The sequence below is a fragment of the Helianthus annuus genome, chromosome 13 (genome assembly GCF_002127325.2).
Source record: "Helianthus annuus cultivar XRQ/B chromosome 13, HanXRQr2.0-SUNRISE, whole genome shotgun sequence".
Classification (NCBI taxonomy): domain Eukaryota; kingdom Viridiplantae; phylum Streptophyta; class Magnoliopsida; order Asterales; family Asteraceae; genus Helianthus; species Helianthus annuus.
The window spans coordinates 28,753,584-28,897,762 of NC_035445.2; the positions used below are offsets into that span (position 1 = coordinate 28,753,584).

General features: G+C 38.1%; 2 protein-coding genes, 2 non-coding genes and 1 pseudogene across 8 annotated transcripts; 3 read left to right on the top strand and 2 right to left on the bottom strand.

Annotated features, from left to right (window-relative positions):
- Positions 1–49,599: 49,599 nt before the first annotated feature.
- Positions 49,600–50,312, top strand: LOC110900628 (extensin-like). The gene is made up of 2 exons (XM_022147512.1): positions 49,600–49,627; positions 49,741–50,312. Exons 1-2 carry the CDS (start codon positions 49,600–49,602, stop codon positions 50,310–50,312), a joined length of 600 nt encoding a protein of 199 aa, XP_022003204.1.
- Positions 50,313–62,189: 11,877 nt separating this feature from the next.
- LOC110897581 (serine/threonine-protein kinase Nek6) lies at positions 62,190–70,567 on the top strand. Of its 5 annotated transcripts, none has more exons than XM_035981871.1 (15): positions 62,190–62,831; positions 62,914–62,997; positions 63,083–63,236; positions 63,907–63,969; positions 64,729–64,794; positions 66,092–66,135; positions 66,404–66,449; positions 66,550–66,630; positions 66,874–66,916; positions 67,000–67,049; positions 68,013–68,094; positions 68,329–68,378; positions 69,087–69,160; positions 69,240–69,291; positions 69,374–70,567. In XM_035981871.1, exons 3-15 carry the CDS (start codon positions 63,105–63,107, stop codon positions 70,298–70,300), a joined length of 1,710 nt encoding a protein of 569 aa, XP_035837764.1. In that variant the 5' UTR covers positions 62,190–62,831; positions 62,914–62,997; positions 63,083–63,104; the 3' UTR covers positions 70,301–70,567. The 5 variants fall into 5 exon arrangements, with proteins under 5 accessions (XP_035837764.1, XP_022000039.1, XP_022000040.1 ...); XM_022144347.2 differs by having other exon boundaries at positions 63,083–63,232; positions 63,903–63,969; XM_022144348.2 differs by having other exon boundaries at positions 63,091–63,232; positions 63,903–63,969.
- A 1,071-nt stretch (positions 70,568–71,638) lies between these two features.
- Positions 71,639–71,710, top strand: TRNAD-GUC. Its single transcript has one exon. It is a non-coding gene; the product is annotated as a tRNA-Asp (tRNA).
- Positions 71,711–73,073: 1,363 nt separating this feature from the next.
- LOC110897580 lies at positions 73,074–93,494 on the bottom strand (annotated as a pseudogene).
- Positions 93,495–108,635: 15,141 nt separating this feature from the next.
- On the bottom strand, positions 108,636–108,741 carry LOC118486201. Its single transcript, XR_004878056.1, has one exon. It is a non-coding gene; the product is annotated as a small nucleolar RNA R71 (small nucleolar RNA).
- Positions 108,742–144,179: the final 35,438 nt, after the last annotated feature.

Sequence of the window (144,179 nt, forward strand, 5' to 3'; positions counted from 1 at the left end):
AGAGAAATCTAGGGCTCTTGCGGTGATCTACGATGATGAGGGGTATGATTGGAGCAAAAAGGTTCTAACGGAAGAAGATGCGGTTGGTTACGCGTTCATGGCGAAAAACGAACCTATTCCGTGGAAAGACAATCGTACTGAAGAGAAGAAGTATAGATACAGAAAAATGATTGCTGAGAATAGAATCATTAGAATTTCTGGTATATATCTGGAAGCGAGAAGAGCGAGAAGATGGGATCCGGACAGGGAGTGTTATCTTGATGAGTATGGAAATATTGCGATCGATGACAAAACTCTTGATCTGGAAGCCATCATCAAGGAGTTAAAAGAAGAGGATGAGTATTGGCAGAACAAATGGTGGGGAACTAGAGACGAGGAAGAAAAAGAAAAGAAGGAGACAGAAGAGAAAGAGAAAAAGGAGAAAAAAGAGATCGAGAAAACAAAAAAGATTGATACTGGAGTTATTGATACAACGCAAGAGTTGACTGCAGAGAACCTGGGAAAAATGGCTGACAAAGTGCTGGCTGCTAAGGCACTTGAGGTAGACTCTAACTCCGTGTCTGAGTCAAAAAGCCAGGTCAGCTCAAACTTGTCAACGAATGCGTCAGGTAAAAAGATCGAAGGAAATGTTGATTACAAAAATTGCAACAAAGAGTGCAAATTTTGTAACACAGTCACATATCTCAACAGTAAGAAAGTTGAAGATCTGACAGCAAAGGTCAGAAACGTTGAGGATCAAATTCTAAATCGTGACAAAACTGTTAAAGCTTCAACTGAACGGATAAGAGAATTAACTAGTCAAATTGAAAAATATAAAATTGATCATGAAAAAGTTAAAAATGAAAATGAAAGGTTAATTCTTGAAAACCGTCTGATTTCTGAAAATTTTGAAAAACTCAAGAGCACAATGAAAGATAATGATGATCGAAATGGTAAAACATATAAAGAAAATGTTCAATTAAAAGCTGTGCTTAGAGTAAAAGAAGAATCAATCAACAAACAACTGGATAAAATCGCTAATTTGAAACTTAAAGTACAAGAGGCTGAAATTGAGAATGAGCGAATCCAGTTGAAGCCTAACAGCTATAGCTCCGCAAGCTTTGTTTTGCAACACATAGTTCCAAAACCCATCGGCAAAAACAAAGCTGGTGAAGACGTGTATTCTGATGGAACCGGGGTGGGTTTTCACAAAGTTCCACCGCCGATTTTGCATAATTACACGAAAAAGGAATCTGGGTTGGTTGAAATTGGGGAAGAAAATGAAGTTGAACTTCCAGAGAACATTGATGTCACGTTCACATCTTCCAATGACGATAATGTCCAAAATGATATTGTAAAAGGTGTTGTTGAAAATGTGCTAAAAACAGATAGTGACATTACTGAGGAAGATGGGTGTTTCGTGGACAAATACATTCCGAAACAAAAGTCCAAGAACAACTTAAATGAAGAATCAAATCTTGTTATGTACAAGATGGTGGGTTCGGATAAGTTGTTTTCGGATTCAGAGTTTCCGATAGAGAATGTTAACATGAACAAATTGACAAATGTTTTCAAATTGGTTGAAGTTGAATTGTCAGAAGTGAACAATCTGAGTCAAAAGAAAAGTAAAATGAGGTTTGAGAAAGAAAAAGTTTACAACAAGAAATCTGTTAAACCACCACGTTTTTATAATAACAACAGAAACAACTGGTCGGGTGGTTATCAGGGGGTAAACCGTATCAGAAAAGAAATGTTCCAAACAAGAGGTTTGTCGAGAAGAAAAAGTTTGTGAATAGTTCGAGTTCACTTGCTGATGAAGAGAAAGAAATTTTTTCAAAATCAAACAAAGAGTTCTTTGAGAAAAGAGCTTCTCAGTCTCAGTCTGAAGGCATAAGTCGAGTTGTTGACACTCGAACATGCTTTAGATGTAATCAAGTTGGTCACATTGCACGAAAGTGTACCAATGTGAAGCCTAAGATTGAAACCGTGAAGATTCAACAGAAGAAAGTTGATGTGAAGGGTAAAGCACCAATTGTTGTTGAGAAAAAGAGTGTGAAAAATGAACCCGTAAACAAGTCAGAAACTAAAAACGACAAATTTTACAAAAGGGTTGCATTATCTCAACAAGTTTGGAAACCGAAAACTGAGAAAAAGGTTTCACCTTCTGAGGAATCAATTCAAGTTGATTATGATGCGAATTTTCCACCTCTGAAGGCTGAAAACTTTAAAATTCAAGTTGCGATAGTTAAAACAGTCAAGGCTACACCTAAGGCTGATGAGGCCTGGGTGGACACCATGTTTGACTAAGCAGTTTGAATTGCCGGAGCTTCCTGGAACGCGAAGCATGAATCGGCATCTTTCTTGAAGTTGTTTAAGTCATAGTTTGTTATGTGCAGGATCTTCCAAAACTTGTATCCAGATGGATCATGGATAGTGGAGCATCTCGACATATGACAGGGAAGACTGTGTTGCTGTATGATGTCAGAAACATAAATGGAGCATACGTAGGTTTTGCGGGTAATCAAGGAGGAAGGATTATTGGTGAAGGAACGTTATCCAACGGAATTGTGACGTTTGAAAGAGTTAACTACATTGCTGAGCTGGAGAACAATCTGTTGAGTATCTCCCAGATCTGTAACAGGATGTATACTACTCACTTCACTGACAAAGAATGTTTGATTTTGAAACCGGGATTTGTGATACCTGAGGAATGGATTATCATGAGGGCACCAAGAGTCAATGATCTGTACGTGTTGGACATGAGCGTAGCTACTACAACCACGGGTCAGGCTCATTGTTTTGTGTCCAGAGCAACGGAAAAAGAATCAAGATTGTGGCACCGGAAAATGGGGCATATTCATCTTAGAAAAATGAATCATTAGGTGCACAATGATTTGGTTACAGGAGTTCATGTCAAAGGTTTTCATCTGGAAGGGGAGTGCATTAGTTGTGTTAAAGGCAAGCAGAAGAAAAAGTCATACCCTACAAAGCAAGTCAATTCAGTTTCAAGACCTCTGGAAAGACTTCACATGGATTTGTTTGGCCCGGTGAATGTCAAAAGTATTACAGGAGATTACCACTGTTTGGTCGTAACTGATGATTATTCCAGATTTTCGTAGGTTTCTTTCTTGAAAACGAAGGACGAAACGTTTGACAGTTTAATGGCGTTGTTTAAAAAAAATTGAGAATCTGTACCAAAGGCCTATCAGAAGAATTAGAAGTGATAATGGTACTGAATTAAAAAACAGTAAGATCGAAGAATTTTGTGATGAAAGAGGTATACTGCATGAGTTTAGTGCTCCGTACACTCCGCAACAGAATGGAGTCGCAAAACGTAAAAATCGGACGCTAATCGAAACGGCTAGAACCATGCTAGCAGATTCAAAGTTACCGATTAATTTTTGGGCTGAAGCTGTTTCCGCCGCATGCTATACGCTCAACAGGGTTCTCACTGTCAAGAAATTCAACAAAACATGCTTTGAGCTAATCAATAATCGCAAACCGAATTTGAAGTATCTAGAACCGTTCGGGTCACCTGTACAGTTATAGAGCCTCATGGAAAGTTTGGTCCGAAGTGCATTGAGGGAATATTTGTTGGTTATGCAAATCCAATGCGACGTGTCTTCGTTCCAAGTGAGAAGCGGATTATTGAAGCTGGAAATGTTGAATGTCAAGGTTATACTATGCCGCCGCAGAATCCTGGTGATTCATGGAAATATCCATATGACAAACTTTGGGATCCGTTTGACATGAGAGAAGAATCAGAGGACGATGAAGATTTCTTTGATGAGCTGGATATTTTGCGAGAGTGTGAATCGCAGCTAAGGTTCCCAGCGGAGTATTCTAGAAGACCTCGGGAAACTTCAAATGATGATGAAGCAGGTCCTAGCAATGCTGGTGAACATGCTGATGAAGTTGCTCCTGGTAATCAGTCGGATGTGAATGATAATCAAGAAGCTGACAACATGCCGGTATTTGATCATGGTGATTCAGATTCTGAGGGGGAGCAGATCCAGATATCAAGTCAAACAAACCAAGTTGGTGAACAAGATGCAGATCAGAATGTTACTTATCTGGAGGGAAATGTAGATGTTTCAAGCGAAGTGCTGCCGCGAACTCTTTCTTATCATCCAGAGGAGTTGATCATAGGAGAATTGCATTCAGGCGTTCGCACAAGACGTCAAATAGACCAGGGCTTCACATGTTTTTATTCTACAGTAGCACCTTTACAAACTGAATTTTCATTAAGTTGTTTTATTTCGCAGATCGAACCGCAAACTTACAAAGAGGCGCTTACTGAAGACTCTTGGGTCATTGCGATACAAGAAGAGTTAAGTCAATTTGAAAAGCTAGGAGTGTGGAAGCTAGTGGATTTGCCGGATGGTCATCGGAAGATAAATACGAAATGGGTATTTAAGTGTAAGAGAGATGATAGAGGAGTTGTTGTACGGAATAAGGCTCGACTTGTTGTTCAGGGCTTTAGTCAACAGGAGGGGATTGATTTTACTGAAGTTTATGCTCCTGTGGCACGACTAGAGGCAATCCGAATTTTCCTTGCATTTGCGTCTTGGAAGAACTTCAAAGTATATCAGTTGGATGTAAAATCGGCGTTCTTTATGGGAAGGTCAAAGAGGAGGTTTATGTCGGTCAGCCGCCGGGCTTTACTGACCCAATCCACAAAAACAAGGGCTACTTATTGGACAAAGCGCTGTATGGTTTACACCAGGCCCCGAGAGCTTGGTATGAGACTTTGTCTCAACACCTACTAGCCAACAAGTTCATACATGGAAAAGTGGATGCCACTCTCTTCACTAAAGAGGTCGACAGACATCTTCTGATAGTTCAGATTTATGTAAACGATATAATTTTTGGGTCAACGAATGAGAAATTGTGCAAAGATTTCGAACAGGTGATGAAGCAAAAATTCGAAATGTCATCAATGGGGGAGATGAAATTCTTTCTGGGACTACAAGTTGAACAACTACCTGAGGGAATTTTCATTCACCAGACGAAGTACGTGCATGATATTCTAGAGAAATTTGGAATGTCAAGTTCTACTCCAGCTGCTACCCCACTTGTAACAAATCATGGGATTCATCCAGATCTCACCGGAGATAGGGCTGATGAAACGTTCTACCGTTCCATGATAGGTTCTTTGATGTATTTAACTGCTTCACGTCCTGATATCATGTACCCAACGTGCCTCGCAGCAAGATATCAATTTAACCCGAGAGCTTCGCACATGATTATTGTGAAGAGGATATTGCGCTACCTGAAAGGAACTACTTCATTGGGGTTGTGGTATCCTAGGAAAGGCGATTTTACGCTCGAAGGGTATTCCAATTCGGATTTCGGATGCTGCAAAGTCAATGCAAAATCAACGACTACAGGATGCCAGTTCTTTGGACCTAGATTGGTTACCTGGCAGTGTAAGAAACAAACGTCTGTGGCGTTATCTACATGTGAAGCGGAGTATGTATCTGCTAGCAGTTGCTGCTCTCAGATCCTGTGGATACAGCAACAGATGCGCGACTACGGTTTGCAGTTTCTTAACACACCTCTGTTTGTTGATAATAAGGCCGCAATAAATATAACAAAGAATCCAGTACATCACGCTAAAACTAAACATATAGAAATTCGACATCACTTTATTCGCGATTGTTTCGAGAAAAAGTTGATACGAATTGAGAGAATCCACACTGACGAACAGAAAGCTGATTTACATACCAAAGCTTTTGATAAAAATCGATTTAAATATTTGTTAAAATTGAACGGTATGAAGCTTCTGTCGGTGTCGGACGGCATAATTGGCGTTGATGAGAGTACTGTTGCGGATGACGACGAGAAACAATCTGCAATGGTTTGTCGATTTTTTACTTGTTTTGGTATTTAGGGGGAGTAGATAGTTGTAAATAGTTATATTTTCAGAAAAATAAAAAAACAGTAAAAAATGCAAAATACAAAAATACAAAAAAATATAAAATCTGAAAAAGAGCTTGTGTATATAGGGAAAATGATAGTACATCGGCTAGACAATTACAGTATGCTAAAGAATTGTACAGTCTAAATGAGTTAAACAGTCTTACTTTTGATGTGTCGATAGGTTTTCACACATTTAGTAAATTTATTCGGGATATAAATCTAAAATTTCAAACTTGTGAAATTCGTGGGGAACACTACTTGGATATATAGGTAACCCTTGAAATCTCGTTTGAAAGGTCTCATATTCTGATATACTAGGTTTTTATACTCAATGATGTCTGGGGTATTATTCCGGGACTTCTGCTGAACGGAAGTTCTGACCTAGTCCTTGGATAATACTTTCACCAAATGCTTGAAACATAGCATAAACCCTCAGCATACAGATGAAACAATAAAATTGATAGTCGCTGCTGTTGTAGCTAAAAGATCCTCTAAAGGGGACATACTGAAAAGTCGAAGCTGATATCTCTCTGCGCATACGGAAGTATCGACCTGAGATCCCTCGGCCCTCGCATACCTAATTTATGTACAGATATCATTGTTGTATACTCACATGTAAGACTGAATATCTGGGATTCTGGATACGGGAGTATATTCAAGAGGTGGGACACATGAATTGAGCTAAGTTCATAAGTCATCTAAATCGTATCCTGAATAGATTGAAATATGTGTGAGAATTTAAGATGGATCAGTATATCGACAATCGAGGTGAATTGTTTAAGTCTGAGCATGAAATGAAGCTTAATGGTACTAGTAATTTGTCTAAAAAGTTGATATGATTCCCTGACACGCTCGCCAAAAATAAGTTTGTATTTCTTTATTTTCTGCAATTTAAGTTTTCTGCATTTTATTTCTTAGTTTAGAACACATTTTAAAATTCAAAAAGATTTTATTTCTGCCTTATTTTTGACAAACTAAAGTGGGGAGTTGATCGTTGGATTCTTGAAGATTAAAGCAGATGCAGGAAAGTGCTGAGCTGAAGAATGAGGAGAGCTTACTTTGTCAGAGATTGAGATGTGTTCAAAGTTAAAACAAGTTCATTAGTTTGATGCTTGTTACATTGTTTTTAGAAAATGTGAAAATGTTTTTACATAATCAGTTTGATTCGTCAAATGATCAACCAAGGTCATTAAATTAAACTTGGTAGATTAATTGAGTAATCAGGGTCATTAACTTGGACCTGAGTACTTGAGTGGATTTCTAAAGCTGATTGAGTTTATGATTTATTATTGAAAAGATAGATTGTAATGTTATTGGTTGAGTAACAGGTTTGGACTTCATTATTTTCAACGGAAGCTAATTGTCAAAGCTTGAACCAGATCAAGACCTCAGATCCCAGCACACTGAGAGGGGGAGTCTGTGAAAGGGGGAGTCTGGATCAACAGTTAAAGGGGAGTTTGAAGATAGAGCTAGGTTGTGATCCTAAACCTGTGAAGAATAGAGTGTTTATGATGAGAAGACAGAGAGTTGGAGAAAAGACTAAGACTGAAGACTCGGAGCTGAAGACTTCGTCAACATCCAAGGGGGAGTCTGTTGATGCATGGAATGTCTGTTGACTACGTCTGCATTATGTCTTAGGTCAAGATAGGTCAACAAAGGAGCTTAAAAGTCAAAATTAGAAGTTTATGTAATAGTTTCGCTTTTGTGAACATGTGTAGAAATAGTTCCGCTTTTGTGTCAAGAGGTTTCGCTTATACGGTATTACGGTAGTTTCGCTCATTTGTCAGTCCATAAGAGTGAAACCTCAGGTGCTATATATAGTCATCATAAGCGAAACCAAGTTAGTCATTCGTGTATGTTGGAGCGAAACTGTTGAGAGCTTTTGGTGTTGAAACTCTGTCAAATTGTAATCAGAAAGCTTTAATAAAGAAGAAATTGAAAGGAATAGCTGTTGTAACTTCATTTACGTTGATTCCGCCTTCGTACGTGAAGATGAACGTTCTCAACTGACTGTTTAGGGTCGGAACACGGTCCAACAGCACCGTAGCAGGATCCGGTTCCTCAAGAAATTGACCGATTATTCAAATAGCGGCCGATGATCCGAAATTGAGAAAAATCAAATATCAAGCGACTTATAACTTTATTCCGGATCAGAAAATGCATGTAGCAGAAAATCACCCGATTCTGAAGTTTGAGCTGAATTCACCAGAATGGAACAAATTTGACAAACTGAAAGATATTGAGTTACTTCAACACCGGGTTATTGATTGGAGGTAGTTGGATGAGATAGGCTCGGCACAGGAAGTGAGAGATCTTTTGGGTCAAAGGTTGATTGATGCGCTGGAATGTATAGAGCCTCAGTACGAGGAACTAGTGCTAGAGTTTCATAGCACTTGGGCACATAAGGAGGGAAAGTTTGAGCAGGACACAGCGGTGTCGTTTAGTCTGGGTAGGCAGGTGTATGAGATGAACATGGTGCGTTTTGCTATAGTTTCGGGGTTATATACCGAAGAGGAGGTGAAGAGGCCGGAGTTTGTTACTTGCTTGAGGGGTGCGTATACTAAGCCTAGGGATTATGGTGTTGGGGCGACTGAGTTGAGAGAGTTTTGGAGTACGATTTCCGATCATCCGTTTGCGACTACGAACCTGATCACGTCGGTTCGTAATCCAGTTTATAGATATGTGCTGAAGATTTTATCTACTACACTTTTTGGTCGGAAGTCGGGGGAGAACAAAGCGAACTGGATAGAGCTGTTTATCTTGATGTTTAGAGTGCTGAGTAGGGAGATGAATCTGGCTACGGTCTTAGCAGATTCTTTTAGTAGAGGTCGGAGAGGAGGTATTCGAGCTGGTTTGGATATGGGTCCCTACATTACTAGGATTGCAACAAATTTGGGGATGCTTGACAAATATCTCCCTGAATTTTTACACGAGGGGCCTAAGACGATGTCTTTTGGGTTGAAGGAGCTGCAGAAGGCAGGCATAGTGTCGTGGCAGGAACCCTACGGCTGGGAGCCGATCAGACAGGGTCCACATGTTCAGCCGCCACAGGGACATCCAACTGAGGATGTCATGATTCAGATTGAGCCCACACATAGGCAGCGACCACCTCAGCGACACGAGCTGCCAGCACGTTAGTACCCGAGGAGGCAGCCTCCACCAGTGCCTCTTACTTTGGAGTCGTTCTCTGTGTATGTGGAGCAGAGGTTCGACAGGCTGGAGCACTTGATCGAGTCACTTCGGGTGGGCCAACCGAGGCAGCAGGAGGGCCCGGCTGGTGCGGGTGCGAGAGTTGATCCGGAGCCTCCAGTTCAGGTATTTGGAGAGAGCAGTGGTGCAGCTGGGCAGCAGGAGTAGTGTGGGGATGGCACGAGGATGCAGGAGCAGCAGCTGATACTATATCTTTTGTTGATTATTTTTCTTTTATGTTGTTTTTTATCCTCATACTTTTGGTCTGTACTGATATTTATACATGTTAAACAGGTTGGTTAGGGTGGTTGGGTTGGTTGATGTGATGGAATTGATGAACTACTGATGATTTTGATATATATATATATGATGATATGTTTTGGTAGTTTGTTTGATGATTGATAGGTTGATTGTGTTAGCCGCTTTCGTTCGCGTGTCCGAGGTTAGAGTTGTTTGCTGAGCGCGTTTCGAATTGGAGGACTTATGTGGAAATGACTGGCACTTTAACAGTCTCACATATCAGCTAAGTCGTTTCCCTTTCTGTTGTTGTAATTTATTTATTTATTTCGTCGTTAGTTCGTTATTTATTTAGTTAGTGCGTTAGTAGTCTATTAGTTGTTTTTAGGTAGTTGAGTCGTATTTCCATTCTTGCATTAGGGACAATGCAATCTTTAAGTGTGGGGATGGGATACATGTAAATAATCGAGTTATATTGACAAATACAAAAAATTAAAAATTTGAAAAATCCAAAAAAAATCGAAAAATCAGAAAATGTACTTCGATATGAGAAGTTTGCATATTTAAAATGGAAAATGATAGAAAAGGTGAATTTTTACTTGGGTTAAATAATAATAATATGAGATTTATAATAAATCGAGCTTGCGTCTAGTTAGGGATATGTGGATAGGCCCGGGTTTGGTTTTAAGTCCCTTTGAGCTAATATACCTTAATTGTCGGTCTGCTAGTGGGTTTTCGCCTGGGAGATATGGGAAATTAAAACTGCCGATAATAGTATAAGGGGCACCATTATAAGTTAAAACTATTAGAGTTTGTGATCATGCGAAAAATAGGAAAAAGAATAGAATAAAAAGTGAGCTAGAAACTAAATGAAAGTAGTGCATTCCTATGTAGTCTGGGCTGGGGATAGCGACTCTACAGCCGGATTACCGCTAGGGTGTGTGAAATCGACCGTGCAAAGAAAAGAGAAGAAAAAAAAGTACTGAATCTTAAGTAATCCGAGTTGGGGATAGCGACTCTACAGCCGGATTGCCTCTTGGTTAGGGAAAGCATTGTCTACGCTCATGAAAGCAAAAAAGAAAAAAAAAAAAAAAGAGAAAAGCGGAAAAAAATGGAAAAAGAGAAAATCTGATTGTAAACTCTCTTGGTTTTGATATAAGACGGTTGGGAATTGGTCTAATGATCATTCCTTTAGTCCTATAAGCTTGAGGTGGGAGTAGGTAGACTGTAGATTCTAGTGTGAGACCCTAGGTAGATTGACCGCACTTAAATTAAATCACATGATAAGGGCTTAGGATTGGATTCGGGTTTAAAGGGACAAGTATATTCGCAATCGCGGCTAATGCAAGCCTTGGTTTTAATAAGATATAAATAATTTTTGACCCAAGTGATTGTTCGTCTCTGATTCTGTTGCATAATTCTTTTTCGAGGACGAAAAAAATGCAAGTGTGGGGATATTTGATGTATTGCAAAATACATCCTTTATTCGTGTATAGTTTGTACAATTTATCGTTATTTATAGTTTAGTTTCATTTAGAATTACATGCTATTGATCATATTTGCGTTTTCCAGGTCTCAATACATGAAGTTGCTGAAAAAGGAACAAAAACGAGCTACATTGCTGAAAAATTAAGTCCTGGAACCAGCTTTAAAGAGTTAGAATTATTTGTTGAAGTTTTCATGAAGTTAAAGTTGGATTTTTAAGAAAGAGTCCGTGGAAAAATGCCCGTGGCTTCGCGCCATGGGTTTCTGGTAGTCTGTCGCGTAGCGCCAACACAAAACAAAGAAAATCTGGAATCGCACATGGTGGCGTCGCGCCACCAACTTGGTCTCCACCCGTCGCGCGACGCGACAGGGTTAACTGACATGTGTAATTTGTTAAAACTAGGGTTTGAGTATAAAAACGAAGGGAGAATCATCATTGAAAAGGACTTACGAATCAAGAAAACCCTAGGCGAATTTCGGAGCAGATTTCACGTATTTCGGAGTGCTTTAGCTTGAGGGAATCATTCGGTTGAAGCCTGGAGCGTAGGAACAAAGATTGTTCGGGTTTTATCTCCCGGTTTTCTTTATTTTCGTGTTTCAATACTTTTCCGATGAATTCTTGCTTTGAACTTGCTTTGTTTATTTTAGACATCATGTATCTTGGCTAAAACCTTCGTAACTACCTAGGCAAGTTTGGATTTTTAACGGTTTTTTATTGTTTGTTATGGATTGATCTTTGAAAGTAATTGTTCTAGAATTTCTGATTTGGTGCATGTGCGTATTTACTTTTGATTATTGATTACTTGTTGTTTCACATAGATTTTGGTGAATGTCTTTCACATAATAAATTTGTGTTGATTATTTGCATCCTTGCGGGTTCGGGTGATCTTTGGGTAAATCGGCCGATAGCCATAGAAACAGTAATTAAAATACAATTAGAATTAAATATTCTGCTTAACTTGTCGCTGAGAGGCTCGAGTTAGTTATTAGGTCTCAGTGCAATATATAGCTAAGACAGGTTTTGAGAGAAGTCGGTTTTAGTTCCCTAATTGCATTTGTGTCTAATAAACCAAGTTAGAATCTAGGATTTCCTTAGATTATCGCGCCGAGAGGTAGATAGTCGAATTAGGTCACTTTTAGAGTTGTTAGAGGACTGAGAGGAAGTCTAACAGTCGGTGTTCATAATAGCCTTGTAGGGTTTCCTAGGTTTCTTCCTGAGAAGGGTCGGGAGGTCTTAGCTTGAAATACCGTAAGGTTTAGTATTTTACGATCCCGACTCCATACAACAATAATACCGTTGGAAATCCATTCATAGTTAAACTGGATTCAAGCCTAGGTAATCGTTAATCTCATCTGAATCAAACCTTAGTTTTTGTTCGTGTCTTAGTTTAATTTCATTTTAATTTCAATTTTAGGATTTTAGTAAAACCCCCCTTAAAACACAACAATTGTTAGGTCGTGTCAGTGTCTAGTCTAAATAAAGTCTTTAACATGATTAATTAGAGTCCTTGTGGGTTCGAAATTCGGACTTACTTTTCTTTGCTAGAGTCGACCGGTTCACTTGCCGATGAGTAGTTTAGTCAAGTTAGAGAGTCAAGATTTTTATTACTTCAGTCTTAATTTAGGGTTATTTTAGTTTATTTAGTTGAACTACTTTTTCCACATCACGGCTCCGAGGTTACCGACCGTGGGCCGCAGGTAATCCATTAGGGTACGCTGATCCGCCATTGGGAGTTGGTTCCCCGAAGCCTTCCCTTGATTCTTGGCTTTTAGTCTTTTTCTTACAAAGGGTTCGGGTTCATCTAAAGGTTCTTTTATGTCTTTATTGGAACTGTAGCTCATACACTGTGTAGAGAATTTAGGCCCTACGATTGAGTTCAAAGTCCTGCGATAAAAACAAAAAAGAACTTTGGTCAGACTCTTCACCACGGCCCCGTGGTCAGTGACCACGGCCCGTGGTCGTGTTACAGTAGCTTTTTCTAGAACCCTAGTTACTGGGGAGATCAACACGGCCCCGTGGTCACTCCTCTGTAGCTTAGAAAACAAAAACTGCAAGTGAATATGATGGGCACGGCCCCGTGTCTGACAGGGCACCGCCCGTGCTGAGCTTCTGCAGAATTTGAAAAATTAAGAAAAATCCTAAAAAATTAGAAAAATGAATAAAAAGAATTAGGCCGTCGATTTTAAACTTCCTTAAAATCCTTGTCTCCCCGGCAACGGCGCCAAAAACTTGGTGTGCGTTAAGCGTCATATGATTTTATTTATATTTTGAGCCCATTTTACGCGTTAGTCAAGCTTTAAATTTATAAAACACGATATTATACTAACACTAAACACACACTTGGGCAAGTGCACCCATCGCGAGCATAGTATAGTGTTGGTAAGATACCGAGGTCGTCCAAGGACACAAGAGCTTTTAATACCGGTTTATCCTCAACGTCTAATCCATCTAATTTTTTGAGAAAAGTTTTTAAACATGAAAATAAAACTAAAAATGAAAAGATAAATAAAATGAAAAACAAATAGACAAGATAGAATCACTGGGATCCAACTCATCTTTAATGTATCCTTTGATGATTTTCGCACTTTCGGACTTTTTAAGAGATTATTTTAGTTATAGTAGTAGGCCCCTCTTTTGAATGTGATGTTACCCTCAACCTAGTGGTTTGAGTCAGCAGGGATACAATCCCAAAGGGTCGGACTATTGATAGACAATTAAGTTAGTTATTAATGCGAAAAGTGGTAGGCCCCTCTTTTGAAGGTGACGTTACTCTCGGCTAAGTGGTTTGAGTAAGCAAGGATACAATCCCAAGAAGCCGGTTTAAAGTATTAATAGTAGTTTACATATGAGGGGTTCAAGTTATTCGCACCCCCGCCATCCAATACCGTTGGGCATTGAAGGAGGTCCTAGTAAGCTTGAACCAAGTCCTCGCAGGATGTATACACTGAACGAGACAAGAACTTTACCAAACCACCCTCCTAATCCCCTTCCAGGTAGTTAACGCGCTTTATATAGACCCTAAAGACACGAATGAGCAAATCAACGACATCATGAAGAAATGGTAAAGAAAATTCACTTTCAACATAAGAAACTAGTTATTGAAGTCATTAATACAAAACCAATTAAAAAGTGCCGAAAGATTAAAAATCAAAAGTAATACATTAAAGACTTGTCTTCACCAAGTGATGTAAGAGTTTAGCCAAACATGGCCTTTGATTAACAAGAACTCTTACGATCAATCTTGGACCCCGAGACTACTACACACTCTAAAGATGGATAATGGATGATGGTGGTGGGTGTTGGTGTTGTAGTGGTGGTGGAGTGGTGGCAAAGTGGGAGAGAAGTGGTTTGCCAAGGGATGCATTTGAAGTGAACCAAGCACCCCTATTTATGTGACAACTGTCACTTTTCCATACATTCCGTACACTAATTGAACAGTAATATGTGCTTTAATAACTGTGCATGATCTAGTTTACAAGACAAATGAATTCCTGATTACTCTTATATACATACAATGGCATTTCATGATTATCGTTGCTACATGCAACATGATATAGTTCTAATGATGCACAGAACAAAATTGGCACCATTACCAGACAAACTAAAAATGCTGACGAAGTTCAGTACATAGACAAACAGTGCTTTGAGACCCAGTATAAGCCAGGAACCAAGTTCTACACTAGTATGGTGTGTTGGGAAGTAAGGACCACAAAACTGCTTTTCTAGGAGATAGATAAAGTGTCGGGAAGTGCCTAAACCCACATTAAGTGCAGAATTCTGCATAATTCAACATAAATTCAGCTTTTTAACAAGTTTATTACTTGCAAAAATATAACTAAAAGGTCCTGAATGCTCCCCTAAGTGTCGGGGATTAAAAGCGTTACAAAAGGTACATAAAGAACACTAAATGGAATAGTTTGACACTTTAACGAACTGGTATCTAACCGAACAACCGGACATTACCCGAAACACCAAAATTACACTAGAAGCATTGTTTTAATGTTTCTGAGCTAGTTATGATCCCCGAACACCCTAACACACTATATAACATATCTTATGCATAACACCTAAACTAATACACTTGATTTTCAACTAATCACCTACTTATAATTATAACTTACACTTGGACCCCCTCCCCCTTATATATTTTCGGTCACAAGGTGTGGCCCAACTTGAGATCTCTACAAATCTTGCAAGATCCTATATAATTTTCTCTAGATATTACAAGATCTCTTTTGATTTTGCTTGGATTTGGAAAGATTCATTTAGATCTTGCTTAGATCTTCCTTGGATATTATAAGTAACCATTATCATCAACACTTCACAACTCACCTCCATCTCCTTCTCTCCGCCATGTTCTTGGCCCAAACAAGCACCCACACCACCACCATTTTCATCCAACCCCAATCCATTCCAAGGTGTGCACAAGGTGCTAGAAGCTAAGTTAGGAAGCTTGGAGCTTTCGGAAGTTGAAGGACCTCTCCCGATTGCTTTTATCCATCACTTTTATCATCTTCTTCACCAAGTGGTCTTCCCTAGCTTAGAGCTAGTAGTAAGACTCTCACAACCCTTTGTTACTTCTATTTTTGATTAAAAGATGTATTATGTTGTAAATCATAAGAACACTAAAGAACATAATCTTGAATCTTGAACATAAGCTTAACATATGATGAAATATGGATGAAACTATTTTGTTTAGTGTATGTATAATACTTGCTTATTGTTTTCTTGAGAATATGATGTTGGTCATCATATGGAGCTTGCTAGATTGTGATTAAACACATGATCTAGCAAGTGAGAGGATGATTATGTGACAACATAAGATAATCACCTTCTTGTGTAGACATGAACTTGATGAATAAAATGATTTCTTGTAAAACAATAATCAAAGTAATCTAGTAATCTTATGAATCTAAGATTCATGAATGATTTTCCAAGAAAACTAAGTTCAAAATATGATTTTTAGTAGAACTTGATTCTTACTTAAACCTACACTATTTTTAGTGGAAAAACAAGTGTAGAAACACTTATGAAACAAGAAGATCTAATAAATAAACATCTTTGTAAAATATGATTACAAGTTGTAAACACCTAGTTTCTTTAAGAATGAGATTTTTAAAGAAATAAACACACCTTGAAGGATAACTAGACCTACTAAACACTTTACCAAATTACTACAAGTTTTTACGAAAACTCAAGTTCATGATCTTTATGTAAATAGCTTGTTTTTGCACTTGGCAAGTGCAAGCTATTTAGGGATTGTTTGTTGATTGTTTATGATGATTTTGAAAAGAAAATGATATGCTTAAATAGCATGGACACCTCCATTTTTAAAGGAAACTATGGAAAAATTTTCTAAAAATATAAACACTTAGAAAAATATTTTCTAATAAATATTTACAAGTGTATTTTGATCATAAGTTATCAATATAAACTTTGCCATAATTTTTGTAAAAAAATACAAATATTGGAGGTTGGTTTTTATAAATAAAAATGGGTGAATATACATTTAGAATATATATATATATATATATATATATATATATATATATATATGAAAGACACTTGTGTGAATATTTGTATACGTTGTGAAATAGTTATATTATTTTAGGGTAAAATAATATAACTTAACAAAATACCATGAAGTTTACTATCCAAAATAATACCAAAACTCACAAAGGGATAAATATATAAGTTACACACTTAATATTGTGAAATTGAACGCAAGAGCGTAACTTACAAAATTTTTCGGAAAATACCGTTATAAATATGTTTTTGGTAAATATTGTTTTGGATACAAGAAATGAAAATATGGGTTTTGAAAATATTACGAGAGTAATATTGTATTTTCGACAAAGAGAAAATATATTATTTTGGAAACTACAAATACAAGAATACAAAAATACATGTATGAAATACTCCCATCCTTGGGAAGGAAATACGAAAATAAATACTTCAGGAGTATTGTCACGAAACCTTGGAATAAAGTTGAGACATAAAAGAAACGTAACCCGAAACATGAATACTAAGGCAAGGCACGACCTGCTCGTCTAATAGACCCTAGCACATTGTAGGTAGTCGTGTTTGCTGACGAGATTTGAGTTACGAGTACCGAAGACGCAAAACTGTGAGTTCATGCTCCCCCTTTTCTTTAACTGTTTTTGGTTTTATAACTCTCGGGGGTGAAATACATGTTACGAATGATTGAACGGTATGAAATGCCTATGAAATAGTAGATCATGTGAGCATAGACTAGATACTGAAATGCCATTAATACTTAATTAGGGACGAAGGTTAGATCTAACGGGTACGGTCGAGCCCCACTCATGATCCTCATGTGATCACTTGAGTGCTTCGGTGTCCCAGTCGAGGGTAATCGACATAGTCGAGGGAAATCGACATAGTCGAGGGTAATCGACATAGTCAAGGGAAATCGACATAGTCAAGGTAAATTGACATAGTCGAAGGGAAATTCGACATAGTCGAGGGAAATCGACATAGTCGAGGGAAATCGACAAGGGTATAAGCCTACTCATTACGAGTGCTCCCTATGTCCTCACATGCCTTAAAGTCCTTGTAAAATATTTATGTTCATACACGCTTTTCATACCTGTTTACAAAGGAGTCTCTCAAAGATTTACAAGATTACAGTACTCACACAAAAAGCATGAACTCGCTCAACTTTTGTTGATGTTTTCCTAAATTACATGTATTTCAGGTGACAGGATGGATCTTGGGCGCGGGTATCATAACTAGAAGTAGACTTCAAGTTTAGATGTCATCCACTTTTGTTGGTTTGTAACCTAGTCGAAGGTTGTGTTTTAAAACTCAAATAATCGGTGTTTGTAATACTCGAATCTTATGAATGGATGAACATCGTTTTGATCATGTAGTTGTTTTTTACGATTGAATGCAATGATATTAAACTAGTCACACATCATACGCTTCCGCAAAAGTCAGGGTGTGACAGTTAGGTATCAGAGCTTCGATTGTAGTGAACTAGGATTCCTTCTCGAGTCTAGACTACAATCACTAGAACTCTCTCACAAAAACATTTTTACAAAAAGGTTTTTCATTGCATTCACGTAAGCGTCAAGATCCATGAGTCAAACAATTTTCAAAGAAGAGACAAGGCAAGGACATTAGTAGGGAATACCCCAAAATAAGGTGCCAACTAAGGCATAGTCTACATGAGTTAGACTTGCCAAAGACAAAATGACCCCCCAAAGAGTAAACGAGAGTTATACGTGATATGATGCATCAAATTGCTTGCTTATGTTAAGTAACATACTTGTTTATTGATATATACATACGAATAAGTGTACGGAATGATTATTGACGTGGATAAAATACTTTCGACTTCGACTCCTATTATTGTTTTTACTCGCACGATGAAACTGTCGACCTCGCATTCATTGCAAAGCTCATGGCTGAAGTGATTACCAAACAAGATTTTAAGCTTGCTTCCATAGGAGATGACTGCTCTTCCCTCTCGATCGTGAAGGTGCCTGACTACGGTAGTGACGGCGAGGCAGAGGCGGCAACCTTGAATAACTTCTTAATCAGCAGGACGAGATCCCTGCGGCTTTTGTGAAGCAAGATTGACGACACACTTGACCAAGACAAGGAAGATGAAGTATTCATCTTAAAGGTGCCCCTCCGACTACTAGGAATTCTCCTTATTCCTATTTCATTTAATCATCGTGCCTATTCGCGCGTAACGATAACGAGTGTTAGCGCGTGGACCACCACTATGGTCCTTTCCATGACAAAGGTATAAGGACAGTAGTGTCCCCTCTTTGGTTGATCATCTGCTTGGACGAGAGAAAATTTGGGGTAACTGTGCAAGACAATTTATTATTACGGGGGCCAACGTAATAACAACTTGTAGTGCATGGAAATCCTGGTGGACTCTGCGGGTCAGGTTGATGATCACCATCCCTCCAAAGATAATCTATAGGTGTTTACACCTTTATCTGGTAGAACAATACATAGACCATTGCTTTAGCACTTTATAAAGTAGGTAACATGTCTTTACCTACTTCGTGCCTGACACTTCTACCCGTGTACGAGACGTTTGAGAACCAATATTTAAGCAAGTGAAGATGGATAACATTCGGAAAGATTCAGTGACGTTACACTCTCTATCACCCCTACATGAACAACCCCATCTATGGGAAAATATACACATCAGTAAAGCTGAAGACCTAAGAAAACCAATGTAGCAGGAAATAACTAAAACTTGTGACCAAGGTGATGTAACCTCGGGTTCATTTGGTTACAAGCAATAAGTCAAGTTGCCAAGCATATGTGAAAGCTCAGTAATTGTTTCCTCGCTCATACATTGATTATATATGCATGTGATATTGGGTGATTACATGTTGGCTTATTGTGCTATGTACCTCATAAACAATTATAGAGTGTTGTCTAACCTACCTCATACCTTTTAACAGAAGAGAATGCCGCCCAGACGTGACACAAACACCAGTACATTACCATGGACAGAAGCCAAGCTTCAAGAACGCATCTCACAGGCAATTGCACGACATGAAGCCCTCCGCTCCGAACACAGTGGTGGCAGTTCCGGAAATAACCCTCCAACTAGTTGCACCTATAAACAGTTCCTGGACTGCAAGCCATTGAATTTTGATGGCACAGGAGGTGCGTTGCATTTGTTCGTTGGGCAGAAAAGACTAACTCCGTTCTAAGAATGAGTAACTGTTCACCCCAGCAAAGTGTCACCTTTATCTCCGGGTTGTTTTTGGATGGCACACTCTCCTGGTGGAACCTTCAGGTTCAGACCCTTGGTGCAGATGCTGCTTATGCACTGAGCTGGGACGAGCTCAAGGAAATGATGGAGAAGAAATACTGTTCTAGGGCTGAAATCTAGAAGCTTGAGGTGGAGTTCTGGAATTTGAAAATGGACGGGCCGAAGATTCCTGAATATGTCCAGCGATTTCACGACTTGTCTAGGGTCGTCCCCTACTTAGTTAAGCCGGAATTCAAGAGGATTGGGCGATTCATTTGGGGACTTGCACCTCAAATTAGGAGCATGGTTACTACCTCAAAGCCCTCAACCATTGCAGAGGCTATCGATTTGAGTGTCACTTTTACTGAAGAAGCTCTACGCATGGGGAAATTTTCGGAATCTGAGGATAACAAGAAAGAGGCTCATGTGGAGTCATCAGGCAACAAGAAAACAACATCTATAATTTATCTTGTCACTCTTAGAGAAAGAACAGTTATGTGATAAGATGTCGAAAAGCGGATTTCGAATTCGCAAGATAAGAACCTTAGGATACATGGTGGATAAGAACGAGATTCATGCCAACCCTGCAATCAAGAGCTAAGGAGTTAGAATTGCAGTTATGTGATGCTTCTCGACAAAGTCTCGATTGCGCGTCGATGCAACGAGACCACGCATTGCATACTCGTCATGTTGATTAAGGGATCATGAGAAGAAACCATGATCTAGATACAGTGATTGCGCGCCGCAAATTTGACAACATTACTTGTAAGAAAACACTGCACGACCTTTACTGATCACAAGGGTTGCAGCACACCGTTGATCGTAAGAACTTGAATATTAACGTAGATGGACTAAGCTACTAAACGATGCAGACTGTATGGACATGTTACGTGCTTGTGTGATAAACTTTGATGAAAAGTTGGAACACTCACTTGCCCTTAGTGGAGTTTTCCTACAACAGTATTTATCACACCGCTGTTTAAACCGCTTCGTGTGAAGCTTTAGATGGAACATAATAAGTCGATCCCCGTCGTGTTGAATGGAGACCGGAGATAAACAATCTACTGGCCCGAGTTGGTCCAGGAAAAATTAGAGGCCAGATCTTTCAGATATGTGATCATATCAAGACAGCCCGCAGAATACAGAAAAATTGAGCCGGCGAGCGGCAGAAATCGTAGAAATTTGAGATAAGAAGTATAGCTTTAATGGGAGCCTCGCCTAGAGAAGGCGTGGTGTGATTTGGAAAACATAAAGGTTGGATCCCCGGTATATTAGACCTATCGAGATCCTGGTAGGGATCGGATCCATTGCTCGCAAGCTAAAACTTCCAGAAAAGATCAGTAGTAATCGCGACACATTCCATGTGTCAAGTCTTTAGAGGAGTCTGACTCAAGGAACAATCGTTGTTCCCGCAAACAAGATTCACGTTACCGATAAACTCCAATTTACTATAGAACCTGTTAAGGTTACAGACCAAGAGTCCACAAAAAAAAACAGAAAAGACGTAATTAATCTACTTGAGTACATCAGAATTCATATCATGGCCCAGAGTTACATGGGAACATGAAGACAAATTTTAAACCTAAGTGACCACATTTGATTCACAACTCCTCTGCGACCAATGGCATCGCTTGAATTTCGGGACGAAATTCTTTTAACGGGGGGAGTCTGTGACAACTGTCACTTTTCCATACATTCCGTACACTAAATGAACAGTAATTTGTGCTTTAATAACTATGCATGATCTAGTTTACAAGACAAATGAATTCCTGATTACTGTTATACATACAATGGCATTTCATGATTATCGTTGCTACATGCAACATGATATAGTTCTAATGATGCACAGAACAAAATTGGCACCATTACCAGACAAACTAAAAATGCTGACGAAGTTCAGTACATAGACAGACAGTGCTTTGAGACCCAGTATGAGCCAGGAACCAAGTTCTACACTAGTATGGTGTGTAGGGAAGTAAGGACCACAAAACTGCTTTTCTAGGAGATAGATTAAGTGCCGGGAAGTGCCTAAAACCCACATTAAGTGCAGAATTCTGCATACTTCAGCATAAATTCAGCTTTTTAAAAAGTTTATTACATGCAAAAATATGACTAAAAGGTCCTGAATGCTCCCCTAAGTGTCGGGGATTAAAAGCGTTACAAAAGGGTGCATAAAGAACACTAAATGGAATAGTTCGACACTTTAAAGAACCGGTATCTAACCGAACAACCGGACATTACCCGAAACACCAAAATTACACTAGAAGCATTGTTTTAATGTTTCTGAGCTAGTTATCATCCCCGAACACCCTAACACACTATATAACATATCTTATGCATAACACCTAAACTAATACACTTGATTTTCAACTAATCACCTACTTATCATTACAACTTACACTTGGACCCCCTCCCCCCTTATATATTTTCGGTCGCAAGGTGTGGCCCCACTTGAGATCTCTACAAATCTTGCAAGATCCTATATAATCTTCTCTAGATATTACAAGATCTCTTTTGATTTTGCTTGGATTTGGAAAGATTCATTTAGATCTTGCTTAGATCTTCCTTGGATATTATAAGTAACCATTATCATCAACACTTCACAACTCACCTCCATCTCCTTCTCTCCTCCATGTTCTCGGCCCAAACAAGTACCCATACCACCACCATTTTCATCCAACTCCAATCCATTCCAAGGTGTACACAAGGTGCTAGAAGCTAAGTTAGGAAGCTTGGAGCTTTCGGAAGTTAAAGGACCTCTCCCGATTGCTTTTATCCATCACTTTTATCATCTTCTTCACCAAGTGTTCTTCCCTAGCTTAGAGCTAGTAGTAAGACTCTCACAACCCTTTGTTACTTCTATTTTGATTAAAAGATGTACTATGTTGTAAATCATAAGAACACTAAAGAACATAATCTTGAATCTTGAACATAAGCTTAACATATGATGAAATATGGATGAAACTATGTTGTTTAGTATATGTATAATACTTGCTTATTGTTTTCTTGAGAATATGATGTTGGTCATCATATGGAGCTTGCTAGATTGTGATTAAACACATGATCTAGCAAGTGAGAGGATGATTATGTGACAACATAAGATAATCACCTTCTTGTGTAGACATGAACTTGATGAATAAAATGATTTCTTGTAAAACAATAATCAAAGTAATCTAGTAATCTTATGAATCTAAGATTCATGAATGATTTTCCAAGAAAACTAAGTTCAAAATATGATTTTTAGTAGAACTTGATTCTTACTTAAACCTACACTATTTTTAGTGGAAAAACAATTGTAGAAACACTTATGAAACAAGAAGATCTAATAAATAAACATCTTTGTAAATATGATTACAAGTTGTAAACACCTAGTTAAGAATGAGATTTTTAAAGAAATAAACACACCTTGAAGGATAACTAGACCTACTAAACACTTTACCAAATTACTACAAGTTTTTACGCAAACTCAAGTTCATGATCTTTATGTAAATAGCTTGTTTTTGCACTTGGCAAGTGCAAGCTATTTAGGGATTGTTTGTTGATTGTTTATGATGATTTTGAAAAGAAAATGATATGCTTAAATAGCATGGATACCTCCATTTTTAGAGGAAACTATGGCAAAATTTTCTAAAAATATAAACACTTAGAAAAATATTTTCTAATAAATATTTACAAGTGTATTTTGATCATAAGTTTTCAATATAAACTTTGCCATAATTTTTGTAAAAAAATACAAATATTGGAGGTTGGTTTTTATAAATAAAAATGGGTGAATATACATTTAGAATATATATATATATATATATATATATATATATATATATATATATATATGAAAGACACTTGTGTGAATATTTGTATACGTTGTGAAATAGTTATATTATTTTAGGGTAAAATAATATAACTTAACAAAATACCATGAAGTTTACTATCCAAAATAATACCAAAAATCACAAAGGGATAAATATATAAGTTACACACTTAATATTGTGAAATTGAACGCAAGAGCGTAACTTACAAAATATTCCGGAAAATACCGTTATAAATATGTTTTTGGTAAATATTGTTTTGGATACAAGAAATGAAAATATGGGTTTTGAAAATATTACATGAGTAACATTGTATTTTCGACAAAGAGAAAATATATTATTTTGGAAACTACAAATACAAGAATACGAAAATACATGTATGAAATACTCCCATCCTTGGGAAGGAAATACGAAAATAAATACTTCAGGAGTATTGTCACGAAACCTTGGAATAATATTTGAGACATAAAAGAAACGTAACTCGAAACATGAATACTAAGGCAAGGCACGACCTGCTCGTCTAATAGACCCTAGCACATTGTAGGTAGTCGTGTTTGCTGACGAGATTTGAGTTACGAGTACCGAAGACGCAAAACTGTGAGTTCATGCTTCCCCTTTTCTTTAATTGTTTTCGGTTTTATAACTCTCGTGGGTGTAATACATGTTACGAATGCTTGAACGGTATGAAATGCCTATGAAATACTAGATCATGTGAGCATAGACTAGATACTGAAATGCCATTAATACTTAATTAGGGACGAAGGTTAGATCTAACGGGTACGGCCGAGCCCCACTCATGATCCTCATGTGATCACTTGAGTGCTTCGGTGTCCCAGTCGAGGGTAATCGACATAGTCGAGGGTAATCGACATAGTCGAGGGAAATCGACATAGTCGAGATAAATCGACATAGTCAAGGGAAATTGACATAGTCAAGGTAAATTGACATTGTCGAAGGGAAATTCGACATAGTCGAGGGAAATCGACAAGGGTATAAGCCTACTCATAACGAGTGCTCCCTATGTCCTCACATGCCTTAAAGTCCTTGTAAAATATTTATGTTCATACACGCTTTTCATACCTGTTTACAAAGGAGTCTCTCAAAGATTTACAAGATTACAGTACTCACACAAAACGCATGAACTCGCTCAACTTTTGTTGATGTTTTCCAACATTACATGTATTTCAGGTGACAGGATGGATCTTTTGTCGTAACTAGAAGTAGATTTCAAGTTTAGATGTCATCCACTTTTGTTGGTTTGTAACCTAGTCGAAGGTTGTGTTTTAAAACTCAAATAATCGTTGTTTGTAATACTCGAATTTTATGAATGGATGAACATCGTTTTGATCATGTAGTTGTTTATTACCATTGAATGCAATGATATTAAACCAGTCGCACATCATACGCTTCCGCAAATGTCAGGGTGTGACAATTTATAGCCGGAACAGGGCCATGTCTACGGCCCCGTGTCCACCGGGCACGGCCCATGGCCATCCTTTTCTCTACCTTCATTAATTGCAATTATCAGCAGAGGGCCCCACACGACCTCATGTCTTCTGGGCATGGCCCCGTGGTCAACTCTTTACTGAACTATCAAGATTCTACAAATCTAAGAGTTGACCACGCCCCGTGGAGAGCTGGGCACGGCCCCGTGGTGGGCGTAGAAGCTTCTGCAGGTTTGTCTTGTTGTGCAGGGCCTGACTACACCCCATGCTCAGCTAGGCACGGCCACGTGGTCAGGTTCTGTTTCTTATTTTTTCTTTGGGAGTTGCTGCCAAGGGGTCGGGCATGTCACTTTATTCCTTCTTCTTGTATTTATGTTGGTTTTGGCTGCTTATTTGTTCCTTTTTTTCTTTTAAGCTCGTTTAGTCCTGTAATTTCAAAAGGAAGAAAGAAACGCGCTTTTTCCAACATTAGTACTAAAAAGGGTTAGTTTTATGCCTTAATTGATGTAATTTATATGTTGCATTTTGCACACATCAATTGTCGTTAAAGGCAGAAAACTGGATTGGTCCACAAGCTACAGAGCATACTTTCTAGATACCATCAACAGCAACTTCCAACATATTATTTACATATTTCCATTGATAACAGCCGTTATAGAACCTCGAACAAAGCCTTTTCGTACTAATGATGAGTCCATACACCTGCAAATACAAAATAAAAACTTAAGAACTATAAATAAATAATAACATTATATTTCAACGGTTTTAAAAGAATACCACACCTCGGGTCACTTCGACATACCAACCGCTATCTTCAAGTAAAGCCAGTGTCATTTATGAAACCCTTGATCGCCTGTCGACATAACAAGTCATGACTTCATTCATCAAAACTCTATTTTCCCAGTGGGATCTTCAAACGTTTTTAACGATCAAGAAAATGTCTTATTACGATCGAAATAAGTTAAATGGGTGTCTTGAAGTTACCAACCTCCATCGCTTTCAATTCTAGCCCGTTGAAATTCTCAAAGTATGTCTGCTAAGAGAAACTTATCAATGATTCACTTTTTGAATATTTTTATAGGTGGAACGTGGGTGTGTTGGCTAATGGATCAAAAGTCAAAGCGGGTAATTTATATCAATGGTCCAAAAGGGTCGGGACGAGTTGATTTGAACACTTTTGGTACAATTCTTTTATCTCTACTTATAATCAGTACATCGAATATAATTGCGTAAAAAAGGAACCAATAAATGCATTAACCAAAATTTCATATGCAAGCCAAGCATATATAACTTACCCACTAAAACTGTATAATATAAGTTAATCCATATAAACGTACCTCAGGGCTGCTATACCACTTGTTGTGGGGTTACGATGGGGCTGAGAATCTGTACTAGTTAAAGCGTAAGGCAATCTGTGATTCACGTTGACTCGTTTTAAAGAGGCCAAAACCTCATCTACGCGAACAAATGCATCCTAGTCTATTTTCATGACATATTTTGTCGAGATAACTTATGCCTTGCATAAACAAATATCTATTCGGCGCTACACACTATGAAACTGTTTATGTGATAATAAAGGTATACAAAAGAAATTACCCCAAACACACAAACACCAATTGTCTTCCATGAGAGCTCAGCAGTTCTATCAAGCAATGTGTTAGAACCTAGATCATATCATCACCAATAGAATAATGTGCATTTAACTAACAGATACGTACATCTCTTTTTAGCTTACAAATTTCTGTAAAATGTTTAGCTTCCGTTTCAAAAGCATGAGGGGAAACTTCATTAAAGGCTGGTGAGGCTGTAATTCTCTAAGTTGATGTTAAATGCCTACGAGATTCGGCATTACAATCCCCATTCGGTTCATCAAATGTATATCAAATGCTATTGTAGATTCTTGTATTGTTTTTCTTCTAGTTGATGGTGCCTGATAAAAAAAATATTATAATAAGGTTACATACTAATATTAACAACAAAGCACCAATAAAGAAGCTCTTAGAAAGACTATATAAAAATGGATATGGTAATGAACTCCCTACCTGGATTCCAGTAACAAATACTTGAACAAACTGAAATTCTGGAAGCATAAAAACATAAAGCAAGTTCCCATCACGAACTTGTTATACAATAACTTCTAGTGGTTTACCTTTGTTTGCAGCCAAGAGGCCCATTTCATCTAAATTGATGGGATCACAAACAACATATGGCTAGAGGTTTCTGATAGCAACATCAACAGAACCTGGGGACTAAATTGACAACATAAACATTCAGTATATTCTGATTTACAATATGGTTTGGAACCGAAAGTAGTAACCATGCAAACAATACAAAAATTTACCGCTTTCATTATTTTAAAAGGTTACAATCACATGAAAGTGCAGCTAAAGATGGACTTACCGGAGCTTGTCCGGAAGTTCATCGGAACCCTAGATGAACTCTTTGGCTTTTTGTGTGATGTCGTTATGGTTTCGTAATATAAGATAACATCAACCTGTGGAAAACAATACTAAACCTGAAATTCCTAAACGAAGTGCATACCATAATACGAAGTATGAGCTCAAATGTGTATAACAAATTATAGATTCAAAAACATTACCTGCCCATCAATGTTGAACTCATGTTTCGGTGCACAACCCTTCTTTCTCCAAATCGAAAGCATCCTTAAAATGCATAAACCGAAATAGAATTTGATTACAAATTTCAGCACCAAAAAAAGTCCTAAAGCTAGAGAAAATCACAAACACACAATTTTGACTAATTAATTAAACCCACCACCACTCATCACTAATACAATTAGCACAAATCGAAATAAAGTCCGTAATGTAATTTTTCTATCACATTGGTGTTTCAGTTGTTATATCTACACAAAAGGTATCGAAGAAGATATAAAAAACACATACCGCTACATCGGAATCATTCCGTAGATCAACTCATCCCTCTTATGCTATCCAGCCACCAATCCAGCATTTGCCTACATCTTTTTCATTCAGCAAACAAATCAATAAAATCTCATCAATAATGTTGTAATATTATGTTAGGGTTTCCCTAGAAATCATGTGCGCCTCATCTCAGAATCAACAATCGATTATCCCATTATAATTTTAGGGTTATTCTGCTTCGTTTAGATGGTGAAAAAGAAATGCAAAATCGAAACAACAACCAGATCTAAAATAAAACACAAATGAGAAATCAAATTAACCTAAAATTGAAATCAAACCTGAGAGCTTTAATGAAGCTGATACTCGGCTCCATTCACGGCTCGTTGAACGTCATTTCTTGATTTGACTGGAATCAAGGATCCTCTCGTGTAGCCGCTATTGAAGGGATTGTTGGAGAGCACAGCGGCGTGGAATCAAAATAATGGTTTTGAAAAGCCATGTGAAGAATCTGGTTATCAATCTAGGGTTTTCAATTGATAATGGGAACGAATGCATTATTTTGGAGATGATTGGAATTGGTTGAGAAGAGATTAGTTTTCCATATTGAAGAAGAACGTTAATAGGTGGTTTACATATGAACAGCACATTAGCGGTTACAAAATTGATTGAAGGAGAATTGAGAAAACCTTTTGCCGCTTATATGAAATTGAGGAGAATGGAGAGAAAGGAAGATTGCCGCTCAAAACCTAATTATCTAGCTAAATAGCAATGCCACATCATAGTCAAATAGTCAAAGTTATTTTGCTTTAATAATAGAGATAGATTATTAAAGTTTGGTAGCTCTTTGTTTTTTAACTAATGGTTATCTTTGAAAGTAAATTCTCTTGAAAAGGGGTTAAGTGATCTCTAAGTCGGTTACAACTTACAAGTTCATGTGTTAAAGGCCTTTGGTACGACAGACCAGCACTACTAAAGTGTTGGATAAGACTTTGTCTATCTAAGTGATGGGGTGGGGTCTACACAAATAAATATAGTTTAGTAGTAGAAGTGAGTTGATGTGAAATGGTTAAATCGTAAGACGTTGTTTCTCTTGGGAGAATGGGTATAATGTTAATTTCAGATTTGTTGGTAAAAAGAAACAAATGTCATAATTTTTAAAAAGAAGCAAAGCAACCAGCAAAACGTAGTAAATACAATACGTATCATCCATGTTATTTACTCTCACTTTCTCTGTTTTTTTTTTTTTTTTTTTTTTATCTTTTACCTACAACCGGTTGGTTAAGTAAACATTTGCTGTCGGTGGCCATTTTTATCCATTTTCTTTATTTTGAAAAACTTACATATTTTTATTTTATAATTGCTTTAGTAAATCCTACGTATTGCATTCTATAAACCATATTATTATAGAATAAATTAAAGGAGTGCATAATGTTTTATGAAATAAAATCATGATCTTTCCGTTTAAGGTAATCTAGTTATTTAATACACACTTAACTAAGATATTTAATATAAGTTAATGATAAGGATTACTTGAGTGTAAAAATTAATCATCAGAATTAAGTGTTGTTTTTTTAAAAAAAAATCAGAATTAAGTGTGTAATCAAGGAAACCTCATGAAAATAAATTCACGATCTAAATTCTTGCTTTCACGATATCAGTTTCTTGTTTGGAAAATGTGTATTATTATATAAAAGGAAATTGGTGTGTAATAATTGTAACTAGATATCATTGGCCATTGACAGTTTCACCTTTGAATATTCCCCCCACTAGTCTTACATTTCATCTATTTTTCTTACATCGGTCCCCCGTAAAAAAAAATTAACGAAGTTAAGCTTTTTTTTTCCAAATTACAAATAGATTTTTTAGGGCTTTTGATCAGAACGACGATACAAGTCCATTGATTTTTGTTAATTGGAAATTTAAATACCCGAATTGAAGCGCGTTGTTAATTGGAAATTTAAATACCCAAATTGAAGCACCGTTTTCATCGTTTGGAGCACCATTTCGAGGTAAGTTTTACATCAATGGACTCATATCGTCGTTCTGATCAAAAGCCGTAAAAAAACTGTTTGTAGTTTAGAAAAAAAAACATAACTCCGTTAAGTTTTTTTAACGGGCGACCGGTGTAGGAAAAATAGATGAATGGTACAACTGGTGGCGGAAATATTTAAAGATGAGACTGTTAATGGCCAAAGACCTCTAGTTGGGATTATTATAGCCCAATTCCCCTACACTTTAACCAAAAAAGTCCCAATCTCCTGACATCCATGGAAAAAATGGTGTAAATATCGGTTGTATATGGTTTAGTGGTTCACCCTGCGTTTTTTGTGGGGCCGGCCGGTGTTTCTTAATAAAGTTTAATTTTCAGAAAAAAAATATAAAAAGTCTTGTTTACAATTATTGAAATTGAATTTATTCTCTCTTATTAATATATTGTTAATACAGTTACATTGTCATATCATTCATCGTACAATTAATTATCTCTCGACGAGAGACCTTACTATAGTTATCTATATCTATCTATTATTATAATTATTATTATTATTATTATTATTATTATTATTATTTATTATTATTATATTATTATTATTATTATTATTATTATATTATTATATTATTATTATTATTATTATTATTATTATTATTATTATTATTATTATTATTATTATTATTATTATTATTATTATTATTATTATTATTATTATTATTATTATTATTATTATTATTATTATTATTATTATTATTATTATTATTATTATTATTATTATTATTATTATTATTATTATTATTATTATTATTATTATTATTATTATTATTATTATTATTATTATTATTATTATTATTATTATTATTATTATTATTATTATTATTATTATTATTATTATTATTATTATTATTATTATTATTATTATTATTATTATTATTATTATTATTATTATTATTATTATTATTATTATTATTATTATTATTATTATTATTATTATTATTATTATTATTATTATTATTATTATTATTATTATTATTATTATTATTATTATTATTATTATTATTATTATTATTATTATTATTATTATTATTATTATTATTATTATTATTATTATTATTATTATTATTATTATTATTATTATTATTATATTATTATTATTATTATTATTATTATTATTATTATTATTATTATTATTATTATTATTATTATTATTATTATTATTATAAGAATATATGAACTTTTTAGATAAACATTTATTTTTGTCTGTGAATTTTTTTCATCATTTTTTTTCTATTTTTTGGTTTTTGTTTTTGTTTTTTAAGTTTCAATTGAACTTGATGTAGTATATGTAACAAAACGAACGGTCTAATACTGACTGAGTAACGTCAGTTCGGAATTGATATTCGTTTTTATTGTTCCGGTTGATGTAAACACATATCGGGGTGTGATAAATTTAGCTTCAAACCTCAAAGCCCTTGCCGTTTCAAGTAAGTGTCTATGCTTTCGCTCCACGACTCCGTTTTGTTGTGGAGTGTGTGGACAAGAGGTCTCGAGTAATAACTGTGGTCGGTATAAAACTTGGTCATTTGGTGGGATGTGAACTCCCCCCCCCCCCCATTGTTGCATCGTATTCTCTTAACATCCTTATTAAATTGAGTTTTTATCATTTTGCAAAAACCGATTAAACAATCATTCGCCTCAAATTTAAATTTAAGCAAGAACACCCAAACCGATCGACTATACTCATTGACTATGGTCAAGAAATAATTTGCTTGGGTCAGTGAGGGTTTTCGGCACCTTCCCCAAATATCACGGTGCAAAAGATCAAAGCATTCTTTTGTTTTAATAAAACTATCTGGAAAAGGTAATCGAGTAAACTTTGCTTTCAAACAAGAATCACAAGGAGTATAATTATGTTTAACTTTGGCAAGATCAAGACATGAGACTTTATTATGTGAAGGATGACCTAACCGATGATGCCAAGTTTCGCCACTGACAGTCATTGCCATCTTCTTATTTCTTCCCATCTCCATGCGATAAAGACCCTCTTTGCATTTACCCGTCCCAATCAATGTCCTCGAGTTCAGATTGTACATGACAAAAAATTTAGGGAAAAAGATTATGGAACATTTGAGGTCCCTAGTTAACCTACTCACAGAAAGAAGGTTAAAGGAAAAATCAGGAACGTATAGCACATCCTGCAGGTTAATTCCATTAGGCAATATCCAGACCCCTCTTCCTTTGACAAGAATAGAGTCTCAGTTGGGTATGATAACGGGCAAGTCACAAGAGGATTTTAAACCTCCTTTGAACTAGCCAAAAACTTGCGTGATGCAATCGGTGCAACCCGAGTCCACGACCCACTCGTTACCTTCTTCAAATCTACCTTCAACATTGGCAATCGGATGATTATCCTTTAGGTTGGAAGCGTTCTTGAAACATTCCATAAGTTGGAGGTATTGCTTGTGGTCCAACCCCTCGATCGAACTCTGACCATCTTCAACCGACCTGGCTTCAGCGAATACAGCCTTGGGTTTTTGCTTATCACCTTTTTCCCTTCCCCGACTACCATTTGGGGTAACCTATAATCTTGAAGCAACCACTGTGATTGTGCCCATCTCTGTCGCAAACATCACAATGTTCAACCTTCTCATTTGGGTTCTTTTTGAAGGTTTTGAATCCCCCTTTGTTCGAGTTATTCGTCCCTGCCCCACACTTCACATGAGCCTGGAAAGCAGCCCCTTCGATGTTGGGTTTCTTGCAGCTCGATATCGCTCTCTGTTGTTCATCTCTAGAGACAAGGTGGTATGCCTCTCCCAAAGATGGAATCGGTTTCATGGCGAGAATCCGCGTTCTAATTGTGGAGAAATCTGTCTCGAGTCCAAGAAGAAACTCGTATAGCTTTTCTTTATCTCTTAACTCTCCGATCTTTTTACCAATACCGCATGTACATCCATTGTAAGAACGTCTTGGTACGGAGAAGACAGATGCAATCTCGTCCCAAATAACCCTTAATCTCGTGTAGTAGGCAGAAACGGATGTTCCATCTTGTCTTGTGGTGCTCAAGAGCTGCTTCAATTCGTAAGCTCTTGGGGCACTCTCTTATCTAAATCGTTCACGTAGGTCCCTCCAGATTTCTTTGGCAGTAGCAACATATTTGACGTTGATCCTGATCTCCTTTTCCAAGGCTGTGGTGAGCCATCCTTGGATCATAGCGTCACATCGTAGCCAATCCATGTAGTTGTCGTCGGTTTTCTGTCGCGTCTTGATTGTGCCATCAACAAATCCGATTTTGTTTTTGGCACGTAAAAAGTTTTCCATCTCTTGGAACTAATCGAAATAGTTGTTGTCGTTTAGAGGATCATTAACTTGCATTTGCCTTGGGTAGTCTGACAAATACAGATAGAAGGGAGAACTGGTATCGATGGGTTGGTTTTGGGTTTTGTTTTTTCCATCATCTTCTTTGCCAGCCATGGCAGTATGATGGAGGATGAATTAGGATTTCTTGATTGGATGATCGATGGTCTGCTCTGATACCATATAAGAAACAAATTTTTCTTATTCAGTAATGATTCAAAAGGGATTACATATGGGAATAAATAGAGGAGGTAAGCAACAATCAAGCCAATAACAAAGGAGAATAAAAAAAGGAAAGAAAATCATAAAATAATAGCCTCTAATAGCAACCTCCCAGGTTTGAAAACCCAAAATTTCCCAACCATGTATGCAAACTTAATCGTGCTCTTTATGGTCTTAAACAAGCCCCTCACGCTTGGTTTCAACGATTCAGTATCTTTCTTGTAACTCTTGTGTTTCAATATAGTCATGTCAATCCATCTCTCTTCATTTACAAACGTGATAACATTTTAATTTATCTCCTTGTTTATGCTGACGGTGTTATTATTACAGGGAACATTGATCAAGTTATCACATTTTTTACATCACAACTTCAAAAGGAGTTCAAGCTAAAAGATCTCGGTGCTCTTAGCTATTTTCTTGGCTTAGAGGTAGCTCACAACAACACCAGCCTCTTTCTAAGTCAAGCAAAATATGCATATGACATTCTCCCACGTGTCAATCTTCTTGACTCAAAACCTGCCACCACTCCTCTTGCCTCAACCGATGTATTAAACTCCACCGGAGAAACCCTACAATGACCCAACTCTTTACCGCTCTCTTGTGTATGCCCTTCAATATCTCACCATCATGTGTCTTGATCCCTCATATGCAGTAAATCAAGCTGGTAAATATCTTCAAAATCCAACGACCGCTCATTTTCAGATTGTTAAAAGAGTTTTTCGATATGTCAAGGGAACTTTATCTTATGAACAAACTTTTGATCGTCCAAAAAAGACGGATTTACTAGGTTACTCGGATGCGGACTGGGCTCGACGCATTGACACTAGAAGATCTACATATGGCTATTGCATTTATTTAGGTGGTAACTTGGTTTCATGGAGTGCAAAGAAGCAACCCAAGATTTTTCGTTCGAGTTGTGATTTGGAGTATAAAACAATGGCAAACACGGCTGTGGAAATAATATGGTTAACATATTTGTTAGGGGAATTACATGCTCAACCTATGGAACGATCGACTCTCTTATGCGACAACAAAGTGCTTTGTTTTTTAGTCAAAATCCCGTCTCATATAAATGAGTAAAACACATTGATATTGTAACAACCCGCATGTTCGTGCGTTGTTACTACTTGTTATACTCGTTACGCCTAGCACCAGAGATTCGGATCATAATGTAACTATATTGCATACATCGCTATATCGCAATATTTTCGCATATTTTATCGCTATCACATCACATTGTACTTGCTGACAACCACGAATATGTCGAGTGAGGACCAATTCTACCCTCCTTGATAGCCGTGATGTGTCGTAGTACAACTCATTACTCAAAACGCACAACGCATCACACACATTAACGTTCACGATGACATTGAGAGAGGACCTATTCTACCCTCCTCGATGACCGTGAAGCGTCGCAAAGTAACGCATATTCGAAACGAAACCCAGTTATTGTATCGTAAGTTTGAAATATGGATATGTATATACGACCCAACGTGGCTAATTATAATAAATATATGAAAATGTGGATGAGAATGTGTAACGCAATGCTTAACAATCGAAACGGAACGCCAAAACTCAGCTCGCCGGGGGCGTTTGATCGAATGGCACTTCGATCGAATGGCCACCCGATCGGACAGCCATCCGATCCGATGCACTGCACCGCCTTTCTCCTCCTTTGCCTATTAATACTCCACTTGTCACATCAACAACAGCTGATGTGACTGCTCTCGCTCGACCAGACGCCTTCTCGCCATTTTCTCTCGATTTCTCTCAATTCTTGTAAGTTTCTACCTCAAATCTTGTACTTCTATGATCTACACACACTCCTTCATCTTTTTCACCATTAAATCTCACTTTTTCACCGTTAAATCCTCGGATTTGAGCCGTTCCAAGGTGATGTCATCATGGAGTTCTTAGGAACAATGAAGTGTGACTTCATCTCATCAAGAACAGTCCAGATCTGATAGATTCCACGGTGTATAAACACAAATCTCACCTAAATCTAAGTCAAATCTAAGTTTCTAAGTTTTCTTCAAACTTTCTTAACTTTTCACTAGAAACCGGTAGCAACAGAGCTCGTGGTCGTAATGTCTCGATCAAATCGCAAAAACTTAACGAAATAGCCAAGATGTAAAACAATAATATTGCGGGACGGGTTACCGTCTGATCGGATTGCCGACCGATCGGGCTGCCACCTGATCGATCAGGAATCCGGTCGGGTTACACTTGGGGTCAAGACTTAAACACATTTTTAAACATTCAAGGATCTGAACAACAAACGGATTGCCGTCCGATCAGATTACCGTCCGATTGAACGACCATCCGATCGGCTGACTTTTGGATCTTCAACACTTAAACGTTTTACAAATCCTCACCACACATCAGTTCCAACGGATTGTCACCCGATCGGATTGCCACCCGATCGAGCGACCAGTCTACTATGAACTTATCAACCAAAGTGTCTCGCTGATCGGGTCACCGTCCGATCGAACAGCCACCTGATCGATCGACCGTTCGATCGACCGACCTGAAAGGTAGAGATACTTCACTGTTCTCAAAATGCTACAACAAAAACTTCAAAAGGCAAACCAGCATACACAAACACCTCTTCACCAAACAAGGCGACAATCTAATCGAATGGTCATCCGATCGGATTGCCATACGATCGGCTTACCATCCGACACTTGGTTCACCGCCACTGTTTATCGCACTATTCAACGCTTACACTATCAATCTGAAATCAGGCTAATCTCAGACGCGCTCCCTTCAATCCAACCAAGTCGTGGTTGCTGCTTGCTGAGCACCGACTGTGAGTATACTTGCACCCTTTTTGCTTTTGCACTTTTGGGTGTAACATACGTTGCTATCAAATCAAATCACATCAAATGCTTAAACTATTTATTACTTGCGAATGACCAATGTGCATAGTTATACGTGATGCTAGTTACATATGTGCTAGGACTTATACTCGCGACGTCCCACCATGACTAGTATAGTACTATTGCGCCCGACGGGGTCTAGTTTAGCAATCGCGATCGAAGCTCGAGGACTTAGCTGGTAGTATCAGTTTTGTGAGTATATATGTCGTGTATTACGTTTATGTATGTGGAAATTCGCAGCTTTTATCTACTATACTATTACATATCAAACCTGTATGCTCGCCAATACTTTTGTATTGACATTATTTTAACGTATGTTGCAGGTATAGTTGCAGTCTACATCAAATCAAGCTATGAAGCCTAGAAACACACCTAAAATCTAGGTTGTCAGATTTGTATTGTTTGAGAGAACATGAAAAATTCGTGACAGCTTATGTGATTGTACTTGTTTGTTAGTATGGGATAATGAACGCATTAAATACTGTCTCACTTTAGTTGTTATGGATTCTCTTGAGCAATCTGATTCGCCTAGTGCTGCGCCCCGATGATTCCGCCATCGGTTGGGGTGAGACAGATTGGTATCAGAGCCATAACTATAGGGAATTAGGTAAAATTTTGTGACTCGACCTAGTCCGAGTCGACGTCATAGAAATTGACCTAGTCTATAGTCTAAGTACCAACAGGCCGACTCGTACGAACCCAGTAGGGTTCGTATTGGGCCTACTTGATACTGTTGATCGAAATGGCAAAAAAAACTACAACTTTGTGTGAACACCGCGTACTATAGCTTCACACGAAGAAGCCTTTCTTAAGGCTGAAATACTACTTAGCCTTTCCTAAGGCTGACACAATGCACGCGTTTTCGAAAAATACTCGCATAACGAAACCGAGTGATCCAGTCAAGACCAGGTGTGAAAACCAAGAACTCTCGATGAGATCGCTCACTCAGCACATTTTTCTAGCACGAGAACCTTTCATCGAGTTAGGAGTGACATCCACATCTCGACGAAAGTCTCCATTTCGAAATCTAGGGGAACTCACGAATTTATTCAAAGAGCATAACCACAATTAGGAACGAAGTTGTTAAGTCAGGGGTGAAACCCGTATCTTAATAAACCGTTCCACTCTCTAAAATGGTTTTCGAAAAGCTCTCACCAAGGACTCGGCTATAACGATAACCCGAGCCACGCGATGACTAGGAAGACGAATGCCATGAGCTGCATCCCAGTGGAAGCACAAGTCTTCGAGGGCAACGCGCGTGCACGAACTTGTTGGGTATAGTTGGGTTACCTTGGGCAGTCGACGCCTAAACACCCAAGGCACTCCGATTATTTTGCTAAGCCTACGACTCGCTGGTTTTATGCTTTAATGAACTAAATTACGCTTTATGTGTTTATTTTACGCCTTATCAATTTCTCGATTTATCAATTTTCGCTCCTTGTTTTACAAAACGCACAACTCGCACAGCCATCGCAATCTAAAACGAAGACCGAATGATCGCAACAAAACAAATGTCTAATTACTCGCTTACGCTTTCACTCTCTCCCTCCCATCGCATACTCGCGTATTCTACACCGATATGAATGTGGGTAAGTATAAACTACAACTATCTATATCTAAATACAAGCAAATCATTGTGTGAGAACTTAGGAATCTCGTGTCTCCTAAGTGAAATCTATTATATTGCATGCTACAAGTTTGATCGCGCTCAATCGCATCGCAAACTCAAAAATCATTATGATCGAATCTCACTCCAAATATCTCTCTGTCTAGATGCCTTCCAATAACTCTACCTCGAGACGAACAGCTAGGAGAAGAGCCAAATGAAGCACCGTGAAGAGGATTGCCTCGCTTGTGGCCAAGAAAGTGGCCAAGGTCATTCCTCAAATTGTCGCTCAAGTGCACTCTCTCAGCAACTCTCGAACCCCAGAAGACTTTAAGACAGAACCGCCGCAATCTGCTTTCCTCTACAAACACTTCAAATCATGTGACCCGATGAAGTTCACAGGTGAAGGAGGTGTGTCCCAGCTACTCCAGTGGTTCGATTCTATCGACGTTACCCTTCGTCGGAGTGGGTGTCCCGATGGTTTTCGTACTACTTGCGCTATCGGAGTATTCCAATCGCGAGCACTTGACTGGTGGACAGCCGAACGCAACAAACGTGGGATCTCCGCAGCTTACGCTCTCTCTTGGGATAAGCTGAAAGAGCTCATGAAGAAAGAGTACTGCCCTCCCCACGAAGTCCAGAAACTAGAAGACGAATTTTGGGGAATCAAGTAATTCGAAGGTGACAATACTGGCTACACCGCAAGGTTCAAACAGCTTAGCATAATCTGCCCAAGTCAAGTCAACACTTCAGAAAAAGCCATCATGAAGTACATTCGCGGCTTGCCTGAATGTGTGGGCGATTTTGTCGAAGCCGCTAGACTTGCTACCATCGAAGAAACCTACCGCTTAGCCGCCGAAATCCACAGCAAACGAGTCTTAGACGGATTTTTCTCCAAGAATCCTGTCAAGCAAGCTCATCAAGCAATCGTCATCAATTCTACTGACGATTCTTCCAACGAATCTACCACGATTCTTCTGAAGATTCCTCCGATGATGTCTCCAGCGAATCATCAGACGGATCCGCCAACGACACCGCATCATCTCAGGAAGCTCAGCCCAGCCGTAAACGAAAGACCATGAGCCCAGACTCCTCCACAACTGTACTATCACAACCAGAACCTCTCCAAGCAGCTCCAGTTCACTTGAAACGTGCCTACAACGAAACTCATACCCTGTGTTTCACGTGTACGTATCATTACCCGCCAAAAGCTAACTGTCGCTATTGCGCAAATTGCAACTGGTATGGTCATCTTACGCAGCACTGTCGCACGGGACCGCAACCTTGAGGAAATTCAGCAACAACTGCAGTCTCCGCAAGAGTACTCCACAGCAACGTTATTTTACTTCTAAAGTTGTTGTAATAATACGACTTTTCGCTGTCAATTTCTTTTATGTGTGAAACTTATTTTATCTATCGTCGCATGTGGATTCTATCCCTCTCTTATACTCGCGCACAATCTATATGCTAGCACTATGTACTATATAATGTATTTTACCCCTACTATGCGTTCTTGAAATAAGGTACGATAAATGTGCAAGAATCAGACTAATCACGGGTGCACACGGGATTATTTTGGTTAGTGCACGGAGATCGTAGTGAGTTTCAATGATGCCTTTACATTCAGGGCATGGTTAAGCGTGGTGGATACGCCACTGGTACTTCCTATATATAAGCGTCTTGACCATGTCTGACGAAGTGTGACACCTATTCACGGAACAGAGGCGCATGGTTGAAACATGACGGTGTTTCACTGTGCCAACCGAAGTTTTGTGAAGAAAGTGCCATGTGAAGTTGGAACGTAGACCTATTATGCTATTTTGGTTATTTTCGATACACTATACTACATCGCAAGGCGTAACAATCTCAATCGCAAACCAAAGCGTGTAATCACAACAAAACTTTTCGTAAGTCGACACGCTCGCAATCGCATTATCACTGGAATCTATCTCGCAAATCGCAATCGTTTATCATGTGTCTCGCGCTATCGCTTATTGTGTATTCACAATCTCAAACATTTATTACATGGATCGCTATCGCTTATGGTGTTTTCGCTTAATCGCATATTTTGGGTGTATCGAACCATCGCTTACCGCTTATTGTGTATCGCTTGCTGTGAATCGCGTATCGTGACTCGCTTGACGAGTATCGCACATCACTCGTCGCTTTTCGCCACAACGCTTCTCGCACCTACCTCATCGCTTTGATATTTTCATCGCTTATCGCAATCGCTATTTGTGTTATTTGTGTTACTTGTGTTATCTGCGTTATGTTAGCACTTATGACCTCGCTTCACGAGACGAAACTAATAAAGCTAAGACATGGTGGTGTTTTAGCTGTGTCAGCAGACTTTCGTGGAAAAAGGCCAGGTGGGTTAATGGTAGTTAAAATTGTAGTGTTACTAAATCTAATGGAATCGCATGTCTCCATCACTTGCAATGCATCGACTGTCGCTTATCGCTTGTCGCTTTTCGCTTGTCGCATATCGCTTTTCGCCCATTGTCGCCGTCTTCATTTTACTACGCTTGGTGTTTGGTGTTTGTGTCATCAATTATCGCGTACCGCTTACCGCTTCTTGCACTCGCTCGTGTCGCCAAACTGAGTTCGAAAACGACTTCATCGCTCAGTTTGCTAATCCTTATCTTACACTTGGTCCGATCATCTTTCGCTTGGACCAAGGGGATCGAAATCTATCAGTACTATGTCGACACGCATGACATCGCCTCACGGGACGGGAGCCATATGGCTAAAACATGGTGGATATGCCGCTGGTACTTCCTACATATAAGTGCTTTAGCCATATTGTCGAACTTTCGTGGGAAAGTGCCATGCGGGGCCGACTTTAAATTGAAATTTTGATATTTTCAAAACCTTTGTAAAAACAAGTTTTTCTTACAAAACTTTTCCTATAAAACTTTTTCCGAAAACCTTTGTACAAAACAAGATTTTCTTGTAACACTGGTGTGACAATCGACGCAAGTTAACGCCGTATGGCGAGAAAATTTCGCAAAACGAGTTTTAATCACTTTAAAATTTTTTAGGGTAACCTAACCGAAACCCTTCTCATAGCGCTGGTCTAGACATCAATGCAGTTAATGCCGCACCGTGAGAAGATTTTCATAAACAAGTTTTTCCTAATTAAGTCGTCTTTTCGAAAATTTAAAACGCTCTGGGATCGCATTCTTGTGTGTGTTATCGCCTTTGATCATACGAATCGCTTTAACTCGTCGCTCTCACTTAGTCTTCGCAATACTCTCACGCGTTAATTCTCTATCTATCGCCCGCTATCTCGTCACTTTTAATCGCTACGCTCATTCGCATCAACTCTTGCGACCCTTCTTATGGATTGATTTCGGGACGAAATTTCCTAAAGCGGGGGAGATTGTAACAACCCGCACGTTCGTGCGTTGTTACTACTCGTTATACTCGTTACGCCTAGCACCAGAGATTCGGATCATAATGTAACTATATCGCATACATCGCTATATCGCAATATTTTCGCATATTTAATCGCTATCACATCACATTGTACTTGCTGTCAACCACGAGGATGTCGAGTGAGGACCAATTCTACCCTCCTTGATAGCCGTGATGTGTCGCAGTGCAACTCATTACTCAAAACGCACAATGCATCACACACATTAACGTTCACGATGACATTGAGAGAGGACCTATTCTACCCTCCTCGATGACTGTGAAGCATCGCAAAGTAACGCATATTCGAAACGAAACCCGGCTATTGTATCGCAACTTTGAAATATGGATATGTATATACGACCCAACGTGGCTAATTATAATAAATATATGAAAATGTGGATGAGAATGTGTAACCAAACTATCGCAACGCTTAACAATCGAAATGGAATACCAAAACTCAGCTCGCCGGGGGCGTTTGATTGAATGGCACTTCGATCGAATGGCCACCCGATCGGACAGCCATCCGATCGGACAGCCTTCCGATCGGACAGCCAACCGATCGGACAGCCATCTGATCTGATGCACTGTAACGCCTTTCTCCTCCTTTGCCTATAAATACCCCACTTGTCACATCAACAACAGTTGATGAGACTGCTCTCGCTCGACCAGACGCCTTCTTGCCATTTTCTCTCGATTTCTCTCATTTCTTGTAAGTTTCTACCTCAAATCTTGTACTTCTATGATCTACATGCACTCCTTCATCTTTTTCACCATCAAATCTCACTTTTTCACCGTTAAATCCTCGGATTTGAGCCGTTCCAAGGTGATGTCATCATGGAGTTCTTAGGAACAATGAAGTGTGACTTCATCTCATCAAGAACAGTCCAGATCTGATAGATTCCACGGTGTATAAACACAAATCTCACCTAAATCTAAGTCAAATCTAAGTTTATAAGTTTTCTTCAAACTTTCTTAACTTTTCACTCGAAACCGGTAGCAACCGAGCTCGTACAGACCTTCTACTCTTCCTATAGTGAAGTGTCAGTTAGAGAACTGGTCCCTATCGACGAGATGACCGGCTTGTCGTGTTAAACACGAATAACCGTCGAGAACAGTTAACTGATCGGTCGGGGTGATTTCCATCCGATCCAATGACTTGGACTTGGTGGAGTTCCATTGTTTAGCTCATGGTCGTAACGTCTCGATCAAATCGCAAAAACTTAACGAAATAGCCAAGATGTAAAACAATAAGATTGCGGGACGGGTTACCGTCCGATCGGATTGCCGACCGATCGGGCTGCCACCCGATCGACCAGCAATTCGGCCGGGTTACACTTGGGTTCAAGACTTAAACAAATTTTTAAACATAAAAGGATCTGAACAACGAATGGATTGCCGTCCGATCGAACGACCATCCGATCGGCTGACTTTTGGATCCACAACACTTAAACGTTTTACAAATCCTCACCACACATCAGTTCCAACGGATTGTCACCCGATCGGATTTCCACCCGATCGAGCGACCAGTCTGCTATGAACTTATCAACCAAAGTGTCTCGCTGATCGGGTCACCGTCCGATCGAACAGCCACCCGATCGACCGACCGACCTGAAAGGTAGAGATACTTCACTGTTCTCAAAATGCTACAACGAAAACTTCAAAAGGCAAACCAGCATACACAAACACCTCTTCACCAAACAAGGCGACAATCCAATCGAATGGTCATCCGATCAGATGACCATCCGAACGGATTGCCACCCGGTCGACTGGTCATCCGATCGGGTTACCATCCGACACTTGGTTCACCGCCACTGATTATCGCACTATTCAACGCTTACACTATCAATCTGAAATCAGGCTAATCTCAGACGCGCTCCCTTCAATTCAACCAAGTCGTGGTTGCTGCTTGCTAAGCACTGACTGTGAGTATACTTGAACCCTTTTTTCTTTTGCACTTTTGGGTGTAGCATACGTTGCTATCAAATCAAATCACATCAAATGCTTAAACTATTTATCACTTGCGAATGACCAATGTGCATAGTTATACGTGATGCTAGTTACATATGTGCTAGGACTTATACTCGCGACGTCCCACCATGACTAGTATAGTACTATTGCGCCCGACGGGGTCTAGTTTAGCAATCGCGATCGAAGCTCGAGGACTTAGCTGGTAGTATCAGTTTTGCGAGTATATATGTCGCGTATTACGTTTATGTATGTGGAAATTCGCAGCTTTTATCTATTATACTATTACGTATCAAACCTGTATGCTCGCCAATACTTTTGTATTGACATTTTTTTAACGTATGTTGCAGGTTTAGTTGCAGTCTACATCAAATCAAGCTAGGAAGTCTAGAAACACACCTAAAATCTAGGTTGTCGGATTTGTATTGTTTGAGAGAACACTAAAAATTCGTGACAGCTTATGTGATTGTACTTGTTTGTTAGTATGGGATAATGAACGCATTAAATACTGTCGCACTTTAGTTGTTATGGATTCTCTTGAGCAATCTGATTCGCCTAGTGCCGCGCCCCGATGATTCCGCCATCGGTTGGGGTGTGATAGATATTGATTATCATTTTGCTCGTGAAATGGTCGCATCAAGTCGTCTAGCCACTGAATTCGTTCCAACTACTCAACAAGTTGCAGGCATTTTTGACCAAAAGTCTTCCTCTTCCATTGTTTAAGCACTTTCACACACTGCTCTGTATCGGACCTCCTCCAGCTCGCATTAGGGGGGGGTAATAGGCGCCAACCGCAATATGGGAACAATTCAAAAGTCTCAATCAGAGATTGACTAAATATTCTGTAATATTTGTTGTGATTTGTTTTGGTGTATATATATTTTTATCGGATCATAATAGAAATCAACTCCTTGGCATATCAAATCTCTCACTTTTGGACCAATTCTAGTAATTAGGGCTACAAATGAACTAAACTTTCAGCGAACTGTTCATGAACCGTTCGACGGGAAGTTCTTTTGTGTTCGTTCGTTTAATAAATTAAAGACACGAACAAAAACTTCGTTTGTTTAGGTAAAAGAACGAACATGAACAGAGGTCACGTTTGTTCATTTATGTTCGTGAACGTTCGGTAATGTGTTCGTTTGTATTCATTCGTGTTTGTTTGTGTTTGGGGTTTTTAAATTTTTATATATATAAATAACTAATAGCATATATATTTCTTTATTATTATCAGATGTTAAGTACTTAAATATGTTTGGATAATTAGGCTGGTATATATTGGGTGGATCTACTTAGTGTCTTTGATGTCGTTCATATTTGAAATTTAATATATGTTCGTTTGTGTTTGTTTGTGTTCATTAACATTCATTTGTGTTCGTTTATATTCATGAACACACTTGTTTGTGTTCATGTGTGTTCATGATCGCCAATTTGTGTCCCTGTGCGTTCATGAACGTCCGTTTGTGTTCAGTATCTAAAATTAACAAATGGACACGAACAAGTTCATTTCCTTAACAAACGAACACGAACATAAAATCTCGCTCGCTAAACATTCTTGAACACATGTATATCCTTAACAAACTTGTTCGAATAAGAACTTGTTTGTGTTCGTTCGATCGTTTGCAGCCCTACGAGTAATCAATGAACTTTCGGGACTTCTCAAAAGTGGCATGAACAAATATACATGTATCCAAGCTTTTTCTAATAGCTCGTTGTCGGCTATTACCAGGGCCAACGTAAAGGGTGGGTGAGCCGCATCCCCGGCTAAGGTCCAATTTTTTTTGGGACCTCATCTTGAAATATATATATATATATATATATATATATATATATATATATATATATATATATATATATAGGATAAGGATCCGTTAGGAACCACCCTTTATTGCGAGAACCAGTGTGAACACAAACAGTAATACCAAAAAAATCTAAAAAACACCTAAAAAAATTTTTTTTTACTATTTTTTTGGAAAAATCGCTATATTTCGTTTATAATAAAAATAAAAAAAATTTCAAAATTTTTTTTTCAAGTCACAGTTATCCATGCACATGTGCATTTGTATCATTTCTTTGACAAATCCTGTAATTCATTACAAATATTAGACAATTGCACTTTCATTTACACTACCACGTGTAATACACTATTTTTTACGTTAACAATATTAGAAATGCACATGTACATCTATATGTATCAACATGAAATAAGATGTGTTGGTACACTACTTTTTCTTTCATCTATCATTCCATCCATAATATATGTCACACCCCAACCAATGGCGGAATCATCGGGGCGCGGCACTAGGCGAATCAGATTGCTCAAGAGAATCCATAACAACTAAAGTGAGACAGTATTTAATGCGTTCATTATCCCATACTAACAAACAAGTACAATCACATAAGCTATCACGAATTTTTCATGTTCTCTCAAACAATACAAATCCGACAACCTAGATTTTAGGTGTGTTTCTAGACTTCCTAGTTTGATTTGATGTAGACTGCAACTAAACCTGCAACATACGTTAAAATAATGTCAATACAAAAGTATTGGCGAGCATACAGGTTTGATACGTAATAGTATAGTAGATAAAAGTTGCGAATTTCCACATACATAAACGTAATACACGACATACATACTCACAAAACTGATACTACCAGCTAAGTCCTCGAGCTTCGATCGCGATTGCTAAACTAGACCCCGTCGGGCGCAATAGTACTATACTAGTCATGGTGGGACGTCGCGAGTATAAGTCCTAGCACATATGTAACTAGCATCACGTATAACTATGCACATTGGTCATTCGCAAGTGAAAATAGTTTAAGCATTTGATGTGATTTGATTTGATAGCAACGTATGTTACACCCAAAAGTGCAAAAGCAAAAAGGGTTCAAGTATACTCACAGTCAGTGCTCAGCAAGCAGCAACCACGACTTGATTGGATTGAAGGGAGCGCGTCTGAGATTAGCCTGATTTCAGATTGATAGTGTAAGCGTTGAATAGTGCGATAAACAGTGGCGGTGAACCAAGTGTCGGATGGTAACCCGATCGGATGGCCAGTCGACCGGGTGGCAATCCGTTCGGATGGTCATCCGATCGGATGACCATTCGATTGGATTGTCGCCTTGTTTAGTGAAGAGGTGTTTGTGTATGCTGGTTTGCCTTTTGAAGTTTTCGTTGTAGCATTTTGAGAACAGTGAATTATCTCTACCTTTCAGGTCGGTCGATCGAACGGTCGGTCGATCGGGTGGCAACCCGATCGGGTGGCTGTTCGATCGGACGGTGACCCGATCAGCGAGACACTTTGATTGATAAGTTCATAGCAGACTGGTCGCTCGATCGGGTGGAAATCCAATCGGGTGACAATCCGTTGGAATTGATGTGTGGTGAGGATTTGTAAAACGTTTAAGTTGAGGATCCAAAAGTCAGCCGATCGGATGGTCGTTCGATCGGACGGCAATCCGATCGGACGGCAATCCGTTCGTTGTTTAGATCCTTGAATGTTTAAAAATTTGTTTAAGTCTTGACCCCAAGTGTAACCCGACTGGATTGTTGGTCGATCGGGTGGCAGCCCGATCGGTCGGCAATCCGATCGGACGGTAACCCGTCCCGCAATCTTATCGTTTTACATCTTGGCTATTTCGTTAAGTTTTTGCGATTTGATTGAGACGTTACGACCACGAGCTAAACAATGGAACTCCACCAAGTCCAAGTCATTGCATCGGATGGGAATCACCCCGTCCGATCAGTTAACTGTTCTCGACGGTTATTCGTGTTTAACACGACAAGCTAGTCATCTCGTCGATAGGGACCAGTTCTCTAACCGACACTTCACTATAGGAAGAGTAGAAGGTCTGTACGAGCTCGGTTGCTACCGGTTTCGAGTGAAAAGTTAAGAAAGTTTGAAGAAAACTTAGAAACTTATATTTGACTTAGATTTAGGTAAGATTTGTGTTTATACACCGTGGAATCTATCAGATCTGGACTATTCTTGATGAGATGAAGTCACACTTCATTGTTCCTAAGAACTCCATGATGACATCACCTTGGAACGGCTCAAATCCGAGGATTTAATGGTGAAAAAGTGAGATTTGATGGTGAAAAAGATGAAGGAGTGCGTGTAGATCATAGAAGTACAAGATTTGAGGTAGAAACTTACAAGAATTGAGAGAAATCGAGAGAAAAATGGCAAGAAGGCGTCTGGTCGAGCGAGAGCAGTCACATCAATTGTTGTTGATGTGACAAGTGGGGTATTTATAGGCAAAGGAGGAGAAAGGCGGTGAAGTGCATCGGATCGGATGGTTGTCCGATCGGGTGGCCATTCGATCGAAGTGCCATTCGATCAAACGCCCCCGGCGAGCTGAGTTTTGGCGTTCCGTTTCGATTGTTAAGCGTTGCGATAGTTTGGTTACACATTCTCATCCACATTTTCATATATTTATTATAATTAGCCACGTTGGGTCGTATATACATATCCATATTTCAAAGTTGCGATACAATAACCGGGTTTCGTTTCGAATATGCGTTACTTTGCGGCGCTTCACGGTCATCGAGGAGGGTAGAATAGGTCCTCTTTCAATGTCATCGTGAACGTTAATGTGTGTGATGCGTTGTGCGTTTTGAGTAATGAGTTGCACTGCGACACATCACGGCTATCAAGGAGGGTAGAATTGGTCCTCACTTGACATCTTCGTGGTTGTCAGCAAGTACAATGTGATGTGATAGCGATAAAATATGCGATAATATGCGAAAATATTGCGATATAGCGATGTATGCGATATAGTTACATTATGATCCGAATCTCTGGTGCTAGGCGTAACGAGTATAACGAGTAGTAACAATGCACGAACGTGCGGGTTGTTACAATATACAAACATGCACATGTGCATTTTTGTTATGTCTTTAACAAATTCCGTAATTCATTACAAATATTAGACAATTGCACTTTCATTTACACTACCATATGTAATGCACTACTTTTTTCATTACCAATATTTGAAATGCACATGTGCATCTATATGTATTCAATATGAAATAAGGTGTTTTGGTACACTACTTTGAATACACTTTCCCTTTCATCTATCATGCCATCCATAATACACTACCATTACCTCCTACCATCCATAATACAATATCATTATCTCCTACCATCCATAATACAACACCATTACCAATATTTTCACTTTGTTACATGTATATCAATACCATTTATACCATCCAATCATCATATTACATCATAAAGTAACAACTATAACCAAACCATCAACCACTAGATATAACTAACCAAAAAAACATGTATATGGGCCTACTTCTCCATTCAAAATCACAAACTTGTTGTACCAAAACATGCTATATCATGGTTATACCTAATTATGTACATGTGCATTTTGAATATTGGTAATGTAAAAAGTAGTGTATTACGGATGGTATTGTAGATTAAAGTGCAATTGTCTATTACTGATAACGTATTACGGAATTTGTCGAAGTAATGATACATATGCACATGTGCATGGATAACTGTTACTAAAAAAACGTTTTTTTGGTAACTAAATATAGGGATTTTTGTTAAAAAAATATTAAAAAAAATAAAAAAAATTTGAGTGCTTTTTTTGATTTTTTTTAGATTTTATTTTGTGTTCACATTGGTTCTCGCGGTTCTCGCAATAAGGGTGGTTCTCAAATGAACCTTACCCTATATATATATATATATATATATATATATATATATATATATATATATATATATATTTAAAAATGTGAAACTGGAAAATTTATTAGACCCTCTCTACAAAAAAATTAATCTTACAACTTATTAGGTCTAAATAAATTTATTTTTATCCATATCTGAAATTTTATAATATATTAGGCTTATTAGTCTTATTTTGATCCATTTTCATTATCCAAACATCCATCCAATTCAATTATTATAAAAAGTAAAAAAAAAAAGAACAAAAGATTAGATATAGATATTGATGGTGATGAACTTTGTATTGAGTTTTTAGTTATTTAACACATTAGAAACCACTGAATTTAGCAACTCTGTATTTTTGCTATGTTTATTGTTATAACATTAATCGTTGTTTAAAAATTAGTTTATATAATTCGTTAGGCCAAATGACCTTTTTTCCGGCCCAGTCGAATCATTTAAATCCTCATAGACGGCTCTGGCTACAACCCATTGGTTTTGTTTCGCACCCAAAGGACGCGACCGCTTTCCCATCTTTTTTCTAGTAGCAGTCTTTGTCGGCTACGAGGGCAAAGATTTATTCAGACTAGCGTTGCAATGTGCCGATGTGGATGTTTCGATGATTGAGAAGACTAGAGCTTAGGGAATTCGATATTTTGAAATTTAGATAACCCGAGATTTTAAAATTGAGTAAACCTGAGATTTGGAATTTGAAAGATCCCAAGGTTTTGAAATTGAGAGAGTAGGGTAGTGTTTGGTATGCAGGAATGGGAGGTGGAATGGAATGAACTATTACGAGGGAACGAAAAAAGGTGTGTTTGGTTAGTCAACGTAATGGAATGACCCATTACATAAGTCATTCCATTCCCTCAAATTCATTCCATCCACTCCCCCTGTTTTTTTTCCATTACATTCCCTCACTCAGCCTACGTCACAAACACCGCCCAACACATCGACCATCTACCACAACCACCTGCTGTCGTCACCACCCGCCACCAACTTCCGCCGACCACCACCACCGTCATCGGCCGCCCGCCGCCACCGCCATCGACTACCACCGCTGCCACCCGCCATCGCAAACCACCGCCACCCCGACCACTACCGCCACCCTCTGCCGACCACCACCACCATCCTGCGCTGCCACCAACCGCTACCGTCGACCACCACCACCCATCGACGCCACTCGCTAGCAACGACCACCGCCACCCCGACCACGACCGCCACCCTCCGCCGGCCACCACCACCACCCTCCGCGGCCACCTCCTGCTACCGTCAACCACCACAACCCACCGTCATCGTCGCCACCACCATCGATCACCATCGCCGCCACCTGCAACCACCGACCACCGCCACCCTCCGCCGACCACTACCATCATCCTCCGCGCCTACCACCAGCTACTGTCGACCACCACCACCCATCGTCGCCGCCACCACCATTGCTGCCACTTGCCACCGCAGACCACCACCAACCCCGACAATCGCCGCCGCCACCGCTAACACCCATCACCCACCGACCACCGCCACCGCTACCACCAACCACCGCCACCCATCACTGCCACCGCCACCGATCACCGCTGTCACGACCCCCGACCCACCCTGGACGGAATCGGGTGCCGTAAGCAGCCCAGTGGTACCGGTGATTATTTTTGAAAAACATTGCAGCGGAAATTTCATCAGGTCCGTGAGTTAGGAAAAATATCAGAGTTTAAAAACACCGGAATTTTATTTATTAAATAGATGGGATAAAACCCATGTTTTATAATGGTAGCTTTAATATAAATAAATTTGATTTTATAAAACAAGAATTCTTAATTTGATTCAATTAATAAAATAAGCCACTTCTTGAAGTCCTTCAGTGCCGGATTTAATTCTTACTCCAATCTACTGTAATTACCTGAAACACGTTTTAAAAAGGTTTTGTCAGCGGGAAATACTGAGTGAGTTCATTCAGGTTTTATAAAAATATATTTGTTATAATTCACAGCATTAAGAGTTTTTTTACATTTGCTTCTTTAAGATTGGCAAAGACTTAATCACTGCAAAGTATAACTAGAAAACAGTGTTATAAGTTACAGTATTAAGAGCGATTACAATGTTTCTGATATCAACCAACTACCCACAGTATTTGTCACTCGACCCATTGGCCTATTCGTCCAATGGTGTCTGTGACTATGGTCATATCACCCCTTGGCTAACTCGTTGTCCAATGGTGAAGATTATCAAGTAATGTATACAAAACCCCACATACCGGCTGTAACTTGGTGATTACAAAGACTTAATCCCTGTAATTATAACTTTGAAAATAATTTGGAGTTTTGTAAAACAGTTGATAAAAAGAGAATGACTCACAGTATAAGCATGCTTTAGCAAGCTTCTTGATTCTACTCCTTCTGATAATTAAGCATATACTTTATTATTTTGGATCTTCTGATGATTAAGCATCCATTTTGATTGTAAGCGTATAGTTGGGAGTATTCTGATGGTTAAACATATAGTTTAACAGAATGGAATACGTATTTGCGTAAAACCCAAATCAAACATAACGATGATCACGAGATTCGAACCTTAACGAATTTCACAAAGTATAGTCTTATTCAGACAGTACTTTGGTATCCATTTAATGAACTCACAAAGTATAACACTTTGGATTCCGTTTACCGAAATTCACAAAGTACAACACTTTGGCATTCGTTCGTTGGTTCCTGAATCGATCGGACAGAACATCGCTTTGGTGATTATTGGTTAGAACACCAACGTATAGAGAGAAGAATAGAAGAAATGAACAAAGAAAAATGAATTCCTAAGCTTCCTATTTATAGGCAAGAGGATAAGCCTTACCCTATATAAATTTTCCCTAGATAAAGCTTTCCCCGAATAATACTTTCCTTAGATAATACCTTCCCTAGGTAATACTTTCCTTAGATAAAATCTTCTTTAGATAATATCTACCCCATATATATCTATTTTTCATGTTTATCTATTTAGTAGCTTAATAAATCTTGCTTAGCTTAATTAATCTTGATTAAATTAACTAATCTTGATTAACTTATTAATTAATCATACTTAACTTAATTAACAGATTAATTAATCTACTCGGCTAACTTAACTGCTAAGTTTATTTAACCATTAAGTTTACTTAGCCATTACGTACTCTAGTAGCTTCCTGTTTACGAGTTCTAATTTCTAGATACAAGGGAACTCGTATTAGTGTATTAACTCAATTCAACTTTAACGATAATCACGAGATAAAACCCTCACAACGAATGACAAAGTGCAATCACTAAAACATCCGTCGGATTCACAACGAATGACAGAGTATTCTCCGAGTTCGGGTGGTACTCAAACATCCTGTCGGAATCACGACTAATGACAAAGGATAGCACTTAAACATCCTGTCGGATAGTTTCAATCGATCGGATAGAGTATCGTACCAGTGATTAGAGTTATTACTCTAATAACGGGCAGAGTTTCGGGATTTAGAATATAATACCCGAGCTATTGCTATAATAGAAGCTGAAGGAAAGAAAAGAATTGAACCGTTTGAAACGTAGCTGTGATCGAGTTATTACCCTGTTATCGCGGCAGCGTTTCGTGTTGTGTGTGTTTTGAACGAGAAAGTGAATAACTCAGTGTAGGAAACGAATTTGAATGTCGTTCAATTGCAGAAATCTCAGTCCCACACCCTTCTATTTATAGCTGGAAAATGGTCTCCCCCGCGTGTCGCGACAGGGAGACCTGTCTCCTTCGCGTGGCGCGACGGAACACCTTTCACCATAGGGTTGCCACGTTCATGGGTAGGCTAGCTGAGTCGACAGAATTGATAAATTCGAATTAGACAACAAGATATGTGGATAATCGTCGAGTAGGGAATATCCCCCCTGAGTTTTAGGGGCCCTGATCCTGATTCTGATTGTTCTGAAAATTTTAGGGATTGTGCAGGATTACTTGGGTTTCTCAATTAGGGTTTCCTTACTGGAGAATTAATATAATAAGTATTAATTTTAGTGAGAGTTGTTACAACCGCCACCACCCATCGCCGATTTAATTCATTCATCTTTTCTTACCGACCAAACAACACAAGGTAATGATTTATTTCTTTCTTGCATGGTAACCAAACAAGACTATGGAATGTAATAATCCATTTCATTCCTTTGTCCATTCCATTACCTCGTTCATTCCATTCCCTCATGTATTCCATTACGCCATACCAAACAGATCCTAGGGGTTTTGGAATGGAATGGTGGATGCCAAAAGTTTTGATACGAGATTTGGTTTGGGTGTCATCGAGAGTGTCATTGTCTAGCAATTGCAAAAAAAAAAAAAAAAAAAAATCCCCGACCGTCCGACCCCTAAGGAAACACCAACCTAAATGATCAAGGATACCCTTGTCGGTTAAATTTAGATTGCAATAGATGATCTGAGAGGCGTGTAGTCATTTTCATATCAAATGTTTACCCGAAAAGTTCAATCGGATACAACTTAGATTGAGAACAAGAACTTAGTATCTGATTTAGTGAAAATTCGTATGAATCAACATGTCTATCACCAAGAACAATTTTGAATTAGGATGCAAAGCCACTTTGCCTCCACGCAGTTATTATTTAAAATAAAAAATTATCGCCAAAATGCCTTAATTTTCCATCTTGAAAATAAAAGGAAATTATAGAAAAATATTTTTCTAATATTTTTCCATCTCGAGCTCAGTCACGTGCTCTGCCCCTTGGCCCCTAGACCCTGCTCCTAGGAGCACTGCCCTGGACACACCTGCTAAGGGGGCGTTGTGTCACACCCCAACCAATGGCGGAAACATCGGGATGAGACGAAGTGTGAAGATTGCTCGAGACATCATAACGCTAATAATTGTGACAAGTATTTAAATAACCATTTCATTCCATTTCTAAAGGATCAATTACAAGGCTTTTGAAACAAATACAACAACATGAATAATAAAATAATACAATGTGAATACAATTCTTTTTAAGTGTGTATCTAAGCATCCTACTAAGTTCCATGCATCGTCGACATCCACCTGTAACATGTTAAAATAAAGTCAATGCAAAAGCAAAGGCGAGTATACAAGTTTGGTACGTACATAGCATAAGATAAAAGTGTGAACAATCCCTCATAGCAAGCATGCGATTCAAGATAACATTAAATATGGCATGTGTCTAACATATCAAACCAAGAAAACGCAACTTGCTCATGACATAACCAAAGTTTCAGTAGAGGCGGGTCGTCAATCCTATATCGCTACATATGTCAAGGTTTGGCTCGTACGAAGTTAATGATAAGTTCAACACATAAGAATCACCCAAATTTAAAGTATCAAGCCATCACATATACAAGCATTGTTATAGGAATGTTCGTGTGTTTAGACAAAAGTTCATGTGTAAGTTTCAATAGGTAAACATGTTACACCCCAAAAGTGGTAAAAGTAAAAGGGGAAAAGTACGAGTATACTCACAAAATTGCTAAGTCTTCCGATTATCCAAATGTTGACGAGTGTAAGAGAGTAGGAGTATGGAACACCGAGGTCACCCTATAAGGGCAAACGATGGTGTATGAGTAGACGGAATTTCGACAGAGGATTTGAAATGGAAACTCAAATATATCTAGCTGATATAAACGTAAATATGTATAAATACCAATACATATATTTTATATAGTTTAAGTAATAATCTAAATTAAGTCTATCGAAAATTATTATCGAAGTAACGTCAAAATAAATATACATTTATATCTATTTTATAAAATTTAATAGATTTCGATTTATTAAAACTATCGCGTTTCGTTTTATGGAATCTTACGAAAAACGGGCAGAGTTTCCTCTGTTTTTGGACGAACCCGACAACTAAAGTGTCGATATATTTCCAAAATCCAATCAACAATAAACGAAACAATATATTTATATGAGTTATATAACGAAAATGTATACATATTCCTACAAGTTACAAAGACCCGTTCAATGTACAAGTTCGAGTAACTAATGATTCACGATTAAAATCCGTAACTAGATATATAAACAATAATAATAATAAAAAAATCTGTGTCGTTTAAGATTTTACCAAGACTCGCGGTGAAACGTTGACCGTGTTTGACTGTTTGACCAGTCTTGACCCGAGCCGAACCGTTGACTCGCTGACTGCCTTAGACTCGTGTTGACCAGTCAATCCGCTGAGTTGACTGGGTTGACCGATCCACAAAACAGACCGGACTTGAACATGAGCCGAACCGAACCGAACCGAGCCAAGACTGAACCGAACCCGAATCTGTTGAATTTTGGCGTGAACCTGAGCTAACCCAAACCTGAACCCGCTGAGTCGATCGATAACCACCTGCACTATCACTATCATTGGTTCCACCGAAACCAAAACCGAACCCGATTCAAAACCCGAACTTGACTGAAGTAAAAACCAAAACTGAATGGAGAAGATGGATCGAACCAAATCACACAGAAACGAGATGGAGAAAAATATCAGGGGCTTACCGGGGAACCATCACAGGCCGCCGCCACTGTGTCGCACCCACTGCCGCCGCCGATGACCGCCGCTCACGGCGCCGTTGCCGTCAACAGTCCCCGTCGGACCACCTCCGTCCGTCACCCCCCGCTGTCTTGTCTTCACGCCATTACCGGACGGTGGTTGTTCGTTCGTCAAAGGGAGGAGGGTTCGTGTGGGAGAACCAAGGTGCAAGGAGGTGATGGTTGTTCGTGTGGGTGAGTGGTGTCGGTAGGAGTCGCCGGAGAACGAACGGACGCCGGAGTCACCGGAAATCGGCTCCGGTCGCCGGAATCGAGGGAGCAAGGGGGGGTGATAAGGGGGGCTAGGGTTTTGAAATGAAGAAGAAGGAGTTAGGAAGGTTATATAGTTAGGGTTTCTCAAGTGGGTTGGGCCTAAAGCCCGTTTGCGGCCCAAATTGCGTTTTAAGACCCGCTTACGCACCTAACTTCATAAAATGCGTTTTATTATCTTATTTAAAGCTGAAATTACGTGAAATTAGCGTTAAAAGCGCGAAATGTATGTCGTTTGTCAGTTCCTATCCGATTTTCGATTTGATTTCGACTGAGATTCTAAAAATTAAAATTGCACACGAATTTTATAAAAACATGAAATTAAGGAAAAAGCGGAGCGTTACAGTCTCCCCTCCTTTAGGAAATTTCGTCCCGAAATTTATTCAAGAGGAATATCTGAAAGGATTTTGGCAAACAGAAGAGGTTTGTTCAAAATTGAGGCTTGTATGAAGAGCAACGGAGAATAACGGGGATATAAGGGTAAACGATTGATCTAATAGACGATTCCAAGTATATGAATGGCATAAGTATTGGATAAACAAAAGCAATGTGTTAAGAATGAAGTCTCGTCATGAATAATCGGATATCGCGTGCCCAGCAATGCGTTTGAGAGTTGTTAAAGTTTCACATTAGGTCTAAACGGTCTGCAAAACACCGAATTTCTCATGGCACGTTTTACGAAAGTTTGGTAACGTGTTAAAAACACTTACATATAGGAAGTACCAGCGGCATATCCACCATGTTTTGTCCACCTTACGTCTGTTTCGTATTCGGTGTCATGTTACGTTCCGTGTCTTACTATACACAGTAGTACACTCTATGATTATCATGCGCTTATTACTATAATCCCGTGTGCACCCGCGATTATACCAATCGTCGCATGATCCGCATAGCTTGTACCAGTTGCGTATGAATCAAGGTATACATAAATTTTGAGAAAAAAATATGATTGTGTGTGTATAGAAATGTAGCATATAAGCATGTTTGCGTTCCAAATAGGATAAGATCAACGTAAGCGAATCCCTCGGGTTTCGCTCGCGTATAGGCGCGAAAGTATAAATGTTGAGTAAAAAGCATGAGCATAGTATAAGTTTAATATGAATACGTATGTGAGCATAAACACAAAACGTATGATAAGAGTGTGAGCACAAGTATAAGCATAACGTGTATGAAAGTGAGTATAAAATGCGAATACAACCATGAGTACAACGAATGACGTGAGTATAGACACAATTCGTATAAATGAGAGTACAAACAAAAGTACGAGTATAACAGAAATCGTATAGATGAGAGTATAAATGCGAGTACGAGTGTGAATACGAGTATAAATATGAGTATAAACACAAGATGCATGAGTATAGATGTAAATGTGAAAATTAAGTGTAAAACATGAATGTTTAAGTATGAATAAAATACATGTGTATGAGTATAAGTGTAACAAAGTTGTAAAAGTACAAATGAAAACATAACTCGTATGTATATGAATACGAATGTAGTATAGACATGAATGTAAGAACAACGTAAATGTATAATTGTGAGTGTGTATATAAACGTAAAACGTATGAATTTTGAATCATAAGTATAACATAAATGTGTAAGCGTGAACATAAGTGAAGGCATAAAATGTATAAATATGGATATAGGAATTAATGATTTTGTTTACAGTAATAATCGAAATACACAAGTTTATGCGCGTAAATGATTAAAAGTTTTGAGTATGAGAGAAAAAAAAAGAACGAGTGACGTGCGTGTGATTGTTGTGAGATATTGACTGAAACGTGTAAAACGATATGCATATATAGTGGTTCGCGCAAAATGCGAAGTTAAAATAGATTGAGTTGTCATGGAATGTAAAAATCTAGTTTATGAATGTAAGCAGAATATAAAAGAAAACATCTTTTGATTATGCGAAATGATACTTTGTAAAAGAATGGAAATGCCTATTATGGGTTTAAAAGAATTTACGTAGTTGCGAATTTGCCGGTTCTTATGAAGTTTCCTTGCCCACGTGTTTTGAATTTAATTGGCGTATCGAGTGAGGTTTGAAAAAAATTTTTCTAGAGATTAATAAGTTTGCATCGTTTTAAGTAACTTTGTGTTAGAAAATTTTGAAACTTACAGCTTCTTGTGAAAAAGTTGATCCTTAGAAAAAGGAATTTGGTACATGAACTTAGTGATTGTTGAAAAAAATGTTTTATTGGTTTTTGAAAAGGAGTTTTAGTAAATGCTTAAATAATACTGGTAATATTTTATAGGCGTGTGCGACAAAGTTGATTTGATTCTCAATTGAAAATAAAAATCTCTAATTTAATGGTGTGAGAGGAGCGTGTTTCGATATTTACGTTGATTGGTGAATTTGTGGGCAACGGATTTATTAGACCGACTAGGCTGATAAGTAGTATTTCGTGAAATTTCGAAAATCGAGGAACAAGCGTTTATGGTAACATTAAAATTTTTGTGTATGCGAGTGATGTGAAAATAGATTATAGAATAAGAGGTACGTTTAAATAAATGAAGCATTTTGAAATACATGATAAATGATTTAGGTATAAACATGATCGTGTTTACATAATATAGCCTATTAAAAGAAAGCGTTGGTAATGATCACCTTGGTAAGGGAATCACCCCTAACTCATTGGTGAGGTCGTTGTGAGGTGAGAAATGAAACGGAGTTAGTCGTCAAGGTAAGGGAATCACTCCTATCTTGATGACATGTCTCCATTTGTTGTTGCAAGAAGTGTAAATAAAATTTCGTAAACTTATGTATGCTAATAATGAATGATCGTATGAAAAGTAAGAGTATGATGTTGCGCAAAGATGAAATCTCGAAAAATTGTTCAAAGGGACAAAAGATCGAAAATAATAAAGCGTAAGTTTGATAAAAGAAACTCGGATGGTTCCAAAACGGAACGTTGACTAACCAAAGTGATCGAAAGATCTTTTGGAATTAAGAAACATGCTTTGGCCTAATAGGTGGAATACTCTCGCCGATATCTCGGTTAACGGTATTCACCCTTCCAGTTATTACATGTTCCCAATCCATCGAAAATTTCGAGACTTGGCGGGATTTACGAAAATCAAGGAGTGGGACTAGTCGACGAGGTGCGGGTTTCACCCCTAGCTTGACGACTTCGTACCCTAAGTGTGGTTGGTACTCGTTGGGTCAAAATTTAATTTCGACACGTTAACGAGGGTCCACTAGAAATTGAATTTGAAATTTCCATTAAGATATGGATTTCACTCCTAACTAAATGGTGAATTTCGTGCAAAAATAGAATCACGTGGGATGAGAGTCGTTTACCAAATTGTGGGTTTCACGCCTATTTTGGTAAACTCGTCTCGTTCGTATAACATGAGTGTTTTCGAGTTTAAGAAAAATCGAGTAAAATGCTTTAGTAAATGGGAGTATGTTAAAGGAACACGCAAACAAATATAAACACATAAGAATGCACATCAAGAACGGTACATAAAGAATAGGACAATAACACAAGTACCAACACATAGTGAAATATGTTAAGAATACACATAAAGAATCGAACAACGGAACAAGTATTAACACGTAATAAAACAAGTATAGCATGTGAAGTGTTAACACATAAGTGACATATAGGTTTGAAAGATGAAAAGAGAATAAATAAAGACAAATAAGATAGCATGCAAGTAGTTTCAAGCAAAACATGAGAATAAAGCTCTAAAACTATAGACTAGGTTAAAGCATTCCTACTTTTCCTAATTCCCTATAGTTATGGCTCTGATACCAATCTGTCACACCCCAACCAATGGCGGAAACATCGGGATGAGACGAAGTGTGAAGATTGCTCGAGACATCATAACGCTAATAATTGTGACAAGTATTTAAATAACCATTTCATTCCATTTCTAAAGGATCAATTACAAGGCTTTTGAAACAAATACAACAACATGAATAATAAAATAATACAATATGAATACAATTCTTTTTAAGTTTGTATCTAAGCATCCTACTAAGTTCCATGCATCGTCGACATCCACCTGTAACATGTTAAAATAAAGTCAATGCAAAAGCAAAGGCGAGTATACAAGTTTGGTACGTACATAGCATAAGATAAAAGTGTGAACAATCCCTCATAGCAAGCATGCGATTCAAGATAACATTAAATATGGCATGTGTCTAACATATCAAACCAAGAAAACGCAACTTGCTCATGACATAACCAAAGTTTCAGTAGAGGCGGGTCGTCAATCCTATAGCGCTACATATGTCAAGGTTTGGCTCGTACGAAGTTAATGATAAGTTCAACACATAAGAATCACCCAAATTTAAAGTATCAAGCCATCACATATACAAGCATTGTTATAGGAATGTTCGTGTGTTTAGACAAAAGTTCATGTGTAAGTTTCAATAGGTAAACATGTTACACCCCAAAAGTGGTAAAAGTAAAAGGGGAAAAGTACGAGTATACTCACAAAATTGCTAAGTCTTCCGATTATCCAAATGTTGACGAGTGTAAGAGAGTAGGAGTATGGAACACCGAGGTCACCCTATAAGGGCAAACGATGGTGTATGAGTAGACGGAATTTCGACAGAGGATTTGAAATGGAAACTCAAATATATCTAGCTGATATAAATGTAAATATGTATAAATACCAATACATATATTTTATATAGTTTAAGTAATAATCTAAATTAAGTCTATCGAAAATTATTATGGAAGTAACGTCAAAATAAATATACATTTATATCTATTTTATAAAATTTAATAGATTTCGATTTATTAAAACTATCGCGTTTCGTTTTATGGAATCTTACGAAAAACGGGCAGAGTTTCCTCTGTTTTTGGACGAACCCGACAACTAAAGTGTCGATATATTTCCAAAATCCAATCAACAATAAACGAAACAATATATTTATATGAGTTATATAACGAAAATGTATACATATTCCTACAAGTTACAAAGACCCGTTCAATGTACAAGTTCGAGTAACTAATGATTCACGATTAAAATCCGTAACTAGATATATAAACAATAATAATAATAAAAAAATCTGTGTCGTTTAAGATTTTACCAAGACTCGCGGTGAAACGTTGACCGTGTTTGACTGTTTGACCAGTCTTGACCCGAGCCGAACCGTTGACTCGCTGACTGCCTTAGACTCGTGTTGACCAGTCAATCCGCTGAGTTGACTGGGTTGACCGATCCACAAAACAGACCGGACTTGAACATGAGCCGAACCGAACCGAACCGAGCCAAGACTGAACCGAACCCGAATCTGTTGAATTTTGGCGTGAACCTGAGCTAACCCAAACCTGAACCCGCTGAGTCGATCGATAACCACCTGCACTATCACTATCATTGGTTCCACCGAAACCAAAACCGAACCCGATTCAAAACCCGAACTTGACTGAAGTAAAAACCAAAACTGAATGGAGAAGATGGATCGAACCAAATCACACAGAAACGAGATGGAGAAAAATATCAGGGGCTTACCGGGGAACCATCACAGGCCGCCGCCACTGTGTCGCACCCACTGCCGCCGCCGATGACCGCCGCTCACGGCGCCGTTGCCGTCAACAGTCCCCGTCGGACCACCTCCGTCCGTCACCCCCCGCTGTCTTGTCTTCACGCCATTACCGGACAGTGGTTGTTCGTTCGTCAAAGGGAGGAGGGTTCGTGTGGGAGAACCAAGGTGCAAGGAGGTGATGGTTGTTCGTGTGGGTGAGTGGTGTCGGTAGGAGTCGCCGGAGAACGAACGGACGCCGGAGTCGTCGGAAATCGGCTCCGGTCGCCGGAATCGAGGGAGCAAGGGGGGGTGATAAGGGGGGCTAGGGTTTTGAAATGAAGAAGAAGGAGTTAGGAGGGTTATATAGTTAGGGTTTCTCAAGTGGGTTGGGCCTAAAGCCCGTTTGCGGCCCAAATTGCGTTTTAAGACCCGCTTACGCACCTAACTTCATAAAATGCGTTTTATTATCTTATTTAAAGCTGAAATTACGTGAAATTAGCGTTAAAAGCGCGAAATGTATGTCGTTTGTCAGTTCCTATCCGATTTTCGATATGATTTCGACCGAGATTCTAAAAATTAAAATTGCACACGAATTTTATAAAAACATGAAATTAAGGAAAAAGCGGAGCGTTACACGTTGCCTCCTGGAATCCCCATTGATTAGAGGACCAATCCGAACACTTAGAACTATAACAAACTCAAACAAACGTGCACTCTTACACCTCCCGACTTGCTTGATACGCTAAAATATTCAACAACTCTTGTTTATAAACCAAACACTATCTAAGAGTTTCGGTCTAAAAACCATAAAATGCTTTGTTCATCATGTTGGCCAAATATTACTTTCATTGTTTCAACAAATTAAACAATATTCTGTTGTGGATTAAATGCTATATAAGGAAAAAGATGTTACAAAATCATACCAACAAAGATAATTATCAATTTATAGAAAATTAAAGAGGAAAGTTTTTCTATACACATAAATCATTATCCTTCAAGTATATACACATGTATGCCTGATTTTGTATCCTTCAAGTGTATATATACATGTATGCCTGATTTTGTAGGGTATTAACATAATATGCATTTTTCAGGTGAAGATGTTGACATCATAACTGTAGGCCAGTCAAAGAAAAAAAATTTCTTTGTATGAATGCTCTCCACTCCCCCTCTCCATCTCCATTTCCCCTTATTCAATCTGTAAATGCAAGCAAAGTCTTTATTTTCCATTTATTTTTTATATTATTTTCCATCTCTCAACATCTCTCTCTCCTGTTTGGTGACCAACAACCCCTTCTTTCATCCAAAAAAAATTAAAAAAAAAAACAAAAAAAAAAAAAAACAAGAAAAACACACCCTTTTGTTTAATTATTAATAATATATACAAGTTCTAATGTTCTATATCCCTTTAATTGAGTTTGTATCATCTCTCTGCATTTTTTATGTGTAAAGAACTAAATATTATTTGGCATTGAACTTGCTTTACACGAGTCTTGTTTTTCCACCAATTTTCCGATTTAAACAACTCAAAAATTCAACTTTAGTTGAGTGTTTTTCCCTCTTTCTACCCCACACCCACCTTCTTGCTATTGCTTACCCACATTCTTGAAGCTTGATATCATCATTGTATGCAACATTTTGATACCCTTTTAAGTCAACTTATTGTTTCATAGGTTTTCTTGAAAGTCTTGAATCATAAAAATTGAATCTTTAAGCAAATTAGACAAGTTTTTGGTGATTTTAGGTAATACCCATTTCATTTTTTAGCTAATTTGTTGACTTATTTGACAATTTGGTTGTGAAAGTTTGAGTGTATTTATTGGCAGAGTTTTCTTGAAAGTCTTGAGCCATAAAGATTGAGTCTTTAAGCAAATTAGACAAGTTTTTTTGGTGGTTTTGGGTGATTTGAGGTAATACCCATTTTTTTTTTTCAGCTAATTTGTTGACTTATTTGACAATTTGGTTGTGAAAGTTTTGAGTCTTTTTTTGGTTAAGTTTTTTAGGGTTTGAAGAAAATATGTCACAAATGGAAGCAGAAAATGGTGATGGAAAGTCAAAGATGGAAGATTATGAAGTTATTGAGCAGATTGGTAGAGGGGCTTTTGGGGCTGCTTTTCTTGTTCTCCATAAAATTGAAAAAAAGAAGTATGTGATTTCCATTTTCCAGTTTACCCATTTTTATTTTTTTTTTTAATTTCCATTGCAAAACATTAAATTTTATCATCTGGGTATGTGTGTGTTTATGTGTTATTTCATAAATCTTTCTGCTTTAAGGGTTTAGGGCTCCAAATGTGTGTTGAATTTGGGCAACAATATTATTCACACATCTGCAATTCTTGAAATTTAGAGTCTGAGGGGTTTTTTATTTTATTTTTTTTATATAATGTGAATTTCATGTTTTTGATTTAAATTAGAAAATATGAAAAGGGAGTTCTGTTGATTAGATGTATGATTATTCACACATCTGCAATTCTTGAAATTTAGAGTCTGAGGGTTTTTTTATTTTATTTTTTATATATAATGTGAATTTCATGTTTTTGATTTAAATTAGAAAATATGAAAATGGAGTTCTGTTGATTAGATGGATGATTATTTACACATCTGCAATTCTTGAAATTTAGAATCTAATTTTTTTTATTTATATTGTGAATTTCATGTTTTCAATTTAAATTAAAATGTGGAAAGGGAGACCTGTTGATCAAATGGATGATTATTACTTAGACTAAAGTGAATTCTATATTTTTTATTCTTTAAACTGCATAAACATTAATTTAGTAATTTACTCTAATTAAGATGCGGTTAATTTTTTTAATAGGTATGTTATGAAGAAGATTAGATTAAACAAGCAAACAGAGAAGTTTAAGAAGACAGCACATCAAGAGGTATCTCCTTTCTTGATTTGGTAGAAATGAGGCGCTAATTGTAATCAACGATGATAAAACGGTTCTCTTTATTGTGGAAGATAAATCATGTCGAAAGTGGATTTTGAATGGTGGTGGTAAATGGTAATATGTAGCCGAACATGTAGCGAGTTAATCCATTTAAAAAAGGAAAAATTACAAGTTTTGTCCTTTATCTTTATACCACTTTTCAGGCGGTGTCATTTTTAACGAATGTTGACAGGCGGTGTCCTTTACTAGGTATTTTGTTGCAAGTTTAGTCCTTTACACCCAACCCAGTTAAAAAACCCTGTTAATTGTTGGGTGTAAAGGACTAAACTTGCAACAAAATACCTAGGTAAAGGACTAAACTTGCAACAAAATACCTAGTAAAGGACACCACCTGTCAACAATTAATTGGGTTTTTTAACTGGGTTGGGTGTAAAGGACTAAACTTGCAACAAAATACCTAGTAAAGGACACCGCCTGTCAACATTCGTTAAAAAGGACACCGCCTGAAAAGTGGTATAAAGATAAAGGACAAAACTTGTAATTTTTCCTTTAAAATAAGTATGTTAGATATCTTAAACGTCTCATAGACAATTGAGGATACAATCAAAGCCATTAGTAAAAGCTAGGTTTGGAAAGAAATGAAACGTTATAATTAATTTGAAATATACCTCAATGGATTTTGTTGCATTTGAAATACCTCTCGCGCTTTGAAGTTTGTACTAAGAAAGCTTTTATATGTTTTTATTATAGATGGATTTGATTTCTCGACTTAATCATCCATATGTTGTCGAGTACAAAAATGCCTGGGTGGATAAGGTAATGTGAAATTCTTTCCTATTTTAATTTTTATGTGAAAATTTCCACTTGTAAGAGATTAAAGAGAATGATTTATTGGAAAAAAATACAAAGAGAAAAATTGTGCATTAAGATTATTGGTTGGAACAATCATTTGTGAAATTTAATCTTTTTTCAGTAAATGGACTATTCTACCCTTTACACAATCGTATCGGGTTCTAACTAATAATGTATGTACAAATGTATATTAGCAAGTGGTCCATTGATTTTGAACTTTATGGCTTTTCCTAGAAAGGTCATAAAACCCGACAACTCCTCCTTAGATGTGACAGTATTGGTGATCTTTGTCTATGATGCGTGTAGGTCACCTGGTCTCGTATCTAACGGCCTCATGCCCTTATGTCTTGTTGTAAAGCAAAAACTCCGATGCTATGTAATGCTTATGAGTTAGGAAAGCAAGTTGAACTTTCTTTCTAGCGGTCAAACCGTCAAAGTCCGTAGTTGTATCTTTGGATTTATCCTTTACATTGCTACCTTTCTTTGCTTATGTCAATATACAAATTAAGCGTGGGATAAAATCTTTTTGGGAAATTTGACAACACATCCCTACATGATCTCTTTGGCACCAATAGGATTCTAATCCATTTCTTTTACCGACAAGTCAAAACGTAGGATTAGTGCTGCTAGGCACAATGAAGTTGGTCTATTTCTCTCTAAAGTTTGATTACATGACTTAATTTGAGATATCTTATATAACTACAACTCAATAGATTTGTTATGCATGTTCCTCAAGAGCTACACTTCAATGATCTTAAGTCCATTTATGCTACATTTGTAGCACCTTAGATTCTTAGATCACGGACTAAGGGGGTGTTTCGTGTTGCGTTTTCAAAATAGATTATGCGTTTTCAAAATAGATTTTGCGTTTTCAAAACCGCGGTTTGAAAAAGCATGTAGGTAGAACCAAAACTGCGTTTTGGAGGCAGATAATCACTTTTTCATCCAAAAACTTTTTTAGATTATTTATGTTTTACAAACGCAATAATCAAATAATCACTTCAAAACGTAATCCCAAACACCCTCTAAAACTATATGTATCTGCTACGTCCCCATTAGTCAAATTGGTTCTAGGATTTTCTATTCTCACTCTCCCTCCCTCCCTCCCTCCCTCTATATATATATGTATATTACATATATCCATGTATACTTTATAGTTTTTCACCTAGAGTAGAATATAAAAAAGGGGCAAATTCATATATACCCTTACAAACTTTGAAAATATCATATACAAGAACCTTATGTTTATATTGTTTTGTAGGCTGGCATATGCATAGTGACAGCTTATTGTGAAGGGGGTGACATGTAAGTAACTTCCTTTGACTTTGATTTTGCAACCTTATGACTTTAGTTCATGAGAATTGTTTGACTATTTGTCAAATATATAAAAATCCTTCAAAATAAAAACAAATTAAATTAATTTAGTGGACTAAAATCTATACCACTAATTTTATTTCTAAGGATAATGATAGAAAAAAAAATAGTAATTTGAGCTTAAATACTTTATAAAAAAATTGTTGAAAGTCCATGCAAACAAAACTGCTAAATGACACTAATTTTTTGGGTTGATCAGGGCCGAGCTTATACGGAAGGCTAGAGGAACGTATTTTCCAGAGGAGGTAATATAATAAAAATATAAATTTTTAAATTTCTCGTTCTCTTCTTTTATTATAAAAGTTGTTTAATATACTAAACATATTTATTGTTTCATCTTTGTAGAAAGTTTGCAAATGGTTAACACAACTATTATTGGCATTGGATTATTTGCATACTAATCGTGTCCTTCATAGGGATTTAAAGGTAAATTCATCTTTTCTCGATTAATATTCTACTTCATCCGATAAATGAAACATTACTCTTTTTGGCAAACTATCAAAGGAAATTACCTGTTTGCCCTTGAGTTATAGAAAAAAAAATCAAAAAACATTGATTTTGGCCCGCAAAATTCCCTATTGTTGAGTCATTTTAGATGTCAGATCGCGAGTCAAACACTTATATTATACCATGTGTCTCACATCCTCTCATTTGTAAAATTTCTTGCAGTGTTCCAACATATTCCTCACAAAGGAGAACGACATTCGTCTCGGTAAGAATGCGGTATCTTCTCATAAAAAAATTAAAATTCAATTGTTTTATTTTTCGCTTTTTTATAAACTTTTGGTTGAGCAGGTGACTTTGGGCTCGCGAAACTCCTTAACTCAGAAGACCTTGCTTCCTCGGTAATATACTTGGTTATAATCAACGATTTAAACGAGTATTTTGACTACATGTCATGTCAAACTTTATATTCTGACTAGAGTAAAGTACACGGGTGGTCCCTGTGGTTTACCAAAATTTTGGATTGGTCTCTAGCTTTTCAAAAGTACACAGATGGTCCTTGTGGTTTGCACTTTGTAACACATTTAGTCCCCAGCTTTTTCCAAAAGTACATGGATGTCCCTGTGGTTTGCACTTTGTAACGCATTTAGTCTCTAACTTGGACCTGCTGACACTTGTTGGCTGGGGAATAAATGCGTTACAAAGTGCAAACCACAGGGACCATCCATGTACTTTTAAAAAACTAGGACCAAATCCAAAAATTTTGGTAAACCACAGGGACCATCCGAGTACTTTACTCTTCTGACTATATAGTAACCACTTTAATTCATGTCAATATATATTCTTTTGTTCTTCCCTACTAACGGTGGCTTCAGTCTATTTACTTATGAATGAGTCAATATGGGTTGTGTTTTGTCTCAAGTGAGACGGGTCAAATGGGTTGAAAGCCGCCAAAAGTCATATTAATGCATACGGCCCCGTAAACCGTTTTAATCATAAGTTGAATTGTTATTCTGATATTAGTTAACATATCACGTTTATATGAGATTTTATAAAACAGGACAAAAAGTTGTTTGTAGGTCAACCCAATCCGAAACTACAGTCAACATATGTGATAGGGTTAAAACCTTGGGGAGAAAGAAAACTAAGAGATAGAGAGATATTTGACTCAAATTATGCTTGATTCCATTCCATACGTAACATCCAAATAAATAGATAAGAAACTTACATAAGACACCCCCAAACTAAACCAAAATAACATCCTAATCCCTTGACTTAACAATAGTAATAAAACTAAAATAAATAAGATACGTAACAATATGTTCTCCAAATCCTAATATTTTTTATGGCTGTTGAATACATAGGTTGTCGGCACTCCCAACTATATGTGTCCCGAACTCCTTGCAGACATTCCTTACGGCTATAAGTCAGATATTTGGTCCCTTGGTAAGAACGATATGATCACATACATCTAAGTCATGCAGATTTTTTTTTTTTTTTTTGTACCGTTTGGGTCGTCATTAAATATCCTACACGGACCCAAACAGGACGAAAAATCATCTTATAGTGACTTCATTTGCACATTAATTTACAACACTATATAGCATTACCTATTTTAACTATACTATATTCGACATTTATTGATTATAGTTTTTTTTTTTGCTCTTTCCATTGTCTTAGGTTGCTGCATGTTTGAGATTTGTGCGCATCAACAACCGTTTCGAGCTCCTGTAAGTTTTATAAAAACTTTTTGTGATACATTAATTCCTATATGGGTGGCTTTTTACCTACTACTTATTGAATTCATCTTTGAGTAACGGGTCAAAAAGGGCCACTCGAGTAACAGGTCAAAATGGGCCAGGTCGAGTCGACCCAAAACACTTCTTGTCCTATTTGTGTTTTTTATATATATATATATAAATCGGTAGCGTGTAAAATATGATTACATAACTATTTCTATCATATTCTTTTTTTTTTTTGGAATAAAATGATTTGGGATGATTTATTCATTAAAAACACACTTTGGGAAATTTTTGACTTGTTTGATCCACTTGACCTATTTTCCTTTAACTAGCATTTTTAATTTAGCAACGTGAATCAGCCCATTTATAAGTAAACGGGTCCAAACTGCCCTTATAAGTTGCGAGTTGCGACATATTTAACAAGATGACTTGCATCAGCACGCTAAACTAGTTTTTCATGCCTGGCGGCGTTTTATCTGGTCCCATTGGTTAGTACGGTATTGGTGGGGCTGGTGAGTTTTCCGGTGACGGGTTCTCATGGTCACCCGAAAAAAATAGTTTTTCCATTTCCTTCATTGTTATAGTAATTATACTTTGAGGTTTTACAAAATTCTTTATTTTATCATATGGTTTCAAGATCCTTTACTTTGACCGTTTGAAGGGTATTTTCGACATTTAACACCTTTGATCCCACAGGATATGTCGGGACTTATCAACAAGATAAACCGATCAACCATCTCTCCTCTCCCCATCGTCTATTCTTCAACATTGTAAGCGTTATCTCGTCCAAAACTAGTACTTTCGCTTGATTATTCATCCGAACATGACAAATTTTCGTTAATGGTTCAGAAAACAGATCATAAAGACAATGCTAAGGAAAAGCCCGGAACATAGACCACCTGTAAGTCAAAAGTCAAACATCCTTGTACGAATTTCAGTCGATTTTTAGTTTTTTACTAAGTTTAGTACTTTTATATTATTAGGCTGCAGAACTTTTAAGGCATCCGCATTTACAACCGTACCTCCTTAAATGTCACAACCCGTCTTCTGTTTTTCTACCCGTTAAGCCCCCAAGTAGCCCGAATGATAAAGTCCGTAAAAAACATTCACCCATGAAACCAAATGATGGAAAACATATACATGAGAGAGATGTACAAGTATTAAAGCCGAAAGTACAAGTAACGAAGCATGAAGAGAACGGTAACAGCGACATGCCTGTTAGAAGCTTACATAACAACCCCGTTTTTGCAATTGTAGAAGAAACGGAGACCAAGAGGGTGGACCCCACGAGTTATTTTAACGATAGTGGGGACACAAGTTGTGAGACTACAATAGTTTCTAATGGTGATGGGCCTGAAAATTCGGATTCATTAGTACAAAAGGTCAGCACAAAGTCAAGCTCTATAGATCTTTCTAATGGAGAACAAGAAGCAACAAGTCTTCAACTTTATGAGAAACCCGACAAGGGTATTATTGGAAATGACAAAAAAGATGATCTTTTGGTGACTTTTAGTGAAAAAGTTGAATCTTTATATGAAGAAAACATGTCGACTCAAATGGTCATTTGTGAGGTGGATACAGAGCAACCAAGAACCGTTGAGCCCAAACCGGTCGAACCCGTTGACCAAGAACCAGACTTGAAGCAACCAGAGAAGGCTGCACCGGTTAACGAGTCATTGGGAACCCACGCCCCGTCAAGTGAGACCAACGGCAAGACCGAATGGCTAAACCCGACTCAACAAAGAGCCGATGCATTAGAGTCTTTACTTGAGTTATGTGCACGGTTACTAAAACAAAATAAACTTGAAGAGCTTGCGGCTGTTTTGAAACCGTTCGGTGAAGAGACGGTTTCGTCTAGAGAAACAGCGATTTGGTTAACGAAAAGCCTCATGGGGGCGCAGAAATCTTGAATTTATAACCTTTTTAAATAGTTTTATAGAGGTTTAAGTGTGGAAGAAAAATAGGGTTTAAGTAACTAGTCCTTTGACTTTGACTTGTATGGGGGTTGACTTTTGTTTATGTAAATACATGACTAGTTGACCACCCCCTACGTCTTGGCACAGAAAGGGCTTTTTGGTGTGTTTGATTGTTTATTTTTGTCTAGTATGGGTGTTGTTTTTTGGAAAGCAAATATTATGTTTAATGTGAAGTTATTATTATGTGATTATTTTACCTAATGAGAGTGGTAGTGTGCATTTCTCGACTTGGCTCTTTGGCGCGTACCATTTACAAACAGTATTAGTACTTCAGTATCATGTGTTGTAAACCGTATTAGTATCATGCGTTATGATCTGTATTGTCATTGTTGTTGTTATGTGTAGCAACGGATGAAAAGAACTTAGGCTGTCTCCAACGCGCTCATAATCGTCCCGCCCGTGCCACGCTGGATTTATCCTTTGCGTTGGAGATCAGCGCCCGAATATGTCCGAAGAAGAGTCGCCCGTGCAGAAGGGCTTGAGTTTGGTCGGTTCAAACTATTGGGTGGGCCCAACTCCAACGGAAATCGAAGGGGATGAGATGTTTTTCACCGGAAGTTTGAGAGAAAAGAAATTTCAACCCCAACTCCAGATATTTCGATTTGTGTTGTTCCAATGAAGTTTGCGAAAAGAAAGTTGAGTTGCAGGTGAGTAAATGAAAGAAAAAGAAACCAAACGTTGCAGAGGGTAAAGAAAAGCCAAAGTCAAAGTAATTATTAAAATGTTTTCTATGTACGTATTAAAATCATATATTTTGTGAGAGTAAAATGGTTTATCTATATATCTTTTATTTAACGTTATAAATTTTAAGCAAAACTAATATTTTGAATGTATTTTAATACTTTAAGTATTTAAATCAAAAATACAAATACATTTTTATATTACGTATTTACCTATATTAATTGTTTATAATAATTTAATGATTTAAATACATTTTACTAACTCAAATAGTTAAATTTAAAGAAAAAATGGGTGATGATGTGGAAAACATAAGGATATGTAAGGATGTTTGTATGGTTGGAGGTAAAGTTGGGTGATTTTAAGGATTTGTAAGGATTTTTAAGGATTTGTAAGGATTTATAAAATATGACGTGACGTCTGATTTGGCAGCTAAGGGCGTCTAAGGGCGCCCTTAGCATTGGAGATAGTCTTATCAGATAGAATATATTAGTAACAGGCCCACTTAAGAGTTAAAAATAAACCTTATGCGTTTGATTTTCAACTTAATCACTTAAGAGTTAAAACTTCCGTATGATGTATATAAATCAACAGGTCGTTGTAGTATAGTGGTAAGTATTCCCGCCTGTCACGCGGGTGACCCGGGTTCGATCCCCGGCAACGGCGTAATATTTTTTTGGCACCATTTTTTTATTGAAATAAAAACAAAAGGATATATTTTTTGAGATTCTTTTTATATGTAACTAGTATTAAGCCCATTTTTTTATTGAAATAAAAACAAAAGGATATATTTTTTGAGATTCTTTTTATATGTAACTAGTATTAAGCTCATTTTTTTTATTGAAATAAAAACAAAAGGATATATTTTTTGAGATTCTTTTTTATGTAACTAGTATTAAGCCCCTGCGTTGCAACGGTTGTTATAAAACTGTGTTAAGTAGTAGCAATACTATACCATTGCCAGCGACCACCAACACCGAAAAAGCTCGTAAAAACAAAATAAATAAAAACGGGAACAAAAATAACGTCGAGCGAAAAGCAGACGTAAAATCTTTGAATCATGTACGCTCGTTGCTGATAAATTAAACCAAAACGTAAAACAAAGAAAAAAATAACTAAGTCCATCCAGGACCCGCGTGTTGGACGAACTTGTCAAACGCAGAAAAATAGATGTGAAGCCACGAACCAGTCAAACGGGAAAAAATATACGAAAAAATGTTGAACCCCACACGCACATTATGGTGCGTTAACTCACAAAATTTAAAACAAAACGAAAAACTTGGGAAAGATGAAAAGTATGGTGGACCAAAATTGAAAATAAAAAGAAGTTGAGATTAAATTGCAAAATATGAAAAACTTTGAGTTAAAAGTAAAAAACAAAAAACAAATGGTCTAAATTGCAAAATTAAAGTTATTTATTAAGGACAAAACTCGTCAAATTTTGAAACGTTAAGGACAAAACTCGTCAAATTTAAAAGCAAAGGACACCGCCTGCAATTTGGTACAAACATAAAGGACAAAACTTGTAATTTACTCTTAATTAAGGATAAAAATAAGTGATATCTATATATTGGTTATTAATTAATATTAATATTAATAATAAAAGAAATTTATTAAACAAATATAAATAAAATTTATGAGATTGAAGGAGAGAATGATATGTGGCATTATGTGGAGTCTTTTATTATAAGTTAGATAAAAATTATCAAACTTCGAATAACTCCCTCGGAGTTCAGCCCAGAAACTCCAAGAAAAAACTTACATGATAAAATATCAAGAGAAATTTGGTTGGATTGATGCAAGATTCGAACACCAGACCTTTGGTATAAACAGCAAAATTCCAAAATGTCTCGGTGATAGACTCAATTCGAAAAAAACATATTAGTGACCTGACCCGATAAACTTAATAGACATACAACTAAGCCAAGAAAATCGGGACCCAATCAAAAAATTCTTCGTAGGTCTGCCATGCCACTAAGTGTATTTAATATTATAATTTTTCGCGTGAAAGTATCCTGAAACTGAACCATGAAAGCAACCGCAATTAGACATAATTTAACTGATTCCAATAGTTAACAAGATCAAATCGACGACATTCACACAAGGTGTACTGTTTTTACTACACAAAACGAAAAGGATGATGTTGATCCATTAGAGTACAATTCAAGAACAAGTTATATTCAATGTAGTGTTTCTTGTACACTACCATTACCATTGCTGGACCTTGCAGGGGCCACTTTTGCAGGTGATGAGCGTTCCGCTTGGGAAAACTGGATCAAGATTTGCATTAAGAAGGTAATAATACCCAACCCGGTTGCGGTGAATGTGAGACCCTTCCATGATGATAGAAGATTAGACCATTGCAAGAATTTGAAGATCCCGAGTACAAGCAGACAAGCCCAAGAAACAACCACCTATTTATTGCATACACAAATATTTTTACGTGTGAAGTAAGCAAAGTGCATTTTTAATGTGTATCCAAACGGTTCATTAAGTGGTTTTCAGGGTTTGGCAGTTTAACGGTTTTGTATGTCCAAGGTTTGATGCAAAACTACCATCAAGCCGGGGGTCTCACTACGGGGTAGAGGTAAGGATGTCTATATCTTACGCTCCTCAGACCCTACCTTAGCTTTGCTATTGGTGAGATTTACTGAGTATGATGATGATGACATTAATTATAACAAAATCAGATACAGCATATTGGGTCAACACGGGCGGTTTTGACGTGAAGAAAAATTAACCGTTTTGACCTGGTTTTGACGTGAAGAAAAATTAACCGTTTTGACCCGCCCTGACCATTTTGCCCACGATTCTTACCACAAGAGATTTCAGTGGTCTGCCGATATCAACGAGTTCTGAATCAGGAAAGGAGTCTGCTATTTTATGTTGGTCTAATAAATCATCCTGTAGATAAAAACAATTAATGAATAAGGAAGCACAATATATACGTGAAAAAGATGCAGTAATCTATGACAAATAACGAATACCTTACAAATAGAGTAAATTGTCATTTTAGTCCCTGAGGTTTGACCCAAAATATCACTTTGGTCTAAATAGTTTTTTTTCCTTCCATTTTTGTCTAAATAATTTTTTTCTGCCATTTTCATTCAACCCCTTAACTCCGTCCAAAAATCTCAGTTAACTAAGAGTCATTTTTGTCAGTTTACCACCACCACTCACCCCACACCTTCTATCACCGTCACCACCCACCCACCCCATCACCATCATCACCCACTATTTCCACCACCGCCATCACTGTAAACCAGCAACAACCGCCATCATAGCATTTTCACTGTAAATTGGCATACCACCATCCCCATGCCATCGCACCTGTAAACGACCGCTACTCCACCTTTTTAAACCACCACATCTCTTCTCAAATCGCACCTGCAAACCACATTTCATCCTCCCCCCTCCCCTCTCTGTTGGATCTGAACTCAGTTTTAGTTTCTGTTGAACGGTGGTGCCCCCTCCCCTCTCTGTTGGATCTGAACTCGGTTTTAGTTTCTGTTGAACGGTGGTGAACGGTGGGGATGGTGGTGTTGAAAGGTGGGGAATGATGGTGGTGTTCAACGGTGGGGTTTGACAAAAATGCCTCTAAGGTGAACAATGTGGTTTGACCAAAACGCCACTAAGTTAACTGACGTTTTTTAATAGAGTTAGTGGGTTGGATGAAAATGATAGAAAAAAACTATTTGGACTAAAATGGCAGAAAAAAAAAAAAATTATTTGCACTAAAGTGATATTTTAAGTCAGACCTCAAGGACTAAAATGGCAACTTACTCAAACTAAAATTAAAAAAGAAAAAATATAAAAATGTATTTAACTTAAAAAATTAAAATAATAAAAACGTAAAAAAAACTATATATATTATTTTAATAGTAAAATTACTATTTCTATTATTAATATATAAAATAAAATAATAATAATAATAGGGTTTGAGAAATAAGAAAAAAAACTATATAAAAAGACAAAAAAAACCTCTGAGCTAATTGATTATTTTAGATAAAGTTAGTGCCTTGAACCAAAATATTAAAAAAAAAAAAAAAGCAAACCTCAGGACCCATAGAAGAAAAATACTATTTGGATAAAGTAATATTTTGGCAAAACCTTATAAAGTAAAATGACAAGTTACTCAAACTAAAATTAAAACATGTACCTTGGCAACAAAAAGATCTTTACACCATTGTGCAACACCTTCGTCGGTTTCTGGCAGATCCTTCATTAAATGACGCTTAACTCTGACATGAATCTGCAAAAAAAGGTTTCTAGCGTATCCTTCATTTTGACTTGCACGATGATATGAGTCAAAAAGGTTGTCCGGTGCGTATTTTTAAAAGTGAATTACTATCGGATAATAAAACAGAATAATGATGATTTAAATAAGGGTAAATTGCATTTTGCATCCTTTAAGTTTAAGCAAAATTGCAGGCGTTGTCCTTTAACTAATGAGGTTACACTGGATGTCCTTTATGTTATAGTTTCTCATCATAGGGTGTCTTTTGCCCTGACGCAGTTAATTTTTTGTGTTAACTCTTAACATGTGCCACTCACATCAGGGTATAAGGGTCATTTTCACTTAAATATATCATTGTCTTTTTTTTAAAGGGAAAAAAAACAACGCCACCATCTAAACAACGCCACTCACATCGTCTTTAAGTTTCACAAGTAATTTTTCTGTTAACTCCAGCAAAACAACTCCACCATCTAAACACCACCACATAACAACCGCCGTCTTCATCTCTCTATCGCCAGCGACATCACAATTTAAAGGTTTCGGCCATCACAAAGCCGCTAACACACACATGTTTTCAGTGTTCTTTGGTGGTAGCATCGTAGGCATTTTCCGTCAGGTGTCCATGGCGACAATGAAGTTCCTTTGCAGTCGAAGATAGGTCTTAGATTTTACTTGTGAATTCGCTCTTATGATTTCGAGTTTTTATTAAAGTTTTACATATTTTTAACAATTGCACTCTGAAGGGTTAGATGGCAGGAGAGGAGGGAATTGTACGGCAGAAAAACATGGAGCTGTGGGAAGAGACAACGTGGACCTGGAGAGGAAATACCTAAAGTACCCCTTGACACTGTAGCCAAGCTTGACGTGATATGTATATATATAACTAGATTAGTGACCTGTATGTTATACATGTTAAATAATTTTTATTTAAAATATTAATTTTTAGTAACATGTCATATAATTCTTAAAATCTATTGTTCATTAGAAGTTAACACGTGATATCGAATATTTAATATCCGAAAGAGACAGTAAAATAAAATTTTAGAAGGCTTAAGAAGATAACACGTGACTTCCGTTATATAAAAGATGTCATATGTGATAATAAAATGAACATTCGTTGAATTTACTCCCTTGAAAATTTAATTATAAACCATATAATTATTTGTACATAAATGTTGTAAATTAAATGCATACTATATAATTTTGAATACGAATAATTTTGTATATTAAGTAAATAAGAAAACAATTATATCTTTAAAGCATGTGTATTGTAATGGTTAAATATAATATAATCGATAAACACATACAGTCGTCAAGATGTGTATTAGAAAATGAACTTTGATATACTATTTACTTATTAGAATATTTTATTTGTTTTTTTTATTTATTATTATGTTAAATTGTTAAATAAAATTTTGAGTGAATTTCAAGGATTGTCCTTTATCTTTATACACATTTTCAGGCGTCGTCCTTTATGTTCAAAATTGACGAGTTTTGCCCTTTATGTTTTCATATCATACACGTTTTGTCCTTTAGGCCTAACCCAGTTAGTTTTTTAGTTAAATTTGGCATATGCTTTGCACATGAGGGCATTTTTGTCAATTCAAAGGTAAGTTCAACGACAGATTTATAGCTCAAAGCTTCTGCAACCTTTGAATTGACAAAAATGTCCTCATGTACAAAGCACATGACCAAATTTAACTGAAAAAACTAACTGAGTTAGGCCTAAAGGACAAAACGTGTATGATATGAAAACATAAAGGACAAAACTCGTCAATTTTGAATATAAAGGACAATGTCTGAAAATGAGTATAAAGATAAAGGACAATCCTTGAAATTCACTCTAAAATTTTCAAACCGAACGACAGTTCTTTTTTCAATCAATACCATTCCATTCTGAAAGTTTTATAATTATTTAAAATTCTGAAATGTACTCGACGCTTTATTATAATATATTACAGTATATAGATTGTTAGAGTATTAACATAAATTATTTTGTTATAGGTTAGTATTCACTTATATTTATTAAAAATACATAAAATCAAGAAAAAAACAATTAAACATCCTCTAAAAACAAATTCAACAGAAAAATACAAAGATATGAAGAAAAAAAGATACAAACTCCACCCACTATTTTACATATTAAATATATATATAGGACAAGGATCGGTTAGGAACTACCCTTTATTACGAGAACCAATGTGAACACAACCAAAAATAGCTAAAAACACACAAATTTTTTTAATATTTTTTATACAAAAATCGCTACTTTTAGTAGCAAAAAATTTTTTTTTTGGATACTAAAATTAACGATTTTAATGTAAAAAATATAAAAAAAAAGTGTGTGTTTTTTTTTTGAATTTTTTAGGTTTTTTGGGGGTTTAGTTTTTAGCATTTTAGCTGGGAGGGGAGGGTGTGTTTAAGTTTTTTTTTTTTTTTTTTTTTTTTTGTGGGCGGGGGGGGGGGGGGGGGAGGTTAGGTTTTTTTAGTTATTTTTTGTTGTGTTCACATTGGTTCTCGTGGTTCTCGCAATAAAGGTGATTCTCGCATGAACCTTACCCTATATATAGAAAGGAAAAGATAAAAGGATAAAACTTATGTGATTAAAATAATACATATGGGTCATTTTGTCTCTAAAAATTTGTGTAACTAACTTATGGATAACTTTAAATTAATTAATAGTCACAATATTTATTTTTTAGACCGAAAAAAACAATTAAGATCAAGCCATAGAGTGACATGTGTTCCTCTTATAATTTTTTTATTATATAGATATAGATAATATAAATTTATGTTTGAAAAAAAAAGTGGAAGGGAAACCATGTCAAAAACACACAATGATGTCACTAATATGTAACTGTAATAACAACTATTCTTAAGCCTCTACTTTGCGGGGCATGGGTCGTAAAATCATGTTAAGTAGCAATCAAACAACGATCAAAGTTGAGAAAAAAAACTTAAAAATACTTGAATTTCTAACATAAATGACTCACGTGACGTAATACGTAGACGAAGTTGAATCTATACTGACACGTATTAAAAATTCGAGAGGGTAAAAAAAACCTAAGGAACTAAATGTGACCACCAAACACCGTGCTAAGTAGCAACCAAACGGCGACTAAATCCAGAAAAAAAAAGTAAAACAAAAACTAATAAAAAAACTAAACAGATATAACTTTTGTGGTAAATTATTAGAAATCAAAGCTTTATTACCTAAAGAGTTAACTTCCATTTTGTTCCTTGTGCTTTGGTCATTTTAACGGTTTTGCCCCAATAGTTTAAAAATAACCATTTTCCTCTCTGATTTTTCTAACTTATCGTCATTTTGCTCCCCGCCTCTTAACTCCATTCAAAAAATCCATTAACTAAAAGGGTATTTTCGTAATTTTATAGATAAAAGCAAGGGCATGTAAGTCTTTCAACCTAAATACATCTATAACTTGTTTATGTACATGTATATAAGTAATTCTTTTCTGATCCCCCATCTTTTCAACCACTCTTTCTACCGGCCACCACCATCCTCAACCATCCACCACCACCGGCAACTACCACCTGTCGACCATAGGGCTGTTCACGAGCCGAGCCGAACCGAGCGGACCTTTGCTCATGCTTGGCTCGTTTACAAACCGAACCGAGCGGACCGGCTCATTTAAAACCGAGCCTTAAATCATGCGAGCATTTTTCGAGCAGTAAATATTCCGAGCGAGCGTCGAGCGAAGTTCGAGCGACTTGGAGAATCGTGTCGCCCGATGAAATTCGCTAAGAGAGCTAGTGACAATGTTTTGATCTCAAGTTTTTGTCTTTAAAAACATGCACGTTTCATGACATAAGAATAACAATGTTGTGGCCGATGAGGCGATGGTTATATTGCACGAACAATTACGTTGAGAGCAGGAGACGATCGACTTAGGGTAAGGACATGAAACATTGAGGCGATGAGCAGCTTGTCGTTTATCGGTTTAGGATTTAACTTTTAGGTTTTGATATTATTTTTTTATTGGCGTGGTTGGGCTAGTACGTATAGATATAGTTGTAAATTTGTATATAGTGGACCAAAATCTAATAGAGTGGCATATATAAAACTATAAATTAAGTTATATTTAAGTATATATGTATGTGTAATGTGTGTGTATATATAGTTGTGTGTGTGTATATATATGTATAATTTATATTTGTGTATATACATGTTTATATATGTATGTGTATATGTGTATGTATGTATGTATATATATACTAATTATTAATTAAAAATAATAATTCGAGCCGAACCGATCCGAGCGAACCTTTGCTCATGCTTGGCTCATTTACAAACCGAACCGAGCAGAGCAGCTCGTTTACAATCGAGCGTCAAATCGAACGAGCATTTTCCGAGCAATTTCCGAACGAGCGTCGAGCGAGCGACGAGCGGCGAGCGATTTGAACGGCCCTAGTCGACCACGACTATCGTGACTTTTAACCATAGTTATCAAATGCGCTAGGCGCACTCAAGGCGCATAGGCCTCGCCTGGGGCCTAGGCGCAAGGCGCAAAAAAAGCAAGGGTCCGAGAAAAAAAAAGCGCACATAAATGAAAAAAATAATAAAATGTATTATGTATTGAAAAAGATATAAATATATCTTATATGTGTATAAAATTAATAAAACCATCCAACTAGTTTAAAAAAAAAAATAAAACCTTTTAAGATAATTTTTGTAAAAGAAATTCTAACAAAGTTGAATACTTGCTATAATAACTTAAAATATTTTGAAAGAAATATGAATTTTGGTAGCTGTTGACACAGTCTCCTTTCTGCACAAGTGCACAGTGCACAGTGCCTATCTTTTTCTGCAAAACACTGTTAAAGTAAGTTTTTAAGCAAAATTCTGCTCTCCTCTTCAAAAGTGAAAACACAGTCTCCTTTCTTGCAAGTCATGCTGTCTCTCATTCTTTCATCTTTCTCTTCCTTTCCTCTTCAAATTTCTGTCTCCGTTGGTCCATCCAAAACCACAAATCTGTCCATAAGGAAAGTGGCACTAACTTGGAGAAGTTCGCCGGTAACTGGGCAGGAATCTAGCCGGAATAGTCGCCGGAAAGTCGATTTTTGGCCGGAAGCTTACCAGAACAGCGCCTTTAACGGCACAAGGCGGTAAGGTTGCGCCTCGCCTGAAAATTGCGCCTAGGCGCACCAGGCGAGCGCTTTTGATAACTATGCTTTTAACTAAACGTTTTAATTGAGTTAGAGCCAGGGAGTAAACTACTGAAATACCCCTACTTTTAATTGAACGTTTTAACTGAGTTTGAGCCAGGGAGCAAGCTGGTGACAAACTCAAAAGATCAAGGAGGAAAATGACTATTTTTAATCTATTGGAGCAAAACCGTTAAAATGACCAAACCACAGGGAGCAAAATGAAAGTTAACTCTTACCTAAATGGAAAACCCCAAAAGTTTACTATGAAAAAGAAAATCACAGTATAGAAAAGAAGTGGTGATTCATTACCATGATATGAATTAATATATATAAATTTGTCTCCAACCAAATGTGTGGTTACTTCTAAATTGCATGTTTTGTAGTTTAAGACTTTTTTAAGTATTTTTATTTGCTTACATAATAGTTTTTTTTATTCAGATTGCCCGGGTTGCAAACTAATTGTAGTGAATAGATTATTGCAATCAGATAAAACATATTACCCAGGTCAACCAGAAGCGCCGTCTATCAGGGGGTGCAGGAGGTGCCTGCGATCAGGGCCCAAATCAATATAGGGTTCGAAAAATGTTTAAATTTTTTATATATATATATTTAAAAAAATTCTGGGTGTTTGTATTAATAAGGGCCTGCTAAAAGACCCTAAGTTTTTTAAATAAGGGCCTGTTTAAAAGTTTTTAAAAAAATTGGCCCAATTAACAAGCCCAAGTGACTAGTCTAAACAAAAATGAGTGCCTGCTAGATCAGGGAAAGGAAACAAAACATCGCACTGTTTAAAAGTTTTAAAAAATGGCCCAATTAATTTGTTTTATTTGTTTCATAACAATTATCGTAGTATTATGGGTTTTTCGTATTTATATATTTGATTGAATGATTAATGAGTTTATATTATATGAAGATTTGCGAATAGGGCTTAAATTTTTTTATCTTGAACAGGGCCAAATTTTTTTTTGTGATTTTCGGAGACGGCCCTGTCAACCAGACCCGAACTAGAATTACACTTTACATGGTAAAAAAAAAAAAAACATAACGATGGAAAAGTCTTACCACAGAAGACTGGCCTTTAAAGAGCCTAAGCATTGTTGGGGTTGAATCTTTGGGGATAGCCACTGTCATATCCATAATTGCAGGAGCAAATGATCTCATCTCCCTCACGGAAGTAACGAACCCCTGAAAAATTCTTAACAAAATATTAAATATATAAAAACATGAATCCGAAAAAGATTTGGGTTTGAGGTCACTGGTCTCAAGTTTGAATCCGGTTCCAATCAGGTTTTACCGTAGTGGGCTTTTGGGAGACGGGTTTCCCTCGGAACTAGAGATGGTGGGCTTGGGCTACCAAAGCTGTCTGTGATCGCGGGCGTATAGGAACACTTTTTCCCATTTGATTACCCCGAGTTACCGAACTTTTAACTTTTATTCGATGATCATTCCAAAAAAAACTATTTGGTTGTGTTTCTATGGAACCTTTTAACAGCACAATATGACTACTTTTACCCTCTATGCTAAATTGAACAAAAGAGAATTTCATGACCTAGGGTAAGGGGTGTTTGTTTAGCTCTTAATGAGACTCTTAATGGTTCAGACCTTTTACTGGTTTAACACTTAATGGTTTAGACTGTTTGTTTCACGAGCAGATGTCTGAATGGTTCAAACATTTGCCTCTTGCCTCTGAATAGTTAAGCATTATACTGAGTCTGAATGGTTAAGACCTCTAGTGTGAATTGGTCAGACATTGGCCTCTGAATGGTCAAATTTTTAACGGTTCAGACCTCTTACTGGTTCAAGATTTAATGGTTCATACTCTTACTAATTCAACATTTAACCATTCAGAAGTTGTCAACCAGCCCCTAACCATGGTTGCAATTTGGTTTGGTTATGAGCAAAAACCATGTTTTGGCTTTTAGTTTTCTTGTATATTCTCAAAAGAGTAAAAGTACTAAAATGGTCCTTGTAGTTTTCTTGTATATTCTTAAAAGAGTAAAAATGTTAAAGTGGTCTCTGAGTTTATGGCATTTTTACCACTTCAGTCTAAAAATAAAACTTTTTTGTATCTGAGTCCTACCTGAGGTTTTATTTTTGTTACCACTTTCATTCAATTGGTAATCTGGGTTGGAATTTTCTGTAAACTTCTTCTTTTTTTGTCATTTTCCTAATTTAAATGAAGGGCATAATCATCATTTTATGCCATAATATATTTTAATTCAATGAGGAAAACGAAAAAATGAGAGAAGTTAACAGAAAATTCTAATCCAGTTTACACAACTGGATGAAAACGACAACAAAAATAAAACCGTAAGGACCCAAATACAAAGGATTTCATTTTTGAACTAAAGTTAAAAAAATAACCTAAACTTAGACGATTTTAACATTTTACTCTTCTTAAAGAAGTTAAAAGTTACACATGCACATATGTTGAATATAGAACCAATTTTACTGAATAAACAAAGAGAATATTAATGCTAAGATGATTCCAAATATTATTGTTTTTTTCTTAATTTAAAACAAATTGATTTCATTCTCTTTAATGTGTATTGAATAAATATGATTTTTATAGTATTTTGAATGAGTAAGGGGCTGTTTGGTTACCTCTTAATGAGACTCTTAATGGTTCAGACCTTTTACTGGTTTAATACTTAATGGTTCAGACTGTTTGTTTCACGAGCAGATGTCTGAATGGTTCAGACATTTGCCTCTGAATGGTTAAGATTTATACAGAGTCTAAATGGTTAAGACCTCTAATCTGAATTGGTCAGACATTTGACTCTGAACGGTTAAGCATTATACATGCTTTTAATGGTTCAGAGACCTCTTACTAATTTAACACTTAACCATTCAGATGTTGCTAAACAACCGCTAAATGTGATATTATGAAACTTAGAAGGATTATATACTAATATTAAAAAACACAAACCAAATGAAATATAACTTCTTTGTCTTTTAGTCTATTTTGTTATGTAGTGAATTTCCATTTGCACCCCTATATTTTACTTGGTTGTCACTTTGGTCTCTCAACTTTAATAATGTTATTTTTCTTTTTTTTCTTCCTTTTTCTTTAACTGATTTACATCACAGCCCCTGAACTTTAATACAGTTATCATTTTGAATTTTTAACAAATTTTCTGTTATGTGATTTTTATGCGTTTCATTTTTTATATCAACGCTCCACACAAATTACTTTTATCTACGTTTTGGCATGGATTTTCTTAATGACGTTTCTAAACCAACCAGTTGTTTTATAATAATAATAAAAGTAACTTTGATCACATTATAATCTTACTTTTGTTCTTGGAATTAACACATTTCTGGGAACAGGTAATCCCGTTGAAGATGCATATTCTTGAGCTGCCAAAAGCTTTGCGTTAGTAAATCGAGTCCCTTCAACATAAAGGGCCATCAAAAAGGGTTGAGGGTAGTCTTTTAGGCGTCGAAGACCTGCCTGTAATACACATAGTGAAAATGTGAAAACACACACTAAATAACCTAAGTTATGTATATAAGTGTGATAATAATAACACCTTTAGGGTACTTTCATCTTTAGCCCACTTTCTTTCAAGAAAAAGAAATTCAGAAAACCACATTGACCAACCTATGACCTGCATGTATTCAATAGATCTATCTTTGTAAGTTGTAATATAATTTTAAATAATTATTTTAGGCCTATAACTACATAATTAAAGATTAACCAGAGGCCAAACATTCAATAATGTTAGTACATAATGCGTCTGTAGCCGTTTTGGCAAGCGTCTTGTTTCTTGAAAGTGGCGTTTGGTGGTTTTGTATTAAGTGAGATAGAGTTTGTGTTTTATGTAACTCAAACGCACGAGTCATGTGTTTGAGGTTGTCAACCGTATGGGTAGTTAACTGCATAGGTCTTACGTTTGAACCAGGGCAACCACATGAGTCATGTGCTTGGATGTTTAAGCACATGAAAGGTGACTCATGCGCCAAAGTGTCATAACTTTTCATGCGTCTGGTTACTAGAATTGTCATACTGTAGCAAAACTTTGTCAATTTGACTACCGATCACTACAAAACATTTATTTAGCTTGTGTGTACACATAATCAATCATATACCTAATGGATTCCGCACATCTAGTGTGATAAATCGTAGAATAAAGTGTTTCATAACATTTAATCAAGGTCCAGCATGGGATTCAAATAATAAGTTGATAACAAAAACTGATAAAGAATTGCATACTATTAAAAAAGAATTACTATTTAATTTATTTAAATACTTACAGGAAGAAATTTTGATGATTTCTTCATGACAGCTAATGTGCTACCAAGACAACCTGATCTCTGTATCAGTATAATTAAAGAAGATTAGAAAAGGGCACAACCATTGCTGACATGACAATGAGAAAATGCACAAATGAATGAGGATTGTTTGCCTTTAAAAAAATAAAAAAATAAGAATAGATTTCATAAAATACAAGCAACTATTTAACTGTTTGTTTCATTGAATAAATGAACTGTATAACAATATTAATACTATCTCGATGCGTAATATTCGCCCAAACCGCCTGTCGCCGAACGTTGAAACACGATAAGTGGAACAAGCTCTTTATGCCGCACAAAAGGCCAGTACCGCCCTCCACACCAACACCTCTCGTGCACCGGCTACATCGAACAATGACCAATGATTTGACTTCTCACATGACCGCAATCGTGGCCGTGGCCGCTCCTACGACAGAGGGCGAGTCGTGGTCAGTATGGTCGTGGTATGGGAAACTGTGGGAATGCTAATAGATATTCACCAAATAATGTGTAGCCCACATAGCCCAATAGTGGTTATAACTAGCCTAATCCCCCACCATCTTGGAGTGACCACAACAGCAACAACTTCAACAATGGGCTTGTCCACCTTGCCCTTGCCCGTATCCAACCACAAATCCAAGGCCCAGCAACAACAATAATAGCGGAAACAAAATCCTCATCCCAAGGCCCAATCAAGCTTACCACTCCGCCTTTACCTTAACCGACATTGAGCAAGCTCTCTTTACAATGTCACTAAATCAACCGGACCCGGCTCTTTACATGGATACTGGAGCAACCGGAAATATGACAAACAATTCAGGCAATTTCCAATTTTTCTTTAATAATAGCATGCCAAAAAATATCATTGTTGGAAATGGCTCCACCATCCCGGTTACTGGACATGGCACTCAAACCCTACTTGAACCCTTTCCACCCCTTCTCTTAAAAGATGTATTTTATGCCCAAAATTGATCAACAATTTAATTTCCATCCGTTGGTTCGCCACCGACAACTCCATTTCTATCGAATTTGACTCAATTTGTTTCTTGTGAAGGATTACAAGACCCAAGCCCCCTATCCTTTGGTACAACAATAGCGGTGATCTATATCCCCTTGTGCAGGGATCTGGACCCACCACAATAGTATCCGCCTATGCAGCTATATCTTCTTAGCTATTGCATCAACGTCTCGGGCATATGGGACAACCTTTATTGCAATCTTTAAAGTTCTATTGATTTTGAGGAATTGAATAAAAATATTTGTCAATCTTGTGTACTTGGAGAAAGTGTTCGGTTACCTTTTACTACTTCCAATACTCACATTTTTCAAATTTTTTACATCATACATAGTGACTTGTGAACTTCACCCATTTTAAGTTCGGAAGGCCACCAATTTTTATGGAAGTATCCTGTCTCCAAAAAGTCACAAGTCTACTTGATAATTTGTCACTTACACAAACGAATTGAAATTCAATTTGAACGACAAATGAAAACATTTCAATGCGACAATGGTAAAGAATATGTGAATTCTTCTTTTCACCAGTTTTTTCACCAACATGGCATGATCTTTCGTCACTCTTTCCCTCACACATCTTCCTAAAATGGCAAAGCTGGACAGAAAATACGAACCATCAATAACATGATCCAAGACTTCTAGCTCACGCACCTTTTTGTAACACCTCGTAAATTTGTGTCGAATTATACAATGACACGTGTCCACTCTCAAATATGCCCAATAATTTGGACGAGAGGGACTAATATTGTAAAGATGTGGAAATATGAATGTGGAGGGACTAAATATGAGAAATCTCAAAAATTTGAGTTTTGGAGGTCTCATACGGATCGCAAGGATTTACCCCTTACGGTCCGTAAGCATGATTAAGGGTTCTGCGCGCTTATGCCAATGGCAGTTTATGCTTGCTGCCCAAGTTCTTCTGCCCTCTTGCCACCTTGCAAGCAATTTGTCACCCATCCTCAGTTCATAACACGTCCATGGACACTTGGAATGATCCTAAATCAGTTCCAAACACCGGGAACAATCCTATGCACCTTATTCCAGTATAAATAGGACTCATGTTTAACCTTTGCAACTTGCTCATTTCTCACATCTCCTCTCTACTCTCTAATCTGAAGCTCTTGATCAAAAAGGACCTCCTTTGAGTTCTATTTTCTTCTAAGGATCACACGTAAGTGTTCCTTTCCTGCTCTTTCTTTTTGTAGGCTAAGAATTTAGCCGAAAGTCAAGCAAATTGACTTTTGCTTTGACTTTCATTTTAGACCATTATGGTCCAACCATTGTTCAAATCGAACATGGCTACGTGATCGTAATAAGGTAGGTGTTAATCCCTTAAAATGGCACCTCCTGGAAATCACGTTAAGTTGGTCAATTGACGGGTCAAAGTTATGTTTAATAAAAAGTCAAAAACACAGTTTTCGGAAAACTTATAAAATGAACTTGTAAATGTTTAAACACATATTTTTGACATCATATCAGTTGGTAACTAATATTATAACATGTCTAAGCATGTTCAGCCCGTCATTTCCAGGTTACATGTCGGTTCGCAACCGAAAGTCAAGCAGTTTGACTTCTGCTTTGACTTTCGAATCTGACCCGATTAACAACTTTAGCTACTGATTCTAAGTTGCATTATGATCATATTATAGTGTAGAATAACCCTCTGTGGTTATATTACCTGATCATAATCAGTTCTTGAGTTTTTTTGCAAGTTCATGAAATATGCCATATTATACCGAAAATGCCCTTTTGGTGCATAACTCTATTTTAAACATTAATGAACATACAAAGTGCGTAACCTACTGATGTGGTAACTTATTTAACATGTTTTGGCATATTTAACTTGCTTATAACTCATCCGATTACTTGATACCGCCTATGCGCGTACGATTAGCTTATGTAACTAGTTTACGTAAGTTTACCAAATTGGGTCAACCCTTTTCAAATTCCAGAATGTAAATAAGTTTACCCATATTATACAAGTCTTAGTACTTGTGAGGGTTTAAACTACATTCTATCCGGTCATCGCTTAATCTAGCGTGTCGTACCGTTTTCATTATTTTAAGTTAACCGGTCCAAGTCTATGACTTGAATAAGACCCGTTAACATTCTAATTGGTTATTATACCATTCATTCCACACTAAGGCATTCCACTAGATTGCAACCGAGCTTAGTTAATTGATATATTGGTTGTGCTTATTATTATATCTTGATTTGAAAGATTACTAAACCAGGTAAATACTCTTAACCTATTTTCCCTATTCGGGCTTGGGATACGGTGTATTATTACCACATGATCGGGTATGGGATCAAAGACCTATGTGTCGGGAATCCAAATAATCTGTTTTGTATTGCTTGAACTTAAACATTGGGGGTTAATACGACCGTGTCCTGGATATCCTCGGCTCATTTAACTGCAAGCGGCCACGGCCTAAGCACAGGGTGTAGGCATACACCTGACAGATGCTAATGCTATATTAAAATAATTTTTATAACCCAATACGGGTTAACCCAATAAGAGTATTAAAGTGGTGTGTCAGTTCATCATGTTCTCGGCATAGTTTCCGGGCCCCATATGTATTGTCAAGCTTGTAAAACTGATAACATGAGAAATAGTTTATCCCAAGTTATTTATGAAAATATATGTACCATTGCGTACATGCAAATGATTTTGAAATATTTTCAAAATGTGTCGGTTATTTGTATTTTGCCAGTGTAAACTAACGTATCTTCAAAAGACTAAGTGACAGGTTGCAAGGTTATGAAACAGGCTGGAAGTGCTCGGTAATGCTTAAGAGGAATTTGCAACTCCTTGCATTTGAAGCCTAATAGTTTGCATATTTCATTTTGTTATTCTCGATCCGCCTGTGGATCTTTATACACTTTCCGTTTGTATATTATTTTGAACATTCGGACATTATAATTTGTAATAGTATTTTAAATCCAAGACTTCCGCTGTGCTATTTGTGCATTTGATATCAGTCATCACGTACCCCAAGTCCGGGCCCATCGGGAAATATCAGGGTGTGACACTTTTCTCGACATTTTTTGGTACCATGCCCTTAACACCGCCACTTACCTCCTACATATCTTATGAACCAAACACCTCAACAACAAAACCCCAACCGAACTTTTATACAACCGAACATCATCTTATGATTTACGCGTGTTCGGATGTCTTTGCTACCCATTATCCCCTCCACTTCAATTCACAAACTCGACCACTATTCCTACCCATGCGTTTTCCTTGGTTGACAATCCACTCACCGCAATTACAAATGCTTTAACCTTCAAACCAAACAAGTCATCATATCCCGACATGTGCCATTTGATGAAACAACTTTTCATTCACCAACACCTTAATCGCTCCCCCACTAACGACTTTCTTTCTGACCCTTTCCGTCTCATATGTGGCCTCTTGTTCAGATCCAAACACCATCACTACAACCCACGACCCAACCCTCCCCCTCTAACACCCCAATGGCCCACACTTCTCCTACTTCCACGACCCACCAAACCTCAGCCTACTCCATCTCCCAGTCGGCCTACTCCGCTATAAACTCACCCCACACCCCAAACGCCAACCTGGCCCACTCCCTTGCCACTTCCCCCATCTCCACATCAACACCCACTTCCGACACAACCCAATATGCTACAACCTAGGCCTAACCCACTGCCACCCTAGCCCAATCTGCCACGTCCGAAACCAATACAAATCCATTCACGCCTACTCAAACTAACTCATCCCCATAACCACAACAAATTCCACATCAGCCACCCATACATATTGTAGCTCTTACTCATACCTCTATGAGCCGAACCATGCACACTCGCTCCACGGACAGTATCATAAAACCCAAACGATAACTTAACCAATATACTTCCACCATCTTTCCAATACCCGAAACCCCAACCAATGCTTTGTCGATACCGAATGGTATAATGCCATGATCAACGGATATCATAATTTATTAAAAACAAGACTTGGGAATTAGTGCCCAATCAACCACACATGAATATTATTCGAAGCATGTGGTTGTTCAAACACAAGTTTAAATCGGACGGTAGCTTAGAACGCTACAAAGCACGGTTAATTTGTGATGGTTAGTTACAACGGTGGGGATTGATTGCGGTGATATGTTAGATTCGGTGGTTGAACAAGCCACGATCTGTACTGTACTATCCGTCGCTCTGTCTCAATCATGGTCAGTTCATCAACTAGGTGTCACAAATTCCTTCTTACATAGCACTCTTAATGAAACCGTTTACATGTACCAATCGATGGTTCTCGACATAAAAGCTTTCCTGATCATGTATGTCGTCTAAAGAAATCCCTTTACAGCCTCAAACAAGCACCTCGAGCCTGGTACCACGGTTCACTGACTTTGTTCTCAAAATGGGATTTTAGCAAAATTCATCCTCAATCACGGTCAGAATATGGCTTTCCTTCTACTATATGTTGATGATATTCTCCTATTTACATCTTCCGAGTACCTTTATCATCAACTCATGGCACACCTTGCAAGTGAGTTCGCAATGAAAGACCTTGGACCGCTCAGCTTCTTTCTTGGTATCTCCATTTCATGACACAAAGATACTATGTTCCTCACCTAAAAAGCTTATGCTCTTGAGATCATCAAGTGAGTCGGCATGCAGACTTGCAATCCCTAACACACTCCGGTTGACACGCATGCAAAGTTAAGTGTCTCATCGGGTGAGGACTTTACCGACCCTACCCTTTATCACAATCTAGCCGGTGCCTTAATATATTTTACATTCACTCACCGAGACATTAGCTATACGATCCAATAGATATGTATTCATATGCATGCTCCTAAAACTAGTCATTGGAATGCACTAAAAAGAATAATACGCTACATCCAAGGCACTGTTTCATATGGACTAACAGACCACTAATCCTTCTTTGCTCTCCTACACGGATGCAGATTGGGCGAGTTGCCTGGATACTCGTCACTCAAAAAGTGGCTATTGTTTTTACTATGATGACAACTTAATTTCGTGCTCAAAGCGACATGCCACAATCTCACGCTCAAGCGTCGAGGCCGAACACCGCGGGGTGGCTAATGCAGTGGCAAAAATTTGTTGGTTACACAATCTATTGTTAGAGCTTCATCACCCGCTCTCTTGCACTACTCTGGTTTACCGTGACAATGTTAGTGCAATCTACTTATCAAGTAACCCGGTGCAACATCAGTGTATGAAACACATCAAGCTTAATATACATTTTGTACGAGAGCAAGTTCAACGTGGTCAGGTTCGGGTTCTACATAGGTGATTGTATTCTGTTAGTTAGTAAGTAAAATAGACTGTTAAAAGTAAATGATGTTTAGAGTTCTAGAAATATATAAATGTGGTATGGAATTTTAGAAGGATATATATGAAATTTCCTGAATAAGTAACTAGGCATCAATAAGGAGTATACTGGATAATCACCTGAGCAAACACCCATCCGAGGAGCCAATCGATATCACTTTTGTGATTAGATATCACTTTTGTGATTAGATATCACAAGCGCATGTTCCTTACCTAAAAACTGGTGTTAGCCAAAACTATTGTGCAAAAATAATATTCTTCAATAAACATACCAAAGTAACATGTTACAAAATCAATATCTAGCTTACCCATCATATTTAGTGTTTCAGGATCTGTGTATAGCTTAATCTGCAACAATAGAGCGCCAAAAACTTTAATAAGACTTATCAAGAGATAACATACATATATGTGTGCATGTGAGCGAGTATGGCTCCAAACGAACTGAATTAACACGAACAAGACCTTGTTCATGTTCGTTTGTTAAGAAATATATGTGTTCACGAACTGTTCATGAATACTAGATTAAGAACTACTTATTTCTTTATTTTAGGGTGAAGTAAGTTGCTTTCAACCAGATTAAAACACCAGATTATTGGCTTAATGCGTATCTTTTAAAGCCAAATAGCATTGCATAAAAGAACATGTTTATTCTTATTTGTTTATTTTAGGGTGAAGTAAGTTGCTTTCAACCATTTTGGGATTTGCTAATTTCAGAATATTAGTCTTGTGGAATAAAAAAGGTGCAACCATAGGTAAACCAGTAAACCACCTAACGTCATCATGTGGGCCGTATGGCAGGATAAAAAATAGTCATATGGGCCGTATGACTCTGTCAGTAGTTTGCGTAGTCACATCATTCATTTTCGTGTCAATTTAACACATTATACGGCATATGATTTTAAACATCGACCATATTTCAAACATCGACCATCTTGCAAACACCTGGTCATACGACCCGTATGACCATTTTTCAAATGTCATACCACGCCATATGAAACGTGTGTGGATAGCGTTTTATAAATTAGCTAATGAGCCGTTTAAGTAAGTAATCCAAAAATCAATTTGATCATCTGGAGATTAAAAAAACCTATCAGTCATATAAATCCACAATCGGTAAACATAACCAAACCCTAATTTACTCCATATCCGTGAACACATGCATAAACTAATCAACAATCGAATTATTAAACTTCAAGAAAATCAACCTCACTCAACTCTAATCACTGGAAGCAATAAGTATAAGTAAGTATAACAGAGCCCTAATTTACTTCATATGCATGAACACATGCATAAACTTATCAACAATCCAATTAAAAAAACTTCAATAAAGTGATTAAAATCATCCTCATTTTGACTCTTAATCTAATCAACAATCATAATAGAGCCCTAATTACACATGCATTAATAAATTAACAATCAAATTTAAAAAAAAACTTCAATAAAATGATTAAAATCAACCTCACCTTAACTCCTAATCACTTAGATTAGCATTTGTAACAGAGCCCTAATTTACTTCACATACATAAACACATGCATAAATTAATGAGTAAATTGTCATTTTAGTCCCTGAGGTTTGGTCCAAATTGTCATTTTAGTCCAAATAGTTTTTTTTCTCCTTTGGGTCCCTGACTTTTTCATTTTCTTGTCATTTTGATCACATTGCCTAACTCAGTCTAAAAATCTGGTTATAACCAGGGGTATTTTTGGCATACTTGTTATGTAGTGATAACCAGGGGTAGTTTACAACATAATTTATAAACCTCATAATAATTTAATGCCAAAACTACCCTTGGTTATAACCTGGTTTTTAGACTAAGTTAGGCAATGTGATCAAAATGACAAGAAAAAGGAAAAGTCAGGGACCCAGATGAGAGAAAAAAAACTATTTGGACTAAAATAACAATTTGAACAAAAACTCAGGGACTAAAATGACAATTTACTCTAAATTAATTAACAATCAAGTTAATAAAAAGACTTTCAGTAATATCAACCTCACCTAAACTTACTTAATACACATAAACACATGCATAAACAAATCAAGAATCAAATAAAAATAATAAAAGTTGAACAAATTAAGACAAAGTGATTAAAATGAAGATGACCTTAACTCCAGACCACCAATCAACGATCCAGATAAGCTCCAGCCATAAGAGCTCCGCTACCTTTCTGTTAATCCTTCTGAACAAACTCTTCGAGAAAGGTCGTATAGTAATGAATATAAGTGCCTATAGAATATATACAGTGTTGTATGGATAAAGTTTAAATGAGTGAATTAGAAATTAAGAATAAATATGGAGTAGTGGAAAAGCAAGATGATAACCTGAAGGAGATTGACGATGAGGCCAGAGACCAAGAAGAGGACGCCGATAGGAACGATAACTACTGATGCTGCGATTGCCATGGCCGACGCACTCAAACTCAAACTCAAACTCTCTCTGTGTGTGTTTGAAATACGGGGGTATATATAGAGAGAGAGAGAGGAGAACGAGAGAGTAAACGTTTGTGTGAAGCTAGTGGGATCCATGTCGTATTGGTCATGTATTCGCTGTAACAGTCGAAAGTGAAAATCCAAAATAATTTTTTGATGGTACGCAAAAAAGCATGATGACACGTGTTTTCATTGGTGCGCAGCTTTGAAGGGCCGAGTAGTTTTCGTATAGAAATTTTTTGATATATACGTTTTCGACCCCCCGGTTCTATAAAATTTTTTGGGTATATACGTTCTCGATCCCCCGTCGAAAACGTCAAGCTTCGCCACTGCGTGTTTTACATCCATTAAAAGTCATAAAAATGAATACAGGTGCCAATTTCAATAATACAGTACCGGTTCCAATAATACAGACCTGTATCAATGTTGTTCGGTAAAAATCGGTTTAGTTTGTCATGATAGTAGCACTTATATACGCTATGATATAAAAATTTAAGAATTTTGTGTTGCGGGACGTTAAACCATCCAAAACACGGGTAAAGGATATACATTGATATTATAATCAACTAAAACACTGAATTTATCGTTGAGAAAACAATTTAGTTAAATAATAAGAGAAAATTATTTTTTTTAGTTATATGAAATTGAAAGAAAGTTTTAAGTTATATAAAGTTATCTAGTTGTGTTTAATTAAATAAAACAAAGAAAAAGCCTACTAAAATTCCACATAAACCGGCGCTATCCAAAAGAAAAACTATATTTTTTATTAGAATTTTAACGTTTACAAATTGTATACTATTAATAGATGAACTGAACAGTAACTATATATTTGTTTTAAAAGCTTTTTTTTTATATGTGTTGTTTAGTGGTTTTTTATATGTGTTACTAGGTTATAACCCCGTGTATTACACGGGTTGAATAAATAAATTTTATATACTAATAATAAAATAATTTAGTGAGTCGAAAATTTATTTCCCCTCTTATTTCACTCTCTTTCAGATTATATACCTATGGGGACACGTAGTTGAATCAATGAAATATTAAATAGTTAGTAATAAGAAGAGAAAATAAAAGAAATACCTAAGAAATGAAATATTAAAGTATATAAAGTATATTTGTTCTCTCTAAATACTGATTTAACCAGGTTTATAACCCAGGTTCAAACTCTAGATATATAATAAAACTAATTAAGTTATATCTTCATCAAACAAAATATATATATATATATATATTTCAAACTTTGTGGTTTTATAATATTTTCAAAAGTTATTTTAATAACTTATTATAAAAAAAACACAAATTGACCTTATTAGTTATTACTAAGGATGTTCACAATTCGATTTAAAAGCGTAAAACCGATCAAAATGGTCATCGGTTTCATTTCACGATCGGGTTTGTTATTAACTTTCGATTTATGTATTAAGTTTACTAATATATTACTTTCGGATTTAAATTTAAAATTTTAATTAAAAAAATTAATAATATCTTATTACAAAAAACGTATGTAGTTACTAAGTATATTTATTTTATTAAACCCGTGTAATATACAGGGTTCTAACCTAGTTAATATTATAAATGAGAAGTATGCATTAAATTTAAAATAAATAATAATTATCTATAGTTAAGTAGATGAGATTAAACAAAATAATATTTAGTAAGAGAGTTATCTATAATTAATTAGAAGAGATTAAACTAAATAATATTTAGTAGGAGAGTTATCTATAATTAGTTAGAAGAGATTAAATTAATAGTAATTATCCATAAGATATTAAAGTAAATAATATTTAATAGGATGATTATCTATAATTAATATTAATTAAAAAAGATTAAACTAAAATAACAATTATCTATAAGAGAAGACCTAATATAATGACAAGTGTCCTAATATGGTTTCTTTTATTATATGTATAGATGTTGTTCTTTTATATATCTTATGTAACTTGCGTTTGTTTTTTTCGATGCGATTCACGTCTCAGTATGTTTTGATCATATCAACATTTTTTTTCTCTATGGGATGCTGTAACTAGGGATGAGCTCGGTACCGTCCGGTACCGAAAATCCCCAAAAGTGGGTACCGGTACCGAATATACCAGGTTCGGTACGGTTCGGTACCGGTTCGGTACCGGTTCGGTACCGGTTCGGTACTGGTACGGTACCGGTATTTGAGAGCAAAAACCGGTAAATACCGGTACCGAACCGGTACCGTACCGGACCGGTACCGAAAATGCTAAAAGTCGGTACCGAAAAAGTACCCGGTTCGATAAATTCGATACCGGTACCGGGAACGATTTACTCATCCCTAGCTGTAACGAGTGTAGGTGGCGTAACAAAATAAACCGATACCGATCAAATTCCTATCGTGTTGGTATATTTTTGATCATATCATAATTTTTTTTTTCTATTGGTTGCTATAGCAAGTGTCAGTACCGTAGTTAAACGAACTGATACCCACCTACCGCGCAACGCGCGGATTTAATAACCCTAGTTATATAGATAAAAAAATGCCATGTGAGGAAAAAAAAAGAATGAAAGCTAGTTCTAACTTCTAAATGTGGAAAGCCTTGATAATGATTGGCTACAACAATGGATCAATAGAGTAAGGGTGGAGGGTATAGTCAATCACCTTAGGGTGTTTGAGTGAAATCCTACCCAATAATATTATGTCATGTCAACTCCTCATTCTACTCCATATTTTACACTCAATCACTAGGTATGGTTAAACACCACTCAATTAAAAAAAAAACTTGATTGGTATCTCCTTTCTCTCTCCTCTCTCCTCTCCTCTCTTCTCCTCTCTCCTCTCCTCTCAATCAGACTCAATCCAATTCGGTGAAAGGTCACCGATTTCGACACCCTCTCTCTTGGTCACCGCGCTCCTTCAAACACATGGTATAGTCACTGATTCGGTGACTCTACTCACCGCACAAGTCCCCGAGGGTTATACCCTCTACCCTAAGTTTATACGGGCTGCGTCATGTATGCGTCATATCATGATGAAATCGTGGTTAACCGCGAGGGTTAATTCACTAGTCTCGTTAAGTAGGGTTAATCCCTTCTTTCCAAGATCAATGGTCGGGTCATCCTCTAACCTGTCTCCTGCACAAGTAAACATACCGTGACTCGTAACAAGGAGGATGGGGTTGGGGTGCTCCTTTTTACCACTCTCCGGCGTAAGAATCGGTATTTGCTTGAGAGCAAAGTGTGTGTTTGAGTAGTATGGGAGAGAGCAGATTAGCGTTACCTCAAACCTGGTTCGGAATAAGTAGTTATAGCCGAAGAGCGAAGGAGGGTAGTCAAGTGGCTAGACTGACAACGCGTAGCCTTTTGTAGGTGTGTCAGAAGCGCAGGTCACGGAAGCGTTGGACGCTTCATGAGGTGATGCCACGTCCAGCTGCGGCTGTCAGTCCGTCTGCCAACTTTTCATGCATGTGGGCTGGGCAGCTGACCCCTGTCAGTGCCCGGACAGGCCACTTGCTGGTTTGGACACTTAAGTTAAAGTGTCAGTTCCACTTGTGTCGACAATAGGATGCGGGTCTGGACTGCATTGCTGTGTGCGGTAACCGCAGTGACTACCGCATCCCTTGTTGTGACGAAAACACTCGTTTTCATACACAAGGTGAGTCTTCTCATCATTTCCCAAATGGGAAAGCAAACTGGGTTTGCGCGTGCCCGCACGAACGCATGAGAATCTTTATTGATAGGGGTATTGAGCTGGGTGATGATCACTCGCGGCCAAGCCTGGTGCGAGATTTGGGACCATACCCCTTCAAGTCCCCCCATTCTAGTGTTGTTTCCATGTGCAAGTTGTAGATGGGTGACGGGTGGTCCGTAGGACAACCCTTAAGGCCTTTAAATAGACTAAAATACCATACTTTATCCGGTTAATAGCTTGAATTTGGTAATCACAAGATGTTTGATGTTACAGGTGTTAAAGAGCTTAAAATGCGGGTTTTATGGAGCTTGGATGGATGCTAGAAGTTGGCGGTGTTGGGATTGAAGAAATGGTGAATTAAATGAAGGAAACAAGGAAAAACTAACACTCATCGCCGTAACCTACGGCACTTGGCCGTAGGTTACGGCCCCAACCTTTGCAAAAAGCCTTCGCTGTAAGATAGAAGCCACCCGCCGTAAGGGAAAGCTGCCCGCCGTAACCTATGGCCCTTTGCCGTAGGTTACGGCACTGACTGATCTAATTTTGTAACTTATGCATTAAATTGTCATTTCATGGGTTTTTATGGTGGCTCATCATATGTTTTCGGTTACCACTGGCTTGTGAACGAATTGGGAGCAATCTTGGAGACTTGGAAGCTTGGAGAACATATCTTATCATTAATCTTAGTTGCTTTGATCTTGATGAACATTGAAACTTTTGTTATGATGATTGTCCAAGCCATGTGCGGCTAAACTTATGGTGGTCATCTTTAGTTGAAGGTTTGTTTGAGACGGTTGTGTTTTGATTCCCTATTTCTAGAACGGTAAACTTTATTTATGTTTTGTTTATTATGGTGTTTGATTATTTGCTTGTAAATTGTTGATTCTTATGTTATTCTAAGTTTAAAACTATACGTTCCTGGTGCCGTTGGCAATCGAGATATCATGGGTAGAATTAGGATTGGGTAAGGGTTAATTGGTCATCGGGTAACAACCTCACGTTCTAGGAATCTGAGTACTTCGTTCCCTTTTATCACAACAAATAATTACACATGAACTATGTCTATGTAGTTCTTTCTAGTAGATGATAGCACAACCGTTGAAGCAAACCGGAAACTAAAGATGGTCATTTGTCTCTAAATTGTTTACAACCAACATTTTCATTTTGCAATTAAATAGTAATCTTAGTTTAAAAAACCAAATCAATCAATCCAACTCTTGAATTTTATTTTCTTGCAATTAGCCTAATTTAGTTAACTTAGAGAAACACTTCAAATAACACATATTCCACAAACTCCCTGTGTTCGATACCCACTTGCCACTATCTAATTAGTAGTAATTGGATTAAATTTGATTGTGACCACGACATCACGTCAAATTTTGGCGCCGTTGCCGGGGAGTAGTGCGCAACGTGTGTTATTTTCTTTCTTTTTAAGTTTGTTATTTTTCTGGTTTATGCTGGGTGTTTTAGTGTGCAGGTATTTACAGGTGCATGCGTACTAGAAGCTCTCACAAGCTTTCACCATTTGCGTTTGATCCGGAGATTGAGCGAACGTTAAGAGGAAACAAAATTTTGCTAAGGGAAAACAAGTTAAGCGGTTCACCAACAACACCAACTACACCTATTACACCACTTCGATACATGGATCCACCACCATCACCACCCACTTCGGGTGAACCTGTTCAACCATTTATACCAACATCCACTCAACCTTCACCAAATACCACCATTCCAACCACTACTACCGAACCTACCGTACTTCAAAATGTCACCCCAACTATAACAACCCTCGGTAAAACCGACATCCTCATAATATTTCTGACACCCTAATATATCTTAAAATATATCAATATGTCTTTATATGCACCCCGTATGTGAAAAACCGAGCCCAAAGTAGATTATATATATATATAGTAAATTAAAAACAATAAAAATTAAGTTGAGGCGGGCCGCATGGGACCTCACCTCAATATAACGCGGGCCGCGCAAGGGTGTAACCAGACTTCTCTTAAATCATAAGTTCATGCGGGCCGCGTACAAGTTTGGTTAAGTTAAAGCGGGCCGCGAGTGTCCAGAATTGTGGCATAGCCCGGTGCGGCCACGTGTCCGATGCGTGTCGAGCCTATATGGTGACCGGACCAAGCTACGCCGTTGACCCAGGTTGACGCGGGCCGCGTAAGGGTTGGCCTGTTCTTTACGCGGGCCGCGTGGAGACGCGATTACAGCCCTATATAAGAAGGCAACGGGCTTTCAGTTTCCGTCGTTCATTTCCTTTCTTTCTTTCTTAATTTCTGTAGTGGCGTTACTATACCCGAGCATTATACCCCCTAAAATAGCGAGGTTCTGCTACGATGTAAGTATTATAACCCCTGGAGACGTATTAGATACGCTGCCCGATTGATCTAGGGTTCCGTAACGGCTGTCGTGGTTCTGCCCGACGTAGTCGTTGGAATGCCGTCTCGGGGAGGGTATTACTAATGTTAAAATGGGTTATTATACTAACACACGTGCATTTGTGTAAATTATAGATATTCACCAGGAAACCCTAAAGAATAACCTAAAACAGCAATGTGAGTTATCCTCTTTTTGTTAAATGCTTTTACAAAACCTTACATACTTTTCCATGCGAATGACAGCTATTGAGTATTTGTAAGAATACAATTATCGTGGGTATGTTGGGGTTTTGTATACAAAATTGGTTACAACCTGGTTAAGGAGTAACATTTCCACAAGTCGGGTGTCGACAATACCAACAGGTGATAATTGATATAACTTGGAAACAAATGTAATTGCGGGATCGCCCTCAATACTGTTCACTGTGAATTTTATTTAAATTTGATTAAACTGGGATTCACTCACCAGTATTTCCCACTGACAAAATGTTTTTAAAACGCGTTTCAGGTAACAAAATGTGAAAGCCAAATAGAAGCCAGCTGGACAGCACTGGAGGCTTGGAAAAGTGGCAATAAAGTTACCTAAAAATAAAACAAAATGTTTTTATTAAATAAATAGGATTTATTCCTATGAAATGTGTGTATTGAAAACTTGGGTTTTACCCATATGTTTAATGTTATAAAACATGGTGGTTTACTCTGATTAAATATATTTCCTATCTACGGTCCTGATGAAAATTTCCGCTGCCAAATTGGATAAATAAATGTGATACCACCGAAACTGGCTCACGGCCGCCCGTTCCCCGGAGATAGGGATCGGGGGTTGTGACAGAAGGTGGTATCAGAGCTATGCCACTGATTCAGCCACAGAAGTGTTCTGCTGACATCGAAATTCAAAAGTGTTAGGAAATAAATTATGGAAATACGTGTATAATTGTATTTCTTGCTATGTGTTATCTGACTATTTGTTAGTTTACAGTATGAGCGACCAAGGACCTTCTGACGCCTATCGTCAACTGTCTGGTTCGCCTAGGAGCGAAGGCACCTCCTCTTCTCAGCCTGCCCTCTCGGGGTATTCTGCTGACACAGAAGAAGGAATCTTTGTGTTTAAGTCTCAGTCTGAAGAGCCATTTCCTCAGAAAAAGAGGGGATGGTTCAGTAGGGGAGCGCACGAGCGTAGGAAAAGAATGAAAAAGTTGCAGGAACAGCGAGTGTTAGCCGCAACAAAAAGAGAAACTGATGCTTATAATCAGGACATGCTCAATAGGGGTATCGCTAATATCCATATTTTAGCAACCACTGCTGCTGACCCAAACCTGGAACAAATGCTAGCACCACAACCACAAAATCCTGACCAACCCATGGAAGTAGAAAACCAGATAGAAATGCCTAATTTCAACCCGGAAGAGATACCTAGGGTACCTGCACCTGATCCCCTAGACCCAAACAACTACGACCCCTGGTGGGACGATGTTAGGGACTACGTGCAACAAAACCTAATACAGGAAAATGTGTCAATGCCCAACTTAGGAGCTTACCCAGGGTTAGATCCTCAAGATCCCTACAACATTAGTGATGCATATGTTAGGGAAATTTTAGAGAATCCATACCCGTACCAAGCCCCTATGCCTCCGTATCAGGAACCCGTACCCCAGTTTCCAAACCCAGTCCTAGAACCTGCACCCCCAATGAGTGCAGAAAATGTCCAAGAACTTAGGACTTTTGGGGAGGAAATTTTAGAAAGCAGTGATAGAATGCGACAGGTGGGAGAACGCCTCGTATGGAAATACGATGAGCGTAATATGGATTTTTGGATGAATCCATATCAGTGAAGGTGATGGCAGAAACGGTAGTAGTAATAATAATAATAATAATAATAATATAATAATAATAATAATAAAATAAATGTGTGTATGTGTTAGAAAAAAAAAACAAAATAATACGGATGCCTACTATTAGTATTGTAGCTTTACATTTCAGTCAGTATTGTAATTTAAATTTCAGTACTAGTGTGTAATGATGCATACTATATAAATAGAGTAAAAGTCGCAATGCTCGACGTTTTTGGTTAAACGTGCGTGTCATGTGGTTGGCTATATTCAAATATTAATTGTGATATTAATATTTGATAAATTGTTTAAAATTCAGATGGCCGACGAGGAAAATCAGGATAATCTGAATAACGATAACCAGAGTAACATTAACGTGGTTAATGAGAATCCGGACAACAATAACAATGGAAACCAAATGGATAATAGTGCCGTTCAACATATAGTGGCACAAGGAATTATAGATGCAATGCCATTTATTATTCAAACGGTTCAAGAAGCGAATAATAAAAGTAAGCATAGCAGTAAGCGACCAAGTGAACTGGAAAACAGCGTGAACAATGGACCCGTACTTCAAGCGCCCATTCCCAAAAGAAGAAGAACTATGCCATATGGTTGTTCTTACAAGGAATTCTGGTCCTGTAAACCAATAGAATTCTCGGGCAATGAAGGACCCATTGCAGCCTTACGCTGGATAGAGAAAACTGAGGCTGTTCTAAAAATAAGCAAATGTGCTGAAGAAGATAAGATAATGTTTGCTTCAAATCTGTTTAAAAACGCAGCCTTAGAATGGTGGAACACTATCCTCCAGTCAAGAGGAAGTGATAAGATTTATAACATGGAATGGGAGGAATTTAAAAATATGGTAGAAAGGAAATTCTGCCCTCCCAATGAAAAGGAACAGATAGCAAATAAGTTTCTAAATCTTAGAATAACCGGGGTAGACAGTAAGGGTTACACTACCACATTCTTTGAATATGCTAGGATAGTACCAACCCTTGCATCACCTGAACCGGTATTAATCTCTCGTTATATCTGGGGATTAATTGGAGAGATTAGACATGTAGTCAAGGCAGCTAGACCCCAAACTATAGAAGAAGCTGTAGAACTAGCCAATACCTTGACAGATGAGTTAATCCGTACTAGAGAAGAAGACCAGAGGAGAAACCTAACCCAAAGGCTTACCCAAGAATTCCGTTCTGGGAATTCCAATCGTAGAAATATAGGTTCTACCTCTGCACCATACTGCAGGAACTGCAAGAAGAAGCATTCTGGAAAATGCTCCACTTACTGCAATTACTGTAAAGCACCAGGACACAAGGAAGAAAATTGCAGAAGAAAAGCCAGTAATGGAATGTGCTACAACTGTGGAGAAAAAGGTCATATTAAAACCAACTGCCCAAAATTGACTCCAGCTGCAAACAACAAGAATACTAAAAATGCTAGAGCATTCGTTTTAACTGCAGATGAAGCCAGGATGATTCCAGACGTAATTGCTGGTACGTTTTTAGTTAATGATATTTTTGCGAAAGTATTATTTGACTCTGGTGCAAACCAAAGTTTTATTAATACTTCATTTTGCAAACTCCTAAATCAATCATTAACTAAACTACCACAAGAATGTCTAGTAGAAACCGCAAATGGAGAAACCGTTAGAATTTCTGAAATCTTGCAGGGAGCAAGAATAGAAATTTTTAATCAAAAGTTTATTGCAAACCTTTACCCAATGAATCTGGTAGGATTTGATGTCGTGTTAGGAATGGATTGGTTAATAGCCAATAAAGCCAATATCCTATGTGATCAAAAGTCAATTCAGGTAAAATCACCAAGAGGTGAAAAGATCACAATTAAAGGAGATAAGCCATCTAGATCCACTAAATTCATCTCTGTGATGAAAACTGCAAGTTGTATAAGGAAAGGATCTATAGTGTATTTGATTTCTATAATCACTAAAATGAAAGGAAAAGAGTTAAAAGACATTCCAGTAGTGTCCCAATTTTCAGATGTCTTTCCAGAAGAATTGCCAGGACTACCACCAGACAGGGAAGTTGAATTCAGAATTCACCTGTTACCAGGGACAGCACCGATTGCCAAAGCACCTTACCGTTTGGCACCCGCTGAAATGCAGGAACTAAAGAAACAATTAGATGAATTGTTGGAGAAAGGATTTATACAGCCAAGCTCATCGCCATGGGGAGCACCGATTTTATTTGTTAAAAAGAAGGACGGATCAATGCGTATGTGCATTGACTACCGTGAATTGAACAAAGTCACGATTAAGAATCGGTACCCATTACCGAGGATCGATGATTTGTTTGATCAACTTCAAGGAGCTCGATTTTTCTCTAAAATCGATTTAAGATCAGGATATCATCAACTAAAGGTACAGGAAGAGGACATTCCTAAAACCGCATTCAGAACAAGGTATGGTCATTATGAATTTACTGTCATGCCATTTGGTTTAACCAATGCCCCAGCCGCATTTATGGACATGATGAACCGAATATGTAAGCCATATTTGGATAAATTCATAATTGTTTTCATAGATGATATTCTAATTTACTCTAAAAGTAAAGAAGAGCATGCAAAGCACTTGCATTTACTTTTAAGTTTATTGAGAAAAGAAAAGCTTTATGCTAAATTTTCAAAGTGTGAGTTTTGGTTAGAACAAGTACAATTTCTCGGATATTTAATTAACCATGAAGGAATTCATGTAGATCCAACGAAAATCGAGGCAATTACCAAATGGAAAACCCCAGAGTCACCAACTGAGGTTAGAAGTTTCTTAGGATTGGCCGGTTATTATAGAAGATTTATCCGAGATTTTTCTAGAATAGTCATTCCTTTAACTAAGTTAACCTGTAAATCTGTTAAGTTTGAATGGGGACCAAAGCAAGAAGAAGCCTTTAGAATTCTTAAGCAAAGATTAACCCATACACCGATACTAGCGTTACCAGAAAGAACTGAAGACTTTGTAGTCTTTTGTGACGCTTCTAAGTTAGGTTATGGATGCGTATTAATGCAACGCCAAAAGGTTATAGCTTATGCATCTAGACAGCTTAAGAGTCATGAAGGAAATTATTCAACCCATGATTTGGAATTAGGAGCCATAATTTTTGCCCTTAAGATTTGGAGACATTATCTTTATGGTAGTAAGTTTACCATATTCACGGATCATAAAAGTTTAAGATATGTCTTCGGGCAAAAAGAGTTGAATATGAGACAGAGACGCTGGATGGAGTTACTTAGTGACTATGATTGTGATATCCAGTATCATGCAGGAAAAGCCAATGTGGTGGCTGATGCTTTAATTCGAAAGTATCACGAAAAGCCAAAAAGGGTACGTTCTCTTAAATTAAATCTACAAGTAGATTTAAACAATCAGATTAGAAAAGCACAAGAATCAGTAATCAAGAAGGATACTGAAAAATTAAAAGGAATGATTAAGGAATTAGAACAAGGAATAGATGGAATTTGGAGGTTCCATAAAAAGAGAATGTGGATACCTAAATTAGGAAATTTACGTCACCGTATATTAGAAGAAGCCCATAAGTCTAATTATACGATGCATCCAGGAAGTGATAAAATGTACCAGGATTTAAGGAAAAATTTCTGGTGGATAGAAATGAAAAAGGATGTAGCAGCTTATGTTTCTAAATGTTTAACTTGCTCACAAGTTAAAGCTGAACATCAGAAACCCTCAGGTTTGTTACAACAATTAGAAATACCAGTTTGGAAATGGGAATTGATAACAATGGATTTTGTTACCAAATTGCCTAAAATAAGGAAAGGTAATGATACAATCTGGGTGATTGTAGATAGGTTAACCAAGTCAGCTCATTTCTTACCAATGAAGGAAACCTTTAGTATGGAACAATTAGCCAAATTGTATGTAAATGAAATCGTTTCTTTACATGGCATTCCTTTATCAATTGTTTCAGATAGAGATAGCCGTTTTACCTCTCATTTTTGGTCAAGTTTCCAAAAAGCAATGGGAACCAGGTTAAATCTAAGCACAGCTTATCATCCTCAAACGGACGGACAAAGCGAAAGGACAATTCAGACAATGGAGGACATGCTTAGAGCTTGTGTAATTGATTTTGGAGGTAACTGGGACGAACACTTACCTTTAATAGAATTTTCTTATAATAACAGTTATCACACAAGTATCAATGATGCACCATTCGAAGCACTTTATGGACGAAAGTGCAGAACCCCAGTATGTTGGGCAGAAATTAGGGAAAAACATTTATCTGGACCCAAGATAGTACAGGAAACAACTGATAAAATCATTCAAGTCAAGGAACGACTGAAAACAGCACGTGATCGACAAAAGAGTTATGCCGATAACAGACGCAAACCATTAGAATTTCAAGTAGGAGATAAAGTATTATTGAAAGTCTCTCCCTGGAAAGGAGTGGTAAGATTCATCAAAAGAGGAAAGCTAAGTCCCAGGTATATTGGACCTTTCAAAATTCTTGAAAGAGTAGGACCGGTAGCCTATCAGCTACAACTGCCAGAGGAAATGGCAGGAATACATGATGTGTTTCATGTATCTAATCTCAAAAAGTGTTTAGCTGATGAATCACTCGTAGTACCTCTCAAGAATATAGAGGTTAATGAACAACTCAAATTTGTAGAGAAGCCTCTACAGATTGAAGATAGAAAAATTAAGAATCTCAAGCATAAGAGATTAGTTCTGGTCAAAGTGAAATGGAACTCTAAAAGAGGACCTGAATACACATGGGAACTTGAATCAGAAATGCAAAAGAAATATCCACACTTGTTCCAGTAGATCTCGAGGACGAGCTCTAAAACAAGGTGGGGAGGATATAACAACCCTCGGTAAAACCGACATCCTCATAATATTTCTGACACCCTAATATATCTTAAAATATATCAATATGTCTTTATATGCACCCCGTATGTGAAAAACCGAGCCCAAAGTAGATTATATATATATATATAGTAAATTAAAAACAATAAAAATTAAGTTGAGGCGGGCCGCATGGGACCTCACCTCAATATAACGCCGGCCGCGCAAGGGTGTAACCAGACTTCTCTTAAATCATAAGTTCATGCGGGCCGCGTACAAGTTTGGTTAAGTTAAAGCGGGCCGCGAGTGTCCAGAATTGTGGCATAGCCCGGTGCGGCCACGTGTCCGATGCGTGTCGAGCCTATATGGTGACCGGACCAAGCTACGCCGTTGACCCAGGTTGACGCGCGCCGCGTAAGGGTTGGCCTGTTCTTTTCGCGGGCCGCGTGGAGACGCGATTACAACCCTATATAAGAAGGCAACGGGCTTTCAGTTTCCGTCGTTCATTTCCTTTCTTTCTTAATTTCTGTAGTGGCGTTACTATACCCGGGCATTATACCCCCTAAAATAGCGAGGTTCTGCTACGATGTAAGTATTATAACCCCTGGAGACGTATTAGATACGCTGCCCGATTGATCTAGGGTTCCGTAACGGCTGTCGTGGTTCTGCCCGACGTAGTCGTTGGAATGCCGTCTCGGGGAGGGTATTACTAATGTTAAAATGGGTTATTATACTAACACACGTGCATTTGTGTAAATTATAGATATTCACCAGGAAACCCTAAAGAATAACCAAAAACAGCAATGTGAGTTATCCTCTTTTTGTTAAATGCTTTTACAAAACCTTACATACTTTTCCATGCGAATGACAGCTATTGAGTATTTGTAAGAATACAATTATCGTGGGTATGTTGGGGTTTTGTATACAAAATTGGTTACAACCTGGTTAAGGAGTAACATTTCTACAAGTCGGGTGTCGACAATACCAACGAGTGATAATTGATATAACTTGGAAACAAATGTAATTGCGGGATCGCCCTCAATACTGTTCACTGTGAATTTTATTTAAATTTGATTAAACTGGGATTCACTCACCAGTATTTCCCACTGATAAAATGTTTTTAAAACGCGTTTCAGGTAACAAAATGTGAAAGCCAAATAGAAGCCAGCTGGACAGCACTGGAGGCTTGGAAAAGTGGCAATAAAGTTACCTAAAAATAAAACAAAATGTTTTTATTAAATAAATAGGATTTATTCCTATGAAATGTGTGTATTGAAAACTTGGGTTTTACCCATATGTTTAATGTTATAAAACATGGTGGTTTACTCTGATTAAATATATTTCCTAACTACGGTCCTGATGAAAATTTCCGCTGCCAAATTGGATAAATAAATGTGATACCACCGAAACTGGCTCACGGCCGCCCGTTCCCGGGAGATAGGGATCGGGGGTTGTGACACCAACCAACACCACACAACCCATTACCACTCAAGAAGAACCATCCATCACTTTTAACCCTTCCTCTACCATTCCATCATTATCTCACTTCTTCCCTGGTGCAGGACAATCATATCCAAACTATACCATAGCACCAAATTCAACCATTGTCCATGCTTCATCATTTCGACCATCGAACCATTCGGGTTTTCAGTACTCGACTCTTCCATTTGGGCAATCTTCGGGAATTCAAGGAGATGGTTATGATGAGGGATATGAGGAATTTGAGGGTTATGATGAAGATGGGTATGCTTATGGGGGTGATGGAGATCAAGGAGACTTTGGTTATGTGCAAGGTCAATTTCAAGGAATGCCAAGTGTTGGTGGAGTGCAACAACAACAGCAACTCATACCACAACACATTCGGCCAAGGCCACAAGGACCACAATTGCAACGTCCTACACCATTGCAACAAGTTCATCCACAGAATGTGCAACCTCAACTTCAAAGGCCAATTCAACAACCACCGATGCCACAACAACAATTTCAATAACCAATTGCACCACAAGGGCATATACCAAGACCAATGGGTCCAGTTCGTCCAAGGGGGCGGTTTGGTGTACCAAGAAGGCATCTTAGAGAACATGAGAGGGGTATTGAAGCGCACTTTAGGCTGGTGATTACTCATAATCCTTCACTGGTGGTTATTCCTCACAACAACCAAGGAAGAACCTTTGAAGTAAGGACTAATTCCATACAAAGTTTGCCGAAATATAAGGGTCTAGCAACGAAGGAGCCTTATTTCCATTTGGAGGCCTATGACTCAACTTGCAATACTCTTGGGAGTCAAGGTTTTTCGGCCGATGATGTCAAGTTGGTCTTATTTCAATTTTCTTTGGAGGATAAGGCAAAGAAGTGGTTCTACACTTTGCCTTCAGCATCTATTTATACTTGGGCGGAAATGCAACAAATTTTATTAGACGAATTTTATACCGCCCAAAAGGCCAATGATGCTAGGAAGGGGTTGAGGAGTTTCCAACAACAACAAGGCAAAATGTTTCATGAAGCCTTTGAGCGCTTTAATATGATGATAAAAAATTGCCCGCATCATGGAATTGAACTTTGGGAGTTGATGAATGCTTTCCATGAGGGGTTGTGTGCCGAAGATGCGCGTGATCTAATGTCCATCACAAATGGGACTTTTGGCACAAACTATGAGCATGACGATTGGGAGTTCTTGGAGCAAATGGCCATTACATCAAAGAGAAAAGCTCAAGCATCAAGGAGAGCACGACCGACCATTACCCGAACTCAAGTGCACGCAGCTGATGATGGTAATGTACAAACTTCTAATCAAATTTATGATGTTTGTGCTATTTGCAATGAAATAGGTCATGCGGCTGAAAATTGCCAAGGAGGTGATGGGCAATACGAAGAGGTTCATGCTGTGCAAGGTCAAGGAGGGGGTGGTAGAAATTACAACAATATGAATTCTAACACTTACCACCCCAGGTTGAGGAACCACCCAAACTTTCGTTATGGGAACCCTTCAAATCAAGTTAACCCGAATTTCCAAGGAAACCAAGGATTTCAAAGGCAATATCAAACGGGTCAAAGCTCTTCAAGTGGAAACGAAGTAATGGAAATGTTGAAGGCGATGCAAGTCGAAATGCAACAAATGAATCAACGTGATGAGGTTCGGATGCAAAAGGACGAGGCCCGTGATAAAGCTATTCAAATTTGACTACTCAAATGGGTCAACTTGCGAGTGAAGTGGCGATTTTGAAGAAAGCAAAAGGCCAGCTACCAAGTGATATGGTGACAAATCCCAAGAACATAAAAGGCGTTAATATCAATGTGGTAAGCACCGTTCCTAGTACCGAATTTAATGAAAAATGTCTAACCTTTTCGTGTCAAATAAATACAGGTATAGAGAAGGATGCCAATGGTGAGAATGATAAAGAACATGGAGCACCAATCGTGCCTATCCGTGTGGGAAAATTAAAAATCCCTCACGCATTGTTGGACTACGGGGCAAGCATGAGTGTGCTACCAGGCGATTTATATGATATGTATGACTTTGGTCCGCTTCAAGATATAGACACCATGGTAAGCTTGGCGGATGAAAGTTGGAGGCGTCCACGGGGAATGGTTCGGAATGTTAAGATTCAGTTGGGAGAGTTTGAATACCTGGTGGATTTTCTAGTTCTAGACTATGCTTCTACCAAAATGGCAGCACAACAAAGGGTAATCTTAGGTAGACCGTTTCTATACACAGCAAATGCTCAAATTAATTGTAGAGACGGGATTATTATCATGACCGAAAAGAAGCGTAAGTTGTCCTTTGATGTTCAAACTAGAGTGATTAGTTATGAGTCCATTGAGGGGAAGGGTGGTGAGTCTAGTGATTGTATGAAAAATGTGTTTCAAAGAATGAGAAAAAAGCACCACCGGACCGTGAAGAAAAACATATGGGTATAAGCAGGAGTGTATTTGATTACCCACCGAGTCGAAACGAGACGGATGCATTTTGCTCAATGGCACAATGTAGTGATGGAAGTGGCAGTAACCGATTCTTTGAGCCACCATAAATGGGGGTGGCACGGTCTGGCTGAAGACTCGAAACTTAGCGCTGCTCGGGAGGCAACCCGGGGTTTTATAGATCTTGCCGTTTTTATCTTTCTATGTTTCAGGGCCATGGCGACATTCAAGTGTGGGGAAGATGTACGTATATTTGGGTAAAAGTGGTGATAGGAAATCGGATTATCTACAACATCTGTTGTGGCAAACTTCACCAGGTCAATGTACTCTTTCCTTAGTCTTGTTGTGTTCTTTAGCTTTGAAATATTGGTAGTTAGTTTGTTTGATTTTGTTTAAAAAAATACAAAAAGAAATTTGGGATTTGAGTTTATAAGCTTTTAGTTGGTGTTTAAGAATTTATGCGATCAAAGTCTCTCAAAACCATACATTGGGGTCAATGTATCCCAAGTGTGGGGATGGGGAGAAATTTTGAAATTTTTGAAAATTTTTTTAAATCAAGCAAAACATGAAAAAGTTGAACACCTTAGTCTAACCCCAGATGATGCACCGGCAACCCTTAATACCCTTTTGTTCTTGGTGAGAGTTGAAGCCACACTTGTACATAAATAAAATTTATCTTTGATGAGAGTGGCAACGGGCGGGGGTGCATTAGAACTTGTGCTTGAATGCGGTTTGAGTCCTTAGTTGGACGTGAATGTGAAAAGGATAAGGGCACTTAGGTAGCCTCGTCTTTAGTGTGTGTGAGTGTGGTATTTGGTGGGTTGGACCTCATAAATTATATATATGAGCATGGTTGTGAGAGGGGCGGGGGTTTGGACATTTAGTTGCCCAATTTTGTGCCTACAAGCCTATCGTTTATTACCCCTAGTTAGTTACCTAAAAATTTACCCGATTTGACCTGGTCTTATAGTATTAGTGGTTGTTTAGTAGTTTGTGATTTAGTTTGTTTTATAAAAAAAAGAAAAAAAAAGAAAAGAAAAAAAAAGAGAAAAAGCAATGAAAATGAAATAAAATGAAAAAAAAGTGATGTTTAGTTGTCTTGTATATAGTAGTTAAGTTTGATAGTTGTTCGTTTGTTTCTTTGGGTAATAAAAGACCGGGTTAAGTTTTCGCTACTTCATATATATTCCATTTCCTACCCATTCGCCTAGCCTCGTTATCACCTTAAAAGCCCCTTTGATTTGCATTCATGTTTGGCACTTGTAGGAGGAGGACCGAATTAGGTACAAGCCTATAGTTGTGCAATCACCCGTTTGCCTATTGTGTGTCTAGCTTATCTTTGCTAGTACTTACTTGTAGCCGAGAGGAGAGATTTAGAGAGGGGTGTATTGTTTTGGGTGTTAAGAACGGGTTAGTAAAAGGATGACATGTTTTTGTTTAGTTTATGTTGATCACGTATGTGTTGAAAATAGTTTTTGAATGAGTTGCTTGGGACAAGCAACGGGTAAGTGTGGGGATGTGACGGGTGGTCCGTAGGATAACCCTTAAGGCCTTTAAATAGACTAAAATACCATACTTTATCCGGTTAATAGCTTGAATTTGGTATTCACAAGATGTTTGATGTTACAGGTGTTAAAGAGCTTCAAATGCGGGTTTTATGGAGCTTGGATGGATGCTAGAAGTTGGCGGTGTTGGGATTGAAGAAATGGTGAATTAAATGAAGGAAACAAGGAAAAAGTAACACTCAGCGCCGTAACCTACGGCACTTGGCCGTAGGTTACGGCCCCAACCTTTGCAAAAAGCCTTCGCCGTAAGACAGAAGCGACCCGCCGTAACCTACGGCCCTCTGCCGTAGGTTACGCCACCGACTGATCCAATTTTGTAACTTATGCATTAAATTGTCATTTCATGGGTTTTTATGGTGGCTCATCACATGTTTTCGGTTACCACTGGCTTGTGAACAAATTGGGAGCAATCTTGGAGACTTGGAAGCTTGGAGAACATATCTTATCATTAATCTTAGTTGCTTTGATCTTGATGAACATTGAAACTTTTGTTATGATGATTGTCCAAGCCATGTGCGGCTAACCTTATGGTGGTCATCTTTAGTTGAAGGTTTGTTTGAGACGGTTGTGTTTTGATTCCCTATTTCTAGAATGGTAAACTTTATTTATGTTTTGTTTATTATGGTGTTTGATTATTTGCTTGTAAATTGTTGATTCTTATGTTATTCTAAGTTTGAAACCATACGTTCTTGGTGCCGTTGGCAATCGAGATATCATGGGTAGAATTAGGATTGGGTAAGGGTTAATTGGTCATCGGGTAACAACCTCACGTTCTAGGAATCTGAGTACTTCGTTCCCTTTTATCACAACAAATAATTACACATGAACTATGTCTATGTAGTTCTTTCTAGTAGATGATAGCACAACTGTTGAAGCAAACCGGAAACTAAAGATGGTCATTTGTCTCTAAATTGTTTACAACCAACATTTTCATTTTGCAATTAAATAGTAATCTTAGTTTAAAAAACCAAATCAATCAATCCAACTCTTGAATTTTATTTTCTTGCAATTAGCTTAATTTAGTTAACTTAGAGAAAGACTTCAAATAACACATATTCCACAAACTCCCTGTGTTCGATACCCACTTGCCACTATCTATTTAGTAGTAATTGGATTAAATTTGATTGTGACCACGACATCACGTCAGTGGGTGGAATGCTGGATTAGTGGTCGAGAGGGTGCTCTGGAAATCAGTTTGGAGAAAATACTCGGCCGAGGCTGTCGCAACCCTCGTCCCCTAATAACCCGGGAACGGGCGGCCACGGCCAGTTTCGGTGGTATTGGTGTTTATTCTTTTGGCAGCGGAAATCACATCAGGATCGTAGTTAGGAAATATTTTATCAGAGTAAAATACCACACTTTCATAATATTAAACATGTGGGAATAATCCCAAGTTTTAAGTACACACATTTTCATAGGGATAAACTCTATTTTATTTAATAAAAGCATCTGTTTATTTTAGGTAACTTTATAGCCACTTTTCCAAGCCTTTAGTGCTGTCCAGCTGGCTTCTATTTGACTTTCACATTTTGTTACCTAAAACGCGTTTAAAAACATTTTGTTAGTGGAAAATACTGGTGAGTGAATCCCAGTTTAATCAAGTATAGTAAAACCATTGTACAGTATTGAGGGCGGTCACGCAATTACATTTGTTTCCATCTACTTTAATTACCACCCACAATAATGTCAACCCGACTTGTGGTCATGTTACTACTCACAATGTAGTAACAAATTTTTTATACAAAATCCCAACATACCGACGATAATTGTAGAATACAAATACTCAATCATTGTTTAAATATAATGTTAATCATATGAGGTTTTGTAAAAACAGTTTGCAAAAAGGATCACAAAAAGGAGATTACTCACATTGCTGTCTTAGGGTTTCCTTTAAGGATTTCCTGGTGATTATCTATAGTTTACACAAATGCATACGCGTTAGTATAATAACCCAATATTTACATTAGGAATACCCTCCCCGAGACGACATTCCAACGACTACGTCGGGCAGAACCACGACAGCCGTTACGGAACCCTGTATCAATCGGGCAGCGTATCTAATACGTAATCGGGATTATGATAGTTACAACGGGGCAGAACTTCGTTAATTAGGGGGGGTATTATACCCGGAAATTATGTTAATTCTTTCAGAATTTCGAGAGAGAAAGAGATTTGGTGCGAGTTGAGATTGAAGCCGATGCCCTCAATTTATAGGGTTGCATTTGGACTTCGCCGCGCCCCACGTAAGACTAGGCGGGGGCTTACGCGGCCCGCAAGGGTGGCTAGGGTAGGCCCTAGCCTTGCTGAGCTAACACGTAGCTTCGACACGAGTCCGACACGTGGCGGCACCGGGTTAAGCCTGGTGGCCAGGTTGTCGCGGCCCGCGACTGAGGTAGCCAAGGGCTACGCGCCCCGCGACGACCCTTTAAATTTTGTTTTTATTTTTATGTTATTAAATTAAAGGTATTCAGGGTCCGTTTTTGTATACGGGGTGTATCTTAGGACATATTGGGACATTCTAATTATTTTTAGGGTGTCGAAAAATTTAGGAGAGTTATTATATGGCCGAGGCCTTGGCTCCTTCTTTGTGCAGATAAATCTGGCGATTGATTGTTAATTCTGGAGCTGGTTGAGTGGAGTTGTGTAATGACTGTATATAACCGGTGAGCAATTTCAGGCTGACGCTAAAACATCACGCGGGTTGGTGGTAGGCTGGTAGTGTGATCTATCTTTTTCTGATATCATCAAACATGATCTCCACCTGTTGGTGCTTCGAACCAACCTTTGAGACGGTAACGGAAGATGAGTATGAACTCATAATTACTGCAATCCAATTGGAACCTTTGCGGTTGCTGATGCCATGTATTTGGCACCGCGCTGGTGCTTTATGCTCATCCATTGGACGTCCGTCCTTAAGGTTCCGCATCTGTTTTGCGGTTACCTCGTTGCCGTTGATGTTTAGTTTGAGTGTTGGGACTCAAACTTCCATTGATGACAAAGGTCCCACATTGTCGGTCATGTTTGGTTGAACAATGTGAGGTAAAACTGTTGTTTCCATTGTAAATTTTGCAAACACAATGGGTGGATAAACAAAGTCATAAGCTGACTTGTTACCACCATTGTTGAGCTTCCTGCTCTCTTCCACAATGATTATCAAAGGTTTGTATGAATAACTTCAGATGCTTTGGTATCGAAGTTGCTTCATGTTTATGAACTGGTCGTTCGTTTGAGTGTTCTTTTAAATAAATGAGATTTATTTAAAAGTAAAAAAGAACACTGAAACCATTTGTTCTTGATCTTCGCAGGCCGCGGCGCGTTGGAAAGCGCAGTAGGGCGAGGTGTGATGTTGTGGTCCACCATCTTCGTGATGCAAATGGGCGTATCCTTATATGAGGACCTTGCGCGAAGTTGGTGGTGGGGTACCTTTCCGTAACCACCATTCCCATTGTTAAAGATCGATCGCCGGAACGAATGTGGTTGTTTCCCATAGCCACCATTCCCATGGTGAGAAAATCATTTGTGGCTCCGGTTGCATAGATGCGGTCGTTTTAACAGAAGACTCACTTTAAAAGAGTTTTTCAACTCAAATGTGCTCTATGAAGTACTGCGGCGTAAGTCGACGAGATGCGGTACCCACAGTCCAAAGAGGTTTGCTGGTTCTGAGCATTTGACACACTCGTGTGAGTTTTGTGTGTGTGTATCATTTGGCCGTGTTAGGACCGGTTTTGACTCCGAAACTGTAACACCTCGAAAAATTTCGTCCAATAATGTCTTGACACGTGTCATAAGGTTCCGTTATGTGAAAACATACTTTAGAGGGACTAAAAGTGACAAACAGTGAAAACTATGGAACGTAAGGGTCCAAAGTGTCAACAATGGATAAATAGGCTCTATGATAACCCCACATAATGTTTATAACCTTTAACGGATGGTTCATGGATCATACGACGCGGAAATTGCACAAAAGTGAAGTATTGTAAACTATAGGGGCCAAAAGTGTCAACATGTTTAATTTATACCTCTGAGTGAACTTTTGGCAGACCCGAGGCTTTGTATAGCTAAAATATACTCACTAGAATATGTGGTAAAAATTTCATGAAGTTTCATCAACGTATGAGAAAGTTATGGCCAAAACCGTACTTAAGGGACTAAAAGCGTCAACGTCGAATTTCAGGGCTTTTCGGTTGAGCGCAAAGTTATCCGAGGACATTACCATGTTGGTAAAAGTCCTAAGGTTCTTAGAAACCAAGTTTGGGGGTTTACGGGTCGAGAAAAATAGCCGAAACATCGCGTACAAGTTCAGGGGTCAAAGCTGCCAATGTGTGAAAGTTGTTTGGCTGAACCAGGGGTCAGGCGACCCGCCTGGGAAAGCCCAAGCGGGCCGCGTGGGTTGCCCAGCGACAGAAAATCGTATTTGGGTCATTTTGAGTCCGAATTCAAGTGCATTACAGTTGTATCTTGCCTCCAATTGAGCCAATAACATGCCATGCATGCCTACTACTACAGGAACCTCGAAATTATGGCTTTAAATCAGGTCTTGATCACATTTCTTGATCATTTTTCATTGTAACCAAGTGCTCTCAATATTCAAGGACTTCAAGCAAGCTTTCTGGAGGAAATCTGAGCAACAAGGCCGATCCTAGTGTTCACTAAACATCTATAGGACTCTTGTAAGCCTTCAATTCGTTCTTTAATCCGTTTTTGTAGTGATTATTGCTAAAAGTCAAACTGGGTGTTCATAACCTTTGACTTTCTGATTAAACGGATTTCTTTCAGTCATTTCTCGAATTGAAACTTGTTATAGATTGGTATTTATGTGGGAAACAAACCCTCTAAGGGGCACTATCTGAATCCCACTATATGCATGCAAATTGTCGAGTCAAACATGGTTCTAAAAAGTCAACAGAAGCAATTTTTGTGAAAAATAACATGATTAATGATATAGATGACATGCAACCTGATTGATCATTAAAAATGACTTGTAATACATATAAGAATGTGTTCTAATCTTCATCAACTCGACGATCTATAGTATAGCCACGAATCGGAACCGAAAGTCTTGTAAAACGATTATTTCGTAGACTATCGATTCGGATTCGTACATGCATGTTCGAGATCTGTATTGGAAAGTATTTTTGACTATTTTTATTTTAGTTAAACTTTCTGGAATTTTCTTTGATTGAGTCTATGTTTAGCCTATTCGAATGCATGTTTCCGGTTTATGCATAAAGTTGACTATTTTGCCCTTTTTGATTTAAAACGGGATTTTTGGAAAAGTGAAAGGATAGAAATCTTTATTTTTATTATATAAACTTGCACCGAAAGTTTCGGATCAGTTGGTGGTCCAGATTGTGAGTTATGGCCATTAGCGTAAAACTATATTATAAATTCACATAAACGGTCCTTTTCGCATAGAACCCGTTTCTGGCCACGTTTTGGTACAAAACTTTTTACCAACTGATGTATTATAATATTCTGGGAATTTTGATGATTTTTAATTAATTTTTGGCTGAACGGATCCTAGATCGCCTAGTCATTTCGGCTTATGTCGGTTTTGACCGTTTTAGCCATAAAATGAGTTTTACACATCCGTTTGACCCGAAACCTTTTTCTACTGATTTTATATGATGAATAAATTATTTTAAGTATTCTGGAAATATAAAAATCTCAGAATTAATTTGAAAACTCGAAAACACCCTTAAATCGCATAATTAGCGTTTTAAGCGCATAGTGAGCGTTATACTTGTTTTAAACATATAAGACCTATACCTACTGATGTAACTTACATATTTTCATATAATAACAGTAAGTATAAGTATATAAACTCAGACTTCCAGTTTTGGCGTTTTTAGCCCTTGTGAAATTACTAGAATACCCCTACGGTGCATAGTTTGGTTTTAAATGATAAATTTGATATATGGGTCATACCCTACTGATATAATATGTTATATTAAGTATATTTACTGTATGAACCAGACCCGAAACTCAGATTTCTAATTTTACCCTTTTATCATCTTTTAAATGACCAAAATGCCCTTCTAAGGCATAAATTGGGTTTAAAACTATTCCGGGCAATATAGAACATAACTTACTGATATGATATCATATTCTAAGCATATTAATTCAGGGAACTTGCATTTGAATCTTTTGGCTACCCGTATCGCCCTTTTCGCGTTCGGTTCGATTTACGTAACTAGTTTGCGTAAATTGACCGAAACGGGTCAAACGATATCATTTTTATTTCAAAATCCAGAATGTATTTAGTATACCCATATTATACAAGTATTCAAACTTGTCGGGTCTAAATCACATTCTATCCGGTCTTTCGCTTAATCGTGCGTAAACCGTATCATTCCTAAAACTAACCGGTCAAAGCTTAGGCTTAAATAAAAGGCCGTTAGGAATCTAATAGGTTAATTATAAACCTTTGTTCCAGATTAGGAGGCCCGGTAAAAGCTACCACCACTTATCATTTGTGACTTATACTTGCTCAGGTAAATACATTTTGACTTATTTTCCCTATACGGGCTTGGGGTACGGTATTTAAAATACCGCTTGATCGGGCGCACAAGTCCTGCGCCCTATGGGTGTACAGTCTTGAATAGCTTGTGTGATTTCGTTTAAACAGTCTTGTCTTACTTAAAGGCTTTGGGGGGTTATTGACCATGTCCCGGATATCCTTGGCATTATCTTACGAGATGGCCACGACCAGAGCACGGGGTGTAGGCGTACACCCGTCGTGTATAACTCTTTAATGTGGTGTGTCATTTAATCTCTAGCCCGGACAGCAGATCCCGGGCCACCAGAGATATGAGTGCATGTAAATCGTTCACAAGTTTATATTTTATAATTATCCCAAGTTAATAAAAATATTTATGCCTTGTGCATTTAAATCAATTTTAAATCATTTTCAAAATGAGTCGGTTGATTTGTATTTACCAGTGTAAACTGACGTATTTTTCCCAAAAGCTTAAGTGCAGGTACTATACGAAATAGGCTGGCTGTTTCCTAAAGAGCGTCCACTATAGTCTCGCAAGCTTGGACGACAAATATCTGTTGAACTATTTTATCTTATTTTATTGATCCGCCTGTGGATCCGTTTCAACTACTTATGATATTATTATGTCATTTTATTTAAAAGTTGAAATGTTTCTATTCTGCTTCCGCTGTGCATTATTATATTGTGTTGATTGTCTATGACGATGCCAACTACGTCACTGTACCCCACACCGGGCCCACCGGTGACGCGTGGAAATGGGGGTGTGACAGGTTGGTATCAGAGCCAATGCTGAGTGAATTAAACACTATCCTAATGTGTTTAATCTCAGTTACACAATTGCACATTCCTCGATTTTCGAGTCTAGACAAAGAACTTAGGAAATGTTCAACATTTCGTTTAATTTCATTTTATTTATTATTGTATTGTCTTATATATATTGTTGTGCAACTTGTTTGATTTTTGACAGGATCACCATGCCGCCAAGAATGAGAGGTCGAGGAGGATTTGCTACTACCCACGACCATGAGGCAGGGCCCTCACATAGGCGAGCACCATCCGCCACACACCACACAGCCGCCAACGACCTTTGGAGGTCTTTCGCCGAGCCTGCTAGACACTCGGTATCCGCCAACACTTCACCGTCTTTACCCCACTCGTTTGGGCCCCACTCGGAGAACGGGCCCCATGGTTCGCATGGATCGTACATACCATTGCACCAGTCACCGCAGCAGTATCCAGCGCCAGCCTACCAGGGTTTATATAACCCTAATGCTTATGTGGAGGAGCCAGTGGGCCACAACCCACTCGGGCCGGAGGACCATTTTCCGGGAGAGCACGAGATGGACGTAGACGAGGATACGGACCCGTCGCTACCACCATCAGGTACGCCTAACCATCCGATTGAGATATCGGATGGGTCGCCATTTAGGGGATCACCCTATAATGGTGGGGACAGCTTTCAGGAGAGGTTTAAGCAGCATGATTGGTACTTCACCCCTAGCCACAACTCTCCGATGCTTCAATCACTTCATGGTACTCCGATGCTCCAATCGCTCCATGGTTCGCCGGTGCACTCGCAGCACCACTCGCAGCAGCTCCAGCAGCAGCCGCCTCTACCGCAGGACCTATCTGAGGCCCTGTGGCGTGACGTGATCACTCCGTCACCGCCGCCGCCAGTTTTACCTCCTCCACCTCAGAGGCCGAGGAGGAATGCGCGCATGTCTACGCGCGGAGGGATTCGCATAGGCACCCCTCCACGTGTTAGTAGCAGCCGCTACACGTCTCTACCCGGGGAGTCCGAGACAGGGGAGTCTCAGCATCCCGTATCGGAGGTTACTTCTGTTCCGATCCCGCCTCTGCCGCCGCAGAATTTTGGAGAGCCGATTCCGGCTTATGCTAGTGCCGCTCAGTTCAACCCGTTCGAGCATGTATTCCCTCAGGGTTATGATTACACGGGAGACCCTTATTGGCAAGCTGTGAACTACAGCTCACTCCCTCCTAGCGGTCCATTGGGAGACACTTGGACTGCTGGGCAGTCTACTTTTGGTTACCCTCCGGGTTACCAGCAGCCACCGCAGCCGCAGCCTTACCAGCCGCCGCAGCCGCAGCACTACCAGCCACCACCACCGGCGCCTATGATGTCGCCGCCGCAGGTTCAGGAGATCCTGCATGGGATTGATAGCATGCGACGGGAGATGCAAAATGATCGCCGTCACAACCGTGGCATGTTCCAGAAGGTATTCGATTTGCTCAAGGGTAAGAGCAAGAAGGATCGTTGAATCCTTCGATTATCATTTCATGTACTCATGTCCCTGCGTGGACATTTATTCCAGTACTCTACCCCTGCGTGGGTATATCTATCTTATTCTACCCCTGCGTGGGTATGCTATTCTGTTGACCCCTGCGTGGGTTTGCTTTATTTTGTTTTGTTATTGTTGTTACTTGTTTAGCCCCTGCGCGGGCCTGTTATTCATGTTATCCATGTTATTTCAAAGTCCCGTTTAGGGCAAATATGTACTGGTATTTTATTGGAAATTTAAATGGTTAATTTGAATTTGTCATTTTATTTATATGCATGAATAATACTAAAATAATGGAAAATATCAATTTTTATTTGATTTGCCATTTTATAAGAATCTTAGTAAGGTATAACCTAGCTTGAATGCCTTATTAACAGGCCTGGCCCTGATGGTAAAACCTGGTTGAAAAGATTCAACTCCCTGTTAACATCTGAGAACATGTTAACATTCCTGGCCAAGCGTGATCTGTAAAATCACACAAGCCACCCTTTTTAATAAATTATCTATAGATTTTATCTGTACACAAGTCTATTAATGACTTGATACCTTCGGGTTATGACTATGTCATATAGTGGCAGTTGTGGTTTATAACTCCCTGCCAAGAAATAAATTATCTACAGATTTTATCTGTACACAAGTCTATTAATGACTTGATACCTTCGGGTTATGACTATGTCATATAGTGGCAGTTGTGGTCTATGACTCCCTGCCTAGTAAAGAAATATCTACAGATTTTATCTGTACACAAGTCTATTTATGACTTGATACCTACGGGTTATAACTATGTTATATAATGACAGTTGTGGTTTATGACTCTCTGTCTAGTAAAGGATTATTTGTTTAATTATACAATTTATAGTCCTATAAAAATCTAAATTATAATTTAGTAAATGTCCATGTGACTAGGCCTATGGTGCCAATATATATATATTTTCATTCCTTGATTGCTAAAAAGAGCCTGGATGAAATTTATTAAATTAACTGCTAAGGTTTTTGATACCATGGTTAATAAATCGTCTAGAACGATAATACTGTTAGGTTCTAAATAAGACCTTGTCCTTTATTGTAGCTTAAAGCTACGATGGCCAAATCGGAAGAAACCAACAGTCATTCTGGGGAACGCTCAGATAATGCAAAGATTCGCGTTACCGGTGCAGAATTGCAAGCACTGATAGATAATGCTGTCGCCAAGGCTATGGATAGGCAGTTCAAAGAATCTAGTGGTACTCAGAGTAGAACCCGCTCAGTGACGCATGTCAAGGCTAAGACTCATTCTGGGGCTCATAGTAAGCCGCCGTCTAAAAAGAGTGAGCCAAAGAAAGCTGAGGATGATAATCACTCCTCCAACCACAGCAGCGTTCCAAAGCAGGAGATTAAGCCGAAACATGACACGTACAGCAGGTCCTGTACGTACAAGTATTTTGTATCTTGCAAGCCCAGAGATTTCACTGGGGAAAAAGGAGCCGTCGACTGCATGACGTGGATTGACGAGATGGACACTGTAGTTGATATCAGCGGGTGTGCTGATAGGGACGTCGTGAAGTACGTGTCCCAGTCATTCAAAGGAGATGCGTTAGCATGGTGGAAGTCACTCCTACAAGCTGCCGGTAAGACCACACTGTACGGTTTGTCATGGGAACAGTTTGTGGCCCTGATTAAAGAGAACTTCTGTCCGCAGCACGAGGTCGAGCGAATCGAATCGGATTTTGTATCCTTATTCATGAAGAACCTCGACTGTCAAGCGTATCTTACTACGTTCAACACGCTGTCTCGTTTAGTGCCTTACTTGGTGACCCCGGAGCCGCGAAGAATTGCTCGATTTATTGGGGGTCTGGCACCGGAGATAAAGGCGAGTGTTAAAGCTTCAAGACCTACTACATTTAGATCCGTAGCAGATCTATCCCTCTCCCTCACTCAAGACGTGGTTAGATTAAGAGCCATGAAGAGCTCTGAGGAGAACAAACGGAAACGTGAGGATGACACCTCACGAAGGTCTGAAAAGCGACATAGAGGGAACAACGACCACAGGAAAGGGTCGGGGTCTAGGACAAGTGATCATCAGTCGGGTGAGAAACTCAAATGCAAGATCTGCAGGAGGCACCACTTTGGGAGATGTCGTTTGGAGACGAAATCCCAGTCTTCAGAGAAACGTTGTGGGATCTGCAAGTCCACAGATCATAAAGCTGTGGATTGCAAGAAGATGAAGGATGCAACGTGTTTCGGTTGCAACGAGAAAGGGCACATTCGGCCTAACTGCCCAAAGTTTGCAAAGAAGGCCGAGGAAGGGAAGAAGACTAATGCGAGAGTCTTCAGAATGGACGCAAAGGAAGCAGTCCTTGACGATAACGTCATTACCGGTACGTTTCTTGTAAATGATGTTTTTGCTAGAGTCTTGTTTGATTCAGGAGCCGATAAGTCGTTTGTAGATGATAAGTTTTGTAAACTGTTGAACCTTCCTGTTAAAACCTTAAGTGTAAAATATGAGGTGGAATTAGCCGATGGAACCATAGAAACCGCCTCAACTGTTCTAGATGGATGTGTTATATCCATTAGGAATCATTCTTTCCCGCTATCCTTGCTTCCCTTTAAGTTAGCTGGATTCGACATAGTAATAGGCATGGATTGGTTGTCGAGTAACCAAGCCCAGATTCTGTGCAATAGAAAGCAGGTGATAGTGAAGACTCCGTCTGGTGAGTCACTTACTATTCAAGGAGATACCCAGCATGGATTGCCGGAGCAAGTGTCCATGCTCAAGGCATCCAGATGCATGCAGAAGGGTTGTGTCATTTATATGGCACAAGTCACCATTGATGAGCCGAAGCCGAAGATTGAGGATATCCCTGTTATATCAGAATATCCTGAAGTATTTCCTGAAGAACTACCCGGATTGCCACCGGATAGACAAGTAGAGTTTCGGATAGATATCATTCCAGGTGCTGCACCTGTAGCAAGAGCACCATACAGATTGGCACCAACGGAGATGAAGGAGTTGAGGACGCAGTTGGATGATCTATTAGCTAAAGGTTTTATTAGACCTAGCTCATCTCCTTGGGGAGCGCCAATCTTGTTCGTTAAAAAGAAGGATGGTTCGATGCGTCTGTGCATCGATTATCGTGAGCTTAATAAGGTCACTATCAAGAATCGGTATCCGTTACCCAGGATCGACGATCTGTTCGATCAGTTGCAAGGAGCAAGTTATTTCTCCAAAATTGACCTCAGGTCAGGTTATCATCAGTTGAAGGTCAAGGAGGAAGACGTGCACAAGACCGCGTTTAGGACTCGTTATGGACATTACGAGTTCCTAGTGATGCCATTTGGGCTCACTAACGCACCAGCCGCGTTCATGGATCTCATGAATCGCGTCTGCAAACCTTATTTAGATAAGTTCGTCATCGTCTTCATTGATGACATTCTTATCTATTCGAAGAGCCAAGCTGACCATGAGAAACACCTTCGTTGTATTCTCAAACTTTTGAATCAAGAGAAGCTTTATGCCAAATTCTCGAAGTGTGAATTTTGGCTTCGAGAAGTCCAATTCCTTGGACATGTTGTAAGCGAGCGCGGTATCCAAGTAGATCCCGCTAAAGTCGAAGCAGTCATGAATTGGCAGGAGCCGAAGACTCCTACCGAGATTCGCAGTTTCCTCGGATTAGCAGGATATTATAGGCGATTTATCGAGAACTTTTCAAGGATTGCTGCGCCCCTAACCTCATTGACCCGTAAGAAGATTAAGTTTGATTGGGGCCCTAAGCAGCAGGAATCCTTTGACATTCTGAAGCAGAAGCTGAGCAATGCGCCAGTGTTGACATTGCCCGATGGTATAGATGAATTTGTGGTGTATTGTGATGCATCACATACGGGCATGGGTTGTGTACTCATGCAGAAAGGCAAAGTCATTGCCTATGCTTCTCGCCAGCTAAAGGTGCACGAGAAGAACTACACCACCCACGATTTGGAATTGGGTGCGGTTGTATTTGCTTTGAAGTTATGGAGACATTACTTGTATGGAACCAAGTGCATAGTTTATTCGGATCACAAGAGTCTTCAACACCTGTTCAATCAGAAGGAATTGAACATGCGTCAAAGGCGATGGATGGAAACTCTAAATGATTATGACTGTGAGATAAAATACCATCCAGGCAAGGCAAATGTGGTTGCCGACGCCTTAAGCAGAAAAGAAAGGGTTAAACCGATCAGAATCAATGCCAAGCGCATTGAAATAAGAAATAGTTTGAATGAAAGGGTGTTAGCTGCACAGAAGGAAGCTGTGCTGGAAGCTAACTATCCTGCAGAAAAGTTGGGAGTAACTGAGGAGCAGTTATCCCACGACAAAGATGGAATGCTACGTCTAAACGGACGAATATGGGTTCCAGTATATGGAGGACTTCGGGATGTTATCCTCCAGGAAGCCCACAGCTCTAAATACTCAGTTCATCCTGGAGCTGATAAGATGTACCAGGATTTGAAATCAAACTACTGGTGGATTGGTTTGAAAAAGTCCGTGGCCGAGTATGTGGCCAAATGTTTGACTTGTGCGCAAGTCAAGGCTGAGCATCAGAAGCCGTCAGGTTTGCTTCAGCAACCTGAAATTCCCAAGTGGAAATGGGAAATGGTGACGATGGATTTCATCACCAAGTTACCAAAGACGAAAAAGGGAAATGATACCATATGGGTCATAGTAGACAGACTGACTAAGTCAGCTCATTTTCTACCCATCAAAGAGACGTATAGCTCAGATATGTTAGCTCAATTATACGTCGATAAGATAGTAGCGCTACATGGTATACCTATATCTATTATCTCTGATAGAGATACTAGGTATACGTCGCATTTTTGGAAGAGTTTCCAACAATCGTTGGGCACTCGTTTGAATTTTAGTACGGCTTATCATCCTCAGACTGATGGTCAGAGTGAGCGTACTATTCAAACTGTGGAAGACATGCTTCGAGCATGTGCGATCGACTTGGGTGGTAGTTGGGATAAGAACTTACCACTAATTGAATTCTCCTACAACAATAGCTACCATTCCAGCATAAAGGCTGCGCCTTTTGAGGCCCTATACGGTAGAAAGTGTAGATCGCCCATTTGTTGGGCAGAAGTTGGAGATGTCCAGTTGTCTGGACCAGATATCGTCTTTGAGACGACAGACAAGATCGTTCAGATCCGTGATCGTTTGAAAGCTGCCAGGGATAGGCAGAAAAGTTATGCGGATCCTAAGCGCAAAGATTTTCACTTCGAAGTGGGTGAAAAAGTGTTGCTTAAAGTATCACCTTGGAAAGGTGTAATGCGATTTGGAAAGAAAGGCAAGCTAAGCCCGAGATATATAGGACCTTTCGAGATAATCGAACGTGTCGGGGCAGTCGCTTATAAGTTAAACTTGCCTGAAGAGCTTAGTGCTATCCATAATGTGTTCCATATCTGTAATTTGAAGAAGTGTTTCGCTGACGATTCACTGGTTATACCGCATACAGATATACACATAGACGAAAGTCTAAAATTTGTGGAAAAACCTTTGTCGATTGAGGATCGACAGGTAAAGAAGCTTCGAAGGAAGCAGGTGCCTATTGTTAAGGTCAAGTGGGATGCCCGTAGAGGTCCCGAATACACGTGGGAAGTGGAATCCACGATGAAAGAAAAATATCCCCATTTGTTTGAATAAATCTCGGGGTCGAGATTTCTTTTAAGGGGGTGAGGATGTAACACCTCGAAAAATTTCGTCCAATAATGTCTTGACACGTGTCATAAGGTTCCGTTATGTGAAAACATACTTTAGAGGGACTAAAAGTGACAAACAGTGAAAACTATGGAACGTAAGGGTCCAAAGTGTCAACAATGGATAAATAGGCTCTATGATAACCCCACATAATGTTTATAACCTTTAACGGATGGTTCATGGATCATACGACGCGGAAATTGCACAAAAGTGAAGTATTGTAAACTATAGGGGCCAAAAGTGTCAACATGTTTAATTTATACCTCTGAGTGAACTTTTGGCAGACCCGAAGCTTTGTATAGCTAAAATATACTCACTAGAATATGTGGTAAAAATTTCATGAAGTTTCGTCAACGTATGAGAAAGTTATGGCCAAAACCGTACTTAAGGGACTAAAAGCGTCAACGTCGAATTTCAGGGCTTTTCGGTTGAGCGCAAAGTTATCCGAGGACATTACCATGTTGGTAAAAGTCCTAAGGTTCTTAGAAACCAATTTTGGGGGTTTACGGGTCGAGAAAAATAGCCGAAACATCGCGTACAAGTTCAGGGGTCAAAGCTGCCAATGTGTGAAAGTTGTTTGGCTGAACCAGGGGTCAGGCGACCCGCCTGGGAAAGCCCAAGCGGGCCGCGTGGGTTGCCCAGCGACAGAAAATCGTATTTGGGTCATTTTGAGTCCGAATTCAAGTGCATTACAGTTGTATCTTGCCTCCAATTGAGCCAATAACATGCCATGCATGCCTACTACTACAGGAACCTCGAAATTATGGCTTTAAATCAGGTCTTGATCACATTTCTTGATCATTTTTCATTGTAACCAAGTGCTCTCAATATTCAAGGACTTCAAGCAAGCTTTCTGGAGGAAATCTGAGCAACAAGGCCGATCCTAGTGTTCACTAAACATCTATAGGACTCTTGTAAGCCTTCAATTCGTTCTTTAATCCGTTTTTGTAGTGATTATTGCTAAAAGTCAAACTGGGTGTTCATAACCTTTGAATTTCTGATTAAACGGATTTCTTTCAGTCATTTCTCGAATTGAAACTTGTTATAGATTGGTATTTATGTGGCAAACAAACCCTCTAAGGGGCACTATCTGAATCCCACTATATGCATGCAAATTGTCGAGTCAAACATGGTTCTAAAAAGTCAACAGAAGCAATTTTTGTGAAAAATAACATGATTAATGATATAGATGACATGCAACCTGATTGATCATTAAAAATGACTTGTAATACATATAAGAATGTGTTCTAATCTTCATCAACTCGACGATCTATAGTATAGCCACGAATCGGAACCGAAAGTCTTGTAAAACGATTATTTCGTAGACTATCGATTCGGATTCGTACATGCATGTTCGAGATCTGTATTGGAAAGTATTTTTGACTATTTTTATTTTAGTTAAACTTTCTGGAATTTTCTTTGATTGAGTCTATGTTTAGCCTATTCGAATGCATGTTTCCGGTTTATGCATAAAGTTGACTATTTTGCCCTTTTTGATTTAAAACGGGATTTTTGGAAAAGTGAAAGGATAGAAATCTTTATTTTTATTATATAAACTTGCACCGAAAGTTTCGGATCAGTTGGTGGTCCAGATTGTGAGTTATGGCCATTAGCGTAAAACTATATTATAAATTCACATAAACGGTCCTTTTCGCATAGAACCCGTTTCTGGCCACGTTTTGGTACAAAACTTTTTACCAATTGATGTATTATAATATTCTGGGAATTTTGATGATTTTTAATTAATTTTTGGCTGAACGGATCCTAGATCGCCTAGTCATTTCGGCTTATGTCGGTTTTGACCGTTTTAGCCATAAAATGAGTTTTACACATCCGTTTGACCCGAAACCTTTTTCTACTGATTTTATATGATGAATAAATTATTTTAAGTATTCTGGAAATATAAAAATCTCAGAATTAATTTGAAAACTCGAAAACACCCTTAAATCGCATAATTAGCGTTTTAAGCGCATAGTGAGCGTTATACTTGTTTTAAACATATAAGACCTATACCTACTGATGTAACTTACATATTTTCATATAATAACAGTAAGTATAAGTATATAAACTCAGACTTCCAGTTTTGGCGTTTTTAGCCCTTGTGAAATTACTAGAATACCCCTACGGTGCATAGTTTGGTTTTAAATGATAAATTTGATATATGGGTCATACCCTACTGATATAATATGTTATATTAAGTATATTTACTGTATGAACCAGACCCGAAACTCAGATTTCTAATTTTACCCTTTTATCATCTTTTAAATGACCAAAATGCCCTTCTAAGGCATAAATTGGGTTTAAAACTATTCCGGGCAATATAGAACATAACTTACTGATATGATATCATATTCTAAGCATATTAATTCAGGGAACTTGCATTTGAATCTTTTGGCTACCCGTATCGCCCTTTTCGCGTTCGGTTCGATTTACGTAACTAGTTTGCGTAAATTGACCGAAACGGGTCAAACGATATCATTTTTATTTCAAAATCCAGAATGTATTTAGTATACCCATATTATACAAGTATTCAAACTTGTCGGGTCTAAATCACATTCTATCCGGTCTTTCGCTTAATCGTGCGTAAACCGTATCATTCCTAAAACTAACCGGTCAAAGCTTAGGCTTAAATAAAAGGCCGTTAGGAATCTAATAGGTTAATTATAAACCTTTGTTCCAGATTAGGAGGCCCGGTAAAAGCTACCACCACTTATCATTTGTGAGTTATACTTGCTCAGGTAAATACATTTTGACTTATTTTCCCTATACGGGCTTGGGGTACGGTATTTAAAATACCGCTTGATCGGGCGCACAAGTCCTGCGCCCTATGGGTGTACAGTCTTGAATAGCTTGTGTGATTTCGTTTAAACAGTCTTGTCTTACTTAAAGGCTTTGGGGGGTTATTGACCATGTCCCGGATATCCTTGGCATTATCTTACGAGATGGCCACGACCAGAGCACGGGGTGTAGGCGTACACCCGTCGTGTATAACTCTTTAATGTGGTGTGTCATTTAATCTCTAGCCCGGACAGCAGATCCCGGGCCACCAGAGATATGAGTGCATGTAAATCGTTCACAAGTTTATATTTTATAATTATCCCAAGTTAATAAAAATATTTATGCCTTGTGCATTTAAATCAATTTTAAATCATTTTCAAAATGAGTCGGTTGATTTGTATTTACCAGTGTAAACTGACGTATTTTTCCCAAAAGCTTAAGTGCAGGTACTATACGAAATAGGCTGGCTGTTTCCTAAAGAGCGTCCACTATAGTCTCGCAAGCTTGGACGACAAATATCTGTTGAACTATTTTATCTTATTTTATTGATCCGCCTGTGGATCCGTTTCAACTACTTATGATATTATTATGTCATTTTATTTAAAAGTTGAAATGTTTCTATTCTGCTTCCGCTGTGCATTATTATATTGTGTTGATTGTCTATGACGATGCCAACTACGTCACTGTACCCCACACCGGGCCCACCGGTGACGCGTGGAAATGGGGGTGTGACAGAAACGATTGCAAACCGAACGTGTGACGTGCGGAATCCGTACATGAATGTGACCAAACACACGAGACGTAATATAATCGGTGATTCTATTGATAGATCTGAAATCGTACAAGAACCTGAATCACGTGGAGCACTTTCTCTCTCTAGCTCTAAAGCTCTCCAAGTCTCCAAATGCCAAAAGTCTCTAAAAGTCTCTAAAACTAACCCTAAGGGTTCTATTTATAGGCCAAGGCTTTAATGAGACTTCTCATTAATTACAGAAATGCCACCTTGCCTTTTCTCTAAATGTAACACTATAAAGTCTAGAATTAAACTGTTTCTGCTACGATCTGAATTGACGGAGGCGATAGAAATAAATGCACTAACAGACTCCCCCTTGGATATTGCCATAGTCAATTCGTAGCATCTTGTCTTTCTCTCTCTCTTTGAGTCTTCTTGAAGCTTTAACACGTCTTCAGCAACGTAGACTCCCTCTTGCTCGAACAGAATCCCCGTGGATCTGTTTTCAGCTTGAGTTCCCCTTTCAGTAGACTCTTCTCTTCAGGCTCCCCCTTTCGTCAAGCTTCCGTGCTTTTGGGATCGACACCTAGCTTTCCGTATGCACGCTTCCTCTTGCGTTGAGCTCGTCTTTAGACTCCCCCTTAGACTCGGCTATTGGGATGGTAGTCTGGAACAACATCTGCAATCCTCAAACATTTATAAGTGAAAATGTTTTAAGCATCCAGGAACAATTACCTAGCTCTCTCAGCATAAGCTAAAACATTTTTACAGTTAAAGCATTTTCGGTTGACCAGGAATTGTAACCTGGCTCTATTAAACTTTCTAAATCAAGATTCTGGCTTTAGATATAATAATGTGAATATATCCAGAATTACTTGATTCTCTCCCTCTATCAACAATCTTCATGGACTTGGCAGTTTTAGAGAACTGGATTGAAAACTGGCTCTATTACATTACGTTTTAACAGTTTAAGAATCCAAATCCTTCACGGTTAATCATCCAAGTCCAATTTAATGACCTTGGAGATATTACAAACTGTTTTTTATTTTTGATTAAAACTTCAAGTTTCAAATTAATGAACTTGTTTATTTTTTAGAAACACGATCAGCATACTTAGATTTTGAAACTCAGCATCCCAGACATCGGTTGTCGAAAATAAAATAGAAATCAAAATCTTTTTGTATTTTCTGAAATATAAAGCAGTAAAGAAATATTTACAAACATATTTTCAGACAATATTTTTGTTTGAGTTCGCGTCAGAGGATCATATCAGTTTATGACAAATCACTAGTACCGTTGAGCTTTTTAACACTTTAAGTTCTAAACGATTCACTTAGATTGTTAGCATACTGATCCACTTAAATTTTCACACAAAGTTCAACTGTTTCGAGATACGAGATTAGTGTTTCAAGAGCTTAAATTATTCGCCTGTCCCACCTCAGAATATACTCCCGTATCCAGACTCCTATATTCAGTCTTACAGGTGAATGTACACTAATGATATCTGTAAACGTGTAATGCGAGACCATGAGAGCTCAGGTTAGAACTTCCGTTCAGACAAAGAGATTATGGCTCGTCATTAGGTGTGTCCCGTTTGGGGATCTTTTCTTCAACAGCACATGATTAACATTTTTCAATGTTTCATCATTTTTTATGCTAAGGGTGAGCTTTATGATTAAAGCAGTGCAGAGTATTATACGAGGACTAGGCTATTGCTCCGGCAAAATCAGAAGTCCGGTATAATACTCCAGATATCATCACGTACAAAGACCTAGTATGTCAGAAATAGAAAACCCTTCAAACAAGATTTCTGGGGTTACCCATATATCCGAGAGATGTTCCCCACGAGATAAGTAAGTATTGATATTTAGGTTAATATCTCGAAAATAATCTACTAAGCGTGTAAAAACCTACTGGCATATCATCAGTGAAACCGTTTATCACATTAAAACATTCCATTTCTTTAGCGTACTAAGAGTGTCTACTGATGTACTATCATTTCCTCTTTTTACACAAAAACTCATTTTTTGAATTTTTATCATGTTTTTGGCTTTTTCAAATTTTCTAATGTTTTTAGATTTTCCAAAATTTTCCTACTCCCCCTAAAATTCAAAACCATTTAAAGAAAATTTGACAAACCGACACTGATAGCTTTGTCTCGCTATCCATTTTCTGCTTTTCATGCTCTGTTTTGCAGAAAATATAATGTACCCCCATGATCTACAACACATTGATTTTTTTATAGTTTGAAAACCGTTTTTCAATTTTGTGAAATTAATCATCTTTGTTCCGCCGTGAGGGTTTCGGCATATTCAAGTAACGTATTTTTGTAATTTTTTATTTTTAACAAATTTAAAAACAAACATATTTTTTATTTTTTTAATTTCTCAATTTTTAGGGTTTTTAATATTGTTTATTTATATACAGAAACAAACTCCCTAATTCAGTTGTAGGGTTCAGTGTAGATCCCAATATCAATCCGGATCATAGTGGTTGGTTGTTTTAGTCCAAAACACCTATTGATTAAGTGTTTGAACTATGAAAAAGTTAAGAACAATCAAGAATGAAGATGAAGCTAAAGGATTGATGAATACAACAAGTGTTGTATTGAATCCAAACAAGTATATGAATCAATAAAGCACCTTGGAAATCTGATTTGAGCACACAATCAAGAGATTTAATGTAAACAACACTTCATTCACCAAAGAGCCAAAAGCTTGTCTAGTGTTACAATGCTTAGGCTTATATAGTGCCTGACTTGCCAGCATAATTATAATTATGCTGGAATCTTAACTACAACAAGTCAGGTTTACAAGTTTCATGAAATTACAAAATAAGCCCCTAGACTATAGAATAAGCTACAAACTATTACAAAACTAATCCAGTACAAGTATGAACGATCTCAAAAGTTCCAACAATATCCCCCTAGATCGTTGCATACTTGTCTTCTCATTCTTCTGTTGTTTCCACTGGATTCTCTGTAGCTATCTTTTCAGGCTCTTTAGGATTGTCTTCATGCCCTGCCGTTTATAGTGGTGCTTGAGTCTCGACTGGTGCAACAGGAGTTTCTTGATTAGTAACAGCTTCACTTGTTGTGGATCCTCCATAGTGGCCTCATATGTGGATGAGGCCGGAGGTGATGATGTTGTCTGGGAGGTTGTGGTGGGCTCTGTCGTTGAAGCGGAAGTCTTTTCTTTCTTCCTTTAATGCTTCTTCTTCTTCCTCGTTTCCTTCTTCTTTTCCTCAGTTTCTTTTCTTTTCTCGATTTTGTCTACGAGGTCAAGCATTTCTCTCTTTATCTTCCAAGCTCGATCTACCGCTCGCTGAAATAGCATGGCCTCCTCAAGATTAGCATTTCCAGCTCCAACGTTTATGTGGCTTGCATTTAGTACCGTTAGATCGGAGAGTCCAAACATAAACACGTCCATTGGATCTAAGATTCGGATATCCACGTTTTCGTTGGATCTGATTACAGCTTCACCAGTTTTGCTATCATAAAACCATTTCTTGAAATTTTTGAGGGATACTGGAACTTCTTCGGGAAGCTTGATTCTCATGACAACTTTAGCAGGGTTAATTACCCAAGTCACATTTCCCTTTCCAGTAACCGGATCCCTGGTTGTTTTAGACACTCTCCGTCTTGGACACTGTGGCCTGTGATTTGGGAAACCCTTGTTACATTCTTTAGCAATCAGGCGCTCAAAATCCCCGCCAATGCTTCTATCTTGTGGATTTAGAATATCCAGACGGCCAAGCTCACGCAAATCCCACCTAGGAAGAGTAAAGAGATCAAATCCAGTTTGGAAATACTAAATTACGCCGCCTCGTCTTTTAACCACAAACATTCCCCTCAGATTGCTATACATCCAGCTGATGATTTTGTCGGTGGCCTCAGTCTTCTCGACAGTTATCACCTGATAGAAGTCAAGGAGTTTTTCTCTTTCCTTCTTGAACCACTTGGGATGCTGGGGGGAGAAAGTTTTTCCATCTTCCTGCTCGTACACAACTTCCTCTTCCAGTCCCCACTCAATGAATTTGGCAGGCATTTCATCCCTATCAACTTCTTCTTCATCACTCTCATCTCCTCCAGTCACTTTCTCGGTTGACTCCAGACGCCTTTTCTTTGCCTCGGCTTCTTTTGCTTTTCTGGTTGTCTCCTCTTCTACGAAAGCATCAAAGTCGAAAACTTCCTCGAAGGAGAACATAGGCTCTATTTCCATCTTCGCACACATACTCCTCATCATTCTGTACAGTTTTTCAATTCCCATCTGTTGAAATCTTATGAATTTAGATTGCTTTGCCACATAAGCGTTCATTTCCTTGTTCTTCTTTCACTGATCCTTTAATTTCTCTCTCAAGATGTTTGTGTTGTTTACTTGGTTCTTGAGAAGACAGATTTCCTTGGCTGCAGATGGACCGGTTTCTTTGATGAGTTTATCATAAAGTTCTTGAAAGGGACGGACCCTTTATGGAGGAACCGGTGGCTTTGAGATCCTGGTAGTCTTTACAAGAGGAACTCTGGAAGATCCTTCATCTGTCGATTTCCTTTTCGGAGGTGTTTTCTTGCTTGCTGAGACTTCATCAGGATCTATTATCAATGTATCAACAAAGTCATTCAGTGACTGTACTTCTTCTGTTACAACCTCTGGTCGTTCAGATTCTGACATACTTCTTCTTTTAAGACTCTTTTCTCGTTTTTCCTTTTCTTGCATCGCGTGAATTTCTTTCATATCTTTGATATGTTGATGCTGTTCTTCAGATTCAGCTGCTCTGAAGCTTGCACCCATGAGTCTTTCTGGGTTTTCAGATGCCTTTTTCTTCTTCGGGGGCTCATCTTCAGTTGCTTGCTTTCCTTTTCTTTTTCCCTTCAAACTTTCTTCCTTTTCAGCAGCCTCTGCTTGAGCTTGTGCAGCTCTTTGTTGTTTTTCTCGAAGTGCCTCTCTGTATTTTCTGTAAGCTTCCTTCACTAATGGCAGCCTTTCTGCAGAATACATTGAGTCATGCAGCATTACCAATTCATTTGTCTTGATTTCTGTGTACTGACGACTTGTTGGAACATGAAAAGTATAGAGATCTCCATCATTTGGCGCATTTTCATATTGGTCGTTGATCAGCATTTGAATAAATCTGGGATACATTGCCCACGTCGGCCCTCTCACATTCTCGATCATATAATTGAAGATTAGACCAGAGAGATTGAACTTATGATTCAAACACAAGTTTAACATTGCGGCCGACCATTCCAGATTCAGTCCATCATAACCACCCTTACGATGGGCTAAGCTCATTGCAATGACGTGAACTATGAATCTCTAGTCTCTTGTTAGCCCATTTCTCTTTATTTATTCTTCTGACTAAAATCTCCTGCATAATCCATGCCGCAAAAACCATCCAAAATGTCGTCCTTGCTCAAGCTGATTGGATCTTGAGCGTTATCTTTTAGCTTCAAAACTTTACGAATCTTTTCTTCCGTTACAACTATCTTCTTATTGCGGACTGTTGCGGATATTCCTCTGGCATTTTCGATAGTTTAGGTTTTGCAGTTTGCCATAAGTCTTGAATATGTATTCTATAAACTTTAACTTCTGTTTCAACCGCGTAGCCGGTTCTGCTTGATCTTACCCACCTTGCTGCGTCCTGGAAATCTTGTGGAACTTGATTGAGATTGATACTTTGATTGTGCTTCATCGTCTTATCCCATTCAATGTTCTTCACCATCCTGCTTTGGACACGAAAAACGAGGCAAGTTAGACAATTTTCGAGATGAAACTATATTATTTACAGATATAAAGATTATAAAATTGTATTTTAGAAAAAGAAAAAAAATATTTACACATATATTTTCATAAAAAATAAAATAAAATAAGAAGATATTAAAATAAGTTTTAAGGTTATAATGAAAGGTTAAATTAAGTATTTACATAAATTAATAAATAAAAAAAATTAGGTCTAAGTTCGCTGTCAGCCTAATCGGTTGTCTTCGCTGATGTTTGTTATCGGGATCCGGCAATTTCGCTAGCGACAATGTTGGATCAAGTGCATCTTCGCCGGCAACGACTAAGGACACAGATCAAATGTTGGCTCAATCTAAATTCGCTAGCGAACATTAGCGAAGATAGAGTTTTGTTCCCGAAACGATCTAGAAGCGAAGGCACTAGTCTAGGCCGCTTCACCGGCGAACTGGACTATTTCGCTAGTTGCTCGAACTCGCGTTTGAGACTTTTGACATTCCCTGATTCGAAATAAAATCGCTGACTTCGCTATCTTCATCGTAAATTCGCTGTCATCATCTTTTTCTTATTAAACCCTTCCAAAAACCCCAACTGTTTTTTCACCGAATGATCACTACTGATATCAGACAAAGTAAAACATGATTCGAGCATTTTATAGACTTAGATAAGTCTGCTTAACTATGTGAAATATACCCTAAGTATAACAGATTCATGGTCCTTAATTTTGAATTTAAAATGAAAAACCAAACATAACATTCACACATTGACTCATTGATCAAGAACCTCAACTGATGAATGCCGAAGTAGTGATAGATGAAGAACTAACGGATTACCTGAGATTCTTTGAACGAAAATAAATCTTGTGAAGGGTTTGAGAGATTGTACGATGATTAGCGAGAATGATGGAGAGATAGTTTTGAAAAGTTTAAAAAGAATGGCGGTTATGAGATATTTATAAGAGATTTTAGAAACCAGCGAAATAACAATTTCGCTGGTATCTTAATTTCGCCGCCTCTTGTTGGTTTTCAAAACAATTTTAATTTCGCTTGTAAATTTCGAACTTCCTCGAAAAACGTGCCCATTTTTGTTTAAAACACTATAATTTATGAAATATTTACATATTAGATAAAATTTGGGCCATTTTGACTCCGAACTTTGAATTTTTCAACTCTGGGAGGTTCCATTTTATACTCATTTTCTTGATACTTTTGACACTTGTCGACTTACCTGCAAAAGATCATATTGCCAACACTTGTCAATTTCTTAATTATTGTTATTGTTATTTACTAACCAGGGCACAAGAAAAACTGCCAGTATGTTTGTCCGCTTAAATCCATGCATCCTTCTTTCAACATGCCTTCGGAGAGCGCTTTTATCATGTTTTTGGTAATATTGACAAGTCTTCAATGGCCCCCACACAAGCTATTGAGAATAGGATCATTACGCCCGTGAGTCCCACATCAGGACATACCCACGCGATCAAGGTATGCGCAAAGGTTCCTCATAACAGGTGAGTATATTGGTTTCATTCTTTTCAACGATAGAGCGGAGATCAGGTCAGTACTTTCGTACAGCAGAGATACCAAGAACTATCGAGGGCTGAGACATATAGTTTGGTGAACAGGTCAGTACTTTCGTACAGCAGAGAGACCAAAAACTAATCCATCTAAAGTTTTGGCCAAATTTGGCACTTATTATGAAAGGGTTTGGCCTTTTTTTAAGGCACTTATTTAGAAAGGGTATCGTAGCGTCTAGGTCAGCATGTATCTGGATGCAGCAGAAGAACAACTATGATATCCCCGAATGAAACACCAATATAAAGACCCGAGATCTCAGACTTTGGCAATCTATCAACGCAAGATTTAAGACCATTAAGTCATATGCCGCAACGTGTTACCCACTATGATGCGTAATACCTGAGAAAAGCCAGAATCCTTGTGTAGACGTTATGTTTGGCTCCCTAACAGCAGTTTACTCGTCGGTGTTGCTGAATCTACCGACACATCGTTGCTTGGTACCCCGATTTCTTTTTGTTTTCTATTTTGCAAGAAATGACAAAGTGTTAGCAATTTTCTATCATTTCCTCTAACAAGAGTAAGACACAAGCATCTGATTCTGATTTTGGATTTTCTGGAATTATCCCCCCTAAAATCTTTATTTTCGAAAGTCCTTTGCCCGAAAATAAAATTTTAAACAGAAAATCGTTTTGGTGGGGCGACGTTTTACTCTTAACAAACGATATTTTTTTAATGTAAAAGATCGACAGAGTATTTACGGACAATTTTGAACCACAAGATTCATTTCCATTCAAGGAAATTAACCATTTCCAACCAGGTTACCAGCTGGTTGAATCGAGTTTTATCAAAGGCTTTTTTGAAAATGTCGGCCCGCTGTTGTGTTGTATCCACTGGCACCACTTGAATGTACCCCTTCTCATAGGCATCTCGAATTGCGTGAATTCGAATTTCAATATGCTTTGTTCTGGAGTGGTGGATGGGATTCTTCGCAATTCCCAGACATGCTTCATTGTCGATGAATATAGGAGTTTTCATGATGTTGATTCCATAATCCAACAACTGATTTTGTATCCAGAGAACTTGTGAACAGCAACTATAGGTCGCGGTGTACTATGCTTGAGCAGTGGAGGTGGACACCGTTGTCTGTTTCTTGCTTTGCCATGAGATCAGACGATTTCCCAAGAATTGGCATCCTCCTGATACAGACCTGCGATCTACTTTACACCCTACATGATCACTGTCAGAATAAGCAATAAGATCAAAATTACTATCTTTAGGATACCAAAGACCTGGTTTCGGAGTTCCTTTGAGATAGCGGAAGATGCGCTTCACAGCAGTTTCATGTGATTCTTTGGGATTTGTCTGAAAGCGAGCACAGAGACAGACGACCCACATAATGTCAGGCCTGCTAGCCGTTAAGTACATCAGAGAGCCGATCATTGAGCGCTAAAAGGACTTGTTTACTGGTTTTCCTTGAGGATCTCGAGTAAGCTCCGTCTGAGAGGCGAACGGGGTGCTGGCAACTTTACAGTCGTTCATGTTGTACTTTGTGAGAATATCCCGAATGTACTTGGCCTGATGAATGAGAATCCTATCCTCCTTTTGCTTCACTTATAGCCCTAAGAAGAACGTCAGCTCTCCCATCATGCTCATTTCAAACTTTGCCTTCATGACGGTCTCGAATTCTCTAGACAGCTCCTCGTTGGTCGACCCGAAAATGATATCGTCGACGTAAATTTGAACCAGCATTACATCTTCTCCGATTCGTTTAGTAAAGAGGGTCATGTCAATTGTTCCTCTGGTGTATCCACACTTCAACAGATAAGTTGACAAAGTCTCGTACCAAGCACGTGGAGCCTGGTGAAGACCATAAAGGGCTTTGTCCAACTTGAAGTAACGACCAGGAAAATGAGGATCTTCGAACCCTGGGGGCTAACATACGTAGACTTCTTCCTTTACCTTCCCATAGAGAAAAGCACTTTTTACATCCATCTGAAAAACCTTGCAATTTCGGTATGATGCATATGCCAGGAATATTCTGATTGCTTCCAATCTTGCAAGTGGAGCGAAAACTTCTTCGTAATCAATCCCTTCCTCCTGACGGAAACCTTGCACCACCAATCTAGCCTTGTTCTTGATTACCACTCCACGATCATCCATCTTGTTACGAAAGACCCATTTAGTACCAATCGGAAACTTTCCTTCAGGTAAATCAACTAACTCCCAAACTTTGAGTTTGCGAAATTGAGATAGCTCTTCCTACATGGCCTGGACCCAAATAGAGTCTTGAATAGCTTCTTCGATGTCACGTGGTACGGATTGCAAGAGAAAGGCTGCATAGAGACCTTTGTTGATGCTTGACGACTGGCCACGTGTATGTACTCCTTCTTCAACTGCACCTATGACATTTTCAAGAGGATGATTGCGATTTGTCTTGTATCCTGCATTTGTCTGAGACTCAATCTGCTGCGAAAGGTTGGTGAAGTGTTCGTCCACGTAAATTACTAGTGGGTCATCTTCTTGAGCTGCTTCATCCACATTCGCCTGTGAAGAAGAATCACCGTTTTCTGGGGTGTTCTCAGCCGTAGTGTCACCAGTTGCTTCATTCGCAGAGAGAAGTGGATTAGCAGACGATGGAGAGAAATAGGTAGTGAACGGAGTTATACCAATGTCTGAAGAGTCAAACAGAGGTTCAACTTGAGCATCTTCAACAGTTTCTGCTTCTGGAGTATCTTCTGGAATTTTGAAGGTGTTGAAAATCACACCCACATCGTAGAACCAATCAGGGGTACTTCCAGTGTTGGTATAGTTTCCTTCTTGAAAATCAACATAATATGATTCAATCACCATCTTCATTCTTTTATTGTAGACTCTGTAGGCCTTCTGTGTGGATGAATATCCCATGAAGTAGCAGATATCACCCACTGCTTCGAACTTGATAAGATTTTCTTGAGTGTTTAGAAGAGTGCACGAACATCCAAATGCTCTGAAGAAGTCAATAAGCGGCTTTCTTTTCAAGAGAAGTTCATAAGCCGTTTTTCCATATGGTTTTACAATGAGAACCCTGTTCAGAACGTAGCATGCTGTATATTTACTACTTCTGCCCAAAAGATGATTGGAAGCTTTGAATCCACCAGCATGGTCCTTGCAGCTTCGATCAACGTTCTGTTCTTACGCTCAGCAACTCCATTTTGTTGAGGAGTTCTGGTTGCACTGTATAGGAGATGAATTCCCTTTTCTGCACAGAAGGATATGAAGGTTTGATTTTTGAACTCGGAACCATTATCACTTCTGATCGACTTCACTTTTAATCTGGTCACATTTTCAATCAACGGAATGAATGACTTGAGAATTTCAGCTGTCTCACTCTTTGCCTCAAGAAAATAGACCCATGAAAAACGAGAGAAATCATCTGTAATCACCAAACAGTAAGAGCTTTTAGCAAGACTTTTAACACTAATTTGACCAAAAAGATCCATATGCATTAACTGAAGAGGCGCACTAATCGTATTCACTGCTTTAGACTTGTGCGACTTCTTGTGTTGCTTTCCCTGGGCGCATGCTATACATTTTTCAGAAAAAGGAAATTCTTTTATCGGAAGTCCTCTCACTAAGTTTAACTTAGAGAGTTTATTCATATTTTTGAAATTTACATGCCCCAATCGCCTGTGCCAAAGCAGTGACTCCGATTCTGAAGCCTTTGAGATCAAACAAGTCAAGTTGTCATTTTGTCTTGGAGCAGTGAGCATGATCATTTCTGCAGGAACGACATATTCAGGCTTGAGAAACAAGCATTCCATGTCATTGAAAAGCACCGATATTCCTTTATCACAGACATATGACACACTCATGAGATTGTAGCATAATTCTGGAACATAGTTGACATTTTCCAACGTGAGGGCTTCAGACACCACATCTCCTATTCCAACGATCTTCCCTCCCTTCTCGTCTCCAGCGAAAGATACGAAATCACCATCAATAAAGCGAAAGTTCTTCAGAAGTTCCTTTAAACCTGTCATGTGTCTTGAACATCCATTGTCGACATGCCAAATGTACTCCATGAGCATACGGAGCCATTTCTGGAGTTTATTCTGAAATACAATAATATACACAAATTAGTTTGATTTGGGAACCCAAATTTGCTTTACTTTGGATCTATCGTGGTTTTGTCCCACAATATCTTCTTTTTGTTTCCAAAAGTAAGTTGTTGAATTAACCAGATTTTTAACAGATTTCTTAAGATAATCAAGTTCATCTGTGAAATTCTTTACAAAATCATATTCTGGTTTAGAAAAATTCTTGTTTTTACAATGTTTCGCTGTATGTCCTAAATGACCACAGCGAAAACATCTTTTATGTCTGGGTCTTTTGGTGTTAGAAGATGATGTATGTGATGAGAGTCTTGAGCTTTCTGCTTTCTTCATTTTCTTGTCAACCCTGCTTTCATCTTCTGAGCATTCTTCATCACTGTCGGACTCGGATGAACTTTCAGACGTTTGGTATTCACTTGAGCTTTGCTCTTCACTTGCTTCGTGACTTAAATCATTGCAGCTTTGATCTTCGCTTGAACTTTCTGAGTCTTGGTCTTCAAATGTCTCAACACTTGAACCTTCGGAGCTTTCATCATTTGTTGTTTGATCTTCACTTGAGGTTTTTGAGGTTTCTTCACTTGAAAACTCAGGGCTTTCACCATCTGTTGTTCGATCTTCACTTGAGGTTTCTAATTTTTGTTCATCCTCAGGACTTGAAGTCTCCTTTTCTTCTTCTGAGGTAGCAATGCTTGAGTCTTCATTGTAGTGATCTTCAATGACTTTCTTTTCTGAATTTGTCATACCTGTTCGAGACGGAATAAATTCTGGAATTTCCTTTGTGAGGAATTTTCCAAAGCAATTCTTTTTCAATTCTGGCACAAATACAAGAGATTCGCAAACAATTTTATCATTACAAAATGCAGAATTTAAATCATGACATTCAGACATAACATGTTCATGATCACGGGTCTCAAATGTAGGCACATGGCCCTTACAGTCATCCGAAGATTTAAATTTAGGCACACGGCCATTACAGTCATCTGTCCTAATTAAATTATTACATTCATCCCGAATATTGTTTTTCTTAGAACAGTTCCAGGCGAACCAGTTAACAGTGGAATAACTGTCGCCTGAATAACCTATTCCTATTTTTGAACCGCCGCAGTCTCCATCCTCATCGCACACATCTTCTTTACACACAATTGGATCTGCATTACTTTTAGAAAAGTTAGCGGTTGTTTCGTTTTCACAAGAGTCGTTTTGTTCTACAAAGGCCTTTTCATCGATGAGATCATTTTCGGGATGAGGAGTTGGCATAGGCACATAATTTTTGCTATGTGGTGGAAAGAAGAGTTTTCTTTCATTTCCTTGCATGTCCTTATACCCGATCCCGTCTTTCACATACGTTGGTCGTTGGCAGTTTTTGATGTCAGTAAATGCCTTTTGACTAACATTCCATTTGTCTATGATAATTTGCAATTTATTCTTTTCGTTTAAAGCTTTTTCTAGTCTATCTGTGAGATCGTTAATGATAAAATCTTTTCAAAACACAAATTCTTTTAGAGTTTGCATTTCAGCTAAAGTTGAATTCAACTTTCTCTGATATGCGGCCTCGTTCTGTTTAAGCTCTTTGTTAAATTTTAAAGCTTTGTCTTTTTGTCTCTCAAATTCTAGATTTAGAGACTTGTAATGTGCGACGACATCAACGCATGCTGGTGTACATAACTTTACTTTAAAGCTATGTGGAATACTATTTACCAGGTCTTTGTCAGCTTTTTCTTTCGAAGATTCTGTTTTCATTGCTGCGGCTGCGACTTTTTCTTTGTCTTTCTTCTGGTCAGAAGCATCCTTAGGAATCTGCTGCTTAGCTTCTTCGGACTTCTTTTCTTTCTCAGGCTCCGGGGAGGTGAGAATGCTTTTTAGACCTTTGTCAGCAATGTTGTCACCTTTTGGAATTCCAGCTGTCGGTTTCTCACACTGCTTTGATGAGGACCCGCTTGAGATCTTTGCCATAAGAGCTTTGTTGACTTGTTCCTTGGCTTCAGCAATTTCTTCACTCCAATCATAATCTTCAACGACTAAGGCTTTTGGTGTGCTAGGAGACGCGTTGTTTTTGTTTTCTTCGATAGTGATTTGTTTTATAGCAGGAGTTGCTTCAATGTTTCCTTCTTTCAACAAGGGGCAGTCACGCTTGAAGTGGCCCAGATTCTTGCAGTTGTAACATCTCAGTTTGGATTTGTCAAAACCAGCCTTTCAAAGACCCAAACGCTTCCCGGTCTTGTCTTGAAATTTCTTCAACCTTAAAGTGATCATGGCCATCTGCCATTTCAGATCCATTTCCTCCATGTCATCTAAATCAACCTGATACATGTCTTCTGCAGTAAACATCTCCTTCTTGAGCTCTCCAGACATTAAAGCTTCATTGCTACTCAGAAACATGTTAAAAAGTGCCACGTTTTCAGTAGACACCTTTAACGCTTGTGTATCACCAACCGTGACAGTCTTCTCACTAGGTTGTGGAGCTTTTAATGCGCTTGCGGAAGCGTTAGCATAGATCAAGTCGAAAGCTTATTGGCTGATGCCACCTGAAGCAAGGAATGCCACATTCTTCATTCCAACAGAAGTTTGATTGGTCTTTGGGGTGTAGCCAGCAATGTTCATTTCTCGTTTGTTGACATCCATTTCAAAAGCTCTTAGAGTGTTGATTAAGTTGGATAGAGTGACAGGATTTGGATTATTGAGGAAATCCTTCTTGATCATCATGCATTGCAAACTCCATTCCTTAGGGAGTGAATCTAGCAGCTTCTTAATAGTCGCACGGTTAGTGACGAGATTTCCTGCCTTCTTCATTTTGGTCATCATATTCAGAAAGCGACTGATATGATCCGAAAGACTTTCTCCACGAACTCCACAAAACATGTCGTATTGTTTTTGCACCATGTCTCTCTTGCTTTCAATCAGCTCTTCATTTCCCTCATAATACTCAATCAATGCATTCCAGAGTGCATTTGCAGTTCGGTGTTCTTCAAACATGTTGCATTCATCAGTTGATAGAGCCATGGTTAAGGCGGCATGTGCACGGCGATCGCGTTGGATTAGGGCCTTGTCTTCGTCAGTAAAGGTTGTGGCGTCATTGTTAGCAACTACCGCATCTCCTCGAACAACCGTTGGAATGTGGGGTCCAGCGGTGACTGAGAGCCACAGA

Excerpts from the sequence above, each read along its gene's own strand:
- LOC110900628 (XM_022147512.1), top strand. The coding sequence starts at position 49,600 with ATGAACTATTACGAGGGAACGAAAAAAG. Across the intron at positions 49,628-49,740 it reads TTACGAGGGAACGAAAAAAG|CCTACGTCACAAACACCGCC; the intron begins GTGTGTTTGGTT and ends TCCCTCACTCAG.
- LOC110897581 (XM_035981871.1), top strand. The coding sequence starts at position 63,105 with ATGTCACAAATGGAAGCAGAAAATGGTGATGGAAAGTCAAAGATGGAA. Across the intron at positions 63,237-63,906 it reads AAATTGAAAAAAAGAAGTAT|GTTATGAAGAAGATTAGATT; the intron begins GTGATTTCCATT and ends TTTAATAGGTAT. Across the intron at positions 64,795-66,091 it reads AAAATGCCTGGGTGGATAAG|GCTGGCATATGCATAGTGAC; the intron begins GTAATGTGAAAT and ends ATTGTTTTGTAG.